At 39.4% G+C, this 144,179-nt stretch overlaps 2 protein-coding genes across 4 annotated transcripts in view; one reads left to right on the forward strand and one right to left on the reverse strand.

The window, feature by feature from the left end:
* The first annotated feature begins 27,103 nt into the window (after positions 1-27,103).
* On the forward strand, positions 27,104-81,941 carry ehf (ETS homologous factor). Of its 2 annotated transcripts, none has more exons than XM_003225168.4 (9): positions 27,104-27,532; positions 59,815-59,914; positions 64,269-64,514; positions 65,839-65,898; positions 70,523-70,591; positions 70,688-70,756; positions 75,487-75,552; positions 76,069-76,264; positions 77,665-81,941. In XM_003225168.4, exons 2-9 carry the CDS (start codon positions 59,818-59,820, stop codon positions 77,762-77,764), a joined length of 903 nt encoding a protein of 300 aa, XP_003225216.1. In that variant the 5' UTR covers positions 27,104-27,532; positions 59,815-59,817; the 3' UTR covers positions 77,765-81,941. The 2 variants fall into 2 exon arrangements, with proteins under 2 accessions (XP_003225216.1, XP_016851618.1); XM_016996129.2 differs by having other exon boundaries at positions 75,490-75,552.
* Positions 81,942-143,895: 61,954 nt separating this feature from the next.
* apip (APAF1 interacting protein) overlaps positions 143,896-144,179 on the reverse strand; it is a 22,758-nt gene continuing 22,474 nt past the window's right edge. For both annotated transcript variants that reach the window (XM_008117404.3, XM_003225169.4), the window contains one exon: positions 143,896-144,179. This exon is cut by the window's right edge and continues 653 nt beyond it. The gene's annotated coding sequence lies outside the window, so the exon portion shown is untranslated.

Consider the following 144,179-nt stretch of genomic DNA (forward strand, 5'->3'; position numbering starts at 1 on the left):
ACCTTAGGTTGGTTTGCGACTATCGTATCCTTAACAAATACACCATTCGGGATAGGTACCCGCTACCTTTAATCTCGGAACTGCTATCAAGGGTGCAAGGGGCTAAGGTCTTTACCAAACTTGACCTGCGGGGGGCGTATAACTTAATCAGAATACGGGAAGGTGATGAATGGAAGACGGCATTTAACACGTGTTTCGGATGCCACGAGTTCAGAGTCATGCCTTTCGGACTTTGCAATGCGCCCGCGGTCTTCCAGAGGTTCATAAACGATGTGTTTAGGGACCTAATTGATCAATTTGTGGTAGTTTATTTGGATGATATCTTGATTTTTTCTAAGGACGAGAAAGAACATCGTCAGCATGTCAAGCAGGTTCTGCACCGCCTGCGGGCTAGTGGGCTCTTCGCCAAGGCTTCCAAGTGCGTCTTTCATGTGCCTGAAGTGGAGTTCCTAGGTCATGTAGTGTCAGGTAGGGAACTTAAAATGGACCCACATAAGGTTGACGCCGTCAACTCATGGCAGGAGCTCAAGACCAAGAAGGATGTGCAAAGGTTCTTAGGGTTCACTAATTACTACCGGGAGTTTATCCCGAATTTTGCCAAACTCACGGTGCCTTTGACGCAGCTCCTGCGTAAGAAACAGCCATTTGTGTGGGGGCGGGAAGCTCACGACGCGTTTTTGCAACTAAAATCTAGCTTTCAATCAGACAACATACTAACACACCCTGATGTAGACAAACCGTTCGTGGTAGAAGCGGACGCTTCTAGCTACGCGTTGGGGGCTGTATTGTCTCAGAAAGATTCTTCAGGGACCTTGCGTCCCTGTGGATTTTATTTGTGGCAACTAACACCATTTGAGCAGAACTATACCATATGGGAGAAGGAGTTGTTGGCGATTAAGGTGGCGTTTGAGGTGTGGCGGCACTGGCTAGAAGGGGCGCGACACCAAATCGTGGTCAGGTCTGATCATAAGAATTTGGAGCACTTGCAAACAGCTAAAAAGTTAAACCAGCGTCAAATCCGATGGGCTTTGTTTTTCTCCAGGTTTAACTTCAAGGTGCAATTTGTGGAAGGGAAGGCAAACTTGCGGGCCGATGCCTTGTCCCGCAAGCCGGAGTTTAAGACCAATGAGCAGGTAGTATGTCAAACCATCTTGCCTACTGCCTCTCTATGTGTTGTAGATAATGAGCCCGGGTTACATGACCAGATCATTGAAGCTCAAAGAGAAGATGTGTGGACTCAGGAACAACTCATGCTGTTGTCAGCGGGTAACCGTACAATACTGCCTCACCTACAAGACCAAGACGGAGTATTGGTACGCAGGGGGCAGGTCTATGTACCAGTGGGGGCCCTCAGGTTAGAGGTAATTAGAGCCCACCATGATGAACCCATGGCTGGGCACTTTGGCAGATTCAAGACCGTGCAGCTCATTACCAGGAGCTACTGGTGGCCAAAGATGCGGCAAGACATTCTGCGCTTTTGTGACAGCTGCGCTGTTTGCCAGCAGAGTAAGACGCCTGTGGGGCGCCCTAGAGGGTTGTTGTCGTCTCTACCTGTTCCTGAGAGGCCATGGCAAATCATTTCCATGGATTTCATTTCAGATTTGCCTAAGTCTGGGGGTTATACTTGTATTTGGGTGGTGGTGGATTTATTTAGCAAGCTGGCTCATTTTATTCCTTGTTCGGCCATTCCGGCGGCCCCTACGTTGGCCTTATTGTTTACTAAGCACATCTACCGTTTGCACGGAGCTCCTGAGGTGATTATTTCGGATAGGGCTCCACAATTTGTGTCACACTTTTGGAAACACTTCCATGAGTGCTTAGGTACTAAGTTAAACGTCTCTTCAGCGTTTCATCCGCAAACGGATGGTCAGTCGGAACGGGTTAATGGGCTCTTAGAGCAATATTTACGTTGTTTTTGTTTAGATCAACCCACTGCTTGGGTGAAGTGGCTACCGGTGGCGGAGTTTGCTTACAACAATGCGGTGCACACGTCTAGTCAGCATACGCCATTTGAACTGACTTATGGTTTTCACCCACGGGGAGGTGTGGCGCCATCGACCAATGTGGTCTCTTCTGACCCTGTGTACCGCTCCTCGGAAATGGCTGCGTTGCATGATGTTGCCCGTCGCTTGCTGTTGGAAGCAAAGGCAACGCAAAAGACTCAGGCCGATCGCCGCAGGCAGGCAGGGGAGGAGTTGGAAGAAGGGGATTTGGTGTGGTTGTCTTCCAAGCATATTAAACAGGCTGGGGGAAAGTTTGCGCCTCGGTATTTGGGTCCCTTTCCTATAGTTAAAAAGATCTCTTCCGTTGCGTTTCGTTTGCGTTTACCGTCTAGTTTAAAGGTCCATCCAGTGTTCCATCGTTCGCTGTTGAAATTGGATACCTCCAGTCGTCGTAATGCTATAGCGGAGGATATCACTGCCACCTCTCCGCCTTCGGGGGAGGAGGCCTTTGTGAGAGGGGATAGTGTTATGATTGAGCCTCATGGCTCTGCTTCTGGCAGACGTGGACGTAAGACTCCTCGAGAGTCAGATACTCTCGAGGAGCGAGAAAGAAAGAGGCTGCGAGATATCTTTGCAGAACCATCTGACGAAGAGTCTTTTAAGTTGTTCACGGAGAGAATGGAGGAAGAGCTGGTTAGCTCGGAAGAGGATGAGATGGATTGGACTCGGGTAAGGGAGGAGTTGGGTGCCACTGGCAATAATGGGATGGAAGATGAATGGGGACCTTCAGGATTAGACCCATGGACAAGCTGGAGGGATGGGACGGGATCCACAGCTGGGGATGCTGTGGGGCGTAGTCAGAGGTGTTCCAGCTCTGATGAGGAAAGTGATGAGGAAACGCCCGGGTTAAGGAGGGCAGCTGATAGTGATGAGGATTTGTAACTGGCATAAAATGAGGCTTGGGAGCAATTGCAAATTGCGTTGGGCAAGGTAATCTGGACGAACGCTTGGGATCTGTGTGGGACGCTTTCCTGAAGACTGGTGTGTTTTCGTGTGCTGATACCTTTGACCTTCCGTCGTCTTCTTGACGGACGCCATCTGCTACTCTGGATTTACGGACTGAAAACTGACTACGGGCTCGCTTTCTCCTATTGAACTTGGAAAACTGCAAACGTCTGATTCTGCCTCTCGACCTACGGAACGAACTGGGACTACGCTACTGCTTCAATCCTTGGCTGCTGAGTTTGTATTGGAAATTTGCCTTGCTGTGTGAAGGAGTGACTCCTAGTTACTCAAAACATAGTGCTGGCAGCAGAGAGGCATCTGCTGCTAATTAGTTGCATTCTTTGGAACTCTTTGTTTCCCAGCTTCTGTTTGTTTATCTCCAGGCTGAAGCAAGCTGTTTTGATTTTACCCGGATTAAACTCCGGTTTAATCCGGTTTATCTTTTGAACGTTTTTCTTGCCCCTTTTTGTTTTTAAAGGCTAAAGTTGCCTTGCCCTTGTCTTTTACGGGCATTTTGAGTTCTGTAAATCCAATAAACTCTGTTATCTTTGATCTTGTGGCGTTCTGTCCTTGACAGATAGTGACTATGTTGAACAATAGTTTTGCATAGAGGATAGTTCTGATCTGTAGCAACTTCTGCTATTCTGTTATATGTTCATTCATAACATTTTTATGACACAGGAGGCAAAGCTTTTTGACCCACCCTCATAGCATTCTGGGGAGGCCTAATCTAGACTGGAGCTCTAAAATGAAAATAAATTCCACCTTTCTCTGTTCCTAATAGAAATCCTCACAGTTATGGTACCTGTCCTGAAGAAGAAAAATATATAGATGACTAAGTAAGCCATGAGTTTCTACCAGTTTCTTTCTGGGGTCAAGTTTGCTACAACGAAAGAATAGAATTTGCTGCTGGCTCTCACTTATGACCACTATGGTATGAAATCTCTTGGTAATATATTGATTTCTACGTTAATATTATACGAAGTCCTTACACCAGATTGCATACTTGTCCTAACATTGTTTCACAACTTCAAGGACTCTGGCAACTTCTTTGATGTTTCTTCATTCCATTTTTTTAAAAAATCACAAAGTACAGGGATATATGAAAAAGGCTACATATATCTTTAAAAACTGGCCTGCAAAAGAGAAGAAAAATTATTACAGAAATGCATAAAAATGCCACCAGTAAACAACATTCCAAAAGCAGAAAAACACATGTGACTCTTTATAGATTTAAATGAAATATTAATATGTTACCTATATAAATGGCGCTAATAAAACTACAAGATTGCCACTATGAATAAAATCCTTGTATTTTTCTCTCTGTGTGGTTTTTAGGAATTTTAAGGATTTCTAATGATATGGCTATGCTATAAACTATCTCTCATGTCTCATGATGTGAAGCAGGGAGTGGAGAAATGTCCAATGTAATATATCGCATCATATGTAAACCACCCCTAGCTATTACGAGGATTAGAGAATGAGATGTCAGATCTGCTGTCTTCAACAAAGTATCAGTTGTAAAACAATGAAGTATCAGTTGTAAAATCAAGTTCCAACTTGTGAATAAACAGTGAAGAAATATTACTCTTACCTTGCTCACCAAAACTGACATGTCATTGGGTTGGATATAGAAGTAGTTAGGTTAGAGTTGTGAGTAACAATGTAGCTGTGGCTACTAGCAAAATAAATTATTGAATTTCATCCTTGCATGTGAGGGCAAATAATTACAAGACGTTTTTCTCTGTTGTTGGGATTAAATAAATATTCCCTTGTAATTTTCCCTAATACTTGAATGTCCTGAAATATTGCAGCGGGGTTATTTATGCAGAGAAAACCTCACAAAATAAGTTTCCAATGCAGAAGACCCAATTTTTTCATTTTAGAGTATATTTGTTCCATAACATTTTGGAAACATGAATACTGGGTGAAAATTCTGCAAAAATTCTCACAAATCTATTATTCATTTTGATGGGATTTTTGGCTGCTGTGTAGCACCTAGTTTAGAGGCTACGTGAGAAAATCCCCCAGTCCCTATTTACTAAGAAGAAAGAAAGAAAGAAAGAAAGAAAGAAAGAAAGAAAGAGAGCGAGCGAGCGAGCGAGCAAGCAAGCAAGCAAGCTGTCTTCAACAAATGGGGAAACAGCAGGCAGGTGTAATTGATCATTGGCACTTGTGGGGAATTGTGACAGGGGTCCTGTATCTGCCTGTTGCAGAAGAAATAACTAATGGAAAGGAGTGAAAATGGCAGCCAGCTGTTTCCCAAATGACAGTGGAATAAGCCCCTATTCACTGTGGCTGCTGACCATAAGCAGAGAATGAGGAGGGTCAGGGTCACATCATGACACCATTTCTATAGTGCTTATGTGTATATATCGCATGCAGGATTATAGCTCGCCCTTCTATTCCCAGTTGTGTTTAATATGTTCAACTGATTTCATTAGGCCTGCTTTAAGCTTGTCTACTTACCTTTGGCTTTATATCCATATATAAGAATGCCTAGTTAATCTGGATCCAATGAGTTCATTTTCCCACCCTGGTAGATGACAAGGGTCCCTCGGGTACCAGAATGAGCTTCCTACATTGATGAGCTCAGAGATAGTCAACAATATCTTGCTGCTTCATTCTAAAGACAAGGTGGAGTCTCTGTCCCATTTTCACATATGATAGCATGCTGGACTGAGAGTTGAATCCTTCATCAATGACATTATCTGCGGGCAGCAGACAGTCCATATAGTATACATAACTCTGTCCTCCAAAACACACTGCTTCTCCCTGTCAGTCCATCAACACTTGCTATCTATGGTGACTGTCTCACTTTGTCTAAGGATAGAACTAGTCCTGCATCAGCTAAATGCTTCTAGGGATGTTGTAGGTCAGCCTCTGGTCTTACAGTCAGATCTTGAAGAGATGAACCCTCCTTTGTTCATCACTTCGCATTTCCCAGAAGTTTCCATCAGTACGGCTAGAACAGTTTTCATTGATTTATTTGAATGGGAAAAGGTAGTTCTTTATTCCTTTCAGTTCTTACCTTTGTTGACATAAAACTGAGTGAAAAATTTAAGGAGTTTGAAGGGAGTATAGCTTTTTCAAAGCACCAAAGATGCTACTGTATATGTATCATTACCCATCTTGTGCATAGTCATCATTCCTGTCGGCAGAAAGCTACAGGTTTCTGTAGTGCTTCACAAACTTGTCAAGCCCGTTCAACCAGAGATAACAGGAAAGGAGGAAAGAAAGGAGTATGCATACCACAAATAATTGTGTTCGTATTATGCCATCTTTTTTTTTAACGCTGTTGCCCATAATTATGCATCCCTTCCCATGGAGTTATGCTGTCAGAGTTGCCCAGGCAACGTGGGAATTTCCATTATGCCATTTGATGATAGGATCTCTCAATGGAAAATACTCAGAATGAGGGAAGTTGGTATAACTATGTGACTAATTGCAAGCGCTTACATTTCCTTACCTTCTGAATCACTTGTACTTTGCCTTCCTTGACCATTAGACCTTCATGTTGAAAGTGAGAGAAGGAATAAAATTTTAATTAGAACGGTCTTAATAAAATGCTGCAATTTTAGATAGAAAATGTAATGTTAGGACAAGACTGGAGTGAAAGGCATAATTCTTCGCCATCTAACACTGAGGACAGAACTCAAAGGGATGGCTCTTCTGATGGCCTATTTCTTGAGTAATCTCAGGGCAGTTCCACACATACAGTTATCCCAGGAACATTCTCATTTTAAAAATGCAAATGTTCCCAGGTCCCAGGTTCCCATCCCCACACACCCCAGAAAGTGCACTCTAACCCCCTCCCCAAAAGCCCCCCAAATCCCTTTGAAAATTAACTTACTAATCCTCCATTAGAGTGGTCCGACAGATCTCCTGGCATGTAGTAATGATGTGCCAGGAGAGTGGGGGGGAGGGGGAGAGAAGCGATTTTCCTCCTCTCCCTCCCCCACTCTCCTGGTGTATCATTGCTATGTGCCAGAAGAGCTGTCAGACCAGTAAGTTAATTTACTTTTCAAAGGGGTTTGGGGGATTTTGGGGAGGGGCTAGGTGTCCTCATGGTCCTCCAGGCTAATTTAGCCCAGAAAACCATGGGACCACTATCTGGACTGCAGTCCAGACAGCGGAAGTAGTGAGTTGATCCCACACCTTCCTGGAAGGCATGGAATAAACCCACTAAGAAATGAATTCCCCACACACCAGGGTTTTCCTGGTTTGTGGCGAATTAATTTTTGTTTTCCAAAGACGTCATCTGGACAGCCTCCTTTTTGTGGTGGGAAGTCCTACATTAAAGGGGCTGTCTAGATGCGCCCTCAGTTCCCAGGAACTGGGTAATCCAAATTCCCAATGCAGTTATCCAAATACAGTAGAGTCTCACTTATCCAACATAAATGGGCCGGCAGAATGTTGGATAAGCAAATATGTTGGATAATAAGGAGGGCTTAAGGAAAAGCCTATTAAACATCAAGTTAGATTATGATTTTACAAATGAAGCACCAAAGCATCATGTTAGACAACAAATTTGACAGAAAAAGTAGTTCAATACGCAGTAATGCTATGTAATAATTACTGTATTTACGAATTTAGCACCAAAATATCACGATGTATTAAAAACATTGACTACAAAAATGCGTTGGATAATCCAGAATGTTGGATAAGTGAATGTTGGATAAGTGAGACTCTACTGTACATAGTTCTGGAGGATTGGGAATCTGATGCTGAATACCCCAGATCCTGTCTGATAGAAGCTAAACAGAGTCAGCATTGGTTAATACTTGGATAAGTGAACCGCCAATTAATACTATGTGATGTGTGCTACATTTCAGAAGTAGGGACTAGCAAAACCAATTCTGATTATTTTTTGCCTTAAAAAATCCTTATGAAATTCATGGGTCACCATATATAGATTGTAGCTTGAAGACACATATAGATGGCTACAAGGGGAAAATGAAAAGAGATCCATCGAGATGGTGTCTGTTTTCCGGTGAGATATAGTGATGTTGGTCAGAACAAGCAACCTTGTGAGCTAGAAACCTCAATGAATTTGCTCATTGGTTCATGAACTAGAGGAAAAATCTGCCCATTTTGAGGTTTTTGCCATTTTCCATTTTAAAATCTCAAGTTCTCTGTGTCTGGCTTCAGAAGAAGTTTGCACATTTCAGAAAGTGCTTTACAAAACCTGAAGCCAGTTAAAGTTTCACCACAAATTGACCTGAAACATTTAAGGGAATCTGTCACTTCTACTGCCACACACTTTATATATGAAGTAGCTTTGCCCGGCCACGCATTGCTGTGGCTTATGGGAATCTTTTGTTGGCCAGGTGGAATAGCAGTGAATAGCCTTGCAGTCTCAAAGCCTGGCCGTTTTCTGGAGTAGCTGGAGCTGTTTGTTGTATGAACGTAGAGGCATGGATGAGGGGTTATGCTGCCAAGTTTAGTGTTTCTGGGATGTGTAGTTTTGTTGTTTTGTCCTAGGCCGAAATTTCACTACCCTTTTATATATATAGATGAAGCAGATGCCCTCTTGTTTGTTTTTTTAATTCTCACATAGTTATGAATTGCGAACCATTTTTATTTGCATCCAGCTTTGTGGTGCAATCATGTCTTTAACTTTGGTCTACATAGTTCAGGCAGCCACTTAGAAATTCAGTGATATGAGGGAGGAAGCTCTGTTGGAAGCTCAGCCTTAACCCAGGTCAATTCATTGAAGGTCTGAAAAGAGTCTGCTTACACAAGTGTACATATGGGTATTGATAGGGGAAGATTTGTCCAGTTTTCATTTTAGTATGAATGTACTCTACTACCATCTGGAATTGGATTAAGATATTAGGACTATATAATAAACTGAAACAAGGGAAATATGGAGAATGTATAGTTAAGGAGAGTATGATGGAAGACATAATTAAGAAAGCACAGACTTCAGAGAAAGGGCTGGTGGGAGTAATATACAAAGGGATGACCAAAGATGAGGACTATATCATAAGAACATTACAAGACCAATGGCAAAAGAGGGGGTACTTACAAGACAAACAATTGAGAACTTAAAAAGAGAGGCCACAAAAATTAAAATCGAGAAGTACAAAGAAATGGAAAGGAAATTCATATGGAAATGGTACCGCACCCCAGCACAATGAGCAAATATGATCAGAGACAAAAATTCAACATGTTGGCATTGTGGAGTAAGCAAGGGATGGTACGCCCACATGTGGTGGGAATGTCCAAGGGTAAATACATTTTGGGAAAAAATAACGGGGAAAATAGAGGAATTATTCAGAATATCACTCCAAGTAAACATGGAATTAATGTTGATTGGGATATTAGGGAACAATAAGATTAATGTAAAACACCAAGATCTATTCAAAGCTCTGATTCTTGCAGGGAAGACAGTAACAGCTTGGGGCTGGAGAGACTAAAAAAAGTGGAATATGGTGAATTGGAATAATTATTTGTTTGACCAGGTTCAATCAGAAATTATTGCAAATGTAACCTCTGAGGATAAGAAGGAAGATAAAATGAGGAAAGTTAAAGAGAAATGGACAATATATTCAGATTGGATAAAAAGAGGCGAAGCCAATGTAACTATTGTACAGAAATGAGAAAAGTTGTGCTCATGGTTGGAGTTAAATTTCTAATGGAATTGTGGTATGGGGTAGGGGTTAGGGTTAGGGGGAAGGGAGGGGGGTGGGAGAGGGGAGGGGGAGGGAAGGGGAAAAAAGAATGAATAGAATGATGATATATTAGATATGTGAGTAGACAATATAGATGGGAAGAGGATGGAGAAATGTGATAAGAGATAAATGATGTGTAGGTATGAATGTTTGTATTAAATGTGCAATATACTCACAACATGAAATATGAGATAATATCAATAAAATATATATATTTAAAAATACTACCATCTGGAACTCTCAATAAATATAAATAAGCCCTGAACCTGGAACCTTCTGTGTGTGAAGTGTGGGCTCTCCAACTATGCCAATTGCCCAAGTAAATCCCAAGTGACTGACACTAATGAATGACTTTAAACTAGAATATATGAATACATGAATTACCTTTACAATGAATTTTATGTACTTCTGCAAACCTTGAGATTTCACAGAGAAACTTATTTCTTATATCAATTGTGGCTTCTATGTCACAAGGATGATGAATCTGTTCTGGGTGCTGAAACCTATTCTACGTAACAAACAGGTTTTGTACCTTGAATAGATCTTGAAAATTTGGGATAAAATCTAGAGCAGATTCATCATCTCATGGATATCATTGTGACTAGATATCTCCTTCTTTTCCATGAATTGGACTATTTGACTCCAAAATATTCAGGGGATGAGTTCACTATTTAGAATGATTATGTAAAAGGATTCTGTATGATGTACAGCTCCAAAAATCCTGAATTAAGTTTAAGGTATGTAATCTGAGCAACAAAAATGTAGTTTCTAGATGGCCCTGGCACCTCTTATTTTAGGTCAACAATAAGTCTGCTGTGGGCAAGAGAGCAATTTAATGTTCTCCATGTATACGGACCAGAGATCAACTAGCTTGGTGTGAATGCTAAGATATAGTACATTTAGAGGGCAGAGCCCTAAGTATTTTCAGGCCAGTCTACCCTTTCTTGCTTGTGTAAATACTGGCCCATCTTCCTGCTCTCAGGGCAATGTGAGCTTTGCATGTTGGGGTAAGCAAGCCATAGCATTGGATTGCCCTGTCTATCAGGTTGATACCCATTCCTCTGCTTGTTCCTAGGCAAAACTCAGTTAAATAGGTTCTAGGTCAAATAAAGTGGCTCTTGTTTTAAACTATTGTTTCTGTGTCTGATTTGTTATTTCATGGTTGATCATCAAAGGCTCTGTCTTACTTTCTTGCTTTTGCAAAATCTCCACCTGTTCTTTGCTCACATATTTTCCAATGTCTGCACTTCTGTGACATTTAAACAGCAGTTGAGCCATGGTGGTCCACGCCTTAGTTACCTCCAGGTTGGATTACTGCAATGCACTTTACGTGAGGCTGCCCTTGAAGTTGGTTTGGAAACTAAAGTTGGTACAAAGATAAGCGGCCAGGTTAGTAATGGGAGCAAGCTATAGGGAGCGGTCCACCCCCACTGTTTAAGCAGCTCCACTGGCTACCAATGAGTTTCCGGGCCCAATTCAAGGTGCAGGTTATCACCTATAAAGCCTTAAACGGTTCAGGACCTGCCTATCTCTCCTCCCCTATGAACCTACACGGGCCTTAAGATCATCTGATGATGCTCTTCCCTCGCTCCCGCCCCTGTCTCAGGTGCAGCTGGCAGGGACAAGGAAGAGAACCTGCTCGGTGGCGGCCCCAGGCTTTGGAACTCTCTCCCCAGGGAGATCAGGTTAGCTCCGTCATTGCCCATCTTTCGCCGTCAACTGGAGACATGGAAGTTCTGGAGCATGTTTGAATAAATAGCCCATCTGACTTGGTATCTACTCTATGTTTACAACCTTAATGACACTTTATCTTGCTCCTCACTCTACATGCTATAGCACTTTAAGTGAAATTGTTCCCTTGTTCCTTCTTTACTCATTTTGATTCTATTCTTGGACCTGGTGGAATGATGTATTAGTCACTCTCTGCTGTGCAGAACAATTTGATGTTCCGGTTTTTAAAGTAACTATTATGTCTTGCATTGCATTGTTTTTAAATCTCATTGTTTTAGTGCAGGGGTCCCCAAACTTTTTAAACAGGGGGCCAGTTCATGGTCCCTCAGACCATTGGAGGGCCGGACTATAGTTTTTTTTAAAAACTATGAACAAATTCCTATGCAGTGCACACTGCACATATCTTATTTTGAAGTAAAAACAAAAACAAAACAAGAATAAATACAGCCTCAATGTTAATCATAATCATAATAAAAAATAATAAAGAGGGTTGGAAGAGACCCCTTGGGCTATTTAATCCAGCCTTCTTCTACCTTTGTGTACAAAAAACAAAAACATTTCTAATTATTCATAATTAAAATTCCATTATAAACAAGCAAAGCTGTGGAAGGCACGCACCAGGCGAGGGAAAAGATGGGAAAGGTGCGTGCCTTTCCTTCCTACCCCATGTCGCACACACCTTCCTCGGCGAAAGAGAAGGGAACTGCCGCTACAGGGGCCGGATAAATGGCTTCGATGGGCCGCATGTGGCCCCCGGGCCTTAGTTTGGGGACCCCTGTTTTAGTGGATCGTGTGTATTGTATGCTATGTTGCTGTCATATTCTCGTTGTAAGCCCCCCTGATGGTGGTGGGGTATAAATAAAGTTGTTGTTGTTATTATTATTATTATTATTATTATTATTATTATTATTATTATTATTATTATCTGCACATGATCTCACAAAATGAGAAGATGGTGGTGGGGAGATGAGGGCATTACTATGAAGGATTGTTCTTACATACTTCATTTAAAAAAAAAACCATGTCTAAAATAGATAAATAACTAGCTATTGCTTGAGATGGTAACTTACCAGCATTTTACCTTTGACCAAAGGTTAAAGAAACAGGATAGGCTACATGACAATGACAAATGCCATTATTATTTAATAGTTCACATAAAAATGCATGCATCTAAGTGTGTAATGGAAGGAACCGCTTTGTGTGCCTGTTATTGCTAAACAGGAAACTGGTATGCAGCTATCCTAGCAATTAATTAGGACATAATTTTGTCTAGACTATTTGACCTATATTTTGGCCCAATACTAATTAATTTAAAAATACTGGCCTAGATCCTGCATCGTCAGATGTAACTACAAAGATGGAGTTGAGTCATTGTAGTTAAGTCAAATGATATCTTCCTAAAAACCCTACTTTTTCATCCTTGCAATGCTCTAATCATAGTTCTTTCAAAGTGCTACAAAGCAGGCCACTGGAAAATGACATTTGTAGTATTCTCCAAGTCACAGATTGCATTGACAGAAGGTATCTGGAGAGACCTCTCAGGATCCTACTGCAACTAATGCATGCTACAACCAGGAGATTACTGCAGGCACCATTTACCAGAACACTGATCTGCTGGACCTTGAAAACCCTTCTATGTGCTATGAGGCTGAAAAGGTAGATTTGGACCTACGCTCCTTGTACATGTAAATCAGCAGTTGTATCAAATGTCTAGTTTACAAACTTGTAATTACCGGTTAGGATTCCGTCAATTGTTTTTTAGATTAGAATCAACAGCCCAATGATTTTAGTAGATCAGTTTCCAAATGAAGGCATGAGGTTCATATATTTACTCTTTCTTCCATTTCTAGATATATACAGTACAACTTCTCTATGCTACCGGGCCCAGTTCAAAGTGCTGGTCTTGGCCTACAAAGCCCTAAACGGTTCCGGTCCAACTTACCTGTCTGAACGTATCTCCTCCTATGAGCCTATGAGAACTTTAAGATCATCTGGGGAGGCCCTGCTCTCGGTCCCACCTGTCTCACAAGCGCGGCTGGTGGGGACGAGAGAAAGGGCCTTCTTGGTGGTGGCTCCTCGGCTGTGGAACTCCCTCCCCAGTGATATTCAGCAGGCTCCATCCCTTCTGAGTTTTAGGAAAAAAGTGAAGACTTGGCTTTGTGAGCAAGCGTTTGATGAGTGAATTCTGTTGGCTTCGACTCGGTCCGGATTATGGTTCATGTACAAGGTTTTGCGGATGAATGGTTCAGGCATTTTATATTCTATTGTTTTAAATGTATTTATTGTATTTTGTTAAATTATCCAATTGTTTTAATTGCTTATGTTTTATCTTTTTGTATTGTATATTGGCATTGAATTTTTGCCAGACTGTGAGCCACCCTGAGTCCCTTCGGGTGAGAAGGGTGGGATAGAAATGAGGGAAATAAATAAAATAAATAAATACTTGTGGGGATATATTCTAAGACTTCTTGGGGATAGTTGAAACTGTGGCTAATCCTATCTGCGGAGAATCCTATATTTTGACTATTCAGGCTGAAAGCATACCATAAAATCTCACTGGAGGGCTTAAATAGCCCCACAAATACCTTTTTAAAAAAAGTATTTTTAAAAGTATGGGTAACTGAAACCTTGGTTAAGTGATGGGTGCTATACTTCTTGTTTACCCTTAATGCAACTTGTGATGTGACAAACATTTGCATTCAAGTATGTATATATATCAGACATTATGACTGTCCATGGATTCTCATTGAGTTTACATACTAAGATTATTCATATATTACATGCAAAGTATGGGAAACATTTTATGGAAGACAGCTCTGAGAATCAGCATAGATAAGGGATTCTGGGATTTGTAGTCCGAAAAGCTAAAATTTGTAGCTTTGGTTATATGAGAAATCCAGAACTGGATCTTAATTTGAACATCACAAGGGTGTCTATGTTTAAAATTGTATTGTATTACTAGGAAAACAGGTATTGAATTCATCCCTTTCATATTTTTCCCTGCTAAGAAAGCTACTTCAACTAGACCATACCAGGGAGAAGATAGGAAGATTAGCTCCTTGCATCCCGTCCTGTTGGACAGCAGGTTGCCATCTATATTTTTTAAAAAGCTATCCGAAATACTAAGTCTATTTTGACTGAGAGTTTAGCACCAAGAATAGTTTCTTAGTAGTTCAGACTAAAACCCAGAATGCTTGTACTACCTTGTATTTCCTCTTAATGGCAAGCAAGCTCAGAATTTATTCTGAACAAAGAAATATCGACAAAAGGAGCAAATTAGTTGTACTGAAATTTAGATTCAATTCAATTCCTCCTGTTTGCCCCCCCCCCCCTCATTTAAAAAACCCATTATACATTATGAAGAGTAACCTTCTTCATATAACATGTCATCGAGATTTACCCATCCCAAATGAAATAGCTGCTAGTCTTCAATGCCAATAGGTACTTGAGAAACTGAACCACTTGATTTAATGACATGAAAATATTACAGGAAGTAATGAACATGGTAACAAATGGTTCAGGCAGTTGTGACCTAAGGATAAGGCCAAAGAAGGCTTGTTAAACAAATTGGTGCTCGTATAGTTGTAGCTGCTTCTGCCCATGCATTGACCCACATGAAATATGAATACCCAGGTTACTGATAACATCTACAAGATTGTGTTGAAAAATTGCTGTCTTTCCCCTTCCCATATTTCAGGTCTTCTATAAGCCCATTAATCAAAACAAACACATAGTCCAAATCATCATCATAGGTGATCACTCGTGACTGAGAATGACTGTCTCTCAAAGGCAGAGTCTTGGCAATGGGTCCTTAAGTGACTGTCATGACCTATTCTGGATCTGTGTGGTCTTTTGAAGTGAGGACATAGATTTCCAGATGGAAGGCAGAAATGACAAAGGATGCTTGAGGGCCAGGGCTTCCCAGTTCTTGGTGTTTGTTCCAAAAAATGTAGATTAGCATTAAGCCCATCTTTTAATCTCTTTTGCTGTCCACCAACATTTTATTTTATGTTTTTGAACTGAGAATAAAGTAACTGCTTTGGGAGATGGTCATTGGGCATTCAGACAACAAGGCCAGTTCAGTGAAGTTGATGGTGGAGGATCATCGATTCAAAGCTGGTAATCTTTGCTTCTTCCAGAATACTGACATTTGTCCACCTATCTTCCCAAGAGATTTGCAAGATTTTTTTAAAGACAATGCTGATGGATGTTTTTCCATAAGTTAAGACTGATATTTTGCAGATGTACAGTAGATTTGGAAGGACAATAACTTTATAAACAAGCATCTTGGTATCCCTACAAATGTCCTGATTCTCAAACACTCTTGAACAATCCAAATACTATATTAGTGTTGAGGCTTGCACTGCTATTTTAATATCTTTATTTCCTTATTTGTATACAATTGAAATATACTTCTGACAGAGTCCAAATAATTCTGTTACTCCTTTCCATGGGAAAACCACAACCACACAGAGAACTATTAGACTTATCTAATGAAATCTCAAGAGCTCCTTGGGTGCCTCATGGATAGTATAAATAAAGTCACCTCCTGTATGAAATCCATCAAAGTAGCCAATAATAAGGGTACAATCACCTTGCACCCAGAGGTTTGTTGTGATTCTTTCTTATATGTCTTTGATCTTCCAATTCATTACTCTACAAATTAAAACCTTTTAGCTCTCAACCCAGGTGTGACTGCATTATCAGACCTCAATCAGCTCTTTATTTTAGCAGATGCTCTTTCATTTTCCAGACGCCTCCTGACTCACCAGGGTCACCATTTATTATGCTTGCTCACTTGTGATTGCTTATCTAAGCAGTTCTCCTTCAAAGACTCAGGTGTTGATAAAGCTGTTATCTAAAATAATGCAGACCTCTGTTGCCACCAGAGAGACAATTCACCTTTTCTTCTGGAGCATCTGTTCTATCAAATGTTGGGACTGAGAAAGCTTTAAAATTAATTACTGTAGTGTGAGCAGGAAATAAAGAATATCACAGACCTAGTGTGTTCTAGATTTTGTGGAATGACAGCTACTGCTTGCTTAGGAGGCCCACCATGTTTCTGCTGCCTAGCTGAAATTCGGTGGCTGGAGACTTGAACCTAGGTTCACTTTCTGTCTGAAGCAAAGGATATGCTGGTATTTCCACCCAAATCCATACATAGAATCCAAACAAGGTAATGGTTAGAATTTTCTTCAACTGAGGTTGGAATTCTTCACTAATTTTTTTCTCAAAGGAAGCAACAAGTAATTTTAGCAAATTTCTTCTTGCTGTAAGGGGCTTTTTGAAAACTGCTTGGCTTTTGAAGACTATTTACTGTTCAGGATTTATTTGTTTCAGAATTCACCTGTGGTTTTTTTTTTCTCTTCCCTCACAAAAATTCAGCTCAGTGAACAAAAATGTTGTATTTGGGAGTTATTCTGTGCAAAATGCATGCTTTTTGTTGTAAAGAAAGTGCTACTTATGTACAAAAATGTGCTAATTCATTCCTGAAGTACGAAGATTCACATCAGTGCAGCATTCCTTTTGTTAGGGTTCCCTGACAGGCAAAAATATTTAGTTTCAATCCTTAACTTCAGTACCCAAGTCTGTCCTCCAAGGCCTTCCACAACTCTGTATTTGGTGTTGCTAATTCCTAACAGTAGGACCAATCAGGCTACAAATTACAAATGTCACTACAAAAGGAGATAAAGAAAATACACATAGGTACACATCATACTCTTTCCGCCTCAGAGGAAGGGAAAAGCAAAATCTGCCTAAAATCTTGCCAATAAAACCCCTTAAGGTCACTTTAAGTTGAAGGCAAGCAACAACAAATGTACAAAACTAGTAAAATAAAATACTTTTATATCTTTAGTTCAATAAGAAATACATCTATGGATTTTCTACCCAGCGTATGACTTACTATGAAATAGAATTTGGGAAATGCAAGTGTAAACATGTTAACTTCATATTAATTTGTTTTAACATTCCTGCAATATTTGATGCACTTTAATGCACACAGTATTAATGAAGTAACTGAGACACCAAAAAACAGGAACCATGGTAAAAGGAGGAGGGAGAGGAGAGGGAAGAACGTTGGTGTTCCTATTGACAAACATATACTAACAGTTCGTATTGGAAGACATACAGTAAGAAGTTATCGCCTTGGGGTTGGAGGAGTGAAAAATGTGCATTCAGAAGGATCTGTTTCACACATGTGGAGGGGAATAAGCAAATTTAGATGCTCTGGTGTTGGCAATCTTTGATCTGTCAACTACAAGCTGTTCCTCACCAGATGCCTGTTTATACTATAAAATTATAGCACTAAGATTCTAACTTGAACTGCCAAGAATCTGTCCTAAGAATTCTTGGAATTTGAAGTTGTGAGATATTTATAATTCTCAGTTAGAGAGCTCCAGCTTCAGTGTGATTGTATGGCAAACATCTACTGTTAACCATGGAATCACATTGGAGGACATAGAGATCCCCAAGAACATTTTAATCAAATATGTGAATATTCAAATCTGCAAATGTGGAGGGCCGATTGTATTATTTTTGTTTTTAGCACAATTGCACAATTCCAGTTTTAAAAAACAAAAAGTGAGAAGGAAATATAAATCTAAACTATAAGGAAAACATAAAATAAAAGGAAAATAAGGAAATAATGAGGGGAGATGATGGAAGAAACAAGAAATCCCACCTCCTTATGTCACTTTACTACTGATGCATTGGCATAGAAGTGGAAGGAACTCATCTCATCAAGATAGGTGACAGGAACATTATGGGTTTTATCCATCAATAGCTAGGGGCAGGAAAATCTTGGGGATGAGGGGAGGCAAATCAGAAGTAGGATGTGTTGTCCAATATTTGACAGTCCAACTGCAATGGCAGCTTCCTTTCTTCATGTAATGGTCTTATCTTTATCTTCACTTACAACCTCATCACATAGATTTCTGTCTCCGTACCGGTCCATCCTGGAAGCATCCCAGGATGGAGCCCTGAGAACATGACTGAATACCTGTGTTCTCATCGCCTACAACAGGGCCAGCATGGGTGGAAGCTGGGCGGTGACACTTTCCCCTGAGTAATAGGGAAGGCGGCAATGTGGGTGATGCGGGGCACAGGATGACAGTTTCTTCCTGCGGCCCCACAGATTTGCCACGCTGCCTGGTGAATTCCCCCCTGTCGCCTGTGTTAGGCACTTCAGTGTGATGAAGTCTTTATAGTCTATCTTATTTCTCCAAAGTGGGACTAATGGCAGCTTAACAGAACAAAACTATTCCCAATATTAAAACATATAGTTAAAATATAATAAAATACTTAAAAACAGCTTATAGGTAACAGAATTAAAATAATACAGCAGTCATTTAAAAACAATTTCTTTTAAAATCTTCTGGGGGGGGATGAATAATTTCAACCACTCCTGGAGCCAAATTTAAATCCCTAGCACATGTCATATCCCCCCAACACCTGACACTGTGCATATCATGATATTTTAAAGGGAAACAGAAGTAGGAACCCCCTGTCTTCTGTTTGTTCAATTTATATTTACGTGATAAACAAGGTATTCTGGGAAAGAAGTGCCTTTTAGAGAGGAAATGTGCTTCCAGGAGCCTGCAGGAAGCCAGCCATAAATTACCTGATTTAAAGAGATGTGTTTCTATATTGCTGGGTGCTTGTCAAGATCTCACTGTTTCTGAAGATTCAAATACAACAAGTGAAGAGTGCACTCTGAACTCAGTTGCAAACAAATATTTTTTTTCTTAAAAGTTCTCCCAGTTCCTTAGAATTTTAAAGTTGTTAATAATAAACCTGGCATTTGCATGCTAATATCACCGTAGCTTGTATTGATTATAGAGATAGGATGAATTAGTTCCCAAAGTATTTGCCTGTAGTAGCATCAGACAAAGGTCTATTCACCAGTGTGGGGTGGGTTGAACAAGTCAGAGTCCAAAGGTATTGTGCTAAAAGGTATTGTGCTAAAACTGAAGGAGACTTTTTTCTTTGCTTAATGCAAAGAAAAAGACCCTTAATTTGAAGGTATTTTTCTCATTTGAAGTTTCAGAACTCATAAACACATAGGCTAGCATCCTCTTTAGTACAGTATGACCACCATATCCACAAAGGTAACAGGAAACCATGGAAAATAGCAAATCCTATGAAGCAAACAATTTCTATTGGAAGTTACAATCAAGTTGCTATGGAGTACCTTATACAGTACCTTAGAAAGTTATCCTCTCTAGAAATTTGCTATGTCCTCCAACATAACTCTACGTTATAAAAGGATTACTTGAAGGATCTAGAAAATTCCTGGAAAGGACATATTTTATCAGATGTAGATAAGTGAAACTGCAGGCATTGCTTTGTTAGGTACAAGGGTTATACTTTAATTATGATGATGCAAGTTTGCCTATGCCATTTTAATTTGCTTTTCTGGTTGTTGTATTCATAACACCAAAAGTATTTCTAAAACCTGCCTTTTCAGCAGTGCAACCACCCCTAACACGGTTCTTTTTTTAATTACAGAGAATGCGGGATGAGTGAGGATAACTGAGGACATGTTCAGCTCTCTTCTTGTAGCTAGATGTAGTAAAACACATTTCTGGAATGATCCCTGTTATGCTCCTGAATGTGGTAGGGTTTTTTTTTTTGGCATGGAGCAGCTATATTTGTGTATTCATGTCTCCCAATTCAGAATGTACACCACATATTTGGATGTACAGAACTTTGCTATTCTACTAAAGCTGAAAGCATAAAATTGTGAAGCAGTGACTGATCAGCCACTTTATTTCTTCTCTATGTTAGTTTTTGGTGTTTCTATATTTGTTCCATTCCCATTCTATTTTCATGTAAAGCGGTTAACTTGAATATGTATTAAAATACATGTTTTGTCTCAAAATAAATATGTTTTGACATGTTGAAATTTCCAAGCGCGGCATTCAGAAAAAAATGTAAAATCTGGAAAAATTGCTGATTTGACCTGACCAGCAAATGTGTTCAGGATCATATCTAGTTGCATAGTAAATCACATCATATTGCATGGGAAGAAACTTCTCAAGCATCTCTAGCAGATAGTTGGTTGTGATGAGTTCTGTTATATCTGGCCAGCTTTGTTCCATCCTGTACTTTTCTGAGCACTCCAAACAAGAATAATTTGGCAATCTTTTTCTATTCTTTTTCTAATATGGATTAAGTAATTATTCACCAAAGTTGGCCCAAAATGGAGAGAGCTTACTTTTGAACACTAGGAATTCAAAGAATCATAGAGTTGGAAGAGACCACAAGGGCCATTCAGTTCAATCCCCTGCCATGCAAGAAAACACAATTAAAGCATATTTGACAAATGGCCATCTAGCATCTGTTCAAAATTTCCAGAGAAGGAGACTCCATCACACTCTGGGGCAACATATTCCACTGTCAAACAGCTCTAACTGTCAGGAGATTCTTCCTAATGTTTAGGTGAAATCTCTTTTCCTGCAACTTGAATCCATTGCTCCATGTCCTAGTCTCCAGAGCAGCAGAATAAAAGCTTGCCCTCTCCTCAATATGAGATCTTATCAAATAATCATCCTTCTCGGCTATAATCATCCTTCTCAGTCTTCTCTTCTCCAGGCTAAACATATCCAGCTCCCTAAGCTGCTTCTCATAGGGCTTGGCTTCAAAATCTTTGATAATTTTGGTTGCCTTTCTCTGCACACTTTCTATCTTGTCAATATCCGTCTTGAACTGTGGTGCCCAGAACTGGACACAATATTCCAGAAGAGGTCCGACCAAAGCAGAATAGAGTGGCATTATCACTTCCCTCAATCTAGACACAGTACTCCTATTGATTCATCCTAGAATCGCATAAGTTTTTAAAGCTGCCTTGTCAAACTATTGACTTATGTTCAGCTTATGGTCTAGTAAGAATCCTAAATCTCTTTCACACGTAACATTTTCAATCCAGGTGTCACCAATGCATTTCAAATTTCTTTTGTTAAGTACCTTACATTTTTACCTGTTGAAATTTATTTTGTTAGTTTTGGACCAGCACTTCAATCTGTTAAGGTCATTTTGGATTCTAGCCCTGTCATATGGGATGATAGCTATTCCTTCCAATTTAGTGTCATCTGCAAAATTGATAAGCATGCCCTCTATTTTATAATCCAAGTCACTGATAAAGATGCTGAATAGCACTGGGCCCAGGAAAGAACTCTATGACAATCCACTAGTCACTTCTCTCCAGGGGCTCTTCCAGAGAGGGCCTAAAATGCAGCTCCTGTTGGACCTTTACCTCAGGAGGCCAGTCCCCTCACCCATATCACTTCTTCATACTTCCAAAAGCCCGGAGAAGTGAGAAGGGCACCCCCCCCTTTCCACCCCCCACCCCACAAAACCCTTAAAATAAAAATAAAAACTTACTGGGTGCCATGAGCTCTCTCTATGCCAGGAGGCCTGCACATAGAGAAGTTTCAACCCCTGGGAAAGTCTGGTTCTTTTGGATGCCCATGGGGGACAGCAACGCAGAAGAAAATGGATTATTTTAATCCATTTTTGCCTGCAACAAATTGCTATCTGGAAGTGCCCTAGAATGAAGAGAAGCCATTGGTAAGCATCCTTTGGGTCCGGACAGTTTAACCAGTTCCCAATCCACCTAACAGTAGCATTGTGTAGCTCATATTTTACTAGCTTTTGTGCAACAATATCATGGGGGATGTTGTCAAAGGTCTTGCTGACATCAACTTATGCTATATCCACAGCAATCCCATCATCTACCAAGGTTGTAACACTATCAAAAAAGAGATAACTTGTTTTTGAGAAACACATGTTGAATTTTACTGAATGTGGCAAATTGTACTTATAGATTGTCTACTCTAGAAACCTTCCTGCTCTTGATGTAATACTGACTGGGCAGTAGTTGTTTGAGTCCTCCTTTCCCACCTTTTTTGAAGGTGCGGACAACATTTGTCTTCTTTCAGTCTTCTGGGACTTCTGTTATCCAGAAATTCTTAAAGATGATTGCTAGTGTTTCTGAAATTACTTCTTTTAATATCCTAGGATGTCATTCATCTGACCTTGGAAACTCAGGCTCCTTCCATACTTCTCCTATATCCCAGGATCTGATCACAGATTATCTTTTTATGCCAGATTATCTGACAGTGGAAATTCATATAATCCATTTTAAAGCAGAGAATCTGGGATCATATCCTGGGATATAGGGGCAATGTAGAAGGTTGATTTATTCCCAAGTCACTGTGAGCATTGTGCCTTAACTTTTATATAAAAAAGAGGAGCTATCCCCTTCTCTGAGGACTTCATCATACAGGCGGGAGGGAAGCGGACAATAGCTTTGGGAAATGTGGGAACTCGCCTTATCCTGTTTTCTCCTGGCAAGGTCCGTCTTTGAGGATGTTCAGCCATCCTTTCCCCATCTTCTTCCTGCTTCCCTCTGCTTTCTTGACTCAGGAGTCGGGTAACACCTGACTCCTGAAAACAGAGTCTTTGTTTTAGCATGCGGACAAGACGGAGTCCTGACGGCCACCAGAAGTGGCCGTGTGTTATGGGATGGCCACTATGGAAGTTCATTTTGCCAGTGTGCTAAAACATAGAGAAAATGGAGGAAAACTTCCATGTGATGAGGTCCTGTGTAGAGTGGCAAAAAGCAAGAGCATAGTCCATCCCAGGATAACCTAAAAGAAACAGTGGTTCTTTCTATTTGCTCAGCTGTAGCACTGTTTCCAGCCTTTTTGGTGCTATCCTCTTTCTGCAGAATGAACCTCAACTTTTTCATGGGTTTGAGGAGAAAGATAATGCTGACCAGGTAAGTTTTTTAATTTTTTTTGTTCTTTTGGCAGGCTTTAGGGTGGCTGCATGCCATCCCAATTATCAAGATGGCATATAGATACCCTCCAGGAAAGTCTGCTCTTTTGGTGTGTGTGTGTGTGTGTGTGTGTGCTTAAACCCGCCTCAGTGTGTGTTTAAGTCATGTGTGGAGACACCCTATATGATTAGTGTTTTTGTGGAGAGTTTCTGAGCTTGTCTACAAGGACTAAAATAATTGTATTCATCTTTTAGATGATCTGATCCTGATACATAACATCCATGACAATGTGCTTGTCAGGTATTTCTTTGGGTTTTAATCCATTTTTAAAATTGCTTTTTATCCCCAGGTTTTACAGCAAATCTGCTCTTTTTGGTTTATGACCAGGTCTCCAGGTGATGTCGCTTCACTATGTAGTTGGGGGAAGAGAGAGTTGTGGTGTGTAGACCTGATTGTTGGAAAGTGCACATTTCCACCAAGAAGTGGTTGTTTCTTCTATTCTTTTTTTTTAATTAAAGAAGACTTATGTGTATAGATACTTGCATATCAGTATATCAGTATCAGTGCACCTCCTCTGAATATAACGTATGTTTATTCACATGCATGATAGAAAAAAAACCTGGAGCATCCACAGACGTGTCTGTAAACAATGTGAAGGACTAGAGATGTGGACCACTTCTTAACAGAGAGATGAGTTAGCACAGGGAATTGTGTGACAATTTATGATGATCTCAATGTGTGTGATGTGTGAGACATTAATAGGGTAAGTTCAGGGTTAACATAGACAGGGAAAATACAGTGCCAAAGGGATTGTTTTTTTGTAGACAAGTCTGTGTGAATAGGAACCTCTCCACTTCAGAGTTGTCATTCACATAAGGATATTGATCGCCAAAAGGAAGTTGGTGGATTAAATCAAACTGGCTAAGTAATGCTTGAATAAAGCTTAGTTTGGCTCAATTTGAAAGAAATCAATATTCTTTACATTGTAGAGACATTTAAGTTCACTGGAGTGAGGAAATACTCCACAGTATAAGTACCCACATACTAAACAAGAATTTATTCTGAAGTGTCTTTGTATAATTCCTTTTTTACTTTTAAATTTTCATATAACATATTTTTTTTATCCTAAACATCCCCCTGTTCTTTTGCTCACAATGATAATAATTCCATATAAAATTGTTGCTGACTGCCTTCAAGTCATTTGTGACCTATGGCAGCACGATGGTGAACCTGCTGAATACTAATAGAGTTCCTGATAACTTGACAGTTCATACTTATTGAAAATGATGACTCAGAATGTTATTACTGTGTGATGTATGTAGTTGAAGAAATCTTATGTATTCCTGACTTATTTCTAGAAACCAAGCTTGTTTCAGTGTCATACTCCAAGTGATGAAACCCAAATGTGAACCCTAGTATTTTTTTTTAAGATCACATCACACTTTTCCTTTTTAAATGTTACTTTCTTAGACTGGCAGGAAGTCACACAAAGAGGAAGGAAAGGAGGAAGGGAGGGAGGGAGGGAGGAGACCAGTTGGCTTGGGTCAATAGAAGGGTTAAATACTAGAATAGATAAGTAAATACAGTTTTCCATCTTGTTGTCATTTATTCATTCATCTGCTTCCAACTCTTTGTGACTTCCTGAACCTGCCTATGCCAGATCTTCCTGTCGGCCATTGCCACCCTCAGCTTCTTCAAGGTCAAGCCAGTCACTTCAAGGATACCATCCATCCATCTCGCCCTTGGTCGGCCTCTCTTCCTTTTTCCTTCCTTTTCCCCAGCATCATTTTCTTATCTAAGCTTTCCTGTCTTCTCATTATGTGGCCAAAGTACTTCATCTTTGCCTCTAATATCCTTCCCTCCAGTGAGCAGCCGGGCATTATTTTCTGGAGTATGGACTGGTTGGATCTTTTTGCGGTCCAAGGCACTCTCAGAATTTTCCTCCAACACCACAGTTCAAAAGCATCTAACTTCCTTCATTCAGCCTTCCTAATGGTCCAGCTCTTGCATCCAAAAGTTACTACGGGGAATATCATTGCTTTAACTATGCGGACCTTCGTTGCCAGTGTGATGTTTCTACTCTTCGCTATTTTATCAAGGTTGGTCATGGCTCTCCTCCCAAGAAATAAACGTCTTCTAATTTCCTGGTTGCAGTCTGCGTTTGCAGTAATCTTTGTGCCTAGAAATATAAAGTCTGTCACTGCCTCCATATTTTCTCCCTCCATTTGCCAGTTATCAATCAGTCTGGTTGCCATTATCTTGGTTTTCTTGATGTTTAACTGCAACCCAGCTTTTGCACTTTTATCTTCCACCTTGGTTATAAGGCTCCACAGCTCTTCCTTGCTTTCAGCCATCAAAGAATGGATAAGTAAACACAGTTTTCCATCTATATCTATGGATTCTGTATCCACAGATGCCACTATCATAGACTTGAAAATAATTTTTAAAAATCCCCAAAGGAAACCTTGATTTTGCCAATTTTTATAAGGGGTGTCATTTTACTACACAATTGTATATAATGGGACTTCAGCATCCACAAATTTTGGTATCTATGCAGAGTCTTGGAACCAAATCCCAGAAGAAATAACAAGGGCCCACTATAACTGTAATATTTGTAGAAAAGGCAACATTGATCATGACATTTTAAAAGCACCAGTTGCAGGTCCAAACTGATACCCACTTTCCGGGTTTGGACACTTGGTTGAAACAAATGGACAAATACAATTTAATCAAGAATGCAGAGTCAGATTGGAAGTTACAGTGACCAGTGTTAGGGTAGTAATGTATGTAAATAGCTGCCCCCAAAATTTGGAACATCCTTCCCACAGAGGTTAGCCTGACTTTCTAGTAGTATGATTTTAAAAAGAATTTGAAATAGTCAAAGCTCAAAGCCTCACCCTGCCAATATTTTCCTTGGGTGGACCTCATACAGGTTGCTGTGCCCACTGCCAGCCATTGTAAAAATATTATGAACATCTCTGGCACTCTTCTGATTTATCCTGGGAGGCTGACAAGCTTGGCTGAAGGGACTAAGCTACAGTTTGCCCACAGATCCTTCCATCTCTGTTTAATGAACCTGAAGCCCATGAACCTTGGTATGACACTAATGACTTCATCACACAGTGTCATAGCATGCTTGCAGCACAGCTGTTGTATGGAGCCCCATGCCACGCATCACACGATGCATGATCACTTCTGGCGGGGCTCCATACAACAATTGTGATGTAAGCATTCTATGACGCTGCACCCATAACACGGGAGGCTTCCCATGTTCCATAAGGAACAACAGGGACAACGTGGGGGGAAGCCGCACAGTAACACTTCCCCATGTGTGATGGGGAAGCGTTGCTGTGGGCAAGGTGGGGCATGGGGAGCTGGGATTTCCCTGCTGCCCCACCAATTCTTCACAAGTTCTCTCTTGTTCTCTTTTATAGTGATGAAGGAATAACAAGGGCCAAATGCACCTGGCAGACCACCATTTGTGTTCAGCTCTTTAAGGAGACATATGTGTTGTTTTCATATAAGTGTTTGAAGTATATATTATATAATTAAAAAAAAACAATGACAAGCTGTATGTCTCACAGCAAGCTGAGCACATACATTCTGGTTGCCCCCTTGAGCATTGATTGCAACATCCATGGTCACTCCTTTAGTAGGTATGCCTTTTTTGGTTTGTGCCAAGTTTTTCTTCTTCAGTAGGTTCCATAGATATTTGCACAGAAATAATACTTGGAAATGTGGCCAATTCTGTGCAGTCTTAGTTCAACAAAGGTAAATGAGTACAAGTGGAGAGGAAAGATAATCCTTTGGCACAAGAGCTTTAGCGTGTATATCTATTCCATTAAGTTCAGTTTTATTCCTCTGCTGTTGCTGCCCCAGCTGATTTTAGCTGTATGAAACAATGGGCATGTTTTTAGAGTGCTTCTAATTACATTTTTGTGAGCTACCTGAAATAACCTGTCTTTAAGATGGGGAGGAGACTGGGGTGGTCTTAAAAAAACATGCACAGAAATCCCTTATCCATTTACAGGGCTCTTTTTCTTTTGTTCTTGGGACATGAGTGTAACCTGGTTAGACTTGTTTTGTTTGTACGTGAAGGTGTGAGTTGGCTGGCAGTATGCAAATGTTTGTAATCCTTACGGAGTTTTTTTAAAGTTTAATTTTAGAAGATCCAATCAGAATAACAGGAAGTGACCTAAGGAATTCCACAATTGGCCAGCTAAACATTTTTTTAAAGTTTGAAAATTAATATCATATCCATTTATCTCCACTGCTCGGAGGTTTTTGAAGTGATAGTCTGCCACCTATGTTTACCTAACATCTGACATAGCCTGATCAGTCGTTTCACTGTTGCAGCTCAAGGATTTTCCCAACAGACCCAGAAGCTAAATGAGGTAAGGGCTTTCGACTTGGCATGCCGTTCGCTTCACTTTAAAGAAGTGCTCCTGTTTCTTCTGCCCCTTTATTCAAAGGATGCAACGTGTAGTTCGACAAGTAATTATTAGGCTAGGACATGATATTTTTGATCAAAGGGTGTTGAGAAAGGTTTAGTAAAATAATTCTGCACAGCAGCAGCACAAACTGCGTTGAAGGCATAAACAGCCCTTACCTGTGTGCAGGAGTGTAGACACTGATTCAGCAAGACATCATTTGCGCTTTTAAAACCATGAATGGCTCTTCTAATGAAATAATATATGCTCTCTTTCTTAACAAAGGTTATTGTACTATTTCAGAACCCAAATATTAGAAGTTGAATATGGTATGGAGAAAATTGTCCAATGGTCAAATAGTCAGTGTTGTTTTTCCCACACATATGTTGATTCTGTTATGAGGCTCCACTTTTGAATATATTTTAATCCCTTTTCTTCGTGCCATTTAGTTTATACTGAATAGCTCTAGCATGTTCATTTCAAATAATATTTGTGGATAAACACTGAGATAATGGCACTGTGGTGTTGAAAACAATATTGGTATTGATCATTGTCAAATGCATCAATTGTTTTGCCTGCTGTAGGAGTTGTGAAGCCTTTTCCCAGTTCCTAATGTAGCTACTGGTCACTTCCAATACTGTTCTTCAGAGTTCATTCCTGCTGTTGCCTGTTTGTCATCACATTTCAGGGTTTTTATTGTCTGCATATTCTCTCTAGGATTCTCACATTGGGTTGATCTTGAATATTAAGTATGCAAGTGATCTGTTTCACTTTATAGCTCATTTCCTAAGCAAAATTATGCTTTTCACTAGCAGGCCCCTTCTGCACTGTCATATAATCCATTTCAAATCAGATAATCTGGATTTGATATGGCAATGTAGAAGAGGCTGCAGTCATTCTTTCAGATTTACAATCGTACTATCATTGGATGAGTTTCTGAAATTTGGAAATGAACTAAAAACAGAATTAGAGGCTTTCGAAGGTCTCTCTGTCTTGCTATCTATATCTATATTTGTGTTCTCATTTTATTGGTTTTTATAGATGTTTAGTTCAAATAACTTCATAATAGTGAAGCCTGTAGTATTTAAAAGAATTTTCTATATTTTTTTCTGCATATACTATATTATGTGATGTTTTCATGGCAAACTCCACAAATTATGCTGCACATCCAGTATAATGAATAGAAACCTCAACTTGATCAACAACTATTTTTAAATGTGCAGTTTTACTCTTACTTTTATGCTTGAGTTATCTAGAGTACACTGAAAATACTGAAGATAACCTCTGTGCGTATAATCTATGTATATATGGCTGGATAGTATTTTAAGTTAGGCCATTCATTTTAAGTTTAATATTAACCTGTGGTGCCAGCCAGATCATTTAAATTGATAGTCAAAAATATCCTTGTATCAAAGGACATAATGAAAGGAATATATATTCTTGCTATGGAAAATAAATTCAGAATAGTAAAACGGCATTGGCTATAATAATCGGTTCAATGGTGATGTATTTTTTAATTAAAAAGAAACATTTTGTATAGATATGGAACAATGAACATTTAAAAAAGATTGTAGGAAATCCTTCTTTTTTGTAGATATATCATCTACTTTTAATTATCATATATTATTATGGGCATGATCCTATATCCTGGAAGTAAGGCATATGGAATAAATTACTGAACTAATTACTGAATAAATGCAACAGGATTATGGAGCAAGTTTAGGAATATACCAAACAACTTGCTAATACGTTGTTGTTTTTTTACCTTACATCCTTGAACTCATAAAACACTACTGGATTACTACTACTACTACTACTACTTTTTATCCTCCCCTTTCACTTGCCTCTTTCCCTGTCGCACAATGGAATGCACATTTCTCATTTTGCTTCACATTTTCACTATGAATTACCTATGATAGCCCAGAAGTACAGTATAATGGTTCAAATAAATGGTCTCTTTCTGATTGTGGGCTTGTACTAGTATGCCAAATGAATCAATTAGAGGTAAAAGATGGCTGATGATGAAGAGAAGGTGGGGAAAAGAAAGGAACCGCTTGTGAGGAAACAGAAGTTCATATATTGTATGTAACACTTAGAAATCATATATTTGGCACTTTAAAGAACATTTCTAAAAATAAGTAGTTGTCCTATACTATATCTATATCTTAAGGACCCTATGGATATTTTTAGTACTGTGTACTAGGTAAATGTATTTATCAGTTCTAAATTATCCCTGGCCCAAGGAATATATTACATGTTCTTTTATTAGTTTTCTTTCCTTGTACGTAACCATATATCAATCTGTATTGTGCTTTGTTTGAATTAGAACTGCAAAGGCCATTCTACTACAATACCATTCTCTAATACAATCTATCAGTGATTTTTTTTTTATGGGGATTGCTTCCCTATGTTGAACTTGTGACCGCAAGGTATATGGTAGTGCATGAATATTATAACCTCATGAAAGAAGTTGATTGTGTTGGTTTATTACACCAAACGGCTGAACTGCACAAGGGCTAAATTGTAATGAAAAACCTACATGGTTCTCTAGTTCCAAATGATTTTCTAGTACAGTAGAGTCTCACTTATCCAACACTCGCTTATCCAACGTTCTGGATTATCCAACACATTTTTGTAGTCAATGTTTTCAATATATCGTGATATTTTGGTGCTAAATTCATAAATACAGTAATTACTACATAGCATTACTGCGTATTGAACTACTTTTTCTGCCAAATTTGTTGTCTAACATGATGTTTTGGTGCTTCATTTGTAAAATCCTAACCTAATTTGATGTTTAATAGGCTTTTCCTTAATGCCTCCTTATTATCAAACATATTCGCTTATCCAACATTCTGCCGGCCCGTTTATGTTGGATAAGTGAGACTCTACTGTATTGTGATAGTATTTTTTATTAGTAAAAATCATCTGGATTCAAACTACAGAAAAAGAGATCTCACTTAAAAATTAGGAACAACATCTTGGTGTAAAGAGCTGGACAGCCCATCTTGGGCCCCTTCTACACTGCAATAGAAAATCAAAATTATCTGCTTTGAACTGAATTACATGGCAGTGTAGACGCATATAATTCAGTTCAAAACAGATCATCTGGGGCCCCTTCCACACAGCTAAATAAAATTCCACATGATCTGCTTTGAACTGGAATATACGGCAGTGTGAACTCAGATAACCCAGTTCAAAGCAAATATTGTGGGATTTTCTGCCTTGATATTCTGGGTTATACGGCTGTGTGGAAGGGCCCTGGATTTTCTGCTTTGATAATCTGGATTATATGACAGTGTAGAAGGAGCCTTGGAGAGTGATGGAGATGCTTTCTTTTAAGGTTTTTAAACAGAGGCTGGATGGCTATCTATCAGGAGTGTTTTGATTGTCTCTTTCTGGGTGTCAGCAGTTGGGACTAGATGGCTCTGATAGTTTTTTCCAACTCTATCATTCTAAATGTCATCTTATCAATAGTTTTAGTCTGTGGGTCTAATTATCTCCCTTAAAATAACTTACTAGTATTGTCCCTAAGTGAGAAGAAATGTGTTTTCACACTAAAATGCAACACCTTACTCATGAGATCACAGTGGAGTATCCCTTAACTGAATAGGGACATTCTGAATTAAAAGGGTTTAGACAGAAATTAAGGAAGCAAAATCCATTGAATTCAGGGATTCCCTCCTTTCTTTTGAACAATTTTACGATCACGCTCAAAAGGTGCATTCAGTGATAGAAGCTTATCAAAATAATATGTTTTAATTATATATACAGTAGAGTCTCACTTATCCAACATAAACGGGCCGGCAGAACGTTGGATAAGCGAATATGTTGGATAATAAGGAGAGATTAAGAAAAAGCCTATTAAACACAAAATAGGTTATGATTTTACAAATTAAGCACCAAAACATCATGTTATACAACAAATTTGACAGAAAAAGTAGTTCATTACACATTAATGCTATGTAGTAATTACTGTATTTACAAATTTAGTACCAAAATATCACAATGCATTGAAAACATTGACTACAAAAATGCGTTGGATAATCCAGAACGTTGGATAAGTGAGACTCTACTGTAGCTAGCTAGATACAAATTTGCAGTGGTGAGTCCTAATAATGAGTGATCGCTTGCATAATTTTTCCTAATTATTTGTAGGATTTGTATGAATTTGCCTTCACTATCTAGAAAACAGGAATGCCACATCAAGCACCAATTGTAGTTTACACATAAATCACCATTACGGTAAAAGCGATGGTATCTTTAATTCCCAGAACCTAGTCAGTTTGTTCAGTCAGCCTTTAGAGGCATAAAGTAAATAACATTAAGCAAATTAGATATCCAGGCAAGTTGACATCATACAGTAAATGTCAACAGTACTAATAATAACTTCCCTGCTAAAGATAATTCTTTACAAATGAAAGCTTACTGCTTAAATGGACACAGACTCCTTGAAGGAATATTCCTTAATTATCCTTATACCCTATCTGAATGCATTTGCTTGACTGTATACATTGTTTAGAAAATGTCAGAGGTCCAGTAAGCTTTGTTTAGTTTTTTTCCTTGTTTGTACCATTCCCTCTGGTCCCAGTATTAATGAAAGTGACATAATTCATTCCTTTTGCAAACCTGTCTCTCTTGACTGTACCAATGAAATGAGAATAGTCACCAGTCAGAAAGAGTTATTATAGGCACTTTTTTATTTCTGGGTGAGGTTTGTATTTTTCCTCTTTGGCATTCCTCATGAAAAGGGTGGCACATGAAGACCCGAGGTGCCCCAGCAAATGACTCAAGGGAAGACTGCTACCATGTTGACATTTCAGCCATGGCAAACCTGTAATTGTCAAGTGCCTTTGGAGATTGAAAAAGACATTTTCATTTGGATTGGATGGCTGAGATCTCATTTAACTACTACAGTATGCTGTGAGCAAAATAAATATAATTAAAGGTGTAATCCTCTGTAAATTGGGCATACTTACCACTCCAATACACTTGGCAACCCTTATTTATCATGTCACTTCAGACCAATTTAGAAAAAGGTTTCTATTTCTTCAAGTTTCTCATTATCCAAATGTTTTTGTTAACTGAGAAAATGCATTTGAACAGAAAATCTAAAAATCAGAAATAAGTCAATTACCATCAATAAATACGTAAGCCATTCATATTGGGGGATAATCCATCTTCTATTTCAGCAGTTAATATAGAATAAGGAAGTAGTTCAGCATAGGCAAATAAAAAAGATAAAGATTGCTTTAAAAAAAAAAAGAAACTAGATAAAAGTAGTGAAACCTGTACTATTGCCATTGGGATTGCAGTTGTACTATTGTATATACTACAGTATTATTGTTGTGAAGATGTCATTCCCTAATTAAACACCGGACTTTGCTCAGAATACAGCATACTTGAATTGCACATCCCCTTGAATCTTGTGAAGTCACATCAATAATTATTGATAAAAATCACAAATTTTGTTCCTGTTCTTTCCAGTTTTATACTCAATTGAAATAAACCAACTTGAAGGGAGATAGTATAGGATGATTTTATTTATACCAGGAGCTAATAGAAAAATATTGTGAGATAAACCAAACATATGGATTTTCAAAGCAAATTTGGAAAGAAAGGGAACAACTCCTGGAACTTTTTGATCTTTTAAGTGAGTTTCAAATATACCCAAACCTGTTGATGAATGGAAGAATTAAATATTTCTTACACCATATCATTGTATCAAATAGAGCAACTGGGATACCATTTGTTTTCTTATTTGGAGTTCTTTAAATGTGACTACACATTAAAAGTACTCCAAATATGTAAGCCACCTTGAATCCCCTCCGGGGTAGAGAAAGGCAGGATATAAATAGGGTAAATAAGGAAAATAAATACACAAAGGGTGCAATACAGTGTGCTCTTGGTATTGGCTGTGGTTTGGTTCCAGGACCTCTCATGGATACTAAAATCAATGAAAGTTCAAGTTTCATTATATACTATGGCATGGTAATATGCTATTTATTTAAAATGGTAAAAAGGGTTTGCTTTTTGGTCCCCCCCCCCCCCCCCCACTTTGGAATATTTACAAGTCGTGTATGGTGGAATCCATGGATATAGAAAGCCAACTGTATTCTTCCCAGAGATCAATCTACTTCTCCCCTCTTCTGGCAACAAATTTATAAAAGTACAGTGAATATATAATGAATCCAATAGGGAGATACAGGAAACGATGCATGATTCCACTGCGTATGATATTCTTTGCAGAAGAATAATCAGCAATAAGGGGATTACTTCCCATAGTCACCAACCAACAAGACCTACAGTTGTCCAAAATATTATAGAAGAGTTGTAGCTGACTGAAAACTTCATCTAGGTACTATATAAAAGAAGGTGGGGTGGGAAACAAATAGTACTTGGAATAAATCCTAAATTAAGATAAACTAGAGTAGACCTATTACAATGAATTGGGATTATTTATAATCTCATATGCAAATTATTTTCATTTAATTGGGTTTACTCAATTTAGGTGTTGTTCTCTATGTCTATCATTAGCATTGCTAATAGTAATGTGAACAGCTTCTTATACAGTATGTGATTGAGACATGGCAAGCACTGTATACAAATTAATAACATACCAACAAAAACAACATTATTATACTGCCCAATAACCAGAGGTCTTTACTCTTTAGTCACTTTCAAAACAGAGAGAAAATCATAAATTATAATAATATATCATGAGATCTTCTTGTTGCTGTGTGTCTTCAAAACATTTCTGACTTGTGGCAACCCAAAGGTGAATCCCTCCTATGAGGATAAAAATGTGTGATTTGTTCAAGGTCAGCTAGTCTCCTAGAAGAAATCAATGTCAAGAAAACCCTGTGATATGTTCACCATAGAGTCACCATAGGCCAGAAAAACTTGAAAGCACAAGTTTGGGTTATCTCCATGTCTCTTATTCACCATCTCAACCTCTCTGTTGTAAGTGGATACTTTTAAAGATCTTTCCACTTCTCTTTCTCTAGTCCAATTTTCTATTACCTTAGCACTCTATTTATAATGGAGTCCTTACAATCTATATATATAAAAGAGTGATGGCATCACGGCAATTCACAAAACAACAAAACTACAGGCCCCCCAACCTCAAAATTTGACAACACAACCCATCATCCACGCCTCAAGGTTGATACAACAAAGAAAAGAAAAATAAAGTCCTAATTAGAGGGAGAGCAATAATTTTTTTTATCCAATTGCTGCCAGTTTAGAGGGCTAATCTCTGCCCACTTGGTTGCCTAGCAACCAAGGGACAGCCAGGCTTCAGTTAGGGGACAGGCCGATTTAGGCCTCACTTAGACTTCTTCCACAGATTATCTAATTTGCACTGGATTATATGGCAGTGTAGACCCAAGGCCCTTCCACACAGCTATATAACCCATTTATAATCTTATATTATCTGCTTTGCACTGGATTATCTTGACTCCACACTGCCATATAATCCACTTCAGTGTGCATTTTATACAGCTGTGAAGACAGAGCCTCATATAATCCAGTTCTGAGCAGATAATATAAGATTAGAAATATACAGTAGAGTCTCACTTATCCAACGTAAACAGACCGGCAGGATAAGTGAATATGTTGGATAATAAGAAGGGATTCAGGAAAAGCCAATTAAACATCAAATTAGGTAATCATTATACAAATTAAGCACCAAAAGATCATATTTTACAACAAATTTGACAGAAAAAGTAGTTCCATGCGCAGTAATGCTATGTAGTATTTACAGTAGAGTCTCATTTATCCAACGTTCTGGAATATCCAACGCATTTTTGTAGTCAATGCTTTCAATATATCGTGATATTTTGGTGCTAAATTCATAAATACAGTAATTACTACAGTAGAGTCTCACTTATCCAACACTCACTTATCCAACGTTCTGGATTATCCAACGCATTTTTGTAGTCACTGTTTTCAATACATTGTGATATTTTGGTGTTAAATTCATAAATACAGTAATTACTACATAGCATTAATGTGTAATGAACTACTTTTTCTGTCAAATTTGTTGTCTAACATGATGTTTTGGTGCTTAATTTGTAAAATCATAACCTAATTTGATGTTTAATAGGCTTCTCCTTAATCTCTCCTTATTATCCAACATATTCGCTTATCCAACGTTCTGCCGGCCCGTTTATGTTGGATAAGTGAGACTCTACTGTATATAGCATTACTGTGTACTGAACTACTTTTTCTGACAAATTTGTTGTCTAACATGATGTTTTGGTGCTTAATTTGTAAAATCATAACTTAATTTGATGTTTAATAGGGTTATCCTTAATTCCTCATTATCCAACATATTCGCTTATCAAACGTTCTGCCGGCCCGTTTATGTTGGATAAGTGAGACTCTACTGTACTGTATTTACAAATTTACCACTAAAATATCACAATGAATTTAAAACACTGACTACAAAAAACATTGATTATGAAAAGGCAGACTGCGTTGGATAATCCAGAACATTGTATAAGCGAATGTTGGATAAGTGAGATTCTTCTTTAATATGAAATAATTACTGGGATAGAATAATGCAGAACAATATAATCTCTAAAACCAGGACAGTAAATAAACAGGGGAATTCCAGACAGGAAACAATCAGGGCCAGCTAACACCTCCCAACAAAGTATTCCCATCATCAAAGGCTGGCAAATCCTCTGTTTTCTCAGGGCCACAGGCAGTAGAAGCACATAAAATATCGCAAACAACACCACTCTGAAAACAAGGGAATTCCAGACAGGAAACAATCAGGGCCAGCTAACACCTCCCAACAAAAAATTCACTCAGGGAGGAAACAGCCAGGCTTTAAAGCTGCAAGGCCATTACCTCCTAATCATTTTTCCTAATTGCAGCATTCATACTTGCCTCCAACAAACAAAAAAACCCAATCAGAAATATTGTATATTCACAACCTTTAGGAAATAATATCCCCTGATGGCGCAGCGTGTTAAAGCGCTCAGCTGCTGAACTTCTGGACCGAAAGGCCACAGGTTTGAATTGGGGGAGCGGAGAGAGCCCCCACTGTTAGCTCCAGCTTCTGCCAACCCAGAAGTTCGAAAACATGCAAGTGTGAGTGCATCAATAGGTACTGCTCCGGCGGGAAGGTAACGCCGCTCCATGTAGTCATCCCACATGACCTTGGAGGAGTCTACGGACAACGCCGGCGCTTCGGCTTAGAAATGGAGATGAGCACCAACCTCCAGAGTCAGACACGACTGGACTTAATGTCTGGGGAAAACCTTTACCCTTGGCCTTAACTACCACCAATTCCTCAATACTTTATTTCCCATACCACCATACTTCGCCACAGCAACGCGTGGCCGGGCACAGCTAGTAGCAGTTGATATCTCTGTCCTATAACCAAAATTGTCAAAATTGACACATACAAACACACGCGTGCTGATGCTCACATACATTTGCAATCTCATTTCTCTGTAGCTGAGATGCATGATATATGCTAGAGGTTAATGAGGTGCATCAAATCTGGACAACATGACTCACTTGTGCATCCTGTCATTACATTTCATAAAGATTTGCATTGATGATCTTTCTTGTCTGTTGAAATAGTAGAACACAGGGCCATCCAATGAGATGTATGAGCAGTGCACTTCAGGACAAACCAGTATAGCATGACCTCCATGTCCATGGGAATGGTATTGATAATATCAATTTCTGACAAAATATGTCATCTCTAAGCATTTTCCAGGTCATCCAACATGACTCTGTGGTATTCTTGTGACAGAAGCCCTTTGTTTCAATAGTTTTCATTGTTATCTGTGGATTTCACATGTCCATACAAAGTCCTCTATAGATACATGGGTCTAACTGTGGTGTTGTTGGGTTTTTTTTTTTTTTGCACAACATAAAAATTACCAAAAATATAATGACATAGAGTATTTCTTCTGGCTTTTACAGAGAATTATATCTCTTCTTCATATCAATGCATATCAGCTTGCATTTTAGTGTTTAGTGTTTCAAGAAGTAACATGTGAAATCTCCCATAACTAGATAGGAAGGTTAGGATCCAGGGTTATAGAATATAAGCTGCTCCATATGCTCAAGAAGGATATAGGTTGGGTTTCTCAAATAACACATTCCTGTGTGATTGACAGGCCACTTTGAAAACGGAAGGGGCTTTGTTGGTAACGTGACATAGAGCTTGCTTTTCAAAGGGGGATGAAGTGGTAGCAACATGACACTGCCATTAGATTGTCAGGTGAGAAACAAGACAGCACACTCATACCTGTAATAGTTGTGTAGTAAAGGAAAATCAGCAATGAAATCATCTGTTCTGTGCAATCATGTAAGGCCAGAAGCCTCATTTTTACCTGGCAACCTACATTGCCATGATCAGGAATAGCTCTTGGGGACTTCCCCAAATTGCATGGAAGCTGAAGGTATTGGTTTCATTAGAGGCCAAAGCCAGAATCCAGAAACCTGCAGATAAAAGAGCAGGTGTTAGGATACCCGAGAGGAATATCATTCCTCTCCCATAGGATGACATGGAGGTTTTCAGAAGGAGAGGAGAGAAAGGGAAAAAAGTTGGAACATCCAAACGTATGATACTGGATGTAGATCAACATCATCAACACAATCAAAAACTGCTAATGAGTCAAAGGGGGGAAATGCCGGAGCTGTTAAGTCAATTCTAGCTAAGGCTGCATGGCCTCACACTCACTTTATGAAACAGGAATTTAGCACACAACAAATCTAGGCCTGTGGCTCTCTCTTTAGGAGGATGATTGCATGCAAACCACTAAATATCAGCAGTAGAGCCTACACTCACTGCTATTACCAAGACAATTTGCATTTGCATTGAAATATGTTATTAAGAGACGAGACAGTCTTTGTAATGAACTAAAGAAAATAAACAACATTATCATTTGAGTACTCTTCCAGTTGATGTTTTAATCTTTATTGTAGTAATGATTAGCACAGGGCAAAATATATAGATTATTAAATGTAATATTATAAAATAGAGAAATGAGAAGAAAAGGGCAATACAAACTGCTTAGTTGCATAGAATCATAGAATGATAGAGTTGGAAGAGACTGCATGGGCCATCTCATCCAATCCCCTGCCATGCAGGAAAAGCACACTTAAAGTATCCCTGGCAGATGGCCATACAGCCTGTGTTTAAAAGCTTCCAACGAGCTTCCACCACACTCCAAGGCAGAGAGTTCCACTGCTGAACAGTTCTTATAGTCAGGAAGCTCTTCCTAATGTTCAGGTGGAATCTCCTTTCCTGTAATTTGAACTCATTGATCCGAGTCCTAGTTTCCAGAGCAGCAGAAAACAAGCCTGGTCCCTCTTCCTTATGACATCATTTCACATATTTATATATGGCTATCATATCTCAACCTTCTCTTCTGCAGGCTAAACATGCCTAGCTCTTTCAGTCGCTCTTCATAGGGCATGGCCTCCAGATCTTTGATCATTTTAGTCGCCCTCCTCTGGACAACTTCCAGCTTGTCAATATCTCTTTTAAATGGTGGTGACCAGAATTGGACACAGTATTCCAGGTGAGGTTTGACCAGAGCAGAATAGAGGGGTACCATGACTTCCCTCAATCTAGATACTATACTTCTTCTAATGCAGCCCAAAATCTCATTGCCTTTTTTAGATGCAGCATCACATTGTTTGCTCATGTTCAACTTGTTGTCCATGAGGACTCCACGATCATTTTCACATGGATTATTGTCGAGCCAGACACCACCCATTCTGTATTTTTACATTTCATTTTTTTCTGCCTAAGTGTAGTATCTTACATTTGTCCTTGTTGAAATTCATTTTATTAGCTTTGGCCCTACTCTCTCATCTGTTAAGGATGTTGCGAATTCTGATCCTGTCCTCTGGAGTTAACTATCCCTTCTAATTTGGTGCCATCTGCAAACTTGATAAGCATGCCCTCTAAACCTTCATCTAAGTCATTAATAAAAATGTTGATCAGTACTGGGCTCAGGACTGAACCCTGTGGCATTCCACTGGTCACTTCTTTCCAGGATGAAGAAGAACCATTAGTGAGCACTATTTCGGTCTGGTCGCTTAACCAGTTACAGATTCACCTAATAGCACATTGCCTAGCTCACATTTGACTAGTTGTTTTTTTTTTACAACAAGGTCATGGGGGACTTTGCTGAAAGCCTTATTGGAATTGGGATATGATACATCCACAACATTTCCTGTATCTACCAAGTTTATAACTCTATTGAAAAATTAGTCTGGCATGACTTGTTTTTGAGAAATCCATGTTGACTTTTAGTAATCACAGCATTCCCTTCTAAGTGATTGCAGACTTCCTCCTTAATGATCTGTTCCAGAATCTTCCCTGGTATTGACGTCAGGCTGACTGGATGGTAACTGTTTGGGTCCTCCTCTTTTCCCTTCCTGAACATAGTTTGCTAAGTTCTATAATGATTTCTAGGCCCTGATTCAGGAATCATGAAGTCAGAAAGCCTTCTGATAGTTTGCTCTATCAGAGCTAGAGCACAAGGAGTTTAGAATAACTAGGATAACCAGATGGCAAAGTCTGATCTCTCTTCTCCAGTTCTTGGGGCAGGGTGGAGGAATATCAGGGTAAGAGTGCTGACTAGGAAAAGTGTGTGTGTTTCTCATTGTTTAAATTTAGTGTTTTTATTTGAATGGTGGACTTTGTATAACTGTGGTTTGTAACTTATCATGCTAAGTGACAATAACATTTTTATAACATCACTAGGGCTGCCCTTTGTGACAGCCCAGGGTAGCCATTGCTAGGTCTCAGGTTTTGGCCCTGACATTTCAGGCATAGTACTGACTTGACAACTCTAAGAATAACAAAGAACATGGTTATTCTTAGAGTTGTGGTTTATTAGACCGGGGTCCTCAAACTAAGACCCATAAGCAGGAAGCGACCCTCCAAGGTCATTTACTCAGTCCCCACCTTGAACTTTGGATTTAGGGTTGTCCTAAGTCCAAAACGACTTGAAGGCACACAACAAGAACAGCAATTCTAATTAATTTGACTATCTCATCAGCCAAAAGCAGGCCTACACTTCCTATTAAAATACTGGTAAATTTATGTTGATTAAAATCGTTCTTCATTTTAAATATTGGATTGTTCTGTCATTTTTTTGTACTACAATTAAAATATGTGCAGTGTGCATAGGATTTTGTTCATGCTTTTTTTCCACCTCCTCCCAACAGTCTGAAGAACCATGAACCAGCCCTCTGCTTGAACACTGAGGACACCTGACTTCGACCATAGGCAATCACTGACAAATAAATACAGTAGAGGCTCACTTATCCAACATTTGCTTATCCAATGTTCTGGATTATCCAACACATTTTTGTAGTCAATGTTTTCAATACATCGTGATATTTTGGTGCTAAATTCGTAAATACAGTAATTACTACATAGCATTACTGCGTACTGAACTACTTTTTCTGTCAAATTTGTTGTCTAACATGATGTTTTCGTGCTTAATTTGTAAAATCATAACCTAATTTGATGTTTAATAGGCTTTTCCTTAATCCCTCCTTATTATCCAACATATTCGATTATCCAACATTCTGCCGGCCCATTTATGTTGGATAAGTGAGACTGTACTGTAAATACAATATAGAAATGCAACAATAAAAAGTATTACATAAAATGGCATATGCATCTTGCATATTTAAAAACTTCAATATAATTAAAACACAATACTGTACAATTAAAACGCGTTAAATATAAACAAGATTTACAGTATTAGATTAGACAAAGAACATAAAACAACATTCCTTTTTCAAGGTACCTCCTCCATTGTCTGTTACTACAAATGAACATTTTGTTCCTGCTCTAAGTAAGGGAAATGTTTGGTACATGGGTAAAATGTACCCTGGTGTAGACCAGTAGAAAGCATATGAGTCACAATGATTTTGGGGTAGAAATCATTGGAAAGCCATACTTTCTATAGGCAATACAAATGAGTAAGCCATTTCTCAGAAGTCAAGGCAACAAATTGAAGGATCAGGATAATATCTAATATCTCTCTTGGAAGAATTCTTTTTTTATTGTTAATAATAATTTTTTACATTTCTATTTCATTTCATTACAAAATACTACCTCTATAATTCATATATGTATTTCTCTTCATTTCCCCCGTCTTGCTCCTATCACGAGAGTCCTTCTTTTCTTCATAGTCCCACCAAAGCTTCATTTCTTCTAGTGAGGGTTGCTTTCTACCTTCTTTTCTCAATGTTTCTTCAATAATTTTTTCCCATATGCTTTCAAAATCATTATTTTTCCATAGGCTTTTAAACCTTTAAATTACATGTTAATTTATCATTTATTGCTATTTTCCATATTTCCTTATACCATTCTTCGGTCTTAATTTCTACCTCTCCTTTCCATTTTTATTGATAGCCTTGCTGCCATTAACAACATTGTTATCAAATTCTTTTCACTTTCCAATCATCTGTATCATATAAAGATAACAATATAGTTGCTGTATTTCTATTATTTTTTTTCTTCATAATGCTTTCTATCTCTATTATAACTTTTCCCCAGAACCTCTGTACATATTTACATTGCCACCACATGTGAATATACGTTCTCATTTCTTGGGACCCCTCCAACATTTTTTTTGAACCGCTCTTATCCATATTATGTATCTTTATCTGGGTCAAGTACCATTTCCAAACCATCTTGTAGTAGTTTTCTTTTTTCTGTTTGTTAAATTCTTGAGGTGACTTGCTCTCCATAATCTTTTCCAATTTCTTTCTCCTATTTTTGTTTCCAATTCCTCCTCCTACAGTTTCCTTGTTTGTGTCCCTTCCCCCCATTTAATCTCTATTAATATTTTATATAACTGGTTATCCCTTTCTGATACTAATTTTCTTCTTTCATCTGCTCTTTTAATATTATGTTTTCAAATTTTGTTAGCTCTCTTTCCCTGAAGCTACTTCCCCTCCAACTTCTAAACCGTTGTTCAAATTGTACTCATTACAATTATTCTTCTCCTTTATTTGTTCTATCCAGCTTCCAATTTTGTCTAATTTCCTCCTTTTCAACTCCTTATCCATTACATTTTTAAAATTTTTGGGAAATTTCCTCTCAATTATAAGTGGAGTATTTTTTTTTAGAATTTCCTTTAATTAGATAATTTGTATAGTTATTCCATATTGTTAATACATCTTTCAATGGTATATTTCCCATTTGATTGATTTCCATTTTTGAGCACTCCTTAAAAATATATTTAATCTCATTTCTATACCTTTGATGTTCATTTCCATCCAGTCTATATCAACTTTGTTTACTATCCCTTCTACCACATTTCTCAATTGGTTCACTTCAAAATAACATTTAATTTCAGGTAGTCCCAATCCTCCCTCTTTTTGTAATTTGTACCAGTAACATTTATTTATTCTATTTTTTCCTGCTATTGCAAAATTTATTTGTTAATTGCTGGAATTTATTCAATGAAAATTTTCATTTCAAATAAAGCTATCTTGCCAAACCAGGATAAATGTGCACTGTTGTGTTCAATTCTCTCTCTCTTTCCTTAATGCCTGTAAGATTCCTTTCCGTTTCACTTAAAACTTTAGTTACTACTATTCCTAAGTACTTTATATTTTCTTTTAAAGTTATATTTATCTTCCTTTGATTTCTGGAATAATTCTTCCCAACAGAGAACAAAGGAATAGCTGGAACTGACTGAATAACTTTCTCAATTCTGTCTTTCATTTCTCTATGTTCTTGTTACCAGGTGAAAACAGAACAAGGCTCCTGTGCCTTTAATAGTTATGCACAATCAGAAATTTCAGCAGGTGTTTCTTGACCTGTAAGTTGCACCTACTGTTCTGCAGAATCTTCAAAATTACAAGAGCTCTTTCTTGTTTTTTACCTGGCAACCTTAGTTCCTGGGAAGATGTAACTTTATGTAAAATGTAGTTTTTTTGCTATTATAATCATTTTTATTGAAGATTTTTTAATACATAAATAATAAAAAAAGAAAAAAGGAGAAAAAGGGCGGGAAAGAAACAAAGACATGCATGGTAATGTTTATTATTGTATATTGGTTTTTATGATGTTTTAAATGTTTTTAGTTTTTAATGCCTATTGTATTGTTGATGTGATGGCACTGTGTTGCCAATTTGTAAGCCACCCTGAGTCCCCTAGGGGAGAAGGGCGGGGTAGAAATACCAGAAATAAATAAATAAATAAATAATAGTAGTACTATTTAAAACATATTGCTCTCTCTCTCTCTATCCTCCCCACACACACTTAAAAATGCCTGTGTCTATACCTATCTTTATCTTTATCTTTATGGATTGAACCTTATTAACTGTGGCACCCGGATTCCTAAGATCTAAAAAGCTTCTTGTCTCCATGTAACTGTTTAAAACAAAGTTAAAGGTTTTAATGTTCCTTTGCAACAGTAGGTGCATTTTCTGCTGCATTTATGTTTACCTATAGTTTTTATGCCATATTGAAACATGTATGTTGCATTTGATTATTTTTATGTTTGTTAAATTACCTTGAAGGCCAATTGGACTAAATTACTTGACACAAATTTAATTTTAAACACATTAATTTTAAACACATTGTATGTCATACAAAACACAACTAATAAGGGTCTTAAATAAAATAACTAAAATGTGTAGTAATTGTATTTGTAATTTTATGACAAAAACTGATTAACAAATTTTAACAAAGTCTAAGGATAACATTTTAGGTTAGACAGAAATACATTTGTTGTCATATCAGACTTTTCTTACCCTCTGCTAGTTGGTTCTGCTATTAATACATAATATGCTTTCTAAAATGTGTTTTAACATTTTAAAATTCGCCTTTCACTTGGATTGTTGTTTAATGCTTTTAAAAAATTTTGTTCTATAGATTGTTTTAGATATTTCTTTTACTACATTATACTGTAAGTCACTTTCAGCAATAAATTAGAAAAAAAGGAAATAAATCAAATAAAAGACATCCATAAGGAATCACAACCATGTTGACAAAACAAGAAAATAAATAGTTATTCTGATTGAATTGCTATTGAAAGGAGTCCCTGCATATATTTCCAGTCTTATAGACATGTTAGCCAGCCATTAAAATTCACCCATCTCCTGATTTTTTTTTAAAAAAACAGCAAAACAATAACTTTTTCTTTGTCTATAGTTAACAATGAATCTACATAAGCAGTTTCAAACTAGTGTACTTTGAACACCATATCTTTTCTGGATCATAACTCTGAATCTTGGTGAAATCTTTTCTGGAGTTGTAGTCCAAAGAAAGTACTTTTCCCAACTTTATTTCTCATGTAGGCGAGTGGATTTTACTGATCCCATTCCATATTGAGTTTACTTTGCCTTGTCTTGCTTCCCTATCTCACAAAAAAAAAAACTGCAGTTTCTTTTTGTATCTATTCATACTCAGTTTTAAGCTCTGGTGAGTGTGTGTCTTATAGTACAGTTTTAAGCAAGTTTTCTCAGAAGTAATTTCAGGGTGACTTATTCCCATGTACATTTCCATAGATCTGAAGCCTTAATCATGGTAAAAGTGAAGTTCGTGACAGTTTTCATTTTTTTCTGTTTGTTTTATCTTCAAAGATCCCCTCTTCTTTGGTAACAACTTCAGTAGTTACCACCTCTGTGTATTCCTTGCCAAAGAAAGTCCTGTTTAGTTCATGGGGCTTGCATAGGTTGAAATAAAGGCACACATACACATAATATGATTTAAATAGACTATTACAATGGCCTTCCTTTTGTCCCCCCCCCCCAAAAAAAGCATTTTAGTTATGAAGAATGGCTGTTCTGAAATCTATTGAGGTTGGACAAGATACAAATATGAGTAAAATATATTCCAGTACTCTGTGCCAGCAAGCATTTTAGGATTAATCAGTCATTGGAATGTGTAACTGTCATTTAGTATGCAAAAATTCACCAGTTTTCGTTTCTTTAAAATGGCACAAAGGTACATTGTCTCAAAGGGATTTTTTTGCTAGATTTTTCCGTAGCTTGGCATACTGTATCCTGCCATCAAAGCAAAGAAATTCTCAGTAACAGTTAGAATGAGGCCATATGAAGGATGGTAGTTAAATCTCTAATCTCGAGCCTACACCAACCCCTGAAGCAACCATATATATATTCTCTCTGAGAATCTAGAAGAAGCTGAGAACTAAGGGAAGGTAACTATTGCAATCCAAGTGATGCTAATTTAAGAGCAGGTCCAACTGAATTCAAGAGGGCAACCAGAGGTAAATTACAAATTGTAATTTCACTTTCACAATTTTTCTCCCATATTCCTAGCTGTGGGATTGTTACTTAAAGCTTCTAAAGCAAAGGATAAATTTCAGAACAACTTTTCCCACAACTCCTTCACAATTGAAATCCAGCTTTTAGCTACACATTGAATATACCTAAATTAGCTGTTGAATTCTGATAAATGGAAAAATACAATATCAAATGCCATCACAGCTAACTGCTCTTTCTTGTCAAATGGGGCTGTGAGTTGGCACAGCACAGTTGCAGACAAAGAATGCGGTGCTGCCCATTGTTGTTGTTATTGTTTTGTCTTTTAAAATAAAACCCAATACATTCTTATGAAAATATGTTGGAAAAGCTCCCTTTTCAAACTGGCTTAGGTTGCAAGAATGATCCCTCTCTCTGCTTTTGTTTTTCAAATAGTTAAGCAAATCAAGGCATGGTCTGGGCTGTTGCTGGAGTGAAGCAGCAGGTGCAAAATGAAAATAATTATTATAATTTATTTTTTTTAAAAAAATAGAAAATAGCTATGCTGCCAACTGAAATGAAAGGCAGGCTTATTAGCCTTTGGAAGGTACTCCGAAGATAACAGAAACCCATGCCAACAACTGAATTAACAGCTTTATTTACGGTGGCTTTTACCTTGACAACCTGTTTCCAGTCTTTTGACATATAAATGCTCCATTGTATTGTTGAATCCGGTCCGATTTTAATAAGCCTCTATACAAAGCCAGATGGGGAGCTATTTTAGCAAAAGGAGGGAGGGAGTGGAGGCATCCAGGCAATCTTGATGATGAATGAAACTTTTTCTTCTTTTCTTGTTAGAGGAGGGAATAATTAACTTCACATACATGGGGCTACAACCAAGGGAAATCAACTCATTTTTGAACAAAAATTGAGACTATAAGTTAGTCATGACTTCGGGATGAGTAATTTGGTTAGTTTTGCATTCCTTCACATTTGAGTCCCCCTTTTTCATTCCCACCAACTTCTTTCCCTCCCACTTTTAATGGAATTTGTTAAATTCTTAGTTTTAAAAAAATCAGTTCTTACCCTTACATAATTAAGACTATGATCAACCCTCAAACTTTCTTAAACCACCCCCAATTTGATTTCCTTCCAATGCAAAAAGTAGGCAAAGAGTAAAAAATATCATTATCCTTTCTCCCCATTATAATCTTGGTCTAAATCAGACTAGGTCATATATTATTTACTTTCTAAGCAATTCAAGTCTTTACTCATTGTGGTTTCATGTCTTATTTTGGCCCTAAATATCTGTTGTTGTTTTGTTCGTATGTGTCCAACTGAGCTGGAGCTTAGGCCACCTAACTGGTTTCTGGTGAGCTTGACTGCATTGAAATAGTGACAAAAACTATTTGTGTGTGTGGTTTTTTAAAATATATATATCAGATTAGCACAATGGTTCTCAATTTTAGCCCTCAATATGTTTTGAACCTCTACTTGCAGCATGTTCAACATGGCTGTGTTAGCTGTGGCCTCTGGGATATTAAATCCAAATAATCTGGACAGAGCTGGCCCTAGGTATTTTTCAAGTGTAGGCGAACAGAATTTTGGTGCCCCCCCCAAACCAATCACTGAAAAATAAAAGCGTTGGATAAGCGAAAATGTTTGATAATAAGGAGGGATTAAGGAAAAGCCTATTAAACATCAAATTACATTAAGATTTTACAAATTAAGCACTAAAACATCATGTTTTACAACAAATCAACAGAAAAAGCAGTTCAATACCTTGCGGAGGCAGGCTGCAGGAGACAGGAGGTGCCTCGATGGCGCCCCCCACAAGATGGCGCCACAGGCAACTGCCTAGTTGGGCTAGTGGTTGAACCGCCTCTGAATCTGGAGCAAAAGTTGAACAGTATTCCATTAGTAAAAGGTCAGCACAAAATACTGTATTAATTTTCTCAATTTTTTCTTCCCCTAATAAAAATATTAAAAGTGTCATGTGATGAATGAAAAGTATGTCTGAAGATACAATTCTGTAATGAATAAAACTAGATTGCATCTGATTGTGTAGGGTAGAGCTCATAAAAGTTACTTTTGGGAACTGCAACTCTATGCCTCATAACTTACAGATGTGCCATAATCCTGGGAGCACCTTCTCCTAGACATGGGGAAGAATTAGAATGTGTGACCCATGCAGAGAAATGTACAGAAATTCTATACTGGCTAGTTCCATTTTCACTGGAAACCAAGTATAACTATCCACAACTTTAGCTGTTGTCAATGTAAGAGTTACTTTGGCAAAAAAAAAAATGTATGAAATTTTATAAGCAAACTAATCCACATAAGGATTACATAGTTGTGCAAAAAAAAAAAACCATACAAACCCTTAACTATAAACATCTGGTTTTCTTTTAGACTAATAAAACTCAGTAAATCTCCAGCAGTGAATACAGCTTGTGCCTTACATGAAGTTCATATGTGCTTCACTTAAGGAAATGTTCTGTTTGTTCTGAGTCTGTTGACAATTGATTGTGTGAGGATCACAGCAAGTTCTGGTATTCTGACAAAAATAATATTCCATCCTTCACATTCTTCACCCTTCAAAATCTCTTCTCTGCACTAATGATATCTCCATGTTTTACTATTTTTGAGATAATATGGATAAAAGAACAACCAACGATGGTGATTTCATGGATTTATAGAAGAAAGGTGCCATTGTTCAAAGGCATATGCATGATATGTGTGTGTGTGTGTGTGTGTGTGTGTGTGTGTGTGTAAGTATATGTGTATGCAGAGGAGCACTTTCCTTGGTTTTCTTTTCTTGTTATAGAAACTCACACCATTCTGGAATGGCCCAACTGGAAGTGGAACCTGGGGTGATACAGGAGAAAAGAGGAGACAGGAAGTCTGTTTGTAGACATTTAAGATCCAAGCCACTGAATTTTATATTTATTACCATTAACTTTTAAGGACTTTGTAAAGGCCCTACCAATAATAAAGTCACATTAGTGCAACCAAAAAAGATACGAATCTTTTCAGATGGAACAAAGTGTATGTAATTTAGAAAAGTTATCGGGATTGTTAATAATATAATGCAGTCCTATTCTATTCCTGATTGCCACTTAGATGAATATCCATACCCAACTTCTCCCTACTTATCTGTATATACCTATGTGCTTAATCTCTCAGTTTCTTCTACTATTTTACATTCAGCTACTAAATGGATGGGTAAGAATTTCATTTCTATTTGTTTTGGACAAAAAATTATCCAAATTGGCAAAAAATATGCATGGAAAATATACAAAATGAAAGATTCCCTACCGTAGTCCCCCTCCTTCTCCTACGCTTCCAAATCTGCTCCTGCCTATGAAAACCCTATCAAAGATTTTATTGGCAAGATTTATTCAGAACAGGTTTGCTAATGTATTTCTGTTAGTCTGTAAAAGCATGACTTTCCCAAGGTAGCCAATGAGTTTTCTGCATTTGAAATGGAATAAAAACCTCAGTCTCTTAGAGTCTGGATTCAATACTCAAACCACTGCAACACACTGGATGTGTGAAAAATTCACAACAGTTTCATTTTGAATCAAATTTATCAAAATCTATTTGTTTAATTTATATTCCACCTTTCTTCCAGTATGGGACTTAAGGGGGTGTGAATATAAGTGTGTATGTATGAGGCAAGGAATATGATAGATTGGTTCATCATTATCTCCAATGCATGCTTCATGTCCCTTTTGTACTAATTCTCAGATGGTTTGTAAGAACCTTACTGCTTTACATCATTAATTAAAATTTTCACTTTTTTCCATAACTGTTCTATTGATAGCTATTTGTTGTGTTTGCTTTTTCCCTCTGAGATCACAGAGGGTGGTGTGGGAGGGCATACCATCACAAGACTCTATAATGCCGTATGAGAATCCATCCACATGTAGGTGTGGTAGCACATCAGAAAAGATTATGCCTTTGGAGTATTGCCTATTGCTCCTGGGAGGAAGAATCTAACTACACTTATGTTTTGGCATTGGCTTTGGTTTCATAAATCTTTTCACATAATTTGCATGTGATTAGGCAAAGGCTGCCTATGCAGTTTGAGGCATATTTTCTTTCAACTGAATGTGTCTATTTTTCAATAATTCATCTGTGGGATCTAAGATAGTCTAATGTGGCTAATACATTATTGTGATAGAAATAGGCATTGTACTACAGCTGGTTCTTCAGAATTTGATGATTAGTATTGGCAGTAGGAAGCTGAACACAGCTTTCCTATAGAAAGGCTTCTTCCAGAATTTTTGTCAGTGTTTTTACTTGTTGCAAGCTTATCATCTAGTTCAGGGGTCCTCAAACTTTTGAAGCAGAGAGCCGGACCACTATCTTTCAGACTGTTGAGGGGCTGAATTATCATTTGAAAAAAAAATGAACAAATTCCTATGCATACTGCACATGTCTTATTTGTAGTGCAACAACAACAACAAAAGAACAATACAATATTTAAAAATGAAAACAATTTTAACCAACATAAACCTATCAGGATTTCAATGGAAAGTGTGGGCCTGCTACTGGCCAATGAGATAGTCAAGTTAATTAGGATTGTTGTTGTTGTGTGCCTTCAAGTCATTTCAGACTTTGGCCAAGCCTAAGTCTAAAATTAATTATTTATTTACTGCATTTATTTACTACATTTATATCCCACCCTTCTCACCCAGAAGGGGACTCAGAGCAGCTGTATGTACATACAATACATTATATTATTAGCATAGCACAATATTAGCATTATATATTAATATATTGAACTATATCACTATACTATTATATATGTAATATATAACATATAATTAATATTATTATATGGTATTACTATTAGTATTATATTGTATAACATAATATTATTATCAATACTATATGTATATACAATATATTATATTATTAAAACTGATGTAAAAATATTATATTATAAAACTGAGGGCGGGGGCCAGGTAAATGACCTTGGAGGGCCTTATCCGGCCCCCGGGCCTTAGTTTGGGGACCCCTGATCTAGTTACTTCTTATACATTAGTTTGCAGTGAGTTAACCTCCATCCTTATTGTATCCAGGGGAATATTTCAGTTGTAAGCCAAAAGTAAAGGGAGAAAGTTGTTTTCTTGATCTAATAAGAGGTAATGTTGAAATAATATTCTAGCTGCTTTAAAGGTTATATGCCACTTTCTTAGGAATCTCAAAGACCTTGTTTTAAAAAGTAACAAAAAGGTACTATAATTTTTGGTGGCTGATAATTCCCATGTGAATGGGAAGATGGTTCTGTTCTGGCTTTCAAGCTGAATTTCAAAGGGGCTCTTCAAAGTGAAGTCTATCTCTCAAACACGTTCAGCACCTTGGATAGCTCCATTAAATGTAAAAGTTGGAGTAGATTTATCTTCTCACTGATGCTATAGATAGCTTACTTTCCAAACATGCAATGAGACACTGTGTTGAATTACTTTTAAAATACTGTAATGAATAATTTTTAATAATTTCTTATTTAAACAAAACTTTCTGAAACTCTGATTTTTATGCTGCTTTGATTTTGCATTACCATGACCTCATCAAACATGCCGCCAGAATGATTACGGTTTGTGGTGATTCCAGCGGTGCCCATCTGAGGGCGTGAGGAACCCGTTGCCTCATGGCCTGCATTGCTGGACTCATCCCAGTCCCCGTCCCAGTTCACCGCCCGGCTTACCTCAATTGATTCAAGGCAATACGGAAAGCCTCTTGTGTTGCCACCATGGTGACATGTGCTGGCTCGCCTTCCCCTTTATGCTGGAGCCCCGCTAGAAGTTACAGTGCATTGTGGGATGGGAATTGGTGGGCTCTGTCAGAAAAGGGAAGGCGAACTTATGCATGCCGCCGATTTTGCCCTCATCTGATGGGGTTGCAAATCAGATCAAACAGGTTTCAACTTTTCCAGTTCTTCATTTTTCATACTGGTCTAACAAAGTGAGAGTTTGGTGATGTTGGTCCTTGGGATTTGCTGGTTGTTGTTTTTTTCATCTCTACTCATTGCATGCTTTAGAGTGGCTATTTGTAGTGATTTCTATTATGTTTTTGTTTAAAACCTGATACAATGTTCCCTAAAAGTGCAATTCCTCCTTTTATTTTTGTTAAAGACCTAAAGAGATGTAGTGTTAAAGTATCATAGGGATAATAAAGTATCATAGGGGTAAACTGATACACTATAACTCTAAGATTCTTTTTGAAAAGAGACAAGAGAAGGATAATGTTTTATTCTAATATGCCTTAGAATTAGAAGGGAGCTCATGTGTGTGTGTGTGTGGGGGGGGGGGGAATAACACTCAATGTCTTAATTTTTTTTGCAGAGCTGTGTCAAAGTTGCTTGATTACAGCAGTTTTGAGAAACAGTTTAATGATTTGGGTTAAATCCATTCAGATAAAGCATGTCCCAACATAGATGCTGAATCCAAACTTAAATTTGATTTTTTAAAAACCCATTTTTGTAACATCCACTGAATTGAATTTGGAAACAGTATGGCCATACTTTTGAAAATCAGAGAAATGAGATTATGCATACTACTAGCAACACTGAGATAAACACACCAACTTTAGAGTAATTAGAGTAACAAATGATGGGCTGAACAGGACAATGACTGGGAGGACTAAAATCTAGGCATTGGAAGGTGAAAGGGAAAAAGAGATGCAAGCTGAAGCAACATAAAGAGAAATGAATACACTTCTACAATAATAGCTGTTATTGAATACAGATCTACCAGAAGGATAGGGAGAGACTGAATAAATACAATTTGCTATTCTACGTCTCCCATACTATATTGCATATTTTGCCAATTGCTTGTCTACACTGATGATAAGAATTCTGCTTGGTAACACATTTTCCTAGTCTGCATTGGCCCTATGGTCATATTAAAGCCACAGGTCATACATACATTGCGGGTCAATCACTGTAAGCGGCTGCACATTTTTTCCTGGCAAACTCATGTTGTTAGGAGGTGATCCCCCTTTCCAACCCTTTGTATTATTTTGGGCCACATGACCATGCAACTCCATTCTTTCCTCTCATTGTCATCCAAAATAAACATATTTTGCATGTGTGATGGGAGATGTGCTAATATCAATATATTGATATCCTAGTATCTGCACACACAAGTCCCATTAAAATGGTTTGTTTGTTTCCTACTATGGAATAACATTTGAGGAAGATAAACTCCTTTTAAAAAGATTGATTGATTCGGTTATGATATTTTGATCACACCATAGTTTTGCAAGGTAAATTGGGTGTTAAAATAAAATGCGCAACTTTAGTTTTGGAGCTGCAGTTCCAGAAAACTTTCATCTGGAAAAGTGAACCAAAATCAAATATATCAAATAGCATCCAAAATTGTGACACATTTTAATAAATAACAGCTACAATTTTATCATTACAAATCCAAAATGAAAATGAACAATAGAACACATTGTTAGTCTTGCCCAAAATACTACCATTCGTTCAGAAGATATTTGAATTCTGAAGGCTGGGGTCCTTATCTAACGCTGTATGCCCATCAGCAGAACAGCCAGCACTGTAGGTGAGGGAATTTACTGTACAAATAATTGATGCCTATACAACAGTTTTCAAGCCTGCTCCATACTAGATTTTAGACTACGGATTTTAGTGAGAATCTCTCACAACCAAAGATTAACCAGTTGGATGAAGCCTCTCATTATCATTGATGAAATAGTATGACTGAATAGTTTCATACATATTGAAAACAACAGGTAATTTGATGATGCCTATGTATGTTAACCATTTAGAATAATTCCACAGAATTGCAGATGTGCACCCACAGATTTCACAGGCATGCATATATGTACTTAACTAACAAGTGCATTTAGTGTTCTGTAAAAACAGGTCAAAGTTCACTGGAAGTCCATATTTTTCTTCTTTAAAATGTAATGTTACAAATAGATATGTAACTTTAATATATAATTTATATAGGAAATGCCATGCGATTTTTCCTTTGATATTAGGATCAATTCTGGCATTGGCCTTTCCTGAGATTACAGAATTAGTTCAATCTTCATTACTGCTGTGTAAGGACTCAAGCAGGTCAGGTTAAATTTTAACATGTTTCCTATTGGTAGCAGAGAAATTAAGGTACCAACCCGATTCCTCCAGATATTTCACTCTGTCATTGTATTTTAAGCACAAATTGAATGACCCAAGATTCAGGTAAACAATCAGAGAAGGACAACAAATGTAAAATGAAACTGCCTTACATACTGGGACAATATAAAGGGACCATCTACACAAGCCAGAAATGGCAGTGTTGCTTCGATGTGGGGTACTCCGGATCAGCGCTGCTTATATCTGCATGGCCAGCTACCAGGGCAGCTTAGAGGATGGTGGGAGTCTGCACCGCATGGCACCAAGCCGGCCTGGTAGCTAGAAGGTGTTTGTGAACTTTGGTCATGAAACTGGTTATGATCGCCACTCAGTATGTGTAGTGATGCTAGCTGGAGCATCGAGGCAAAATGAGATGGGGAAGGAAGGAAATGGTCTCTCCTTCCTCCCTTTCTCTGGTTGCTCTCAGTATATCATGTGGATTCTATAGAGTCTGTTTATCCATGCACTGGCTGAATTGGCCTGTGCAGATGGGTCCTAAGAGCACTTTCACAACCAACAATTCTAGTGTTGAGATTTTGCTTTAACTTCCATGACAACAACCTATGGAATCCTGAGATTTGTAGTTTGGGGAAAGATAGCCTGAATTCTCAACCCAAGACTAGTATGTCACCAAACTACAATTCCCAGGATTCCGTAGGATATTACCATGATAGTGGAATCATAGTACTATAATTGTATAGTGTAATAGAGTGTGATAGTTTTTTTTAAACTCGATGTTTTAATACCGTGTTGTGTTTTTTTTTTTTCTCGGCTGCTGTGTATATATTATTATTGGTTTTTATTATTGTTCTTTGATGTTTCATATTTTATTTTATCATTGTGTTGTATCTGATTTTGCTGTGAGCTGCCCCGAGTCCCCTTCGGGGGAGATGGAGGCGGGATATAAATAAACTTATTATTATTATTATTATTAGAGTTTATACATGCTACTGCAGAGCAGAGAGGAAATGGCTGCCTAGCATTATATTTCAGTCAGATGTATGTCAGTATCAATTTAAGTATCTCTGTAGGGGATGGGGAATTTTCCCATAGATTCCCAAAGGTGGGTATTACCAATATCAGTGGTATCTGCACAGCAAGTAATTTTTTTAATTATCACTAGAAATGTTAGTAGCTGAAATTCTATAGGCTATCTGGCTACCATATTTTATTTCCAACATTGCTGCTGATGTAAGAGCAAATGAAATTATAAATTGCAAATATTAAGGAAATACATTTTCAAAATGGTCTCAAAATTTTCCTTCCTACTCTGGACAATGTTATCATAGATCTAAGCACACAATAAACTAGGTTGAGAGCTAGGCTTTTTACTTGTTTATTTTGAACATTGGCCTTCCATGTTGTAAGACAAACTTAGAAAATGATGGACTTTTCATATAACACTGAAGTCTAACATTCATATTACTTGTTCCTTTTTTACAATTGTGAAACAGAGATGTGCATTTTGGTGCAAATTGGGATAATTTGCATAGACTGCTGTTCTGGTCTGGTTGTTTTGTCTATTCATATCCTAGCTGAGTTAGTATTGTTTTTCATTGCCTTGTTCTGTCCACACCACCAGTGTGAAGCACAAAGAAGGCAGGAGCAAGCAATAATGGTTTCTTTTTTATCTGACTTGCTATAGAAGGAACGGCCACAAATGATATGGCAAGCTGATACTAAATACACTTAATCAAAGTAAGAAGTACTGATTTGAAATATCACTCTAAGAAGGCATGCTGTGGACCCAGGCCCGGCCCTAGGTAATTTCGCCTAGTAGAGGAACCTAGGGCCGCCCCCCCCCCCGAAATTGCGCCCCCCTCCCCACATACCGGTGCCGGCGGCGGTGGCAGCTGCAGCTGCGATGGCCTATCTGTTCTTGTGAGGCCTCGCGAGTTCTCGCAAGAACTCGCAAAATCTTGCGGGAACTCGCGAAATCTCGCCAGGCCTCACGAGAAGAGCTAGCCCTTCCTGGAGGCCTTCCTCCTTCTGTGGGGCTTCTATTGCTCACGCGGATGTGTGGCTGGTGTGTCCGCATGAGCGATTGAAGCCCTGCGCCAACTCGGGGGCGCTGTCGAGGCCTCGACAGCGCCCCCCTTCGATGTGCGCCCCAAGTGGCTGCTTCAGCCGCTTCAATGTTGGACCAGGCCTGTGTGGACCATTACCATCAATATCTGTGAGCCTGTAACACTTCTATTTCTTTGGACTAAAGAAGATTAGCTAGTGCCTTGGAAACCAGAAGAAATATCTGATAACCAAATATTTCTTCCTTTTAGAAGAGATTATTTACAGGAAAACAGCTTCACAAGAAAAAATGGCACTGTCATATTCTGAGGGGCCAATTGAAATAATTATGACCATAACGTGAAAGCAACTTTCAGTTTAAGTCCAGTTTAAGACTTTAAGGAAGTTAAATTGAACTTCTTCAAAGTTCAATGCTGGGCTCTGCCATCTCCTCCCTAGATATCTCAATTAACAAAGTAGATGTGTTTGCATTATGTCTTTAACAGAAACTATGGTACTAGAAGCAGAAATAACATGGAAAAACAGGGATAAGTTTCTATGACACAAAAAAGAGCAGTTAAGCTCTTTTAGCAAATATTTAATTCAAAATTAACAATAAACACATGTGGATTGAAGCAACTAGTCAGACAGGATTTCATAAGTCTCCACTTTTCTAATGATGTTCATTTTGGTGACCAAACTTAGAGAGTTGAGTTTCTGAATCTTGCTGCTGGTAGTTGGTGAAGCAGGCTTATCTGCTCTCTCTCTTCTCTGTTTTGCTGTAAGGGATTTTGAGGTCTGTGGCTATTTATCTTGTATGTTGTAGGTATGCACACCAGGATACAATAAGAACCACTACAGTAGAATCCTGCTGCTTTTCAGCACATATTTGTTGCCTTATTTTCTTAAGACACATTACTGCAACCTAACACCAAAAGTCTGTTTATCCAGCTTATCCAATGCTTTAAACTTCATTCTAATTAAATTGAGGATGAGGGGGAAAGGTAGCTGGGTGGACCTAAGAAGACTTTGTAAAAAGAAGCTCATTTATCATACACTTGGTTAATTTAGACCCATTCTACTCTGCCATATAATGCAGTTCAAAGCAGATAATTTGGATTTTATATGGCATTGTAGAAGGGGCCTGAGATATGCCTGTATAGCCATGGGACATTAAAAGGAAATAACACTGAGGCACGAAGTGTATTCCATCCAGATTAAGAGATGGCATCAGAATAGCCTATTTGCATCATAACTGACTATTGGATTAAGGCTATTATCTGTAAAAATTACTTTCTCTCCCTCTCCCTCTCATCTCCATTTTGACACAATGATTATTTCCTAGAGATTCACACCAATCAACAACAACAGCAAGAGAAAGAGATGTGGTTTCCAGTCTTACAAACAAAAAAGACAGGAAACATACAAGAAGGGTGTAGTAGGGAAAATATAAATATGACATCTTTCCTTAGAAGGAAGAGATTAGACTAATAATAATACTACAAATTTGAGTCGTTTATATCCAGTATGAATTGAGATTCAAATTCTCTTTCTGAGATATAATTACTTAGTGAAAGAGGCTGGCTCTTTCATGTTTTATGTCTACAACCTCAGGAGAGTAGGTATTTCTTTCTGATGAAGAGTATGGGGTTGGAGATTGGGAGGAAGCAGATACCCTGCCACGTCTTATTTGGCTGTTGGTTGTGGCCAAACTGGTTTTCCTCTCGTTCTTCCTGGGAGAATGAGAAGACGACTCCTAGTGGTCTTTGCACTTCTTTGGTGCGGTAGAGCCACTTTTCTACTGCAAGTTGTTTGTGACATCAGGCCATGATTAAATAAGCACTGGAAACATTCAAATAAGCACTGGAAACATTCATTCTAGAATATTAGTGATGACATATTGTCCAAAGTAATTCTATGGCCTTTTGATGTTAGGTAAAGGTTTCCCCTGATTTTAAGTCCAGTCATGTCTGACTCTGGGGGTTGGTGCTCATCTCCATTTCTAAGCTGAAGAACCGGCGTTGTCTGTAGACACCTCCAAGGTCATGTGGCTGGCATGACTGCATGGAGTGCCATTACCTTCCCGCCAGAGCGGTACCTATTGATCTACTCACATTGGCATGTTTTCGAACTGCTAGGTTGGCAGAAGCTGGAGCTAACAGCGGTTGCTCACGCCGCTCCCGGGGTTTGAACCTGGGATCTTTCGGTCTGCAAGTTCAGCAGCTCAGTGCTTTAACACACTTCTCCACCTGAGCTCCTAAGATGTAAGAAGACCATAAAAGGTATTCAGTATCTGGGCCAGACTCTATTGAGGAAACTAGGAGAATACAGATGAATTGAAGTCTTAATTAATCATTTTTAAATACACTTGTTTAAACAGATGAAACAAACAATTATATTTTGAGCAACTTAGACTACAATAACGAGATTCTAACAGAAGAAACTGCAAAGAATAGAGTTGGTGTTATATTATTCTTGGTGTTTTTCTAACTCATGTGGAAATTTATCTGCCCAAATTAGCTTCGTTCTGATAAGGATTCTTTCCACCTTCAGCATTATTTTTAATTTTTTATATTAATTAGCTGTTTTTTATTTGTCTTTATGTAAATATTGTCAGAAATTACTTGTGGATTTTCATCCACATACAGGAAAGCATGGAAAAAAATGAGAGTCCAGAAATACTCTATAGTTGGCACTTCACATTTGTGGATTTTATTTTGGGGAATCCAGTTATTTATGGATTGTATTGTTAGGGCCTCTCTAGCAGAGAGCTGAGTTCTCAAGAAAAGTAATCTGTGCAGAGGATCCACCATTTGAAGGAAGAGACCTGGAAACAAACTTTTCTTCACACAGTATTCTGTGACCAACAAAAAGCTGCCACAAAATAGATTGGTAGTGTGGTAGAGAAGAACAAATTGGAAAAGTATTCCTCTTGTTCCTTCTTTGTAAGGAAACCTCTTTAGGATTTTCCTTTTCTTTTGTTTGTGGAAGAGATGGTTTAGAGAAGTGGTTCTCAACCTGTGGGTCCCCAGATGTTTTGGCCTTCAACTCCCAGAAATCCTAACAGCTGGAAAACTAGCTGGGATTTCTGGGAGTTGTAGGCTAAAACACCTGGGGACTCACAGGTTGAGAACCACTGGTTTAGAGTCAGTGGTGTGGTACCATTACTAAGATAAGGCTTCTTGTATCGACATACATAAAATTTCATCCCTAACTAAAATAGGAATGTTTCTAATTTTGTCAGAGTGCATAAAATGTGATTGATAGCTATTTCCTTGTTTCCATTACACAGCAAATGGATACTTCATTTCCATGAAGTCCTAATTTGACTTCAATGAGGCCAATGTACCACAGATAACTCATTCTACATCTGTCCCCACAGAAGAAACAGAATGATATGAGAATATAGCGACTAACATGCAAATGGATAAAGTTGCATGTGTGTACATGCAGATAGATATATGATAATAGATAGATACTCTGGAGAAAGAAAAAGTCAAAAGGCACCAATCATCATTTATACAGAGATAGACTGGGGGAGAGGAGAGTACTGTATTGTGTTCTTTCTCCTCTACTACCTCTCTCCACTTTTAAATGTCAGAGAATAGGTACCAGGTATTTCTATTTAGCTTTCAGTTATTCCTCTATGGATGGGTGGTTGTAAAAACTTGCATCATGTTGATGAAAATCAGAATTATAATGTTTTACCACTAGGAGATTTTATTTCCTTGAGAAAGGGACTGTGACAACATGTTTTAAATCTGGTCTGTGTCTATTATAGGATAGCTCTTTGTTTTTGATGGATTTTTTGACCTTCTTGGAGGAAAAAAAATTAGTTTTAGCTAATAACTATTTGGTTCATTTACAGATCATGATTTTAGAAGGAACTGGCAGAATGAGTCTTAATTCCGTCACAAGTCTTCTCCATGAGCAGCCATCCTGGACTGATGGATATCCGCCATGCAATGGTAGGAGGAATCCACCACTGGATAGATTGGGGAATGGTGTCCCTTTCCCTTTCCTTTATCATGTATGGAAAAATACTCAGGCTTTTTGATACTTCAGTGGAATGAAATTGTTTGTATTGTTCTAAAATGAACTACTGTCACTATGTAATTTTTTTAAAAGACAGACATTTTCTCCACCAGATTAAAATGCTAAGTAATCATTATAATGTATGGAATTTTGCTCACTGGTGTATTCTTATTTACCTATTCTTTCCCTTAGCATCTTTGCATTTTAAAGTTGTATTCTGTAAAGAGTATTGGCAGAAACTATACAAATGCTACTTAGATATATTGTAATCTATCCCTTACATCAGGAACATTGCCTCTGAAAATTCTCCATTCCAGTTCTTGCTGTTTAATTAATATTGACTGGGTGTCACTGGAACGTAAACCTAAAGGTGCCACCTGTGGCTAGATGTAATTTTGGGTGAGGCAGAAACCTCTTTGTTTGGCATTTGACAGATATAACCAGTAGTCTTGATTTCAAATAGGTCACATATATAGGACAGGGTCATTAACATCTGTTGTTGTCCCTGTTACATGCAAAGCAATTAAGAGTTGAAGTCCCTAGCTCTAATTTCTGTGCATAAATATGTGATTATATCAGGGCTCTAAGTGCATGAACTTGATTCAATTCATAAAAGACTTTCACAGCACCCTGGTCAAAGAATTACACCATGTTGCAATTCATCCATTTCATTCTTACAGTTTATCATACTGTGTTACTTACCCAAATAAAAGGCATATTTCTTTAAAATACTTACTTTTAAATTGTGGTTAAGATTGCTTGCGGAAAATTAACTAAAATTACACAATTGAAATGTGTTGCTGAAAAATCACCTGCATACAAAAAAGTAATCACTGTTGGCTGTTATAGTATTCCACTTCTTGTTCATCAGAGGGTTAAGTGTTTATGTAAAACATAAGTGAGAAAGTAAAACTTTTTTCTGATGATAGGAAGAAACATTTCTATGAAATGTAAACATAGAAATTGCAAAGTGTCTTCCAGAATAGTTTTGGTTTTTCTATTTTGTTCATTGCCCCCAAAGACTTCGAACATTAAGACCAATTACATATCAGTATGTAAATTATAAATGAATATATATAATTGGTAATTAAATTTATTATAGATAAGGATATAGATAATAGCTACAATGCAATCACATTGTTTGCTGGGTTTTATTGGGAGTTTGAAGGAAGTTTGCAATAAGTCAAAACAGAGTACAACTTTTTAAAACTAAAACTCTATTGGAAGAAAAGTTTTATTAAAACATAAAGTTAAAACAGTTTAAAACTTATTTAGAACGTAATTTTAAAAAATCAAGCACGACACACCCCATTAAAAGCTCATTCTGTACCAATGAGTTTGAAAATGCCTGCCTAAATAATAAGTTCTTTCCCTACTGGAAAAAAGAAAGGGGAGACAACTAAATCTCATGTGAGAGTGAGCAGCCACGGAGAAGACTTTCTCTTATATTGATGCCAAAGATATCTGTGATGGTGGTGGGACTTGAAAGCAAAGCTCCTCTTGCAGATTTTAAAGCTCAGTCTCTCTCTCTCTCTCTCTCTCTCTCTCTCTCTCTCTCTCTCTCTCTCTCTCTCTCTCTCGCACACACACACACACACACAATGATTCAACAAGATGTAAATGAACCTAGATTCCTTGGGTTTGCACACTTACCTTTCCTTTTCATGATTAACTTTCGTTTGCTTGTTAATTGACAACTACAGTGACCATAAACTGTGATTAACTTACAGCAGACTACATCCAAAATGTAGTTTCTGAAGATGACTTTTTTTGTAATTTTTAAAATTGTTATCTTTTAAAAAACAAAAACAAAACCCCACATCATATGAATACAAATTAAAAGACCAAATCTAAGGGCCTTTTTACACCTAACTAAAACCCGAGAGAAAGTGGATTTTAAAAACTTGCTTCCTCCCAGATTTCTGTTCCCATCTCCTCCCATAACCCGGGCTTTCCCTTGAGGTGTGGCTAGATGCCATCTCGGGTCAAAAAATCTACAGGAGGGGCCTGTTGGCAGTGCACCCCCCCCCCGTAGAGTATTCCTGATGCTTGAAAATAATGTGTCAGGAGGTGCGGGGGGTTTGTGGAGGAAGCAAATCCCCTTTTCAGGAGTCAGGGGATCTGTGCAGAGGGGCCTGTACTGCCAGCCGGCCCCTCCAGTGTTTTTTTTTTGGGGGGGGATGGGGGCCTGGAACGGATGGGGGCCCCCCAGGAGCCCAAAGAACCAGGATGACTGTTGGGATTGAGTCCTGGGAGCATGGAACGCAGTCATGGGAGTCAGTCCCCACAGGCCCAGCACCTCATCAGATCTGAACTTTTCAGTAAGGTCCGAATCTGTTGAGGTGTTTTATTAATCCGAAGTAAACTGGAGAAACCCAGTTTACTTTGAATTAATTTGTGTTTACCTTAGGCATTGTTTGGATGCCTCAGCCCCCTGGTACACTATCCTTATATCCCAGGATCTGATCCCAGGTTATCTGCTTTGAACTAGATTATACGAGTCTCCACTGCTAAATAATCTGTGATAATTAGATAATCTGAGATCAGATCCTGGGATATAAGGCAGTGTAGAAGGGGCCTCAGGGAAACCAGTTACCTATCATGGGTTTTGGGCCTGTGTAGCTGCTGACAGGATGTCTTATTTAAAACAATCATCATTAATACTACTTACAGCTCCTGGAGACAAGGTTAGATAGCAGCTGAAAAAGGAGCTTATGAAGTTCTTATTTGGGTGCCTGGGAGGAGAAGAGAAGATATTAGAAGCTAAGTAGGGCCAGCCCTGGTTAGTACTTGGATGAGATACTGTCACCTGATACCAGGTACTGTAATTCCTATTTCAGAGGAATGAACTGGCATAACCACTTCTGAAATGCATTGGGTCTCCATAAATCTACAGGCACACATGTGCTCAAAACTAAATGGCAGGTGATGATCTGCAGGACCAAGCTGAGTCCTGTGGGAAGGGAGACAGGAAACAGAATTTTGTTCTATCTGGACAGAACAAATACTTTATCTCCTCATCCAGTAGCCAAGTGTACAATTTATTTGGAGGCCCTTTCCCCTTAATAATTATTGCATTATGATTCCACTGCCATGGCTATATCCTACAGAACACTGGTGTTAGTGATTTGGTGGAGGACTAGTGGAGATTCAGACTAAAGGTCTAAATATCTTCTCCCTAAATTGCAAATTCCAAATAACCATGGCCCCTAAAGTGCTATAACTGTATGAAAGGACCTTGGGTGGGATTCTATTTTCCCTGAAACTCAGTTTCAAAGCTAAAGGTTTACTTGGATTTGGTAATGCTTCAGAATCACTGGTCAATGACAGCAGTCATTAATTCTTTTTACCAGCTTGGGCAGGTCTGCTAGTTGTACTTTTTTCTGGATGGGAACAATGCAGTTGCAGTGATTAATGCCTTACTGCCTCATTGACAACTGGATTAGATCATCATATTATGAACTACACCAGGATTCCTTTACAGGTTTTTAGAAATAGTAACTGCTCCAGTATGTACCCAGCAAGGTAGTCATTGCGACAGACCTGTGGGTTAATGAAATATTGATTCTGGCACACCTTAATTGTCTTCAAGCTGGTTTCTAGGCATACTTAAAAGTGTTATTTTTTGCCTTTTGAAGCCCAAAAGTGGTGGGTAAGGTAGAAGGCCTTCTAGATGGTCTATATCAACCATCATTTTTTACACAGCAGGACAATGTTGAGAGATTGTATAAAATGTAACTGAAAACATATTGAAAACTGATAAGGTTTTAAAATGTCTTCAGACCACTATTTATGACATTTTTGCCAAATATTTCTCTAGAGACCCTGGTGTAGTTTCTCTCCTTTCTCCATACAGTGGACAGTTACCTGGGGCAGAACTTTTCAGGTGTGGTTATTCAATTCCCTTCCTACAGTTTATGTTGTTCCTTTGTTATGAGCCTTCAGGTGTTTGGTGTTGGTAGTTCTCAGCTCCTTTGGCACTATCTGTTTTTCTTATTTAATGTCCAAATTGGTTACTTTGTCATCTCTGTTAGCAACATAATTAATTCTTGTCCCCCTGTTTGTTTCTTGTATTTGCTTCTTATTTTGATTTTCAAAATAATTGCCTCAGGGACATCCAAATTAGATCACTATAGTATAAACTTTTTAACAAAATAACTAAAGAGTTTTGAGACCTATCTGACACATCAGATCAAAAGGCAGCATATAAATATTTCTAGAAGTACATAAACAAATATAAACATTTGGGATAAATAATGTTGCAAATAATCAATTTGTTTATTGCAGCAACTGGTAGTTTTTTTGGAACTCAGTGGCATGAAATACACCCACAATATTGGACAAAATATCAGGTCTGGGAATGGCTCCAGCATCTCTTGGACACCAACCAGCTCGATGCCAACTGCATTCCTTTCCAGGAGTTTGATATCAGTGGCGAACATCTGTGCAACATGAACTTGCAGGATTTCACCCGGGCGGCTGGCACAGCTGGACAACTTCTCTACAGCAGTCTTCACCATCTGAAGTGGAATGGTAAGTAGTAATACACATTGAACCAGAAGCAACCTTCCCCAACATTGAGGATCTTAGATCACAGATTACATCTTCCCACAACTTCCCACCAGTCATAGAGGGGTAGTTGAAATTGTAGTTCAACAACATCTGGGAACCAAGGCTAGTGATGACAGGTATAAGCAATGTTGGACAGAACACATGATTTTAAAAATTAAATAAAATTAAATACCACTTGTACAGTAGAGTCTCACTTATCCAAGCTAAACGGGTCGGCAGAACCTTGGATAACTGAATATGTTGGATAAGGAGTGATTAAAGAAAAGCCTATCAAACATCAAATTAGGTTATGATTTTACAAATTAAGCACCAAAACATCATGTTATACAACAAATTTGACAGAAAAAGTAGTTCAATACGCAGTAATGTTATCTTGTAATTACTGTATTTACGAATTTATCACCAAAATATCACAATATATTGAAAACATTGACTACAAAAATGCATTGGATAATCCAGAACCTTGGATAAGCGAGTCTTGGATAAGTGAGACTCTACTGTATTTGAAAAGAGAGGAATGAGAAACTTCAGATTTTAATCTGTCCTTCACTATTGATTGCAGAGAACATGCAGAGAACAAAAATAAGTAATCTATTGTGGAAATTCACTATGGAAATCATTTTAGTGATTGTTCTCTCCAAATGTCTCTGAGGTCTAGAGAATAATTATGTTTGTGGTGGTATATGTTTCATACTATTATCAGAGAGGTATCAGTTCTCTAGTGTGGAAGACTTTGTTTTGGAGTCAGGGAAAACTCCATGCTGAGCCTGAACATAACAAATTGAACCTTATTGCATGGTAAATTTGCCATGCTACCAAAATCTCAAAGCAATCACTTTTTGGCTTATACATAGATACAGGGATAAGGACAGATAATGAATGTTTCATAATTATCAATTTTCCCTGTATACCTCAAAGTTCTGTAAAAGAGCAACTGAGACTACGCTTTCTGAAAGTAGTTGACAGCATGCATAGTATACTTCACATTAAAATGTACACTCTTAGATGTACTCCATCCAAATTGTTCTTCTAAGTAATATTTTAACATGAAGAAGATAAATCTATGATAAGCACCCAGGAGCAAGCATAATGTGGGGAGTCCTTCTTAAGGAGACATTATCAAGCAAACAATTGTTTTTCTGATTCATTCCAATATAATTGCTAGTGTTGGGTGGAATTGATTCTTGTCGTCAAAACAGACCAGTTATCAACACAATATGGTTTTCAAATTCTCCCTTTCTGTAGGTTGAGTTGCTTATTGCATGTTCCATTTATTTTTTCGCAGGTCAGTTTGGAAGTGAAATGTACCCATCACAGAACATCATTGTTAAGACAGAACAAGCAGGTAGGTTATGGTATCCATCTTGGTGTTGCTAACAATAGTAAGAAATTCCAACTAGGAACAAAGATCTTTTATTCCAAAAATCCATTACCATATTTACTCTAATCTAATGCTCGCCTTTTTTTGGGCTAAATTACATAGCCCAAAGTGAGGTGTGCATTGATTCAATTGTTTATGAGAATTGTACACATAACCCTGCCTGCGCTGGCCTCAGCCTAACAAAGGGGAATGAGTTCGCCAGCCTTGACCTGATGAAAGAAGCATGGTTTATCTTTGCCTGTCAGTCATTCTGAGGCAGCGGAATGGCCAACGGGTACATGGAAGGTCCGTATTACATTCGACAACAACTTTTTTGTAATATGCACCTTCAAAATGGAGGTGTGCATTATAATCTATTGTACATTCTAATCAAGTAAATATGATAATTAGTTTGGTAACTAATGTAATTGGTCTACAAAGATTTGTTTAAAATATCCTGTAAACATCCCATTAGGCCTCTGATTAAATCAATGGTAAATGTTTAAATACCATTTTCAATAAGTGAAAATCAAGGTGGTTTCTCATTGAGGTCAATAAAGCTTGGGAGTCTTTAATAGTGGCTAAATTGTGGCTTCAATCTGTTGTTTCTAAATAATCTGATCCACAGTCAAAATATGTTTTTAAAAGTTATTTAAGACCAGCTACTCTTAAAAATGTGTAAAAGCCAAGAGCAGTAGACTGTAGAATACCAGTTGAATCTTATGAAAAAGTCTTTTGAAGACTATCTGTTGACTGGTCATTGACATTCATGTTATCCACAAATTCTCAGGTTGAAAAAAGTTACTTTTTGAACAAAAACTCCTAGAATCTCTCAGCCAATTGAAAGAATATATTAAAAAGTATTTTTTCTGATAACTGGAATTACAAGCCCTTCTTGTGCATTAACCTTTCACCAGCTAAAATGATAATATATGTAAAAGGTCCCCTTTTCAAACCCAGGCATCTCTTACTTGAAGGATCACCCATAAAGCTGTGGAAGGGTAATATGTCTAAAGCAGGGGTCCCCAAACTTTTTAAACAGGGGGCCAGTTCACAGTCTCTCAGAGTGTTGGAGGACTGGACTATAGTTTTTTAAAAAAAACTATGAACAAATTCCTATGCAGTGCACACTTCACATATCTTATTTTGAAGTAAGAAACAAACAAAACAGGAATAAATACAGCCTCAATGTTAATCATAATCATAATCATAATAAAAATAATAAAGAGGGTTGGAAGAGACCTCTTGGGCCATTTAGTCCAATCTCCTTCTGCCTTTGTGCACCAAAAGCACTAGTAAAGCACCCCTTAATAATTAACTATTAATTAAATAATAATTAAAATACCATTATAAACAAGCAAAGATTTGGAAGGCATGCACCAAATGAGGGATGAGATGGGAAAGGTGCACGCCTTTCCCTCCTACCCCGCACCACACGCACCTTCCTCGGTGGAGGAGGAGGGAGCTGCCGCCACAGAGGCCAGATAAATGGCTTTGATGGGCCGCATGTGGCCCCCGGGCCTTAGTTTGGGGACCCCTGGTCTAAAGCCTTAGAGAGTCTATGCTTGTCAGAGTATAAAACATCTGGTTCAACTAGATATAAGTTTCTAACTAACTTTTTTCATACAGCCTTTTTTTGATGAAGATGATATGGTAGTGATGAAAAGGTTCACATTAAAAAAGGAAGTAGTTTGTGATTATTGAAGAAATGTAGATAATCATTTGTTAGGTTAGACAAGAATGTGTTGCTCAGTAAAGTAAAGATAAAGGTTTTCCCCTGACATTAAGTCCAGTCATGTTCGACTCTGGGGGTTGGTGCTCATCTCCATTTCTAAGCCGAAGAGCTGGCATTATCTGTAGACACCTCCAAGGTCATGTGGCCGGCATGACTGCATGGAGCGCCATTACTTTCCCATTGGAGCGGTACCTATTGATCTACTCACATTTGCATGTTTTCAAACTGCTAGATTGGCAGAAACTGGGGCTAACAGCAGGAGCTCACCCCACTCCCCGGATTCAAACCTGTGACCTTTCAGTCCGCAAATTCAGCAGCTCAGCGCTTTAACACACTAGCACCACTGGGGGAATACATGAAATGGACCTATCCGTCTTTCTGAGTTGCTTTCTAAACAGCTGCAAATATAATAATCACCCTTACTAAATAGTGACATATTTGTAATTGATATCTATGGCAAGGAGATTGCAACCCCACCTGGTATTTCATGAGTTCATTTGAGTGAGATCACTGATGTAACTTTTCAAACAACTTAAGATGTACCAGTGTAGAGTGCTTTTAAACTGTGCAGAACTTCTGTTCTTATACTGTTCTTATACTGTGCAAGAACACAAATGCTTCCTAGCCCCACTTGGGTGAGGCTTGTTTTTAGAGAAAATAATGGATAGATCAGGTGTCTAAACACCAAGAGGGTGTGTGCTGTTGTGAGGACATCGGTTTGGGGCTTTGGGTGCCCAAACACGTAGCTCGTAAGTAGAAGACTGGCTAAATTCCTATGTCATAACTCTTCACCTAACCAAGCACAATGACTTAGCACTGATTCATTTTCAGCTGCACACTCACTCTTTACTGTAAAAGGCAAATAGATCACCAAAATGACTTGTATTTCGAAATAGAAACAAAAGCAAACTTCATAGTTCCTAAAATCTGAGTTTTGTAACAATACTCTCATGAGTGTCATGCAAACTGTACATGTGCTATAGTTCAAAAGGTAACCTTGAAATAATTGTGAAATCTTTGTTTCCTTTCCTCATTACAATAAATCCTATTGGTACTTCAAAATTTAGCAGACCCATTGAAACACCAGTTAGCTGGTGAGTCAACACAAACAGAAATCACGTTGTTTCAGTGAGTCTGCTGTATCTACTCTACCCAAACTAAGTTGCTTTTTATTTGCCTTGCCTTGTCTTTCTCTGCTTTATGAAGATAATTATATAACTTAAGTTCAGTTCTATACAGTCTTAAGCCTCATGAAGCACATGCCATCCAAAGTAATCTTAAACACATTTGCTCAGCAGTAGTGCACTTTGATTTCAGTATGTCTGATGCCCATGTAAGTTTGCATAGCTCTGCAGCTGTAATCATGGTGCATGGGAAGTTGTTGTTGTTTATTCATTCAGTCGCTTCTGACTCTTTTTGACCTCATGGACTAGCCCACACCAGAACTTCCTGTCATTCGTCGCCACCCCCAGCTCTTTCAAGGTCAAGCCAGTCACTTGATGGTTACCATCCATCCATCTTGCTCTTGGTTGGCCCCTCTTCCTTTTTCCTTCCATGTTCCCCAACATCATTCTCTTCTCCAAGCTTTCCTGTTTTTTCATTATGTGGCCAAAATACTTCATCTTTGCCTCTAATATAGTTCCCTCCAGTGAGCAGGTATTATTTCCTGGCATTTTCAGAATTTTCCTCCAACACCACAGTTCAAATGTGTTTTCCTTCACTCAGCCTTCCTTATGGTCCAGCTCTCGCATCCATAGGTTACTATGGGGAATACCATTGCTTTAACTATGCGGACCTTCGTTGCCAGTGTGATTTCTTTACTCTTCACTGTTTTATCATCATTCAGTACTTTCTGCTTATTCCCATATCTCAATATCCTCTTTTTACTGGTAACTCTGCTGTAATAATCCACATTTTAAAAACCCTGCTTCCTTCTGAAGTTTTATTGGTGGTGTTGGGCCAATCATTGTGGCTCTAGTCCTATCTATACAGCAGTATGACTGCTTCAATTTCAGTGAGGTCATTATTTTCACTGGCCTTTCCTTTCTTGTTGATGTTGTGTGCTTTCAAGCAGTCTCCAAAATTATGACAAACTGAAGGTTATCCTATCATGAAGATTTTCTTCACAAGATTTGTTCAAGGGGGGTTGACTTTGCCTTCCTCTAAGGATGAGAGAGTGTCATTTGGCCAGGATTATCCAGTGGATTTCCATGGATGAGCTGGGTTACTGACCAAAGTAAAAGAACCTCCATTGTGAGGTAACCTTAAAAATCCAACATGTAAACCATGAAGTGTGCAGATGTCTCATTCCAACCAAGTGAACCATTCTATTTGGCCTCTACTTTCTTGCAATCCATGAGATATTAAACTGTTAAACTTTCTCTGCTTTCTGCTTATTGTAGATTTGAGTTGTCTATTTTTAATATTGAAAGGATTTTTCTTCTTTTAATCTTAAAACAACCTCTTGTAGATAAGCTAAAGAGGTCTGGGATCTTGACATATAGCCTTTTGAGTTTTTCTGGGTTTATTTCTTCTGTTTTGCCAGCAATTGCCAGTGAAACAGAATTAAATTGGGGGGGGGGGGGCATCAATATGATGAGGTCCATAATGCAAAAGTGCCATTTTACTGATGTACATTATAACACTACTACTCTAAATAAAGTAAACAAAAATTAAAAATAAATAAAGGAGGATAAGGGAAGAATACCCTTTTGATCTGGTACTGGGAATTGCCTGAAAATAGACCATGGCAACAGTATCTGAATATGATTATAAATATGTTTTTAAAAACCCAAGAACTACAGTTCAGATTCCTGAAATGCTACTGTATCAATATTTATTTATTTTTCTTGTATTTTTTGTTCTTTGTTTCAGATCCATGTGCAATGACATCCTGGAAAGATGATAATTATTTTTATGATAATGGATATGGAGGCACAGTAGGTAACTAACATCATTTTTTATTAATTCTGGAAGTTTTTAAAAGGATTTTAAAAATACTTTTTTACTTTAATTTTTCTCTCCGTTTTTACTTTTCAGAATTAGTGGACAGCAAAGCCTATTGTCGAGCACAGATTTCAATTAATGCTGCTAATCACCAGCCTATCGGTAAGAGTGATCACAGTTTTCATGATGATAGGCTCTGCCATAATCTTTGAAACATAGGCTGATTCTCTTTTGAATTTTTTGTGTGCATTATCTCATGTATGTTTGCAATATGATCCATAGCACCTTTTCCTTTCCTGAACCCATCTTGGATAGCTGGCATTTCCCTCTCCATAGAAGTGATAGAATCCATAAATGCCCTTCATTCAAACCATACAGAATTCAGTTTCCAGTAGCATCCTTGTTGTTGTTTATGTAAAATATAGCAAGTGCCTTAGTAGCAGCTGTGTGAAGGATGGCTAAATTGCTGCTGAAAGAGACTTCTACATTTGAGATGTGTACTCTGACAAGGCCTCAGTGTAGAGATTTGAGCATTGGACTGTGACTGGAGACCAGGTTTGAATCCCCACTCAGTCAAAGACATTACTGGATAACCATGGGTGAATCATGGTTCTCTGTAACAGAGCAAAGCAAAGACAAATATCCGTTGAAAAAAAAAATTGCCAAGAAAAACCCATGTTAGGTTCTTTTTAGGGTCACCATAAATTGGAAACAGCTTAAAGGCACACAACAAACTCTAGTCAGGACAAAAAAAGGTTTAGGCCTATGTTTGCTATCATTCTGATCTACAGCAGGTTATAGCCCGCACACTTCAAACAAATGATTTCAGCAACTCATGTTTGTCTTTTTCTTTATTGTCCTCTCATTCTCATAAAATGGCTGTCATCTCTTCAAATCACTCTGACAGTAGTGTGTTTCAGTTTCAAGTTGTGGTGTGTTTATTCTCTTACTGGTTGATCCTGGTGGACAAGTGGCATGTCAAGGGCATAGGACATTGTAAAAACCAAATTTGTATATTCTGGAAAAAGAAAATGTTCACTCCTGAATCATATGCAAATATTGGGCATTTTTCTTCCCCAAATTTTGCAAGATACCTTTATTGAAACATATATATTCATCTGTCAAAGCATGACCTTCAAAAACGCTTTGTGCTTGAAACATATTATTTTTGCAAGACTGAATAAATCAATTTCTGATTTTATGGGAAGTAGGAGGCAGAACAATCTTATACTTATAATATGGTGGGTGAGACAAGAGAGGGGAGGGATTGAACTGTCCTTCAGCAGCTGAACTGCAGCTCCCAGCATTCCTCACCATTGGCGACACTTATAGATCACTTGGGGGCTTGCATTTCAACGAGTTGTAGTTCAGCTTCTGGAGGGCTGCAGTATACATTCCCATGGATTACAAATGTGCCATTATTATGCCAGATGAACAAACATTATATTTAATACATACTCAATGTATCTGAGCATATATTAGGTATGCCTTGGAAATATGTAATTATTTTTGCTTTACAAAAATAATTACAAAATTTGTAAAAATAGCAGACATGCCCGTACTGATCCTACAAACAGTGTGACCCAGCAGAGAATGTGGTGGCCCTAATTCCTATGTGCCATTTGCAAGCAGAGTAAGTCATGTCTGTGTCATCCAACTCTAGTAACTTAGAATACTATTACCAATGCTGAGGAAACCCCTTATGTTTTTAAGTGATCATTATGAGCGTAGCGCTTTTTTTACAACCCATTTTTTAAAAATATTATGAGCTTAGCACAGATAAGGGGGAAGGAGAAGACAGAGCACAGCATGAAAATTACACTTATGACAAACAGCAAGAATGTTAAAGAAACACAGATGTATATGTTTGACCACAAAAATGGAGATTATAAGAAGTGGTGGCTAATGAAAGAAAAAAATTGTGTATCTCTCAAAGTTTCAGTTATTCAAAGTGTTTTTCTTTATATATGAAAGGGTTACCTTTCCTGGTTGTTTAATTTCTCCTGTTTATTTTGTTAGTCTTGGATTCAAAGTTCTCTGAAACATGTTGAACTGCTCTTCTTTTGAGGGAGGAGGTTGGAACCTATCCCTATTCATTTCATGTTACTTCTGGCTCTGGTACCAAATTTTCTGTTAAAGAAGTAATTCCTAGGAATACATCTACTTTATTTACTGAGATATAACTATATTTAGAAAGTGCATACAAACACATTTTAGTCTGTGGAGAAATCTATAAACAAATGTGTGCATTAAGAAAATACATATCCCAAATATACCATTTAGGGGGAAATTGTGCTGAAATAGAATTTTTGTATTCGCAAAAAGAATAAAGCCCACAGCCTGGTGCAGGTCTAGAACAGGGATCTGAAAAATGCAATGGAAATAAAATTGATGAATTTTCACACCCCTACATCACAACCTGAACAACCCATCCTGATTTGGGTAGAACAAAATATAACTCAAATACAATAGGGACTTTCTCCCCAAAAAGAGGATAACAGAAAAGCAAAATAAGATCAAACTAGTTTTTAAGCCATGGTAAACAGGAATATTAAAGGTGTGATTTTAAATTTCTAGTGTGCTCATTCTCAGATCAAAATTCACAGTTGCTTCAGGTTTTGTGGAAGGCTTACTTCAGTTAAGGGTGGAAATATTGCGCTTTAATTAATTCTTGTGGCTTTCCCACAAGCTCAGCAACTTGCACAAGAGACTGCTGCTCTCTGAACTTGCCAGTGCAGAAGAGGCACAACAGTTGTAATTACCTGTGAGTGAAGGACTCGCACACTGTCCTCCCCTTCTCTGGTTTGCAACTCATTTTCCTGGAGTGCTTATCAGTGTTGCAATGAAATTGCTCAAACAAGTTTGTGCAGAGGCTGGTACTTACAGTAAGTCATTTGCACATGCAAATAGGGTGATTTCCCTTGCAAGCTGTGGTAGCTGCTGATGCATGCATGTCAGCAGAAGAATTTGTGTGGGCTTTAAGCTTCCTTGGCACTAATGATCTTATGAAGCAGACACAACACAGGTTCCTGGCAATTGTAGTTTTGAATAGCCCATGTTTGAAAGCATAGTGTCTGGTCTCAATTGGAAAAATAGTGCTAGATTAGATACACACATGATCTGTTTTTGTTGAAAAAAGCCATCATTATCCTGCGACCTCATCACATTGAGGTTTTTATGGCCCCTTTTTCCTCCTCTGGACAGGACCTACTAAGTGCCATCAAACTACATTGGCTTGGCCCTGCCCCCATTCCTCCCAAAGTGGAGGGGAAGCATCGCAAGATGCTTCCTCTGTCACAACAGAGAGGAAAGTGGGGTTTGGGTAGCTCCAGTGGAGCTACCTGATTTTTTTGCCCCTTTCCTCCATTTGATGGGGGAAAGGGCTATGCAGCCCCACCATGTGATGGGGATAGGAGGGATGGGGCGCAGGGTACCATGAGGGGGCCTGTGTGACTACCGTTTCGTCAGCAACTTTCACCATGTAAAGATGGTTTATCATCATTACATTCCTTATATGCATATCCATATCTGGTAATTCATATTTTAAGGGATTCAAGAATGAAAAGTAGGTAGGCTATGAATGAGGAGAGCAGAGTATTTCTACCTCTCTATGACATATAAACTTTGTCAATTTTGCCCCTTTCTGGGCTAGTAGTGAAGAGTCTCTCTCTTCTGTGCTTTATTAACTTCTTGACCCAACTGCTGTAAGCCATGCCCACTGTACTGACCTTTGAGACCATTTTGAGAAGGGCAGAATATAAATACTGCAAATAAATAAATAGATAAATAAATTTTAAAATGTCCAAGCTGGGGCTTTTACTTAGAGTTGCATATCAAATTCATGTAATTCCAGTCCTGTATGAATTTGAGGTTTTTTTAAAAAATCGAACAGTGAACTTAGGGAGTACCTTTTGAACTCGTAATACCTTAGTTTGGATTTTAGATATATCCTTAGATTATTTGGTTGTTTAAGGTAATGAGGCTGCCATCTACTCAGAGCAGCACATTTTTGTAACAATGCCAACAGAGCAAAATTCTTAACATCTACTTAATTTACTGATTTCTGTGCTCATGAATCTTGTTAAAATATTTTTTCTAAACTTTGATTTGAAATTAAATTTCATTATATAGTTCAAACAGGAAAGGGAATCATGAAGCCCTGGAGATTTTGGCTAGAATTCATTATCATAGTTTGAATGTACTATCTAGAGTTACACATTTGTGATCGGCTTGTGTTCATGATCCCTACGTATTCAGTAGAGCAGGAAATACTTAGGGGCGTAAAACCAAGATATACCTTTTAAATTAATATGGGATGTTATGACATCCAGACACACAAATTCACCTTATGCCTACTTTTGCAGTTTTTATCATTGTTGTGGGGAAGGGCTTCATCATCACACTCTCAAAGTTCATCTAGGCCCTGTGGAAGACCCCACCCCATTTAGTGCCCAGTGGAGAGTGGGAATAGAAGAACCCACTCTATGGCCCTATAGCCAGATGCCGAATGACAAAGGAATCCACCAGGACCTCCTGGGGTTTTTGGGAAGTCCAGGAAAGATTGTCATCATCATTCCCCTTTCACCAGCCACTATATGCATAGGCAGAGGGAGCTTATATGAATAAGGTGAAATCCTTGGGACACGATTAGGGAGATGTGGTATAGTTCTGCCTGGATGGAACTTTGCACTATGTCTCCTGATATAGATTCTTGGGCATGATTTATTTCTCCTTTTGAAATCCTGCTTTTATGCAAGTTTGGTTGAATATGGTATAGTAAGTGGGCATGGACTATACATGTGATTTTGTGAGCTTTACATTGAGCTTTACATTGTGATTGTGACATAGCTTAGGTATGAAGAAGTAAGAACTGACTCCATTTTCTGTTGTAGAAGATTCTTCAGATGTTAAAAAAATAGCACAAGAACACACTCCGAAATCACATAACAAGAAGCACAGTAAGTCAACTGCTTTCAATCCAATGCAATACAGGTGTGATTCTTCTTAAGTGCTTATAATGCAAATAGCATCTTGGCAATGACAACAACAAGCCATAAATCTGAGACAGCTGCGTCTGGGGAGTCTTCTCTTGATGCAATTGATAGCACAGGTGAACTGTAAAGTGGATTGGTTGTGAGAAATAACATTTGCAATGGCCATGGATGGCAGTTTAGGAGAGAAAGGTGCCATATTATACTACAGCTCTAATGACACAGTTTAAATAGATATGTGAAAAAAGGAGGTAAAAGGTAACGTATCCAGGATATGAGTTAAACTTTTGTATTGTTTTTAAGGATCACAGATCTTGAAACCTGATTTTGGAAATGGAAGGGGAAATACATGCTTTAGAAATGTGAGCAATAAAATAGCCAGGTGTTCCTCAGATTTTCTTGAATAATGTACATTGGGTTATGTAGAGTTTTGTATATGTGTGTTTGCAAGTAATTTTCTCCTTGAACATTATTTTATTTTAGCTCCTCGAGGGACACACTTGTGGGAGTTTATCCGAGACATCCTTTTACATCCAGAGAAGAACCCAGGATTGATTAAATGGGAGGATCGATCTGAAGGCATCTTCAGATTTTTAAAATCTGAGGCAGTAGCTCAGTTGTGGGGGAAAAAGAAGAATAACAGCAGCATGACTTATGAGAAACTGAGTCGTGCCATGAGGTAAGAAAAAAAGAAAAAGATTATGGCTTATAATTGCTTGTATTTACTGTATGTGTGCTCACTGCACACACATCTTCAAATCACCTTAGTGACTCCATGAATTTCATAGGGTTTCCTTTGGCAAGAAATACTCAGAGGTGGCTTTGACAGTTCCTTCATCTAAAATATAGCCTACAGCACCTGGTATTCGTTGGTGATCTCCCATCCTAGCTAAACATATTCTAATTAAATAATTCACTACCTTTACATATGGACCCAAATTATACGGTCACATTGCATTAAATGGAAAATAATACATACTTGTGAATCATGCAGTCATCTAAATTATTTTAAAACAATGATTTTGCTTCCAATGAGATTTTTATTGTGTGACTGCAATTATTACCTATACATTTCACCAGGCCAATTTCATTGTAACAGTTTATAATATAACATCATGGCTCTAAACATGTCCAGCAGCACGGTTGCTGGTATCGTCCTAGAATTCTTATATCAGATACTTGTATCAGTCCCACCTGCATCTGATTTGCCCAGATTTGGAGGTCTGTAGGTCTTGATTTGCCAATACAATATGAATGGAAATTACTGCATGAAACATTTTTAAAAGGAATGTAGTAGGCAGTAATATGAGGACATGTTTGTAGTTCAGGATAAATTAATTACATCTAAAAGATATTGCTACAAACCAATTACAAGGAAGACAGTCCAAGACTCGACTGCATGAAGTCAATAACCCTTAAAGTCATTCCTGGATGCCTACATGACATTCAGAGACTTCGGGTCTTTTTTGCTGAGTAAATCAGGTTTTATCTCCACACTAAGGAAAAGTAGGAAATGCTCTGGAATTTGGGTGAAATGGTCCCACACTTTGGGTTCAGCATGAGCCTCCACCACCATCCTTTTCCCATGTGCTCATCACTGCAGAGAAAAGAGGAGAGATTGGGTTCATGTCACCCTCATCGTGATCATGCATGGTTGGGCTACTGAAATTCTACTTGAATCTTGCCCCCCCCCCCCAAAAAAAACAAACCCCTAATTTTAAAATATTTTATCTCCTAGATTCCTTTGGAATTGGCCATGCTAGCTGGGAACTGTAGAGCCAAAAGTAATCTTTTCAAGTTCTGGTTCTAGCATTCTCTTCACATGAAAGTATTGGATAGAAACCAGGGTGTTATGTGGAAGGATGTTCATGTTTCGTTATACACCAGATTATATTATCAGAGGAACAGTAAACTCCAAATTATATTTCTTTTTACTTGAAATGAACTAAACTGTTTTCTGCTTAGGGAGAAAAAGAGCTTGTTTGCTAAGCCAAATTCTGAATTTCACCCAAGAGTTCATCTACCATCATTACTAAATATATTTTTGTTAAATCTGATTTTATTATTTCTTTTCAACAGGTATTATTACAAAAGAGAAATTCTTGAACGTGTAGATGGCCGAAGACTGGTATACAAATTTGGGAAGAATGCTCGTGGTTGGCGAGAAAATGAGAACTAAAGGCAACTCAAAAACAACAAAAACCAACCTCCAAATAATTATAGTTATACAATAGAGCTACCACTAGAAGGAACTCATAGTGGATGTAAATATTTCAAAGACTGTTTTCTTCTATTTATGTACAAAATTGGGTGGAAGGCTGTAATCTACTCTAGTGGGAAGAAGGAACTCTGTTGTTTGTTGATGTGAAATATTTTTTATTTGAAATATGTCCTTCTACAGGGAAAAATGTACACAGTTTTCTGTGACCTATGATAATGTGGTATGGTTGTGTTTGGGTATGTATTTGCCTTTCTTATGAAGACGCTTGAAAAGTGTATTCTGGGATAAATGTGATTCATTATAATACTGTGAGAGTTGTATGCTGTGGGAGGAAATCATAGGGCATTACTTTTCATTTGGGAGGTTGAAATAAGGCCTATTACTTCCTGCGTATGAAACAAATGAGGACTTAGCTTTTTCTCAGTTGTAAGGATTGCTTGAGGAGATCTGTCCATGCAACATCATGTCTCTCTTATTAGACATAGCAGCATGCTAAGAGACAGTCAGCAAACTTGACCTGTTGCTTGTGTCTTTAATTGGAACACATTTGGTTTAGCTTCATTTGGAGTCTTACAATTAGAAGCAAATTTGATCCTTCAATTGAAGACTGTGTTATATTGACATAGAACCTGTTCTCACTCAGAAAGGATTGGTTTAATTTGTGATATCACTGAAAAGTGTTTTTTAATTAAATCAAAGCTTTCCCTTTTTCTTTAATGTAAATGTGGTCAATATATTCTGAAATCATGTCATACTATGACAATTAACCCTTTCACATTGCTCATTTCGAATAGTGTGATTCCACTTTAATTGCCTTGGCTGCATACTATGGAATCCTGTGATTTGTCATTTGATGAGTGCTACAGCTCTCTGGCTGAGTATTCTGAGTTGCCTCACCTTAAACTACAACCCTCAGGATTACATATGATGTTTCCATGGCTGTTGAAGTAGAACAATAGTAGAATCATAGCTCTATAGTTACACTGGGTAAAACAACCCCATGTGAAGGTCAGTTCTCAGCTTGGCTTTCGGTATAAATGTTTCCTTGCATAGGGTCACATTTCAAAATTTCTGTATATCAAAGCTAAATGACAGACTATGTGCTTTGGGGCATGCAAAGCATACTCTTTCCCGTACTCACATAAATATGATGTACATTGGTCTCAGCCTAACAGAAGTGCTAAATCTCCATCTTTATTGCACTACGCCATATTTGCACTCCCCTGCATTCAAAAACACAGTTCTATTTGCAGGGATTTTTGTTGTTGTTCGTCTTGTGTTTTGGAAGAGCATTCAGTCATGTGAATACTTACTTGCAGTTTGAAGCAAGACAGCTTAGATGCAGATTTAACACTTCTGGTGAAACCAAGCTATTGTTCTAAGGGCTATATTTAAAAATGGCCCCTTTCAATGTTTGCCTTGAGTGCAAACATTTTGAACTAGAATTCTGTGTTTCCATTTTAGAATTGTTTGGGATGGGAGCATAGGAGGAGGATAAAGCAAGTCACAAGATAGAGCAGAGCTTCTGGAAAATTAACCATTCTTTAAAAGGGATCAAAGTTTTGTGCTACCTTAGACAAACAGATTTATTTTGGCATAGGCGTTTATGGACTACTACCCACTTTGTTTGCTGCAACAGGTCAATGTGGCTCCCTCTCTGGCCTTTACAGAGAAAACACACCTGGGCATGTCAGGTAGACAACACCTTCTTCTGTACAGTTCTTGCCAAAGCTGTCACCATGAATTAGAGCTATGTGACATTTTTGACTTTACATAAGATGGGCGAGGCAGGTTCATCTTATTTACAGATGAAGTCATAAGACTCTGTCCTTCAGAGCATGCATTTTCTTTTTGTGTGCCTATATTTTGTTATTCTGAATAGTTGTTCTATCTCAGTAATTTTTCTTCCTTTCTCCTCAGCTTATTCCACAGCTCCATTTTAAAAACTTGATGAGTTCTTGGTGTGTAATCATCATTCTCTCCATAAATGCTAGACACCGGTCTCAAATTGTCATTCTTTTGTGATTTAGGTACTGCCAGCATAAAGGGCCATTGAGCCAAAGAGGCATTTCAAATGTGAAATATGTGTCATTTTTTAGATATACACATATATTTTAAAAAATAAAATACTTTCCAGAAGTCTCAGGCTGTACCTTCAATTAATGAATTATTGGCAATTAAAAAGAACTTCACGAAGTCCTTTTTCTTTGGGTAATATGAGGTAGTAATTGAAACAAGTTCAGTGGTATCTGCAAAACTGTAGAAAAGCTGATGCCTGCAATGCTATGTCACAATGATAGTGACTTTAAGGGAATTCTTCAGGTATTTTTTCCTTATTCTTTTTGGCCTTATATGTTTCTTGCTTTGGAAAATTTGCTACTATTTCATCATTTCTCAGACCATAGAAATCAAATGATGTGGAAATTATGCAATTATGTAAATGTATGTCCTTGCAGAAAGGATGATATTGTAAAGATTATGCCAAGAGTTAACTGTCAAGATTATGAGAAAGTTTATTTTTGAATTACAGTTTTCAAAATTACTTAGCCAGCAAGATGATTCTGGGAGTTGTCATCCAAAAATGTCTTTCTCTAGGTTAGAAAAAGATATGTAAAGAACTGGGTGAATATTGATGGTATACTGCAGACTTCAGCTGGTAAAATACTTACTGTATATACTCATATATAGGTCTAGAAATTTTAGTCAAAATATTGACTCAACCTGGGTCAATTTATTCACAGGTCAATATAAGTACTGTAGCTTAATACTAATAAAAAAAAGAGCCATCCCATTTTCTGAATATAGTCTGGGGTGGCACTGGCACTTTCCCCTCTCTCTGGAATGACCCTTGACCTATCCCTGGGTCATGGTATGTTTTCATCATGGTAAGCCATGGGAAACAAAGTACTATGACTGTATTATGTTTTGATTGTATATAAAACAGATTTTGCAAAACATTTGCTTACAATAAAATTGTGCTTGTTCTAAATAGTGTGTTTCCCAAATGGTGCTTCTCCAGATGTTTTGGACTTCAGCTCCCACAGTTCCTAACATCTGGTAAACCAGATGGGATTTCTGGGAGTTGAAGTCCAAAACACCTGGAGGAGCACAGTTTGAGAAACACTGTTCTAAATGAAAGTGGTTTTCAGAGATGTTCACCTGGAAACAGTTTCCCTTAAACAGACTACTCTCCTTAACCACAATTCCACTAATTTTGTTAATATCTTTCAGCACTCTTGCCATACTGAAAACAATATATGTTTGTAGTGCAGATATGAACTTTGAATAACATCTAGTGAATAGTTTCTTTTCAGGTCCATGTTCCACCTCCACTGGATTATTAGTTAATCCCAAACTATTAATCTAAAATAGTGAACAATACCGTCAGATATTTATGACTGCTTTAAACGTTTCTCATTTGATTACATGATGTCATAGATTTGAAAACAGAGCCAAAGTAACATTTACTCTGCCACAGAGAAAAAGTAAATCTATTATGTGCCATGGGTCTTGCCAAGCACAGATAGTCCCAGCCAAAATTGAACCTTTTTCCAGTTATAAGCAATAGGACATAATGAAGACATGAATGTTTGTATCAGGTTGCTTTTAAAACATAAAGGCATTTCTGAGATTTAATGTGTTTCCAAAAATGGAGTAGTATTTTTTATTAAAAAGGTGTATATTTTATACAAATAACATATGTATAGATTTGTATTGTAGCATAATTTTAAAGATGTGTAAAGTTCTATATAAGAAAAATATTTTACTGTATATAAAGAGATAACCATAAGCAAATCAGATGGTCAAATAATCTGTTGATCTGCTATGAGATTTTGCTTGTGACATTTTTGTGTACAGTACAGATTGATCCTCTATTCATAAATAATTACTACTATATCCAATGTGGCTCATCTGAGATAAGTGTGCATAGGATTTAAGCCAGTCTTTTTTCAAAGACACTTCTTGAGACATGTTTCTTGCCATGTAAAATGCAGAAACTATTATATGCTGAACAACACAGTTTGCTTGTTTCAGGAAAATGAATAGCATCTTATTTAATCTGTTACAGAAGTGCCGAATTAATTCTAAACACTGATTCTGTCTAATTCTGTTAATTAAAAACCAGTGAATTTTCTCTGTGTGGTGTTTTTGTTAATAAACTAAATTCCCCACTGCAAGAGTATGAAAATATGATAAATAGTTTTTTGTATGCCTTCAATTAGTTTCCAATTTAGAATGACCCTAAGGCAAAACTATTATGGTGTTTGCTTGACAAGATTCTTTCAGAGAGAGAGGCTGCATTTACTTTCCACTGAGGTAGAGGAAGTATGACTTAACCAAGATCACCCAATGGGTTTCCAAGGTGAAGTAGGGGATTCAAACCCTAGTCTTTAGAGTCACATTCCAGTGGTCAAACCACTACACCATACTGGTTCTAATGTAGTAATAAGAAACAAGAAATCAGAAGCATTGCAATTAGAGAAATTCCTGTCTTTAAATTTATTTTTGAAAAATTCTGTTCAGAACTCCCACAACATCTGGTATAAAATATTTTTTAATTGTCTGAGCACAGGGCAATTAATTTGGTGATGCTTTTTAAAACTATTTTTGTAGGTCCAATGTCTCCCCCAAAATGGCAGCTTTTAATTTCTTAATAGCATATGATGAAATATGCAAACATTTTAGTCCCCTTCTGATATTAAACCTTCCACATTTCAGATATGTGTGTGTTTGCTTTCATGTGTTTTAAGAATGATTTGACAGAGAATTTACCTTGCTACCACTGCCTCTCCTCCCAGAAACTGCTCTGTAGGCAAGACAATCGTTCCTCTCTTTTGGCTTCATCCTTCAAAAAGTGCAACACTTTATTAAAATTAGCTGGTGTACACTAATATAGTGCATGCACTCTATAACCTATGTATTTGTGTACACACTGTACCCTTCTTTAGCAACCACTCATAACTAGAATACAAGTGAAGAATAAAACAAAAACTATGCCATTTACTTGGAGACACCAGACTTATAAATATTTAACACTTATTTTAAATGAAATGCAACTAGGGCAAGAATAAGGTTGAGAATGAAACAAAATGATGTGTTTAATTACAAACGAAGTCTTAAGAGAAATCCAGTAAAATTGATTGATGATTATAATAATAGTGTCAAAGTCATGACTAGCTGCCTCATCATACGGGGCTAAAATTGGTGGCATACACCAATCTAGCTCCGTTCACCCATGGAGCTGACTGGCTCCTATCAGACAATGACATGTCGGCTCCATGGGTGAAGGAGGGTGGAACTGGCACACCGCTGCGGCACCACGAGAAGCTTCCCATGTTGCCATATCTATGGGGGGAAGTTACATGCACCATGTGCTCTCCATGCGCACCCATGCTTTCCCCATGTGATTACCCTCCTGGTGATGCAAGGCATGTGGGGCTGGATTCCCCATGCCTGCGGCAAAGCGTAGCACCTCCTCCTCCTGCCATTGACCATCTGATGAGGTCGTAATAAGTAGTGATCATGAATACAAAACAGCTATCTAAATTTACACATCCTTTTTTCTATGGCTGAAAGAAAAATAGGAAATGAAGTTCAACAGGGACAAATGCAAAATACTTCACTTCGGCAGAAAAAATGGAATGCAGAGATACAGAATGGGGGACTCCTGGCTCGACAACAGTAGGTGTGAAAAAGATCTTGGAGTCCTCGTGGACAACAAGTTAAACATGAGCCTAAAATGTGATGCGGCAGCTTTAAAAGCCAATGGGATTTTGGCCTGCATCAATAGAAGTATAGCGAAATCATGCTCCCCCTCTATTCTGCCTTGGTCAGACCACACCTGGAATACTGTGTCCAATTCTGGGCAACACAACTGAAGGGAGATGTTGACAAGCTGGAATGCGTCCAGAGGAGGGCAACTAAAATGATTAAGGGTCTGGAGAACAAGCCCTATGAGGAGTGGTTTAAAGAACTAGACATGTTTAGCCTGCAGAAGAGAAGGCTGAGAGGAGACATGATAGCCATGTACAAATACGTGAAGGGAAGTCATGGGGAGGAGGGAGCAAGCTTGTCTTCTGCTGCCCCTGCGGACTAGGACATGGAACAATGGCTTCAAACTATAGGAAAGGAGATTCTACCTGAACATCAGGAAGAACTTCCTCACTGTGAGGGCTGTTCGGCAGTGGAACTCTCTCCCCTGGACTGTGGTGGAGGCTCCTTCTTTGGAGGCATTTAAGCAGATGCTGGATGGCCATCTGTCAGGGGTGCTTTGAATGCAATTTCCTGCTTGGACTGGCTGGCCCATGAGGTCTCTTCCAACTCTACTATTCTATGATTCTATGATTCTATAATTCTATGAAATGAACATCTGGGAGAGTAGGGCTGGATGATACCAAAGGAGACACTTAGAAGTATAGTGGGTTCTTGATATCTGCTGGAGTTTGGTTCCAGGGCCTCCTATAGATACCAAAATCTGTGGATGGTCAAGTTCCATTATAAAACCAAGTTTTATATGCAGGGCCAATTGCACAGAGATGTACTAGTTACACATATGGTCCTTCAGTTTGGTTCCCAGGATGAATTTAGCCTCAGGGTTAAAATGGCTTCCTGTTCATGATTTAGATCTATCATTAAAACTGGGTGAATAAATTATGGCAAGGGTTGGGAAATGACTAGTGGTATAAGCTACAATTGTCCTACTCTGCCAATCATGTAATCTGTTTTAACACACAACACAAGCAGATAAAGTCACCAGGTTTTCAAAATACCTATAAGAGACAGATGAAATCTATGACAAGAAGAATTGACAATCAAGGAGCAGTGATTCACAAGTTTGTGGTCTGCCTAGAAGTAAATTTGTGTCAGTAGTACACATACTTGTGAATCACTGCTCCTTGATTGTCAACTCTTTATGTTATGTATTAACTTACTTCTCTGTAAAATTAACATAATTATTCAGATTTATAAAATGCATGTAGCCACATTTTGTCTGTTTGAAGGGTTCACGCTATAAGATATATTTGGCATTTTGTTCTGTCTATATAAAAAGATAAGTTAGGCAGCCTTCTAATAAGGTACATCCCTTATTTCTGTCCTCAAAGAAGAGGCATCACTTATAATAAGGGACAGCTAGGAACCCTACAGAAAAGGACATGAGTCTATTTTAGAAATGTTGTTTCTTTTCTGCATAGCCTACCCCATCTTTCCCCTGCAAGATCTCTAATGAGCCTTCAGTGCCAGGAAGCAGATGCATGTAGCCCAGTGGTTCTCAGCCTGGGGTCTCCAGAGGTTTTTGGCCCTCAACTCCCAGAGATCCTAACAGCTGGTAAACTGGATGGAATTTCTGAGCCTTGTAGGCCAAAAACATCTGGGGACCCCAGGCTGAGAACCACTGATGTAGCTGGTCAAACAACTGGAACAGTTATTTGCCCTTTTATTAGCAAGTACCATACATACTTGAGTATAAGCCATGGTTTTAAGCCTTTTTTAGGGCTGACCCCCCCCCCCCCCCGTCCCTCTGGCTTATACTCAAGTGAGGATCCTGGCAGGCTTATATTTGAGTCAGCTTATACTCAAGAATATAGGTAATTAGAGTTGGACAGTCTTATCTTATTAAAGTCTTATTATTATCTTAAATTACAATTTTATGTAAATATTCCAAAGCATTTAACCTACTGATGCCTCAATTGATGTAATTTTATTGGTATCTATTTTTATTTTTATTTTTGAAATTTACCAGTAGCTGCTGCATTTCCCACCTTCGGCTTATACTCAATAGGTCTAGGTCAATTAAGTCAATAGGTTTTCCCAATTTTGGTGTAAAATTAGGTGCCTTGGCTTATATTTGGGTCGACTTATAGTTGAGTATATACGGTAAGTTGTTCCTTTGATGATGTCCTATTGTGCTATCACTCACTATGAGATGTACCAGATTCTGACCTGTGAGAGGATCCTTCTAATGTGTTTCAAATATTATGAGCTATTTTCATGTCACTCTTTCAAATGAGTGTATATGTGTATGTGTGTGTGTGTGTGTATATATATATACACACACACACATATATATATACATACACACACACACATATACACAGACATATACATATATACATACATTAACAGCGTACAGTATAACAAAACATGAAACAATGAACATTTTACAAACACATAATCCCACCACCAAGCCCTGAACAAGTATCATTTCCTTGTCAACCAGTAAACAAATTTCATATCCAAAATTCCAGGGGGAGGGGGGGGAGGACAAATAGAAATAGATCTGATTTTGATTTATACTGGTCAGTTTTTATTAAATATGTCTTAGACAGTGAAAAAGGAAAGCAATACAACTTTGTTGGTTGGGAATTTTCATGTCACTCTAAATTTTAAGGTAGTGAAATAAATGAAAATGCTCTTTCTAATTACCATGTTTCTAGAAAGACCAGCAAAGCAACAAATGCATTTTAATCCTGATTAGCCATAGGAGTGAATTGGGTGCTCTCATGTCAGTGGGGCAGTTAATCAATTCCAGGTTTTAATCTGTTTTAAAGGAACATGTCAAGGTATCCGTCAAAGAAAGGTAGTTTTAAAGAAACTATCCAAAATGTGGAATGGATTCACTGCCACAAAGAAATGGAAACCACCAGTCACTACTGAGCACCTGTGAACTTGATATTCTGTTTTTTAAACTTCATTCACCTCAATCATTCAGGGGCTTGGCTGCCAATGAAAAGTAGCCACAGGGAAAATAGATAATTATAATACTTGCAACATCTTGGCTTTGGTAGTTCAAGACTTGCATTAATTGTGTAGTTTATTTTGAGCTAAAGTAGATAAAAAACACTAGACTTCTGTAATAGTTCTCAAATGCCTTGGGAATTAAGACTAGAAAGAGTTTCCCGTAAGAAAAGAAATAATGGATCGCAAGTAATATCACTGCAATGCTGAATTTATGAAAGGAACAACCATGAGAAGGATCGCATTCCCTACTAGGTTGTTGGCAAATCCATAAAGAATTGAAGATTCAATAAAAACGAGACATCATATAATCTAGGAACTGTATGATCACTAATGGAGGATTGTTTTGCATGGAGGAGTGTTTTGGAGAACGGGTTCCACATAATAGAACCATCATGTGTCTGGGACCATCATACAATCAAGCTCAGTCACCTGGTCTGTCATTTCTTCATAGCATTCAGTCCAATAGGTACACATTTTAGGAAAACGTTTTCTTTATACTATGCTTTCAAGGCAATCAACACTGTGGGTGATGGAGCTATATGAATAGGGGCCAGGATTAAAGTACACAAACTTTGTTTCATACACAAAATTATTAAGAATATTGTGTAAAAAATTACCTTAAGGCTATGTGTATAAGGTATTTATTAAACATAAGTGAATTTTGTGTTTAGACTTGGGTCTCATTTCCAAGATATATCATTATTTACATATAAAGAAATACAAATATTTCAAGATCTGAAAAAAATTAAATTTAAAACATTTTAGTCCCAGGTGCTTTGGACAAGAAATACTCGATCTGTGTATGTATTAATCTACACCTTTAAAAAAAGGATTATGAAGCTGTATATAGATTATATTCCTTTTTAAAAAATAAATCCTGAAGACCTTCCTAGAATGCTATATGATTATGAATGATAGAATTCCTCATACTGCTTTGTCTCCATAACTGAGAACAATGAAAATTTACAGTGTTTGTTTTGTTCATAAATCTTAGCTTTCTGAATATTTAGTTGTCACCAGCCACCTAAAGTCAATGCTTTATACAAAAATAGCCATTTTCAAATCAACATATTTTCTTCATCACAAACATCCAATACTTCACATTGTTCCAATAGTTTAACACCTGTTCCCCTCAATGTTTCGTCATCAATTAACATGCAAAAACATTTATTAAAACTAAACAGAAAAGCCCTTGGGGAGATTTTCATAGAAATAATTATCAGATGCCAATTTAAATGCCAAATGCAGATTGCCTCAAAATAGCTTATTCTGCTGAACAAGCATATGGTTTTGCATCTGAAATTACGCCATGGAATGATGGAAATCAGTCTAGTGCTTCTCATTAGCAATGTCCTACATATTTTGGAATCCACTGAAATTATTACAGCATGGATTATACTGACCTTTGGAATTTAATTGTATATCTTTGCATCTAATTCCTTTATAGCTGCCCATAGGGATCAATATTGCCACTACAAAAAGCAACACTGCATAGTGAATGCATGTGCATGTACCCTTATCTGCCATTTTCAGAAGAAGACAATGATAACTCACTTACAACCTCATCACATTGAGAGGAGAAAGCATGGGTGACCATCCCTTTAAGAGTAGAGAATTGCCCCTCTTATATCATCAGCAGTCCTCTTTCGCATTCTGCCTCTCCATCACACTCACACATGGGAACCTAAGAGCTAGCAATACATTAATCATACATTCATCACAAAATCAGCATTACGTTTTTTTGTTTAAAACTATTGCTTTCCATGGGATCCTATGGTTCTGTATCAAAGCCCATAGGATACAAGAGACAGTGATCCAGGTTAAACATATTGCTTTCCATGGGATTCTATGTTCTGCTTCAAAGCCTATAGGATACAAAAGACAGTGATCCAGGTTAAAACCATTGGTGATACTTGGGCAATGAAACAGGATGGGGAATTGTGATGGTCCCATTGTAGCTGTTTTTCATTTGTAAACATGGGAGTAAAGTGTGCTAAGAGGTAGGAGCTCTGAACATGATTGTTGACCTGTGTTCAGAATTCCTTCCTTTCAGGACATTTCCGCCTCTTTTTAACCCTGGACCATGTAATGAGCTCCTTGCCTCTCCATGTTTGAAAAAATCCTGAAGTATCCTATCAGGGGGAAATTTCTCAATGTAATGAGGTCAGTTGCTGGAGTTCCCTCCTTTCAGAACACTTCTGCCTCTTTTCAACCATGGAGGGATTATGCATGACAGCCAGAAGTTACAGGACCTCTTCACACATACCTTTTTTTTTTTTGGCAGCAGCAGCTGGATTTTTATTCTTCAGCCATGGAGCCCAATGGCTCCCATCACATTCCAGCCAGCTGCTTCCGGGGTGGCTCTGTGGCTGGAGTGCTGCTGCCACTGAAAAAATGGCAATGGCAGACAACGGCAGGCTTGCCGTCTTTCCATTTGGAAATATGGGTCGAGCTGCTGAAAAAGGCTTCCCTCCATGTGGTGAGGAAGTGGGGAAGCTGTGATGGAACGATGCATGGGGAGGTGGGTCTCCATGCCTCCCACACCACCGTCAGTGAAATGAAATGATCCAGGACTCCTTCAGTGGCATGTGTGAGAAGGTTGTAGCTCAGTGCCTCTCCATACTTGAAGAGAGGCTGAAGTGTCCTACAACTAGGAAATTTCTCACTGTGATAAGGTGGTAGGTGTTCCTTAAGTTCTCAAGGTTCTCTAGGCAATTCTATGGTAACTACTGGCAGATGTTTCAAAGGATTTGCTATTATTCTGTTTCCTTCACTGTAAGTTCAGGAATGTATATCTTACAGATACAGGGGTCATACTGTAGTAAGCATAGAAACAGACCATAGTTTGGTAGTTTTTGCTCTGACCAACAGCTGCTCTCCCACAGTTTCCCATAATTAGGACAATTATTCAAGATGTTTCTCCACACTATTAATGGAAGCCACTGGTAGGAATGCCTCACTTGGAAAGTTTTATGGTGTAGCCAACCTTTATTGCCCTAGCCAGTTGAAAGACTTGTTAAGAAATTTCTTTCTATTGACAGAGAATTTCTATTGTGGGAGCATCACCATTCATATATTGGGGTTTTTATGTATGTACCAGTCTCTCAACCGAAAAACAGGGCAAGGTAGGACACAGAATTACAGTGTTTGCATGTGTAAATAGATATGTATAGAGCCAAATTTAGTAAAATAATGCTCTGTTTTAATTAGACAAGCAAAATAACCAGAAGAAACAATGACCGTATAATCTGCATATAATATGCCCAGTCTGTTCTCCAGGTGGTAATGCTTGAAAGACAACATCAAGACTCCCTCTTAATGGTTGTTAATAGTTTAACCTGGCTATGAAGTTTATGGACAGTGAAATAGAAGATTTTTTTAAATAGAGGACTTTCCTCTGACTGCTCTTTAAATATAACTTTACAGAGGATTGCATTCTGTTAACAGACATTTAATAAAGATATACAAGTTTTCTAACAGAATTTGGTTAATATTTACATATTCTAAATCTAAATAAATATGTTGGTCTAAGTGATCTTGAGAAAGACATTGTTGGTCTCAGCAGCCTCCCAAATACTCATCTTACTAAAATACCCTACGTTCACCCCAGGACAATTCCAGTTTTATTCAACTTTTCAGTGGGGTTAATCAAAAACCTGGCCCTTAAATATTACAGAACTATGCAGGAGGACTATTGAAGTCAACAGCATTTTCGAAAACTGTGAGACTGTTCATAGGGTTTTCAAATAATAGAATTGGAAGGCGTCTCATCAGCCAAAGTTGATGTTTATCTATACTCTTCTTTGGTTTGTCCTACATTTATTGGTATAAATTCAATCCTCATATCCCCATAAAGTGCCAACTGCTTTGATTCTAGACACCAGCAACTCCTGCTGGTTAGGATCAAGTCCAGGATTGCTGATCCCTTTGTTCCTTCTTCCACCATTTGAAAGAAGAAATTATCTGCAAGGCACATCAGGAATTTGCTTAGCAGATTTAGTCTTTCAGCAGATATTAGGCTAATTGAAGTTTCAACTAAATTACCAGTTCTTGCGTCCTGGAGATTTCTGAGATTTGTTTCTGAAAAGCATAATCCACTACCTCAGCTTTGCTTGGTGGTGTGTAGCAAACTCTTATCACAATTTTTTTATTTATTTCTCAATTTATCTTTACTTAAATACTCTCAACTGGTTCAGTCTGGTCATTCACATGATTTTATACTAACAAAATTGTCCTTAATGTTTCATTCACTTTGTTTTTAGAATTTTGCAATATCTACACTGATGCATCAATTTAATTGCATTGTTAAAAGCAGTCACCTGCTTTTAACAATGTACATTAAAAAAGCAATGTACATTAAAAAAAATTGTTAGAGATGATTTGTTGTTCCTGGTTTGTATTTGTAGGGTTGGGGAAAGCTAATCCAGTCAAGTCTGAAATGTCTTCTGTCTTGTTTTGACTGAATAATGAATAGTACTTTGTAGTTGGAAAAATGGAGGTGGATGAGGTATGAGGGACCTAACTATTCTTCTAGATGCCTGCTAGAATTAAGCAACTGTGAGAGGGGAAGACATAATGGGGAAATCACTCCCCCTCCCACACACACACACACACTTTGCTCAGTTGTTTTGGCTCCAAGCATCAATAGATGACTGTCTTCTCATGTTTCCTCACTTACTTGGGGGATTTCTCCCCACTATACAATTAGCTTTCCACATTCACTAAGGTTAACCTTCTCCAGATTGGATTATTATGGCTGGGCGTTTACTATAGAATTGGATTGGAGGATGTACATATTCCTAGAGAGAATCTTTTAATAAAACCTACAAAAGTCAAACCCACAAACTGGATGGGCAACTGTAGTCCTTATTCTTTCCTCATAACTCAGCCATGGAAAAGATTGGAGGAAGAGAAAATATCAAGAGCATGAAGGGCTGGCTATCCAGGATCTTTACTTTCTCAGACCAACTTACCTCCTCTCCAGTAGTAGTTGGTAGTTTCGACATCGGTGAGGTGGCTAACCTGCCATTGGTTCTAGTCTAAAGTTTAAAGGATCTGTCAAAGGTAACGAACCTATTTGTTGGATAGGTTGGATAAATGGCTTTTCATTTCAAAACCTAGAGTGGATTCACTACCCATTTGGCATCACATGCAAGATAGTAGCCCCAGCCATGTAACCTTCATTCTGCAATGCAGTCTACAATCTATACTACTGTCTATATCACTGCAATTATACTGGCCAGAAGCAATATGAGCTTAAACACTTCTTGGTTTACATAATGCTGTTGAATATCTATTTCTAAAATTTCCATGAGTAATTAAAATTGTATTACACTGGAAGACTAATTTCTGTTGTTCAATTAATTCCATTCACATTTGGCAATGGCTCAATTTGTATCTACAATGTGCCAGAATTCGACTGGCAACCACCACCTAGAGGACCTTATCATAGGCTGTCCTGAGACTGTGGAACGACCTGCCGAAGGAACTACAACAGCTAAATGAGCTGTCAGAATTTTAAAAGCATGTAAAGACCTATCTCTTCTGGCAGGCCTACCCAGCCAGTCTTTAAAAATGCATTTTAAATGTGTGTCATTTCCTTAATCTCTGTTTTGTGTATTTTAACATGTATTTTATAGAAATACATTTTAATATGTAGTTTTTCTAGAAATACATTTTAGAATGTGTATTTGTAGTATTTTACAGTGTTGATGTGTTTTAATTATTCTGAAAACCGCCTTGAGCCATGAGGAGAGGTGGATAAGAAATAAAATAATAATAATAATAATAATTATTATTATTAATTATTATCCACAACCTATTTTGTATAGATTACTTCATTTTCATTCATCTCTGCTCACCCATTTAATGTACTCAAGACATTTTCAATTTATAATATTGATGAGGAGGAAAGGAGACAGAGGTCAATTTGTCAGGGGTAATAATGCAATAACAAATGCCCTAAAGGCACCAGATCCTGTGTGATCTTGGATGTTAAGCAGGGTCAGCTCTGATTAATACTCTAATGAGAGACCACCAATGAATAACAAATGCTGTAGGCTATATTTCAGAGGAAGGGACTGACAAAACCACTTCTGATTATCTACTCAAGAAAAACCTATGAAATTAATGGGGCCACCATAAGCAACAGGTCACTTTAAGGCACACATATACATGATAACACAATATGCTGAAGGATCATCCAGATTCCTGGATATGAGCAATACAAAGTAAATGGTAATGTTTTATTTTAAAAATGAGGACACATTCTACTTTATATTTTGTTATTAGTTAAATCTCTCTAAAATAAGGAGTGTTATAAAGGTTTTAAAAAGATTGTATTTGCAGAATAACAAAGAATTGGGAGGGGACAGAAAAAAAGAAAGAAAAGTGAACCAGTTCTTCTTATAAGAGAGCAAAAGTAGTTGTTTCCATACTAATAGAATTAGTTCTTTCTTTGCTAGAAATTACAAATGAGCTGTGAACTGGTGCACACCTTTTAGGGGGAAGAAAAAGACCGGAATTCCTTTTACGCCCCCCCCCCTTCCCAAGATCTCATTTTCATCTCCCAGAACTACATTGTTCTGAAATATACAATTAAAGGTTTCACAATTAAGGGCAGGCTTTCAACGTTGAGGTTTCCAATGAACTATAAGGGTAGAATGAATCACTTTAAACACTGTATTGCTATTTCAAGTGCGGGAGGCAAAAATAATAAAACTAAGCAATAGAAAGTAATAGGCCTATTTTGACAATTATAATATAGTGGCAAATTACAGATATACTAGGTAGGCAAATATAAAAAGGTCAGTTGTTAAATTCACACAAAAGCATAAGAAAACCATGCAAGCCTTGTTAAAAATGGGAAAATAACACATTGGCTTATAACATTAGAAATGAATATAATCACGGAGCCACAAGCACATTTCTATTTAACTTTTGCCCTTGATAGTAGCAGATTTTTTAAAACTATTTTATCATTTTGAACTTTCCATAGTCTGAATATCATGTCAGCATTTGAGTATCCATTCTGATAAGTAAAAGGACTAGGCAGGATGGAATAGTGATTTGAGCATTGGTTTGGATTCCTGCTCATCCATGGAAACCCAGTGGGTGATCTTAAACAAGTCACGCTCTGTCAGCCTCACAGAGAGGCAAAGGCAAACTCCCCCTGAACAAATCTTGCCAAGAAAACATTGTGATAAGGTCATCGTGAGTTTGAAGGGACTTGAAGGCACACAACAATAGGGCCTGAGTGGTGTAGGAGCTCAACTGTCGGACTAGGATTATGGGGGACTAAGGTTAAAATTCCCACTCAGACATTGAATGATTGGGAATTTTTTACCTTGGGCAAATCCTACTCTCTCAGCTTTAAACAAAGACAATGGCAAACTTCATCTGAATAAATTTTGAAGAAAGACTTTTGCAGAGAAAATCCTGGAGAAAATCAGAGTCAAATTGAAAGAACACAACAAAAACAAAGGGCCAAGTATGAGGAACTGCTTTTAAGCTAAGAGCTGGATTAAATTCCAGATAAATTCTTAGGGGCTGTTTTCCAGTAGTGGGGAAAGATTGAGAACAGCAAATTCTAGTTGAATGTTCCTACAATCAGTAACTGGATCATGGAAGAGATATTTGGAACTTTTTGAAAAGAGATAAAGTTAAGATAAAAACTGAGAGGAGAATGATGATGATGATGATGATGATAACGATAATTCCTATGAACTTTATTCCTCCTTCTCATTATATGCTTGGAGCATAAGAATATTTTAAGTTAGAATCATAGAATCATAGAATAGTAGAGTTGGAAGAGACCTCATGGGCCATCCAGTCCAACCCCCTGCCAAGAAGCAGGAAATCGCATTCAAAGCACCCCCGACGGATGGCCATCCAGCCGCTGCTTAAAAGCCTCCAAAGAAGGAGCCTCCACCACAGTCCGGGGGAGAGAGTTCCACTGCCGAACAGCCCTCACAGTGAGGAAGTTCTTCCTGATGTTGCTTCTTAAAGGAGAGTAAGGAAGGCCCCCTTTCTCCTTTCCACCAGCCGTGCTTGAAACAGGAGTGGTATTGAGAGTAGGGCCTCCTCAGCTAATCGAAGAGCCCAGGCAGGCTTGTACAAGGAGATGCGGTTTTCTAGATAGGCTGGGCCTGAACTCTTTAGAGTTTTAAAGGTAATGACCAGCACTTTCTAGCACTTTGTATTTATACTAAACACTAAAGAACATCTTGAGTAAGCAAATATTGCCCTCTGAGCAATCCCAGAGGCATGGAGTGAGATTGAAAAGGACTGGGGTTCTCTTACTCTTGGACTAGAGATGCTTAAAAACAAAGTAAAGCATTGTTTTGAAATGGCAAAACCTGTTCTGAAACGGACAAGGTACATTAATATTTCATGTGATACATGACATTTCTGTAGTATATCATTATAGATCTGATATTATTATTCATAATCATTAGGTGTGCAGTCTGAATACTAAAACCTGGTATTCTCACATAGTTCAAACTAGGACAGAAAAGTCATCTGTATACGTGAATAGTATTTTATTAAGAGACATGGAAACAAACCCCCTCGATGGATTGTCACCTTGACATGGTGAGGGGGCTTGCGTGTTCCAATGAACCTGCGGGCACAACCACGGGAGTCACACACTCCCAGAAATGGCTGCATGGGAGGTTCCAGACCAAGCACAATCTGAAGACCCAAAGACCTCAACAGCGGAGCAGGCGGAGGATAACATGGTACATGTTACAACGGCTGTGAAGGCGGAAGAAGGCTGCAACAGACTGAGAAGCCACTTTTGTTGTGTTAATCACACCACTGCTGGGACCTCAATCTGTGAAGACTGTGTGTTGACCGGCCGTGCACCGACCTGCACACATTAAAAAAAAATCACGTACAGGCATCTTCCAAGAAATGGAGGACCATCATCCTCGAACTACAAGGGATTGCCTAAGGAAGGAAGGAAACAAACCAAGCAAAGAGAGAGAAATAACACACAACTATCATTCTGACGTAGTTTAGATACTGGGTGAGTTTCTTCAAATTCTGAAGGTATGGCAGGGAGAAACTATTCCAGGTTTAAGTTCATACTTTAATGGAGTTATCCAAAGTGCTGGACTATTTCCATCCCTCTGGATACCCACACCCTATTTTGAAGCCCATCAACTGCCATTGGCTGTAGTTCATGTACTAATAGTATGAGTCTCTCTGAATCTAGGTTCATCAGATTGGGCATTAAATTGCACCCTTAAAGAAACAGGAAATCACACAGTTAACCAGAAAATGAATCCCTTTGTCCATGAGAAGACAGAAAATTAACTTTTCCTCTATATGGGTGAACAAATTTTGTTATTGATGGACCAAGATTTTGGTGGCAAGTATATATAAAATTCCTTGGTCTATTTATTAGGGGAGGAAGACATAGTGTACCCTCTATTTCTGCTAGTATTGTCTTTATCAGGCTGAAATCTGAAGGGCCTGATATATTTGCAAGGGCCCTGTGTGCATTGTTATGCTGCATGATTTTGATAAAATGTAGTACTGTACTAGGTGTTCTTTAGCAACGTCAAACCTTGCTTCACAGCTAATGCATGGCATCGGTCCATACCACAAATTGTGCAATTTTCTCCAGTAAAAATATTGCTGTTTTCTTGGGGATTAAGATCATTATTTCAGTATGAACTTTGTCAAAGGGAGAAAGCCAGGGCTAAAGGAAACTTGGCACATGCTGTAGCTTCAAAATAAGAATGAAGCATGATCAGATGGAAAAAGGGTTCTTACATTCAGCAAATATCCATTCCCTTCTTTCTTTCCTGAAGCAAACAACAAAACCCTCACCTCTTTTCCCTCTTAGCATCTGTACCTGAAATATCCACCTCACTTTGCCTAACAACTGGATTGGTCCTGTCACATTTGCTAGAGTAGCAAGATGCTTCTGAGTTCATGCCCACGCAGACTTCCTTTAAGTAGTAGTCAATAGTGGGAACAGAATGCTTGATTAGATTTCTGATTTAGTTCAGTGTAGCTCTTCTTTTTGTCCTCATGCCATGACCAATAACATAATCCATCTAGGGCCAATGAGAACAAGGTGGCATAAATGAATCCACTAAATAATGGCTCAGAACAGGGCTCCCACATAATTTGAATATTGTATCATATCTGTATATCAAATAAATGAGTTTACTTTAAGCAAACATTCCAACATAGGGCGGTACTCAGAATGACTACAGTAAAATCAATATGAGAGCCATTAAGGGAACAGAATGAAGGACTCTTAACAGTTAGGCAGTGAGAGGGATTTTTAAAAAAAAGAAAATCCTAGATAAATGAGTACCTTTTAAGTATTTCTCCAGTTACCAGTGTGGAATTGTGTACTTTACATGATTTAGACTTGGTATGGGTAAACTTCTGCTTTGGATGTCAACTTCCCTAACTCCTAACAGCTGGTAAACTGGCTGGGATTTCTGGAGTTTGAAGTCCAAAACACCTGAGGAGCCAAAGTTTGCCCGTGTCTGGTTTAGACTGAGCAACAAAGTCCATACTTATTTGGAGGTAAATTCATTTGAATTCAGTGAGACTTACCTTTGGAAAAATATGCATTGCGGTCACGCTGTACATCTAAGTTTGTCAAAAGATTTTACTGTTGAGTAACTATTGATTTTGCAGAAGTTTGTTTGCTCCAGGATGAAACCAAACCCTAGGCATATCAGTTTAATCTTCAGCCAGCAAAGTTTACCTGTGGTGTTTTGGTTTATAAAATTCCTGTCTCTTTTCATCATTATTTGTACAATGTCACATCCACTCTTTGGTTAATATGTCATTAACACAGTAAGGCTGATTGTTCTGGTATATATGCTTCTTAGAACAAAAGATTTTTAAAAAACTTTTCAGAGAAAGGGCAGGAATGGGAGGTGGCAATAAGACAGGGAATGCTAAAAAGATGCTCCCAAATGAGATACTGTCAATCCTTCAGTCACTGGTGCCAGGGGCACAGAATCCCTATGAATCTGTAAAGACTGAATTTTTAAAACATAAAAAATTTAATTGACAGAACACCCCCCACCCCTAGAAATTTCTTGGTCTTCTACCATGACTCTATGGTCAACGTCCACCAGAAAAGGACACTTTTTCCTCTCTATCCAAGCACTGTATAGTAGTCATGAAAGCTGAACTATACTGTTTCTTATCCAAATCTGAGTACCCCAGAGGGATGGGATAAAAATATAAGGCTATGGAAAACTACTTATGCAGCCTAGAACTCTTTAGAAAGGTGGACAAGTAAATGAAGTAAAAATAATTACTGCTAATTATTTTGTTTTCAGATGTCTGATTTGTTATGTCACATTTTCTCTGGAACTAATGGAGAATTTAAAATACAACCTAAAGGTCAAAGGATAATTCGAACTCATAGGTTTTGTCATCATTCTTGAATAATCTTCCTTTTCTGATATGGGTTATTTTTTATTGGATCAATATCTTATCTCTGCCATTCCCTCAATGACTTTAGGGCAATCTAGACTCTTATGTTCCTAATATTCAAACATTTCATTGATAGCAAAAATTTTAGATGCTTCTTTAAAATGGTGTGTTGAGAGCCAGAGTATGATGTTAGCTCGCTTACAACTACACGTTTTTTTCATCTTTAGTCCTAATTTGCTACAACCTTTTACAGTTCTAGAAAGAAGTGGATTGTGTTTAAGTTATCTCTTTTCTCATCCAAGGCTCCAATATATATATATAATATGTCAGTGTAAAATATCGAGAAGTCTGTAGACACAAGAGGCAGCAATTGTGGGAACGTATGTTTCTGTATGAGGGAGAAGTAAGTGCTAACTTCCCATGCTGCTAAGTTAATATAGTCATAAATATTTGTCATCTGATAACTGGGATCCTTTCACAATGCATAAGTATATCACCGTGAATCCAGATTAACCGATATGGCTGCATCCAATGGAATCCCAGGGTTTGTAGTTTGGGGAGACACAAGATTAACTTGATTGAATCAATATGCCAGGGCTGGCCCTGCTTGGCTTCTAAGAGAAGAGGGATTTGGTAGCTTTAGGGTATTTAAGCTTCTTTGTTCACACATGCATATTCATAACCTAAGGAGTTCAAAATCAGCAGATGACTGCCTCGAAACAGACACTATTGATTAGATAACACAGGGAGTATTTTCCCATTTCCTCACACTCTCATATTCCTGAAAGGCACAGTTCAGATTTTCTGAGGTGACTCCTTGAGTGATAACTAACTAGCTTGCCTGCATGTGTGAACCAGTCCATTGCGATTGTAGTTTGAAAAGCAATTTGACACTGCGACAGGTTTTTGTTTTGTTTTTTTGCTAGATTATCCTCAGGCAGTTTGGGTTTATTCCATGTTCCCATCATAAAACTCTGTGGACAAAAAACAATTGTTAAGATTTGGATTTAGGAATATCTGTCAAATCTAGCACTGAGTGTTTATTTTAGAAGAATGAATAGAACTGGTCATCACAGCAAAAATGAATTAAGTTATCATTCTCTCATAGAAGAAATGTTAAAGAAATTATCTGCGTAACTGAGTGGCACTTTGGACAGTGCAAGTGAATGTGTCAGAAGAGGGGCAAAGAGACTCCTTTGGTTCATATGGAAAGACCTGATCGCCTTTTATGTAAAGTAGAAGTTGCATAACTTTAAGCCTTTTGCAGATCAAAATCTGGACACCAGTGCCCAGGTTACAGCACAGTGTGATCAAGATGGCAAAACATATTAATGAAGTAGAACAGACAAGTTAGGAGAGACTGAAGCAGTTTGCTTTTGCCCAAGTCTACTTGGAAGTGCATGATTTCACCCTCTCCTCTCCCATCATAATCTCTTCTCATTTCGGAGTTAACTCGGTGCAACCTATAGCCAACGTTCCACTTTCACAAGAGTCACACTCAAAGTTTTGATTATTTGTAAGCTTGTACCACTGTCTGCATTCCAAAGATGTGATTCCATGTGAACATTCACATGGAAGGCCTGTCTTCCAGGGATCGGGGGAAGGTGAAGAATCATCACCTACACTGTTCCCAGTCCAAAAGATAAGGTTGCCTTGTGAATATTCACACAGCAGACTCATCCTCAAGAGGTGAGGGTGGAAATGTTTAGGAGGTGAGTGTGCCATATGTTTCTGTTTGAAACAGACAGACACTCATGGCATGCAGTGGAGAACCCTCCCTCCCCCCTCCCCCTCCCCAATGGAGATGCGACTCCTTCTTTTCTTCCTGTTTGCTGTGTCTGTCTGTTTCATCAGGTAAAGAAAGAAAGGCACTAGAGCAAGCATGGACAAACTTCAGCCCTCCAGGTGTTTTGGACTTCAACTCCCACAACTCCTGACAGCCTCAGGTCCTTTCCTATTCTCCCTCAGAGGGGGAAAAGGAAAGGGTTTGAGGATATTAGGAATTGTGGGAGTTGAAGAACAAAACACCTGGAGGGCCGAGGTTTGCCCATGCCTGTACTAGAGGAAATGGAAGGGACAGACCTGCAGGGTAAATGACATTGCAGGCATGTATGGCTCCAGTTATTTCTCCTCTTTGTGTTCTGCATGTGTCCATTTTTCTGAATACCTCTCCTCTTTTGCCCATTTGAAACAAACACATCTATCACACAGGTAAAAAGAGGGACCATCCCCGCACACCATTTCACTTATCCCCTGGATCTGGCTTCTTTTTCTCTTCCTGTGCATCACAAATATCTCTTTCACCTGAAAGGTACGAGGAGGGAGTGTTGCTAGGTCCTTCATCTGAAATATATAACCTTCAGCACCTCTCATCAAATAACAAAGATTGTGCCAGTAAAAGGATTCTACCTGAAATCTCTACACTGTATTGGACAACACTTCCTATCATTCTGAGGCATGTAGTTTACTTTAAATCATATATGTGACTTTCCATTTCTTTGTGTTTAAGCTTCACAGTGGTTTCTGAAATTTAAGGTACAGTTTGCAGCATACAGCATTAGTTCATATTAATATCTGCCATAATGGCTCAAAATTTAGAACATTTTCTTCATATTTCTAGAAATGATCAGAAGTGTGGATTACACATGCTAGAGCACATTAGTTGTGTACATAGATCATCCTCCAATGTCTAAAAATGTTTCGTGCCTGCCTCCAAATGGCAACACTCTTATACTATTCAGTGTAATGTGCTCTGAACCAAAACCTGATTTTAATGCATTTATTATTCAGGTTGGTAAATGCATTTCATTAGTATACTACTGAGTATTACCTCCAAAATAAAATGCAGTCTTTCTTTTATTTTGATGACACCTACCCCCGATTTAACCCTTGGGGCTAACATTCACTCATCTCACATATTTGCGACGTTTTCCCAGAAAAATGCCAGTTATTCTTGTTTTGCTGCTATTCCACTCCTGTACCAAAAAGTTATTTGTTCCTTGATATGAGTTTAGCATTTGAGTTAAATATATTGCTGATCAACCTGAGGAATATAAACACCATACAACAAAAGTAATTTAAAAGAAGAGCAACTTTATTAACTGTAATGCTTCTTGGTGATGGGCAATCAAATTTAGGGAAGCAAATTTGACACAGGAGTGACTGGAGTAGTCAACCAGGACTTGAGCCCCCAACCTCCCCTAGCCAAAACTAACTATGGTTGCTCAAAGTCCAGCTAAAATACTGGAAGGTTAGTGTGATGCCTAGGGCACCTTTGGCCCCCGACCCTGTGGCCATTACTGTCCAGGACGAAGAAGACTTGGGTTTTCTCCCATGTCAGCAAGATTCAACTCCTTTCCAGATGCCTCTTGTTGACATCTCCGAGCCAGCACCAATTAAAGATGCCCTTGAAACAGTGCCGGCTCTCCCAGTTTCTCTGGAAGGTTTAGTGTTTGATCGTAGGGCATTTGTGCAAACAGAGAGATCGCAAAGACAAAGCTTTCGGAGAAGCGCCAGATTAGCGGAGCGTGGTGACTATGGCTAAGCCCTGTTCTCTTGGGAAGTTTTAGGGAGTCAGGCACCTGGTTTGGGGGAACTTATGAACTTCAATAAAAGTATTGCACTGAGAACTTTCCTTTGCGGTGTCAACTTTACTTCTAACTGAGAAGCATCATCGTCTCTAGCTCTTGAAATCCAAGTGGCCTGAAGGTGCGCTACTCTTGAGTAGACCGGGTGCCGGTCTACCTCCTTGCCAAGTTTGGACTGCGTTTCAGCTCCTGCACATCCAGTTTATGCCTTGCCCTGAAATCCTGCTTTTGGACATTTACTCCAGAGAACTCTTCTTGCTACTTTGCTCTTTTTCCCCCACTCAATACTCAAGCCGAGTTTGAGTGTGTTTTGGTTTCTGGATTTTGGACTCTAATATTGGACATAAGACTTTCACTTATTGGACTAATTTTGATCTTTCCTGAAAGGTCAATTGCTTGTTCAACTTTGCTGCTTAATTCCTTTTGGAACTTATTTTGCTTTAATAAAGATATTATATTGTTATTGGCCTCTGTGTTGGTTTTCAGTGCTCTCGCTGCCCAGGGGTGTAACAGTTAGGTAGAGGCTGTAAGCCCTCAAGCTGCTTTAGCCCCTGGTGACCTAGGAACCAGCCTCAAGGACAGGAGATTCTTTCCAACCACAAGATTGTATGATACACAAGAGAAATTCTAAATTCCCATCAAACACAAAATGTGTATCTCCAAATCACAGCTCCCCCAACACCTGCCACAAATTGGAGGCTGAAGCTCCTATCGGCCACCAGAACCACACATGAGGAATTTAATAACATGATGAAAGTCACTAAGAAACAACTCCATATCAATTTGAGGAGGTGAATGATGCCAAGCCTCAATAATTTAGGTCTCTGGTAGCTAATTTCAGGGAAGGAAATGTAAAATCCTAAACTGATTAGTAAATTGTGTACAGCCAATTATCTTATATCATACCCATATTCCTGATGGATCAAATAATAAGAGCTATACCAACCAAAAGACCCATGTTGTTGCCCCCAAGATGAATAAGAAAAATACAAGGAGTCTAGCCACAACACTCCCCAAATAGCAGGGAAGCAATCCATGGCAGCACAAACTTTTCTAACAAAACCATTCCATAGTGGCTATGTCACCCAACCCCAGATAATAGCCGAAAGGGCTTCAATGACCCTGATGCTCAGTTTTGAAGCTATAGCTGCAGATCAGGACTTGCTGGTGGAATAATACATCATAAGTAGCTGCAGCACCAAAGATGGTTGATTTTTGGAATAAGGTAAATCACTGTCATTGACTTTCTGAGGAAAATAATGCTTCAAGAATTATATATCTTCGTTGAACTCTATATAACCACATACAGGAACGGATCACAAGTGAATGGTATAAAACTTATGGCTGTAGAAGGAAACTTTAGCAGTGAAACTAAATGGAAGCAAAGGGAAACTAGCAGAATAAGCCCATTCAGCAGGTAAAGATGCAATCAAGATAAAGACTGTGGCAAGGATGCTTTGGGCATCAAGCATCAAAAGACACTGCACCAAACAAGCAGTGTGAATTATGGGAGTTTTCAAACACATTCTTATTTCAGTCACTTGCAAAGTTTCAGTCAGAATGGGTGGAGGATTTTATTACTATTGTCAATTATAATCTCTCGGGCATTTATATCTATCTTCCTAATCTCATACTTGTTTGTCAGCAAGTCTGACCCATGTAATTGAAGTAAATCCATTACAAAGAACTGAGATAGATGGAGAAAGGGTTTGACTGACAGAATGAATGGAGAATCCATACTATAAAGACATAATGACTGGAGCTGATGGGAGTTGTGCGACAGCAGGCATGGGCAAACTTGGGCCCTCCAGGTGTTTTGGGCTTCAACTCCCATCATTCCTAACAGCCTGAGGCCCTTTCCTTTTCCCCTTCAGCCGCTTAAGCCTCTGCTGGAGGGCCCAAGTTTGCCCATGCCTGCGCGACAGCCACCTCTGTGGCCCTCAGTGGGAGACCTTGGCCTTGTCTGAGGGAGCGACGAGGAGACCTGGGGGCAAGCAAGGGGAGGGGGGAGCTGCTCACCTTGAACATGAGCGAGACCAGGACGCAGAGCACCAGGCAGAAGGCGATGTTGGCGTGGTTGTGGATGAGGAAATCCTGACTGAAGAGCGGGTGGCTCCTGGCCCGCCTCCAGAATGCAACAGCAGGTGAGGGGTTAAGCGGCAGTGGGTGGGGCTTCAGGCCACACAGCCAGCCAATCAGGCGCCTGCTGCCGCGCCTGTGCAGAGTGGCCCAGGCTTGAGGCGTGGTCTTCTCCCCGGCCGCCCTGGGGCAACTTCTCCAGGGGCCTTAGACTGCGCCTCAAGCCTGGGCCACTCTGCGCAGGTGCGTCAGTGGGTGCCTGGTTGGCTGGCCATGTTGCCTGAAGCCCCTCCCACTGCCACTTAGCCCCTCATCTGCCAGACTGGGCCCAGGAGACAGCCAGGAGACAGCCTGGCCTGCCTCCACAGCGACCGCGGCCAGGCTGCGGCCACAGGAAGGCCACACCTGGGCAGAGGTGCCTTAATGGTTTCTGAAGCCGCCATCCTCTAGGGGGTGCCGTTGAGGCACCTCTGTTCAGGTGTGGCCTTCCTGTGGCCCCAGCCTGGCCGTGGCCGCTGTGGAGGCAAGCCAGGCTGCGGCTTCGGAGGCAGGAGGTGCCTCAATGGTGCCCCCTAGAGAATGACGCCTTAAGCAACTGCCTAATTTGCCTTGCGGTTGAACCGCCCCTGTGTATATACTGCATGCATATTAGATATTCTGCCTTTCTCTCAACGTGAATCTCAAAGTTTCTTACAATATACATTAGAATGTAAGCTATAATTATACTGTATGTTACAAAACAGGTTATTATATCTCTTTTTAATATGTATGTGTGTGTTTATAGAGCTTTAAAGCAGAGATTAGTAGATGTGGATGAACTGCACCCCACACCAGCTTTTGCCACCATACTCCATGGTGAGGAACACATCTGTGGTTAGCAATCTTTGGTTCATTTTGTACCAATATGAATTTCTCAACCCAAAGATTGGATTTAGTTTCCTGACAAGTGTCCACATACGTACAGTATGTTTTTTGCAATGGATAAGAAGTTAGTAGTTAACATGACACATAGCTGCAATGTAACATGCACTTTCCCCTTAACTGGCACATAATCTCAGTATTTTGACTATTTTTTCATTCTGATTTCCAGAATTGTATGTACACACATGCATGGCAAACTTCTAATATGCTGGTTTGATGTAATGGACTAAAAGAACACTTAATCAAAGTTCTTGGATGGAAGCTGAAAAAATTGTAATCCCATAGTAATCACTAGTCTGGGGTAATTTGTCAAGGTCAGACTGACATCCTGCAGTTTTACAAGGTATTATATGAATGATGTTTCCTGTGGTTAGATTGCTGCTCCATCTACCCTTGCCAACATAGGAGTGATTAACGGTTTTGAAATCCAACAATATGTGGATGACTATATATGTTGCACACCCCTCCTTTAGGACCTATTTCAAAGGAAAGATGTTTTGAGGAGGATGTTATCAATATATACAGCATGTCCCCCCAAAACTTATATAACTGCCTTACCTGCAAAGAGACCATTTAAACATGTTACATAAAACCACAATTTAAAATGGAATTTCTAATGCTAATTTGTTCATTAGACCATTTATTCTTTAATAGAAATGCATCTACTTATCAGATGGACTTCAATCTAAGTTTCCTTATAAAATTTCTTGTTGTTGTTGTGTGCCTTTAATCATTTCCGACTTATGACCATCCTATCACAAGGTTTTCTTCACAACATGGGGTTTTCCTTTGCCTTTATTTGAGACGGAGAGTGTGTGACTAGTTTAAGGGTTTCTATGGTTAAGCAGGAATTTGAACCTGGATTTACAAAGTCGTAGTTCAAATCACTACACCAAGCTGGCTCTCCTCTTTACAGAGTGCTTGCTTGGACAAGGAATTCACAAATCCTGCACAAGGAAAACTAACAAATCAGAGAAAAGGAGCCTAGTCCTGCTTTTTTCTTCTTCTTACTAACATGCTAGTAACTGATAGAGCACTCTTGAGTGGTCAAGAGTGTAAGTGTGCATTAGCTGAATTTGTGTCAGCCATGTCTTACAACAGAACTTTGTAAGGAATTATTTGCCCTCAGGCAGCCCAACAGACACACAAGCACTAAAAGCAAAGCTATATATATATATATATATATATATATATATATATATATATATAGAGGTTGACATTCTTGTTTACTATAAGACATTACCCTTGCAAAAAAAAAACCTTACAAAGAAATAGGAAGCAAGCTTTGGTCACTTTTAATTTTGTAAGAAACCAAAACTGAGGTCTGTGAAGTCTGTTGATGGATGACAACAGGGATTGGTGCATCCTCTGGACCTGCATTTCTTCTTCAAGCAAATAAAGTATCTGAGCAACATGGAACCCAAGGCTTATTATTCTTTGAACCTGCCTCTGCAGTGTTTATAGTGTCCTTGTCTCTGTTATTTATCCATTGGACAAAATGAGGTTTCATGAAGGAAAACATTGTATGGGAAGATGAGAACAGTGTGTCTTTTGGGAGCTGTATGCGACTCACCAACTGGTTGTACCAGTTTTGAACTGAGTACATTCTGTTAGAAGCGTAACAGGAGATGGGCCATGCTCCACCATCGCCTCATAATAAATGACACATTGAGTTAATTATTACTTAGTAATTCTTTATTTAAACTTTGCACCAAAATTCATGTGCAGTATAGCCTTTCATGCAGAACATGAAAGGCATTATTGTGTGCGGTCTGGGTGTGGCTGGATCTCAGGTCAAGCAAGGAATCGCTTTGTTTACATTCTTGAATTGTGCAGGGAATATTGTACACATTGGACAAATATCCTCTTGATTTATAAGACTAATTATTTACATTAGCCTGTTAGTACAAAGATACTTTTAATATGCCTGGATTCTTTAGGTGAGCTCTGTTTAAAACAGAATTATTCCACCCTGTCCCTTAAGTAATTGCATTTAAGATGTCAGATAGGGTCTTGTAATTAAAAAACTTGATCTAAAGCATTTCTGCTGCTGTCTGCTGGTGTCTCTGCCATAGGGCAATTGTTTACCTATCATGAAAAAAAAGGAAATGTATTGAAGAGAAGAGGAACATTTATACATGTTAATTGACACGCATAACTGCAGATTTAGGGGCAATGATGACATAATTGTACAGTAGTGACATAATTGCATAGCTCCACATTTACTTGGCATAAAGGCACAGGACAACTGTGAAATTTTAAAAAAACATGAAAAAGAAATTGCTTTTTTTCCCTGAGAGAACACCTCTTTGGAAAATCTTGTGCTGAAATGTGGTGTAATTTCCTTGAGACAACAGAGGGTCCTGGGTCAATTGTAGAACATATGCTTTGCATGGATAGGATTTTTGATTAATTTCTGCACACTACTATCTTACAGGTTTTCAGACAGTGAGATTGGGAAAGAAGTTTGGTCCTAAAAAGAGGTTCAGTAGATCAGAGCAAGGAATATTTAGTCTACTTCTAGTTATCAACAAGAACTAGTTAGATATGGATTCCAGGAAGGGGAGCAAAGACTATCATCTGTTGTTTGTCCTCAATGTATTACTATTTAGTGGTCATAGGAGGTTATAGAAACTTGATATTCTTTTCTTCTGTATATAAAGTAATTGGCAGCCAAATGTTTTCACATAAAATGTATTCCTCTCTGTTTTCTTGGCCTTCAGACATTTCTCATGAAACAGACCAATTAATTGAATTAATTAATTGAATGAATTAGTAACTATTTGAACCTGTAGGCAGATATGGATATGTTGTAGCTTGTCAAGGATGAAAGTTGTACTTTATTTCTCCTTATTTAATGTACTGTTTAATTCATTGAAGATGTTTTGCATGGAAACACATGATTTAGTTAGTTTATTAATCAGTGAGTGTTTGAGCCAACCACCTGACAGGAATAGGTTCCACCCTGTCAGATGCAGGACTATTAACCAGATGGCCTTAATATTAGTGTACAAACCATGAATGCTTTGCTGGAATGTTTATTGTATTGTATTATCTTTAAAGTGTACTCACTTCTTATTCTGTACAAAACCACAATCTCATTGTCTGAATAAAAATAAGTCTTTTCTCTTGCCTTTCAGTTCTGCATGTTTTGTGGAGAGATGTTTTACTATCTTGTGGCCATATTAGGGAATAGCTTATGTCTAGATCTTAACTTGCATTTTTTGATTTCGTGGAAACCTTTTGCCAGATGTCTCAAGACTGTTTAATAAAAATTCAAAGACATAACCATGTGATAATGCAAAGGGATTTGGTGCTTACCTTAGAGACTAACTGAGAGAAAGAAGTTGGCAGCATAGCCTTTTGTAGATAAGTCTGGTTCCTGAGATGCAGAGAGTGAAGTGCTTGGGAACACACCTTTATAGTTAGATTTTATGTGTGTATAGCCACTATAATGGCAGAATTCCACTAATTGTGACCTACAGCTCCCAGTTGGAACCGCTCAGATGTATGATGAATAAACTACAACCTATTCTGAACAATGCAAAAAAGCATTTTGTGTCAGGTCTTTACTTGCCTACAGACTTCCTCCCAATTTCAAACAGTTACTTATCTACAGGAGAACCCACCACAAGGATAGGGAGATGGGTACAAGACCTCATCATAAATCTAGATACCAACTCTGGATCTATGTTGTTACATTCGTGCACACACTACGCACTGCAGCCAACAAACTAATGTATCACAACATACATTTTGAGAAGCTGTAATGTGTTATATGTCATCCTCTGTCAACAATGGCCTTCAGCACTCCACATTGAGCAAATAGGCCAGTCTCTGCACCAAAAGATAAATTACATAATTCAAGCAGGAATGAAAATACACAAAAACAGTTGCAGAACACTTCAGTTTTCCTGGGCATCCCATTTCTGACTTCAGAATAACTGCCCTGGAAAAAAATATAAACAAACAAACAAATAAAAAGATTGGAAAGAGAAACTGTGGAATTAAAATGTATCTACAAACTCCAGTCCATCGATAGTGAGTTGAATAGAAATAATGGTTTCTGGGCATACTACATATAATGATATAATTAATTAACATCTAAGTCTCATGAGAATTCTCTTGGTCAGTTTATCACCTCTCATTTCTGGTTCGCAGCCAGCATCACACTACATTCCAATAATTCTCTCCAGCATTCATATGCTTATCTACTCACCCTGGCTTGAGACAACACCTGTCCTCCTGCTTTTGTCTCCCAACAACCATTGTTGAAATTGAACATGTGATTATGCCCAGATGTTTTTCGTTTTTAAGACTATTCACACATGCATTTTGCCTGCAAGGTTTGTTCATCATTCACTCCATGCATCTGAGGAAATAGACTTTGAGTCTATGGACCTCATCACAAAGAGTACAAGATTTGTGGCAAATCCATGGGGTCCCGGCGGGGGGCATGAAGAGCCCAGTGTTCTATGTCTCACAATGCCCAACTTCCCTGGAACCCCATCCCATGGGGGGAAGCATCGCCACTCGGTTTCCCCCGTTGATCCAAAGGCAACATGGGAGAGCTGCTTGCTCTCTCCTTTCGGCACAGAACTCGGCCAGAAGTACACGTGCATTGTGTAATGGGCTCTGTCATAAAAGGGAAAAACAAGCAGTGTACGACAGGTAACTCAGTCTGTGTGATGAGGTGGCAGGAAAGCTTATGCTACCAACTTCGTTCTCTCAGTTAGTATTCAAGGCGCTACAGTATCCCTTTGCAATCTTCCAGTGAATAACAGGGAATTGACTTTGATCCATCTGGATTCTGAATGAAAAATGCTGGAATGGCAAAAATGGTAGAAATATGAGACAGAAAGCAGCTGTATCCTTCCAAAAGAAGATAATAGACAGCTGAGTACAACATATTTTCCTATTAACTTTTCAAATGAAGTGTGTTTTTCCTCCTTCTAATCTATCATACTTTCTTTTAGAATTGCTAGGTAGAATTCAAATGATTTTCAAAATGTACAAATAGGCACAAGATGTGTAGTTTTAAAAGTGTCCTTTTAAAGAGTCAATTATACATTTCAAAATGAAAGCCACACAAAAAGAATGCGAGTGAGAAAAAAGTGAAAAGTAAAGTGAGTAGCTGATCTCAGTTGAGACCGCTTTCCAAAACCTTCGTATCTTTAGACATAACAGCCACATATGGTTCCACTTTTCTAACATTTGGCATTCTCTCCAGCATAAGTTTGACACTCCATTATTGATCATATGCAATTTGAGTAGATAATAATATTATTTCTGGGTACTTTCCAATGTATGCTCTCTAATTTTAGCTCATTTTGATTTATAAAGTAGGGTTAGCCAAATTAAATTCCATTTTTCTACTATTTTTTATCTTTAGATCTGATTTCCAAGCAAGTTTTGTTCCTTTAGAATTGCCCAGTTTAGCCTTTTGCATGCTACTAAAGATAAATTTGAAGCTTGTCCTTTTGTCTTATTTTATCTTATTGAGACTATTTTTACATATAATTTCAAATATAGCTAGAGATTCATTCTATTCAATTTAGCCTGAAAGGCATTTATTTGCATTATTTGCATCAATGATGGATTTATTAGTTCCAATTTGATTTCAGGTGTGTCAAATTTATTTTCAATAGGTTTACCTATTTTTAATCTTTTCACCTGTCCCCATTCCAGGACATGCAATAAAATTTCAATAGGTTTTTCCAATTGAAAATAAACCAACTATTCTGTATTCTCCATTTTCTTGTCATTTCTTGAATTGATTAGCACCCGCACCAGCACCCCTTGTCCATTCCTAGAACATTCCTTATTTAAACTGGTAGAAAAATTATCAGCTGCACACTTGCTTTTGAGATAGTTGGGATATAACTCACTTTTCAAAATGTCCTTATTACTAGTAGCATGGTTATTTTCCCTCAAATATTAAATATCAGGAGGGTTTTTTTGTTAATTTTGTGGACATTTTAAAGGTTTTTTTAAAAAAATAAATAATTAAAAATACATTTTCAGATACTTTTGCTGTAAAATAATTGTAAAAGGGTGGTAAAACATAAGCAAAAAGCAGTGGCAATGTGCTGTTTTTTTGTTGTTAAACAATAATAAAAGGAAAGTATGTATATGAAGGCAGTTTTATCCTTCCTAGCAAAGCTGTTGCCAGTCAGTTTATATCTCAATTCTTTGAACAGCTGTTACTTAGCCAACTATTACTCAGTACCTTGTCCTACATGCTTGTACATGTGTGCGCCGTGTACTGTTCTGTAATATTTCTGTCATTCTAACCTTGCAATAGAAGCAACATGTTCATTACTGCTCAATACCGTATTAATCTTTCCACTTGTCCTCATTCCAGGACATGCAATTTGTTTTAACCTGTTCTCAAAAACATCACTTGGAATAGATACCAAGAATAGACTCAAATCTCCCTTCAAAGTTGCAATATAAAAACGTAAACCAAACTGAACATTGCCCCACCACTTATGGGATATCTCTTTTAAAAAGAATATTTGATTCATCAACCTAACTTGTGAAGATATTACATGGCATGGAACTAGGTCAAAGTGATGTTAATTTAAGTAAGGGCATTTGGGAACACGGCTTAAGGATTTCAGTGTGTCTCCAGCTTTGCTGAAAGCTGTGCGGTGCTGTTTAGAATCCAATCCATATGCAGTGCCAACCTTCATCTTACTGTTAGTGTTGTATTTTAAACAGATCCTCATTCCCATGGTTTTCGTTTCTTTTAAAATGTGCACATTGACATGCATTTTATGCCATCTATATTGCACCTAGTTTGCCCCTGCTGCTGGTTCTGTGTAAATGTACAAGAATTGTTGACAGTTCAATTATCAGAGAGTCATAGTCTTCCAATGAGTTTTTCTTGTAGCGGTCCTTTCTTTTGGTAGCTATCAAAAGTCTTGTGCTTTAAGGAAGAAACCATAGACAGTGTGCTTGATGGAATATGTGTATTAAAACTACTCTCAGGACCGGCCTGGAGAAATTTTCGGGGGTACACAAAAAAATTTTTGCGCCCCCCCACCGCGCTGCGGGAGGCATGGTCAGATCTGGCCACGCCTCCCACGGCACGCGCGGGTGCCCTGACCCCGCCCCCATGGTGGGGGCGACGTGGGAGGCATGGCCATACCTGGCCCCGCCCCCCATGCTGCGCGCAGGTGCCCTGACCCCACCCCCCATGGTGCGTGCGGCGGGGCCAGGGTGCGCGTGCGGCGGGCCAGAGCTAGCCACGCCTCCCACCCTGCGCACCCTGTCCCAGGCACTCTGTGGCGGGAATCCAGTCCTTCCAGGCCGCGGTGAAGGTCCAGCTGCGGCCTGGAAGGACTGGACTCCCACCACAGTCTGGCTGGGACAGGGTGCCCGCCGCGGGAAGCAGGGCTGGCCACGCCTCCCACGGCAGGCACCCTGTCCCAGCCAAGCTGCGGTGGGTGGGCGCTTCGGGAGGCAGGGCCAGACTTGGCCACGCCTCCCGCATCATGCGGCCACGCCTCCCGCAGCACGGGAGGCAGGGCCAGGGCGTCGGAGGTGGGGCCAAGTGTGGCCACGCCTCCGCAGCATGGGAGGCAGGGCCAGGGCACCAGAGGCGGGGCCAAGTGTGGCCCCGCCTCCCAGGGGGCTCAATAGCGCCCCTGGGAACATGGCGCCCAATGCGGGGGCATGGCTAGCATCCCGTGTTGGGCCGGGCCTGACTACTCTCTATCAAAGAGAGAGTACAGATTAGTTAAAAAGACCAGAAAATACCAATTTTGTTTCCATTTCTTCCAATTTTATTTTGTAGATCCATACAGATGTTTGTTATCCCAGATTTTCTGTCAGCTTCTGGTATGATCAGTGCCTTTTTACAATAGTTCCCCAGATCAGTTTGTTTTAACCCTGTATACAATCAGAAAGAACAATCAGCCTGGATGTGCCCAAAGTCACACACAGATTTAGGTGTTTCCTGTCATTTTTATCTTTTGATTTTGGCTTTATCTTTCCTCCTTTTGTTGCCCCCCTGATTTATTATTTATGCCAGTTATTCAACTTTGCTGACATGGCTAAGGGTTGCACCTTCATGTCTGTAACCCTCCTGGGATACACCATGCTAGATGAAGCACTTGCATTACATAACACACTAAACTGTGTAGAAAAGCGCACACACCTTTTGCAGATAAGACAAGTTGAGGAGTAAATTGCATCATTATTGAGAAGTAATACAACATGTTTTTCATTTAGAAGTAATTTAGTCTGGAATTAATTATCAGTAATCCCATGTAATGTTACTTAGCCGTGTCTCTCAACTATTTTTTTAAAGAATTTTATTAAATTTTTTATACTACATCAAAAGAGTGAGAACAACCAAGGTATAGAAAAGTAGGGAAAAGAGAGAAAGGTAAAAGTCTACAATCTACAAAAATATACCCACACACAAAAAAACAAAAAGCAAAAAAAAAAAAAAAGGCTTCCATTTCATCTTCTTGGATAATATTTTCTTATTATTCAGTAATATTTTTTCTTGCTAAGGAAAAAAAATAGCAAAATTGTCTCTCGTAATCTTCATTTTCTCAAATTATCCAGATAGTCCTGAAGATCATCCCAATTTGTTCTTTTCATTATCTTGCCTGTATTTTTCCTCAACAAAAAAGTCAATTCGTCCATATCCTTTATTTCTCTTATCTTCTCCACCCACTCCTCAATTGGTGGGACTGATTCCTGTTTCCATTCTGTAGCGAAAACAATTCTAGCGGAAGTCGTAATATAAGTAAAAAGTTTATCTTCTTGTTCCGTCAATTGTAAGTCTAAATCTGTAAATCCTAATAGATAATACTCTGGTTTTCTTATAAATGTTCTTTTTCTTTTGTGATTCTTCATGAATCTTCATCCAAAACTTTGTTGCTTCTTTGCAAGTCTACCACATGTGATAGAATGAGCCAACTTGTTCTTTACATTTCCAGCACTTATCAGAAACTGTTTTATACATTTTGGCTAATTGTTTCGGTGTAGTATACCATCTTTGGAACATTTTTATCCAGTTCTCTTTCAAATCCATTGCATATGCATATTTTAATTTTTGTTCCACATTTGTTCCCATTCTTTCATTTGAACTGGTCTTCTTAAATTTTGGGCCCATTTTATCATACAATTTTTAAACTGTTTCATTTCAGTCCGCCAGGTAAGTAATTTATTATAAATATTTGATATTACTTACTTTTCTAATTTTAAAATCCTATCCCAAGTCATCTCTTCCCAACTAAAACCTAATTTTTTGTCTCTCAACTATTCAAATAATCAATTTGACGCAAATGCCAAAAAGAAATACGCAACAAACTTGAAAATTCTCATAGGAATACTTCAGCTTGCTTAATAGGGCCAAATTATTAAAACACAAGATAATACTTCTCAACATTTGGGATAATACTTTAGATAGTTGCTTTGCAGAGTTAGCCCCTTTATAAGTCTGATGAGACGTACGGCTGACCTACACTGGCCACTTAGGTTGGTCTGCGTTTGGATGAGCCCCGCAGTGGTTAAAGGCTGCATGATGCTCATCTGACTTCACCCAGGGGAAAGCCCAAATCCTGACTCAGGATTTCCCCCCAAGGGCTGTCAAGATAGCTAGGCAGGTTGCTAACCAGAACCTTACAATGTGCTCCATTGTGGGCGGGTGTCTACAATCCACAGTCTGCACAGCTGCTTTCACTGTGTGATGTGGTTTATACTGGGAACTCACTGAATCTCATCAAGGGGTTTAACTCAGACCTTCCCCCAACTTGGCTTAATGCACTTTAAAGGCCATTATTTGTACTGTAGTGCTTCGGTGGTGTGCATTTTGGAGCCACCACAGTTAATGAAGTTCAGGCTGCATTAAATGGTCAGTATTAGGCTTGCTCAAATAATTCGATTTCCCCGTTACCCGTTATTAATTCGTTATTTTAGTTTCTTTTGAAGCAATATACGGCCTTGATTGTCCACACGTCTGGATGTCGCGGTTTCGAACCGCGACTGGCCGTTTTTAGTTATGTCGTCGTTTTTTTCGTTTTTAAATAAAGCTTTTGCAAATCACCCAAACTTGTTTAAGTGCACTGGGGCAACCTAGCGTGTTGTTTGCACCTTGTGGCCAATCATAGAGCACGTTTAACCAGGGGGAGGGGCTGGTAGGACGTCCTGAATGAAAAGAGCGAGCACTGGGAGCCTCGTGGCTCATTTGCACCGGGATTCTGAAGAGGGTGGAAGGGAGATTCTGGGCAGGCAGGCAGGCAGGCAGGCAAGATTGCTGCGTCACAGCTTCCTTGGCTGTGTCTGAGCTAGAGCTAGGCTACAGAAGACCGGGAGAAAAGGGTGGGTGGGTGAGTTTGGGTGGTGTGGGTTTGGAAAGTGTTTGGTGTTTCTTTTTTAATTTTTTGCAAAGGGCCTGTGGGTGTTTTTTTCCTCACGAGATTGGCGTTTTCCATTTTCCCACCCGGCCAGCAATTTTTCTGCTGCGCCATTTTTTCTGTTGCGGGCGGGGTGGGCTTTCTTCTATTTTCTTTTTTAAATGCAAAAGGGTTTTTGGAAACAAGGGAGCCTGATTTGGCCCTTGCAAGCTCAAGCAGGGCTGTTTGTCCGTGCCAGGGACGCTGTCTGTGAATCAAAAGCCAACTTTGGCCAAAGGATTGCACCTCCCATACTCCTTTGTAGAAATACTCCTCCTTTTTGGGAAACAAGGGAGCCTGATTTGGCCCTTGCAAGCTCAAGCAGGGCTGTTTGTCCGTGCCAGGGACGCTGTCTGTGAATCAAAAGCCAACTTTGGCCAAAGGATTGCACCTCCCATACTCCTTTGTAGAAATACTCCTCCTTTTTGGGAAACAAGGGAGCCTGATTTGGCCCTTGCCTGCTCTAACAGGGCTGTTTGTCCGTGCCAGGGACGCTGTCTGTGAATCAAAAGCCAACTTTGGCCAAAGGATTGCACCTCCCATACTCCTTTGTAGAAATACACCTCCTTTTGGGGAAACTAGGGAGCCTGATTTGGCTCTTGCCAGCTCTAGCAGGGCTGTTTGTCCGTGCCAGGGACGCTGTCTGTGAATCAAAAGCCAACTTTGGCCAAAGGATTGCACCTCCCATACTCCTTTGTAGAAATACACCTCCTTTTTGGGAAACTAGGGAGCCTGATTTGGCTCTTGCCAGCTCTAGCAGGGCTGTTTGTCCGTGCCAGGGACGCTGTCTGTGAATCAAAAGCCAACTTTGGCCAAAGGATTGCACCTCCCATACTCCTTTGTAGAAATACACCTCCTTTTGGGGAAACTAGAGAGCCTGATTTGGCTCTTGCCAGCTCTAGCAGGGCTGTTTGTCCGTGCCAGGGACGCTGTCTGTGAATCAAAAGCCAACTTTGGCCAAAGGATTGCACCTCCCATACTCCTTTGTAGAAATACACCTCCTTTTTGGGAAACAAGGGAGCCTGATTTGGCCCTTGCAAGCTCTAGCAGGGCTGTTTGTCCGTGCCAGGGACGCTGTCTGTGAATCAAAAGCCAACTTTGGCCAAAGGATTGCACCTCCCATACTCCTTTGTAGAAAAACACCTCCTTTTTGGGAAACAAGGGAGCCTGATTTGGCTCTTGCCAGCTCTAGCAGGGCTGTTTGTCAGTGCCAGGGACGCTGTCTGTGAATCAAAAGCTAACTTTGGCCAAAGGATTGCACCTCCCATACTCCTTTGTAGAAAAACACCTCCTTTTTGGGAAACAAGGGAGCCTGATTTGGCTCTTGCCAGCTCTAGCAGGGCTGTTTGTCCGTGCCAGGGACGCTGTCTGTGAATCAAAAGCCAACTTTGGCCAAAGGATTGCACCTCCCATACTCCTTTGTAGAAAAACACCTCCTTTTTGGGAAACAAGGGAGCCTGATTTGGCTCTTGCCAGCTCTAGCAGGGCTGTTTGTCCGTGCCAGGGACGCTGTCTGTGAATCAAAAGCCAACTTTGGCCAAAGGATTGCACCTCCCATACTCCTTTGTAGAACTGGAAAGTACAGGTATCCCCTTGTAAACGAATAAAAATAACTAAAACTGAAATAGACGGTTTTGCGGCAGTTAATAGACCCTGAACAGAACACGTTGCCAATCAAGAAACAAGAAATATTTCCCACCACTTACACAACACCTTTCCATCCCCCCATCTGTCTCCTGAAAACACTCCCATTATCATGAAGCGTTCAGCTGTACGCGGGTCTGGGGGAGCAAGTCCTGCTAGTGGTAAAGCCACAGCCAGGACACTGTGGGGGGCCAAAAAAGTTAGGGTCGGTCCCATCCGTCTGGAACGCCGAACTATGGGAATGGGTGGAATTGATGAAGAAGCTGGCTGTTCGAATGCAGAAATTTCACAGTCCTCCACCCGGAGCCAGTTGTCGTATGGAGCTGAGACCACAGGACGATCAATGGAACATACAGGTGTAGCCGTCCTGGAACTACAGGTGGTGGATAGTGAGGATATAAATAACCCCACCCCTCCACCCGCTACTGACAGTGAGGAGGAGGTAGAGGAGGTTGTACAATCAAACCAAAAACTTTCTCTAGCTGACGAAAGGGTGCCCACGACTCCTATCTCCGTGGGCGTCGCCACAGTGGCTGTGGGGAGGCCAAGGTCATATATTTGGGACCATTTCCATGTCCACTCTCAGTGTGCTACTTTGGCAGTTTGTAGACACTGTGGGGCAAATATCAGCAGAGGCAGAGACCTGAGACATCTTGCGACCTCGGGGTTGAGCTCTCACATGAAGCGACACCATCCCTCCATTTCGGTAGGAGGGGGAACTGCAAGCCCTTCCAGTGGCAGCCTTAGCACACAAAGTTCTCCTGGTGAAGATGGTGGAAGGCAGACACAGTCCACCTTGGAGGATTGGGCCATTCCATTACCCAGAAAGAAAACGGGGGAAACATTACTCACACCCCAGCAGATAACCCAAAGTGTGGGAGAGATGATTGCCCTAGATCACCATCCCTTCCGCCTGGTCGAACAAGAAGGCTTCGTACACCTTATGAAACGACTGTGCCCCCGATACAAAATCCCCTCCCGTCACACCTTTTCCAGAAAAGTTATTCCCGGCTTGTACGAGGGCTGTAAGGAACGCATTATCCAGATGTTGCGTACCGACATGGGAGGACACATCCATTTTACCTCAGACATTTGGTCAAGCTTGGGAGGAGGCCATTCCTACCTCTCTCTCACGGCACATTGGTGGGAGAAGGAAGGCAGTATGGATACATCCCATCGTTGGGCACTCCTCGCGTTGGAGGTAGTTGATCGTGATCACAAGGCGGAGACCATCTGCAGCTATCTGGAAAACATGATGGGGGAGTGGATGCAGTGTAGGCCAGAAGAAATGAGGAGGGGCTTCATGGTGACTGACACTGGTAAAAATATGATCAAAGCGGTTGAAAGTGCAGGGTTTTTGAATGTCACCTGCATGGCCCACTTGCTTCACAATACTGTCAAGGAAGGTTTAAAGAGCCCGGAAGAGCAGCCAGCCAGCACCGCAAACATCTCCCTGCTGATCGAGCGCTGTAGAAAGATCGCGGGCCACTTCCACAGGAGCATCAAGGCATCCCGGCAGCTGAGAGAGAGGCAGAGCCTTGAAGGCCTCCCGCAGCACAAGCTGCTCCAGGACGTCTCAACTCGGTGGAATTCAACCTATAAAATGCTCGAACGCATGGTCGAGCAGCAGAAGGCGGTACACGGCATTTCCCTTACTTTGGTTGCGCCTGTTAGCAAGCTTGTTCCTACTAAGCAAGAGTGGGACACCATCTCCCAGCTGGTAGACGTCCTAAAGCCATTCAAACATGCCACAGAGACCCTTTCGGAATCAAAAGCCCTTCTTAGCCAGGCAGTGCCCATGGTCTTGAGGCTAAGGAGGCACCTAGAAAGGCTTGGGGCCGGTCGAACACTGGACTCCCTGGCTGGACCGCTGACACCGCCGGTCCAGGAGGTGGTGAGGAGGTTGTCCTTTGCTGTACGGAAACGCCTTGAGCCACTTCTTTCCAGCAAGGTCCATATGCTGGCGGCCTTGTGTGATCCACGGCTAAAGTACAACGTCTGCCCAAAAGAGTTTACTGTATGGAAGGCCCAACTAGTTAACCTTGTGAGGGAGGTCTTTGCTGCCAGGGTGGGGGAAACGGGCACAGCGTTAACTATACCGGAAATGCCTGCCACCCCCAGCACTAGCGCTAGTGGCGAGAGTGATAGTCCCGGGGAGCCGGCAGGGGGTTGCCGTAGGGTTACGGATTTCCAGCCGCGACCAGGAAACACTTTCTTTGCAGAGACGGTGGCCATACTAGCCTGCTCGGAAGATTCCTATATGCTGGCTTCTGCTCAAAAGGTAGACTCGGCCGAAGGCTCGGTCAACAGGTACTTTGAGGAGCCTCCTGAGATAATATCTTGTGATCCATTGGCCTATTGGGCTTCACGTGAACACATGTGGCCGGATCTGTCGCACGTAGCCCGCCAGTTCCTCAGCTGTCCACCCACCAGCGTGCAGAGCGAAAGGGTCTTCAGCCTAGCGGGAGATGTAGTCACGCCCCACCGCAACTTGCTGGACCCTCAAACAGTAGAGAAACTGGTCTTCCTGAAGGCCAACCTCCCCGTGTTGAATTTCCCCGATTTGGATTTTGAGTCCGACGGCTCCTAGAACAACAGTTCTCATCCTTTAAGCAGCTCTGCTTCTGATTAGCTATGGCTATTTCTGTTGGGGGGCGGGGGGGTTGCCCCTTTGGCCTCTGTCCAACAACTCTCTCCTCTATCCTACCATGCTTTCCTTCCTCTCTTCCCTTCCGTTCTCGTCTTTATCATCACACACCGTTGCCCACTTTCGTTTTTGGGTAAATCAATCTCTAGGGGTCGATCCCTGAGGTTCCTATAGGTTTTGTCTCCTGTAATAATGATTCTGATATTCTTGGGGAAAAAATTAGTCCATAAAAGCCAAGGGAGGAAATGCTTCCGCTTTGGGTTCAGAACGGATTACTATCAAATCTCTATCCTTTTTTGGTCCAAAAATATTTCGGGAATGAGCCATGAATGTTTGGTCTTCTCCAGATCCTGGCTGTTCCTGTACAGAAATAACATTATTAGAATTGATGTGGATCCTTCGGTAAGACATATTTGGTGAAGGAATACGGCAGAGTCTCACTTTACAGAGATAACGGTCCATAAGAACCTTTGTGGATGTGTCTTACCGCATGAATTAGTACACCTCTGCCTTGGCCACCACTTCTAAAAATTTTCATCTTTCATTGTCCCATCGGCTTGAGCGGGTGTGGTCGACGCTGTGGCCGCGGGACGGCCGCCTTATGTTCCCCCCGCCGTCTGGCCGCGCACGCGGACGGTGCCGTTTGCGCGTCAGGGCGTGTGCCTTTGCGGCTGCTAGTGACCTCTGGGCGCAGGTTCTCTGGCTTCGGAAGTGCTTCTTGCTGGCTTGTTGGCAGCGACGATAGAAGAGGGTAGAATCACCGCACCGCAGAAAGCTGGACACCTCGGCCTTGTCCACCACTTTTCAAAATTATCTTCTTCCACTGTCCAATCGCCTTTAAAGGCAGTGTACTCGACGCTGTGGCCGCGGGACGGCCGCCTTATGTTCCCCTCGCCCTCTGGCCGCGCACGCGGACGGTGCCGTTTGCCCGTCAGGGCGTGTGCCTTTGAGGCTGCTAATGACCTCTGGGCGCAGGTTCTGTGGCGTGGGGACTTCAATTTGCTGGCTTGTTGGCAGGGACGATAGAAGAGGGTGGAATCACCGCAACGCAGAAAGCTGGACACTTCGGCCTTGTCCACCACTTTTCAAAATCTTCTTCTTACACTGTCCCATGGCCTTGAGAGGCTGTGGTCGACGCTGTTGCCGAGGGACGGCCGCCTTAGGGATCCCTCGCCCTCTGTCCGCGCCCGAGGACGGTGCCCTTTGCCCGTCAGGGCGTGTGCCTTTGCGGCTGCTAGTGACCTCTGGGCGCAGGTTATGTGGCGTGGGGACTTCAATTTGCTGGCTTGTTGGCAGGGACGATAGAAGAGGGTGGAATCACCGCAATGCAGAAAGCTGGACTCCTCGGCCTTGGACAACATTTCTCTAATTCGTTTTCTTTCACTGTCCCATTGCCTTGAGCGGGTGTGGTCGACGCAGTGGCCGCGGGACGGCCGCCTTAGGGTTCCGGACAGAGCCGTTTGCCCGTCAGGGCGTGTGCCTTTGCGGCTGCTAGTGACCTCTGGGCGCAGGTTCTCTGGCTTCGGAAGTGCTTCTTGCTGGCTTGTTGGCAGCGACGATCGAAGAGGGTAGAATCAACGCACTGCAGAAAGCTGGACTCCTCGGCCTTGGACAACATTTCTCTAATTCGTTTTCTTTCACTGTCCCATTGCCTTGAGCGGGTGTGGTCGACGCAGTGGCCGCGGGACGGCCGCCTTAGGGTTCCGGACAGAGCCGTTTGCCCGTCAGGGCGTGTGCCTTTGCGGCTGCTAGTGACCTCTGGGCGCAGGTTCTCTGGCTTCGGAAGTGCTTCTTGCTGGTTTGTTGGCAGCGACGATCGAAGAGGGTAGAATCAACGCACCGCAGAAAGCTGGACACCTCGGCCTTGTCCACCACTTTTCAAAATGTTCTTCTTCCACTGTCCCATCGCCTTGAGAGGCGGTTGTCGACGCTGTTGCCGAGGGACGGCCGCCTTAGGGTCCCCTTGCCCTCTGTCCGCGCCCGAGGACGGTGCAGTTTTCCCGTCAGGGCGTGTGCCTTTGCGGCTGCTAGTGACCTGTGGGCGCAGGTTCTGTTTGTTGGTAGGACGATAGAAGACAGTGGAATCACACCGCAGAAAGTCTTACACTCTGAGCTAAGACTTGTAGTCTTCTCCGATCTATGGAGAACTCTCGGACGGATTCACCAAAGAATTCCCTGTTGGACAACAACGGCGACATTTCCTTCAAGTCCATGCCATCCTGATGCTATGCCCTCCTTGAAGCGGACGGGCATTAAAACATGGAGGATGGACCAGTTGGATCTTCTAACACTCCCAGGCACTGTCTTATTTTTCAAAAAGCAATTACTTTCAAAAGTGCCATTCTTCCCACGCTCTGCCTTCCTTACGGTCAAGCTCTCACATCCTCAAGTTTCTGGGCTATGGCATTGCGATGACAATGCGAGTATGCGGTCCTCCTATGTTTGGGTGAAGTCTCTGCTCTTATTTTGTCTAGTGTGGACATAGCTCTGCAAAACCTAAACTAACTTCCAGGCCACAGTCCGCACCTACAGTGATATGTCGCAAGAATAAATAAAACGTCTGTAAAGCCGTTGACATCCAATCCATGTTGTTGACAGTTATAAATCTGTGTGTGTGGTTCCCTTTGGCTTCCTTCTCTTACAACCAAGCTTAGGTCCTTTCTTCTTTCACCTTTGAGAGAAGGCTCCTCTGCCCCTAATCTCTTTCAGCCAGCAGCCTGTAATCTCATGCCATAGGTTGTAAATGTGCCTTCCATAAATTTCAAATCCTGCCTACAGGTCCTCTAGGCACGCATGTCGCATGTAATGTTCCACACAAACAAGTAGATGATTCCAGAGGCTGAACTTATGCCGCAACCCGTTCCCAATCATTAAAACGGTGGTTGATCCGTTTTCTGTTCCCAGCATGTCAACAAACACTTTTCGTGGGACAGACAAGGTGACTTGGAATTCCCAAATAACCCAGCTCATTCCACTAATTACCCTCCAAGCAGTTCAAGGCTTTGAAGAGAGTATTCAACACGGCCAACGATGGTGTGACCCCTTGCAGCAGCTTGCTGATTGACCAATCAGAGAATATGCTTCCTCGAGACCAAACTTCTGGTCCTGGACTATCAGAAATCCCTTTGAAGCGAGGAGGACTATGTGAGAGTTATGAAAACAATCAATGTTAAATGATTAAAAAAATTACTATTTCCCGACAACATCTCCCTGCGTGGACTCGGTCCGGATTACTTGGGGCAGCGGCCCAAGCAACATGAGGAGAAAATTAAAAATATATATATATTTTTTTTTTAAATGAAAGAAATAAAATAATTTTATGTCTTGACATCTTAAAATATTATGGTACTTGCAGAAATGTCTGCTGTGCAAATCAGGTGCACTTTTCCAACACTTGTGCTGAAACAGTCCAGGACAATTCTTAGCGTTTTGTATTTGATAATGAGGACTGCGTTTTGACGGATGAGACGAAAGGTGGCTTACAAGCCAAATTAGTTTACCCAGCCATCGTTATATGTGGGACACCCTGCCTAAAGCCTCTTGTCGTTTAGGATAACGGAAACATTTTATTTGTCTCCAACCCCTTTACAATACTTTTACAATATGGGATAACTGAAATCCTACATTGACTGGGAGAAACCTTTTTTAAATGGATCCCAGCCATTGTCTGCGACAAGTTTTTTCTCTATGCGTGTGTCTGAGAGGCTAAGACACAGAGGGGAAGTATGTGATGCTAATCCTCCGCAGAACCATAAGTAGAGAAACAAAGCACTCAGAAACTCTGTATTGCTATTAAAAACAATGAGTTATGTCTTCATGGTTTCCTTTGTCTCAACATTTGTGCTATTTTTTAGTTCTTTGGATTCATTTCTACTCCATACGACAGTATCTTTCATTTTTTTAAATCCACAACTTTACTGAAACTATATACCAACAGAAGTCATATCCCTCTTTCCAGCTCAGCTGGTAGAGATCTTTAATAACACCAGACACACACAAGTCTTCCCTCTTGTGCAACTCCATAGAAACATGAACCTAACATCAGACCCTTAAAACCTTCCACTTCCAAAAAGCCTTCGAGGACTGTGGGGTGGATCGCTGCCAGTTGAAGGATTGGTTGGCAGGCCAAGAGTATTTCGCACTGTATTGATTTTTAACTGTCAAACTACCTCATCTCTGTTGAAGTATTCATCCCTCGGCCCAGAGCCGTGTTTTTACACCACTGTTTTTTAATCGGGTAATGCTGTATGCTGACTGTGACAGCTTTTTTATTTTATGTGTTATTGATGCAAATTTTTTTTTAATTGCTGCCATGATATTGTTGACGGGCATGCCCCATGGAAGCCGCTCAGAGTCCCTCCGGGAAGATGGGGGGGGGGGAAACACATGAAGATCTTACTGTTGTTATTATTATTATTATAATTGTTGATGTGATGGTGGCCACGACTACCCTGCGGACTGCCAGCTTGATTGTGTCCATCCAGTAGGGCTGCGGCCAGGGCCGCAGAAGGTTTGCTGTCAGGGAGTGTGCCTTTTTGGCGGCTAGAGACTTTGGGGCTCTGGTCTGGTTGACACAGAAGTCTGGTTAGGAAACATGGTGGAATGGAGCCCACCCGGGGGATCTCAACAAGTTTTTCAACGTTTGATGCGAGTGTGGTGCCCAGACAAACGGAAGGCTTCGATCTTGTTTGCGATTGGCCAGGGTGATGCAACAAAGACCGTGGTATGAGAGAGACAATCAAGAAGGAAATTCCTGCTGCTTGGCAGAAATGGGCAGTGCTGGGTGAGATGTCATGGGTGGTGGGGTGGTGGCGTGGGGCCGGCCAACGGTGGCCGGCCCCCCTGGTGAGTGGGGCTTGGGACCCCATTTCACTAGCTGCCTCAAAGGCGCCACGCCCTTCCCCTTGGGTGGTGGGGTGTTGGCGTGGGGCCGGCCAACGGTGGCCGGCCCCCCTGGTGAGTGGGGCTTGGGACCCCTTTTCACTAGCTGCCTCAAAGGCGCCACGCCCTTCCCCTTGGGTGGTGGGGTGGTGGCGTGGGGCCGGCCAACGGTGGCCGGCCCCCCTGGTGAGTGGAGCTTGGGACCCCTTTTCACTAGCTGCCTCAAAGGCGCCACGCCCTTCCCCTTGGGTGGTGGGGTGTTGGCGTGGGGCCGGCCAACGGTGGCCGGCCCCCCTGGTGAGTGGAGCTTGGGACCCCATTTCACTAGCTGCCTCAAAGGCGCCACGCCCTTCCCCTTGGGTGGTGGGGTGGTGGCGTGGGGCCGGCCAACGGTGGCCGGCCCCCCTGGTGAGTGGGGCTTGGGACCCCTTTTCACTAGCTGCCTCAAAGGCGCCACGCCCTTCCCCTTGGGTGGTGGGGTGTTGGCGTGGGGCCGGCCAACGGTGGCCGGCCCCCCTGGTGAGTGGAGCTTGGGACCCCATTTCACTAGCTGCCTCAAAGGCGCCACGCCCTTCCCCTTGGGTGGTGGGGTGTTGGCGTGGGGCCGGCCAACGGTGACCGGCCCCCCTGGTGAGTGGAGCTTGGGACCCCATTTCACTAGCTGCCTCAAAGGCGCCACGCCCTTCCCCTTGGGTGGTGGGGTGTTGGCGTGGGGCCGGCCAACGGTGGCCGGCCCCCCTGGTGAGTGGGGCTTGGGACCCCTTTTCACTAGCTGCCTCAAAGGCGCCACGCCCTTCCCCTTGGGTGGTGGGGTGGTGGCGTGGGGCCGGCCAACGGTGGCCGGCCCCCCTGGTGAGTGGGGCTTGGGACCCCTTTTCACTAGCTGCCTCAAAGGCGCCACGCCCTTCCCCTTGGGTGGTGGGGTGGTGGCGTGGGGCCGGCCAACGGTGGCCGGCCCCCCTGGTGAGTGGAGCTTGGGACCCCATTTTGCCATCAGGTGATAAATCAAACCAACGTCGCACAAATCTAACATTTTTTGGGAGGGGGAGGGGCTTGACCACTGTGGTATAATGGCCTCCTATCTGGATGCCTGGGGAAAGTCATTGCGGATGGCAGCACAATGTGTCTCTTGGCCAGTGGCCACCAATGTCCTAACATTTTGACAGATTTACGTGCACTGAAACAATGTTACACAAGTAGAAGAAGGACTTTCACAGTGAAGGAACCCCTATTGAACAGGAAATAACAATTCAAAAGCAGGAACAGATTTCTGCAATTGTTAAATTGAGTTCTTTTATATGAACTATGAAATTGCGCAATAAATCTTAGGAAAGGGCAAATGCTTTGCAATTTAGCGAGCAAGCAGGGTGGATTGTGTTCTCCCACTGTACCAAATTTGATCAGTATAGCTGAAAAAATGAGTGCAGGAGAGCCCCATAAATGCCCCCCCCTTGGGCTGTTTTGGGCCACTGCGCATGCGCGTCCGCCATTAACGAATTAATTTCGAAAATAACGAATTTTCGTTAATTTTGAATTTTTGGGGGGGCAAAATTCGGAAATGACATCAGAAACGAAACGCTAGCGTCCCCTGCTTTTGAAACGAGTTTAGAATCAATTTTTTCATGGATCGCTCAAGCCTAGTCAGTATAGAATCATAGAATCATAGAATCATAGAATAGTAGAGTTGTAAGAGACCTCATGGGCCATCTAGTCCAACCCCCCGCTAAGAAGCAGGAAATCGCATTCAAAGCACCCCCGACAGATGGCCATCCAGCCTCTGCTTAAAAGCTTCCAAAGAAGGAGCCTCCACCACAGTCTGGGGGAGAGAGTTCCACTGCCGAACAGCCCTCACAGTGAGGAAGTTCTTCCTGATGTTCAGGTGGAATCTCCTTTCCTGTAGTTTGAAGCCATTGTTCCGCGTCCTAGTCTGCAGGGCAGCAGAAAACAAGCTTGCTCCCTCCTCCCTATGACTTCCCCTCACGTATTTGTACATGGCTATCATGTCTCCTCTCAGCCTTCTCTTCTGCAGGCTAAACATGCCCAGCTCTTTAAGCCTCTCTTCATAGGGCTTGTTCTTCATAGGGCTTGTGTATAGATGTGTCCTTGGTTCTCCAGCACAACATGTACTTTGACTTTAAACAACACAAACTTTAAACAACACAAAGTAGTATCCCTTTAAGCATCGGGATCTAATATCAGCAGTGTCACCACTAGGTTTGCAGTGTAGATAGAAACAGTTCAACCATCAGCCATATTCCAAACCATGAGGAGTAAGTGGATTCAGGAGTGGATTTCACCATTAGGGTCAGTTCCCACATATATTCACATTGCTGGATTGCTCTAACTGGCAGATGAAACAGTGAACTGGCTCCATTGTAAAACAATGCATTTTAGTGTATATGAGGCATAAATCTACCACACTATTTTATACAGCATCCACAGGGAATACATTCCTGAACTTACAATGGAAATGCAAAACTGCAGAAAATATGACTTCCATTGAAATGAACCACTTCTGGCAGAAGCATATTGTAGAATCATGATGGAAAAGAATATCTCTCTTGCGTTTCTAGGTCGTCCAATATGAATTTATGGTCAACATCTAGTGGGAGCAGGCATGTAGCCGGGAGGGGGGGGGCTTGAGGGGCTTCAGCCCCCCACAAAATTCTCAGAGTGGTCCGCGAGAAGGCCTCACATTTATTATTTAAATTGTTATGTTTATGCTGGAAGGTCTAAAACATCTAGTGAAAACTTTTTCCCCCCAGACATGGATAAATGAAACTATGGGCACCAGTTTTGCAGATCTAAGAGATTGTATTGTATGGGGAAGCCATGACATGATGTCACACTTATTAAGAGATTTATTTATTTATCTTGTCAGAAGCAAATTGAGGATACAGTTATAATGTATTTTTAAAAACCTGCAAACAAAGTTAAAAACCTGGCATTATATTAAATGTCCTTTGACCAGAAACTGGCCACTTCAAGTGCCTCTGGTGTTGCTGTAAGAAGGTCCTCTATTGTGCATGTGGCAGGGCTCAGGCTGCATTGTAGTAAGAAGTTTGTGGTTTGCTCTTCTCCGTACTCACATGTCATGGACTCTATTTTGTAGCCCCATTTCTTAAGAATGGCTCTGCATCTCATGGTACCAGAGCACAGTCTGTTCAGCGTCTTCCAAATTGCCCCAACTTCTGTGGGGCCAGGGGGCAGTTTCTCATCCGGTATCAGCCACTGATTGAGATTTTGGGTTTTAACCTGCCTGTTTTGGACTCTCGCTGGCTGGGGTGCTCCTGCGAGTATCTCTGTAGATCTTAGAAAGTTATTTCTTCATTTAAGGCATTGGCTTACTAGCTGATATCTGAATATCTGAACAGAGGATGGGCCGGAGATTTATTTATTTATTTATTTACAGCATTTATATTCCGCCCTTCTCACCCCGAAGGGGACTCTGGGCGGATCACATTACACATATAGGCAAACATTCAATGCCTTTTAAAACATAGAACAAAGACAGACAAACATAGGCTCCGAGCGGGCCTCGAACTCATGACCTCCTGGTCAGAGTGATTCATTGCAGTGATTCATTGCAGCTGCTCTCCAGCCTGCGCCACAGCCTGAGATGTCAATGCCTTGGTCCTTTCATTACTGGCTGCTACTTCCCGACGGATGTCAGGTGGTGCAATGCCGGCTAAACAAATTCCTCTAGTGGTTTAGGGTGTAGACATTCTGTGATAATGCGGCATGTCTCATTAAGGGCCACATCCACTGTTATAACATGGTGAGATGTATTCCATAATGGGCATGTGTATTCAGCAGCAGAGTAGCAAAGTGCAAGCGTAAATGTCTTCACTGTATTTGGTTGTGATCCTCAGGTTGTGCTAGTCAGCTTTCATATGATATTATTTCTAGCACCCACTTTTTCCTTGATATTCATGCAGTGCTTCTTATAAGCCAGAGCACGGTCCAGAGCAGGGGTCCCCAAACTAAGGCCCGGGGGCCGGATGCAGCCCATCGAAGCTATTTATCCGGCCCCCACAGCACAAGGGCAGAAGCAGGTTGGGCTAAATGACCCAAGGGGTCTCTTCTTCTCTTACAACCCTTATTATTATTATTATTATTATTATTATTATTATTATTATTATTATTATTATTATTATTATACATAGAGGCTGGGTGGCCATCTATCAGGGGTGCTCTGCTTGTGCTTTTGGTGCACAGAGGTAGAAGGGGGTTGGACTAAATGGCCCAAGCGGTCTCTTCCAACCCTTTTTGTTATTGTTGTTGTTGTTGTTGTTGTTGTTGTTATTATTATTATTTATTATTATTAGTTATTATTGCTTGGTGGCCAACTATAGTCCAGCCCTCCAACGGTCTGAAGGATCGTGAACTGGCCCCCTGTTTTAAAAGTTTGGCGACCCCTGGTCCAGAGTAACTCCCAGGTATTTTGGTGTGCTGCAATGCTCCAGTGGGATTCCTTCTCAGGTAATCCTCAGAGCTCAAGATGCTTGTTTGTGAATTATTCCATGGAACAGGGTAGGAAAGTTTTGGTGCTCTAGATGTTTGGACATCCATCTTCTACTACCATAGTTCCAGTAAGTATAACCACTGGTAAGGTATTATGGGAACTGTAGGCCAACATATTTGCATGGCTAAATGTTCACCAGCTCCACCTTAGAAGGTACCAAAAATTGACAATTAGTTGCAGTTAATGTGCTTATAGTAAGACATGAGAAATGAGATGTTACCATTTTCAGTATGAGGAGAAATCCTTCATTATATTTCACTGTACAATCTCCTGTCTGTAATGAAAACAAGGAAATGTTAACAAAATATTTTTAAAAGAACGACTTGCTTCAGGAAATGAATACGCTTTAAGAATACACTTCAATACTTAAGAGATCTTTCCATTTATTGCAATATCACATTTACCAAGCTTTATAATAATGCACTTTAAACCTATTTCTGCTGCAACTTGTATCCATTTTTGTGGATGTGATTACTCATGGGTTTGATTTAAAGTGTTCTTTCTAGAAATCTCTAGGCTCTCCAATTTGACTTTATGGTCAACTTTCTCAAATCATGCTAGAGGACCTAGGTATTTCTAGATAGAATCTCTCTCTAGAAATCTCTAGATCCTCTAATGTGATTCTGTGGTCATTTGCCTGCAGAAGTTGACCATAGAACTATGCTGAAAAACATAGAAATTCATAGAGAAGTATTCCCTCAGATTAAAAAAAAAGCAAAGTAGTATCCCTTTATGCATGCCTCACTGACCTGGCTGCCAATGCAGCACTCAAACTACTCTACCACCATACCGCATTCGGAAACTTATGGCACACCTAAACTGTTTGACATAACTTTCAAGTGTGGTATACCTTTAAGTGCTATGGATCAATGTTATAGAGTCCTGGACTTTGTGAGTTGGTAAGGCAACAGTACATTTTGGCATAGAAGGCTGAAGACCTTGTAAAACTAAGAGTCCCATGGTTCCAAAGCACTGAGCCATGGCAGAGAAAGTGGTGTCAAACTGCAGTAATTCTAAAGGGTGAATGCACCCTAGACATTGTTTTTCGCCTTTGCTCTTCGATCCAAAAATGTTTCTCTCACAGGCTTTCAATGAGAATTCTTAAATCATAAAAAAAAAATTTAAGATTTGTTTTGTTTGTGAAGTCACATTGATTTGGAACACAGCCACAGCCAATGATTCAGTTTTTTAAAAGTGTTCATTTGGATTTATGTGAAGTTGTTAATTTACCTTGGCACTCCTCTCTTTACAAATAAAACACGCCTAGTCATATTATGATTTTTTATTGTTCCATTTCTGGTGAGATCTTCCCTATGTGTAGACTGGAATTTTTTTGTAGCTTGATAGACATATCAAAAGTTATTGTAACCTGGTAGCTAGTTCACATAATAGAACTTTGACCCAAGAAAATATTACAGTACAAATGGTGGCATTTGTGGCAGGCAAGTGCCATCCCAAAGGGAGTGGATTTTTACTAGTTGGCTAAATGCATCCATTGTAAAGCAAATTTATAGTAATCTTGTGAAATATCTTTATGGATAGTGACTTTACTGGAAGGGACGTGTGACCTGGTTGCTGCAGAATTGTTTTAAATTACTCAGTAGCTCACTATCTGAACGACTAATAAAATGCTTTCTCATAATTTGGGATTTGGCAAACAAATAATCCTTCAGATTTCCCCTTCCTTGATCATAATTATGCAAATCTTTAACAGGAAATTAAATCTTCAGTCATGCAAACCATCTGAAAAAATCCCCCCTGTATAACTAATTTACGTGTTTGATATCTAAAGCATACAGAGGCACAACCATTTAATCTTTGAAGCTTCAGGCAGAAAAGGTGTATATCTCATGTCAGTAACTAATTTGCATGGAGCTCAGGATACAGTAGTGGGGATCTGGTGTGCTCCTATACTTCAAAATCTTAAGCAAAATCATATTCCGCTAATAACTCGGCATGGCTGTTTCTCTATAGGTTTACATCTAGTTCTCCTCTGGCAGAGAAGGCTAAAGACTTTGTAAAACTACTACTCCCATGATTGTGGAGAACCAGATGAAAACCTGTAGTTTGTAGCATTGAGTCATGGTTGAGAAAGTAGTATCAAAGTGGTGCAGATGTACCCCAGATCGCTACTTCATCATCCCTCTAAAGTAGAGCTTGTTTTTGTGTGCCTTCAAATCCCTGTGTATCTTATCCATTTTAAAAAAATAAAAATAATCATCCACATCAAAGTAATCAAAATAATAACAACAATAATAGAAAGGCACAAGCCTTAAATGCCCAGAGACATTACTGCTGAGTGCTGAGATGGGGAGACATGACATTCTTGCTTCATTTCCCCATAATCATCTGGGTGGATACAGCTGGAGACATCATTGCTCCTTATTGTTTCTGTGTCATTTTCTGACATGGTGATCCTAAGACGATTCTATCATGGTTTTTCTTGAAAGAATGTGTTCAGAGTGGTTTGTCCTTGCCTTCCTCTAAAGATAAGTGAGTGTGATTTGCTCAAGGTCATCCAGTGGGTTTCCATGGCTGAGTGGGGCTTTAAACTCTGGTTTCCCAGTGTCCTAATGCAACCCTGAAACCAATACACCATGCTGCCTCTCAAACTGAGTGTAACAATAATGAAGGAAACTGCACGGTTGCCCTGGAATCAACATTGTTATCATAATTTTCATAATAATGATTATTATTGCCATCATTATCAATATTGGCAGTACCATTATCAAAACCTTGAGGGAAAAGCTTTATAAAATAACAGACTGATTATGACCTGCAATTGCAGTCTAATGACCTACCACGTAATTTAAGATCTTCAGGGGAGGCCCTGCTCTCGGTCCCGCCAGCCTCACAGGTACAGCTGGCGAGGATGAGAGACAAGGCCTTCTCAGTGGTGGCTCCTCGGCTGTGGAATTCCCTCCCTAGTGACATCCAGCAGACTTCATCCCTTTTGAGTTTTAGAAAGAAAGCGAAGACCTGGCTATGTGAGCAAGCGTTCAAAGAATAAGTTTTGTTGGCTTCGACTAGGTCTGGACTAAGGTTTATGTACAAGGTTTTTGTGGATGAATGGCTCAAGTAGAATCATAGAATCATAGAATCATAGAATAGTAGAGTTGGAAGAGACCACATGGGCCATCTAGTCCAACCCCCTGCTAAGAAGCAGGAAATCGCATTCAAAGCACCCCCGAATACAAAATACAAGTATTTTGTATTGTTTTAAATCTGTATTTAACTGCTTATGTTTTTATTCTTTTGTATTGTTGTGTATTGGCATCGAATTCTGCCAGTTTTGTATGTGGCCCTGAGTCCCTTCAGGTGAGAAGGACGGGATAAAAATGATGGAAATAAATAAATAAATAAATAATGTTAACTCCTTATTCCTTCTCATTCCTGTTGTCACAGTTTTCCTGCCTTTGGAGCAGGAATCATTCCACATGGAGAACTTCTAGTATGATGAGCAGTTTACTCTGTGTGCATTTTCTGTAGTAAGAAAGAAGACAGAGCAGTGTTGGAAAACACAAGAGAGTTTGAACACAAATTAATTTCTTAAAATATGTATATCCTGCCCTATATGTGAGGATCTCAGAAAGGTATACTGTAAAAATAAGTTGAAGTAGTTTTAGAACAATTTGAAACTGTAAGAATAATGTTAAACTGACAAAAACATGTTGAATAATTTGACAAAGTTAAGATCAGACAATTGAAACCCAGTTAAATCAATTTAAGAACATTCAAAATGTTGCATTTGGAGGAAATCAATGAGGTTCCAAGACTCTTTGGGGGGAAAAAAGCCAAGCTTTTTACCTGATACTAGAATAAAACCAGTGTTGGTAGCCACTGGCCCTGTAAAATAGGGGTGGGAAATGATGACAGAACTGCCTAATTTTCTGAATTTTTAAAAGGGTTCTGCTCAGTCAGCTGTGAGGGATGGCGGAGGGCTTTGAAGGCCACAAATGTCTAATCCAAGAGCTCATGTGGCATTTACTTCTATACAAGGAGAGAATTCCATAACTTCATGGCTACAGCAGACAAGCTCCCTTCCCACATCATTCACAGTTTGTTGCCCCCACTAATGGGATATAGAGAACATCTGGTCATACCTTCCCATACAAAATTCTACAATTGCACAACAGAAATTTCATCAGCATGTACCCAGTGTGCTAACAAATGATTCATGCTCAAGACCTACCCTGGCACAATTTGTGCCTGCTGATGCAACACTACTATTCAGCCACTTTTGTTGATGTGCTGGCTGTAAAAAACATTAATTGAAAATGTTAAGTAGGTTTCTAATGAAGTCAAAATTAGATTGCAACTCGTACCAGTCAGCATTATAGTTCAATAAATGTACTATATTCTGCATGCATCCATTACAACAAATAAACCCGTTGTATTCAGAAACTAAACTGTCAAAGAGAAAATTTTGGAATACTTCATATGACTCTATCAGATGCAGCACAAGATTAACTGTACTGCTCTTGCCTAGTGCCACACCACTAAATGTTAAAAGCCCCCACCATCCAGGGCTTGGTTCTGGGTAAGCATGCCAGCCTGACCTGTATCATAGTGACATGCTTGTATGATGTGGAATGTGTGCATTAATATATCTCTGCTTGATCACCAAAATCTGCCCACTAGATAGATGTTCCCTGTGTAGCAGCATATGACACCTGGGGCCCAAGGAGGCAGTAGTCTACTGTGATTTTATCCCACTGCCTCATGCAATGATTCAGTCTTCAGAGTTCAAGTGTATGTATTTGAAGGTAGTTGGTTAGAGTGGACTAAGGATTTTGCTGGTCTACTGCCCATTCAAGTACTCAGCTATCTCTTTTCCTGAGAACCAGAGCCATAGTGTCGTAGTCCTTTTCTTTGTGATGAAGAGGCACATGAGAAGGCCCCCACGCCTTCAATAGTCTATCAGCCCACAGCAATCACATGGCACCTTCCAGTGGTTTGTGTCACGTTTGTCTCTGACCACAAAGGCCATCAAAAGCATACTGTTCCTTGTAGTGTCTTTCATCATGATGCCCCAGGTATATGTTCCTGGGTATGATTCAAAATGCTAGTTATGGCCTATAATTTATTATATTTATTAAAATAATTATATTTCTCCTTTTATCTGAGGATCTCAGGGTGGCTTACAATAAAATAAACTTTAAAAATAAATAATTACAAAAGTTTCAATAGATATAAAATTATTTCTCAACTTAAAAATAGATAATTTAAACATGGTTAAAATAATCTTGAATCATAAATCATCCATAGCCTATAAAGCCCTAAATGGTTCAGGTCCAGCCTACTTGATGGATCATCTTTTCCTATTTGAAAATGCTCAGGAGCTAAGATCTTTAAGGGCAGCCCTTTGCTCAGGTGTATGCATTGTGAACATGAGAGAAGGCTTTCTGTACTGACCATATACTGTACTGGATCCTTTTTCCACATGTGGTGGTCTTGTAAAATTGCAAAAAAGTTCTGGACAAAAATCCATGGGAAAATTCAGGAAATATTAGGAATAAAATTCCAAATGAAACCAGAATACTTCCTTTTAGGAATGCCAGACTTTGAAATGGAACTAAGCAAAGACATACTATTCAATTATCTGGTGACAGCAGCTAGAATGATCTATGCCAAAAACTGGAAATTGAAAGAAATACCCCTGATAGAGGACTGGTTTTTGAAATTGCTAGACATTATGAATATGGACATTTTAACACAATATCTCAAAAGGAATCAAGGATTACCAAAAAAATCAGCCGACTGAACTCTACTGAAAGAATATTTTAAATAACAAAAGAAGAAACTTAAATTTCTAACAACAAGATTAATATGACTAATTGGGCGGAGGTGTTAAAGATAGGACACGTACATCTTCAGATGAACATTTGGTCTTTATTCCCCTTTTTTCAAACCTCGATGCAAAAGATCGGAAGTGGACAATTCTTCCCTCCCCCTTTTGTGGCACAACTGTTTCTCTTTTTTTTTTCTTCTCTATTTTCTTTTTTTTCTTTTTCTTTTCTGGAACCACTTATGTTGTTTTCTTTCTTTAGATTTTGGTTTTGCCTTGTTGTTGTTTCTTTTTTCTATATATATATATATATATATATATATATATATATATAGGGTTTCACCCTCATCCTACTTTCCTACTTTCCTTCTCCATTTATGTTCTCCTACTTTCAATGTAAAGAAAAATAAGCGCAGACGGACTACTAAATATGCCAAATGGAACATACTGTTGGTTTATTTGTTGACCTCTTTTTTTTCTTTTTCTTTTTTTTTCTTTTCTCTTCTCTTTTTTTAATGTATCCCTAATATTTAATAAAAAACCAAATGAAAAAAAAAATAATTACAAAAGTTTCAATAGATATAAAATTATTTCTCAACTTAAAAATAGATAATTTAAACATGGTTAAAATAATCTTGAATCATAAATCATCCATAGCCTATAAAGCCCTAAATGGTTCAGGTCCAGCCTACTTGATGGATCATCTTTTCCTATTTGAAAATGCTCAGGAGCTAAGATCTTTAAGGGCAGCCCTTTGCTCAGGTGTATGCATTGTGAACATGAGAGAAGGCTTTCTGTACTGACCATATAGTGCAATTAGAAGCCAACTCAAGACCGCAGTGGTAACAAAATGCCCACAGGCAATGTATGCTGCAGCACAATGATACAAGAAACAGCACATTTAAAGTCTCAAGGAAGTCCTATGTATGTCATATAATGTGCTGCAGCTAATCAAAGTAAATCCCAGATCCATGACAAAATCTTTTCCGCAAAACACAGAGTGCAATGTAGATACTTGTCCCCGCTGAAGCACATTATAGATTCTAGAAAAGGGGTTGCCAAAAAGCAGCCCAAGGGCATGGCTGGGCAGCAGGGAGAGGAAATTGATTACCTACACTTCAGTCACTTTCCCTTTTTTTCCTCTCACCTGGCATGACTCTGGAGTTCAGATGCACATATCTCTGGGAAATGGCCTCAAACCAATTCCAAATCTTTCAATCTAATCACCCACATAGCGAAACTGATTCCGCTCAAACTGGCCCCAAGCTGGACTATAATGTCAGTGTAGGTGCACCCTTTGTACTGTCTCCATACTTTTGACTCTTACAGATAGTTAGAATGGCTCTATCACTTTTGCCCTTCTGTTAACTAGGGTGCACTGCATTTTAAAATTGTCACTATTATGTTTTAACTGATTTTTAAACTGTTGTAAAGTAATGGTTAGTCATCATCATACATCATATGTTATTACTCGTGGCTGAGTATGATTGCCTTGCAAGTCAGCTGTTGTGTATACTGGAATTCTGACTAGAAAAAACAAAACAAAAGCCCTTTTGAAAATTAACCTTGTAAGCAGTGCAGCCCCAACACAGCCATATCTATTTTGATGGAGAAAAGGGTATGACCTGGGTCACATTCAGTTATTCTCCTATAGTTGGAATATATGGAATATTGGTTGCAATATGCAAGTACTCCTTGTGAGGCCTCTGCAGATGATGTTCTTGCAGAGTGTAGAAGAGAATAGATGGATGCCTAAAAAGACAAATTTAAATTAACAATTGAAGGTGACCTTGTCCTGGGTTAAGCTGGATCAGCCTGTGTGGTGTTTAGCCATCATGGGGAGGATCCGTCTGCATTCCGACCTAAATAGTCAGTGTAGACGAGCCCCCTGTTTCTTTCTTCACTTTCTAAGAACATGGTAATGGCTGAAGGCTGAGGTCTGGGCTGAGCATTTTACAAGTTGTTTGGGAAGGGGCTAGTACTAGGAGACATAGCTGTAGAAAGACAGTTGCATGGTACACATATTTTCCAAAGCAGGATCTCAGCTAATACATGTTTATTTATTTAAAACTTTGTATTATGCCTTGTTTGAACTACATCCTATTTTAACTTATATTTAAACCTTCTCGGTCCCATGTGCAAGATAAAAATTTAAACAATCATAAAGTATTTCAAGATATCAATTTAAACAAACGTCATGTATTTGTTTCAGATTTGTAAGCCTCCTTGAGTCTGACTATGGGGGGAAATTCAGGATAGAAATGGCTACTAAACAACAGCAACAGCCCAACTCTGTAGTTTTCTAAGATATTGTTCATGCATTGCGGGTGGAGTGAAAATTCCCCAGACCACAAATATAATTTGAAGAACATGGGTCAGCTATATAGCCTTGGCTGATTCTGAAATAAATCACTTTATGTTAGTGCAGTGTTAGACTAAGTGAGGACTAGTTTGTCTTTGTGTAAGAAAGTTAGGATTTTTTCATTTCCTCTTCTACCCTGTTTCCCCTAAAATAAGACATCCCCAGAAAATAAGACCTAGTAGAGGTTTTGCGGAATTGCTAAATATAAGGCCTCCCCCGAAAGTAAGACCTAGCAAAGTTTTTGTTTAGAAGCATGCCCAACGAACAGAACACCAGGCCATGCAGGATCGATAAATGTACGTACCATATACATGGAAATATTGGTAGTAATAAGAAATTTTTGTTAGGATTCACAGTTTGTCTGGTTATGCTAGTTTGTGATGACAACTACTGTACAGTATATAATAAATGTTCATTTTTTTGTTCAACAATAAATGTGAATTCTTCTTCATGGAAAAATAAGACATCCCCTGAAAATAAGACCTAGTGCATCTTTGGGAGCAAAAATTAATATAAGACACTGTCTTATTTTCGGGGAAACACGGTATGTGACTTTGTACAAAATGCATCTGAAATTAAGGATTACATAACTAAAGGTTTTGCACATACATTATCTCTTCTTTAAATTAGTTGTCAGTCCATGACTCTTTCCAAGCCATTATTTGCAACACTGTGATAAAATAATATATTCGAAGAACTAGACTGGGTTGAAGTGCATTTTGGTGTAATTTGTGCATACATTCTGATTAAATACATTCACATAAATAAAGTACCCAAACTTAATTTTGATCTTAATTTGTTGTTGTTGTTTATTTGTTCAGTCGCTTCTGACTCTTTGTGACCTCATGGACCAATCCATGCCAGAGCTCCCTGTCAGCCATTGCCACCCCCAGCTCCTTCAAGATCAAGCCAGTCACTTCAAGGATACCATCCATCCATCTTGCCCTTGGTCGGCTCCTCTTCCTTTTTCCTTCCATTTTCCCCAGCATCATTCTCTTCTCCAAGCTTTCATTTTTTCTCATTATGTGGCCAAAGTACTTCATCTTTGCCTCTAATATCCTTCACTCCAGTGAGCTGTTGGGTATTATTTCCTGGAGGATGGATTGGTTGGACCTTCTTACGGTCCAAGGCACTCTCAGAATTTTCCTCCAACACCACCGTTCAAAAGTGTCTATCTTCCTTCCCTCAGCCTTCCTTATGGTCCAGCTCTCACATCCATAGGTTACTACGGGGAATACCATTGCTTTAACTACGCAGACCTTCGTTGCCAGTGTGATGTCTCTACTCTTCACTATTTTATCAAGGTTGATAATTGCTCTCCTCCCAAGAAGTAAATGTCTTCTGATTTCCTGGCTGTAGTCTGTGTCTGCAGTAATCTTCGTGCCTAGAAATATAAAGTCTGTTGCTGCCTCCACATTTTATCCCTCTATTTGCCAGTTAACAGTCTGGTTGCCATAATCTTGGTTTTCTTGATATTTAACTGCAACCCAGCTTTTGCACTTTCTTCTTTCACCTTGGTGATAAGGCTCCTCAGCTCCTCCTTGCTTTCAGCCACCAGAGTGATATCATCTCCATATCTAAGGTTGTTAATGTTTCTTCCAGCAATTTTAACTCGTCTTAGATTCATCAAGCTCCGCACATTGCTTGATGTGTTCTGCATACAAGTTGAATAGATAGGGTGAAAGTTTACAGCCCTGCTGTACTCCTTCCCAATTTTGAACCAGTCCATTGTTCTGTGGTCTTAATAGTTAGGTAAAAACGTTGTCACAGGGTCCTTTCACACTACACAATTATATCACTTTAAGTCCAGTTTTGCAAGCCTATTTGAGACCAACTACTGGGAAGAAATCAGGATATAAATGGCTAAATAACAGCAATTCTAGGGAATTATGGAATTTGTGAGATGCTTTGAATTCTCTGCCTGAAAAATTTAATGCTTTACCAAAGTACCAGGATTCCATAAGATGCTGATAGAGCAGTTGAAGTGGAATCAGCATGCTATAGTTCATATAGTTTGAAATAGCTTTATTCTAGGGAATATTCTAGGGAATTATGGAATTTGTGAGATGCTTTGAATTCTCTGCCTGAAAAATTTAATGCTTTACCAAAATACAAAGGTAACAGGATTCCATAAGATGCTGATACAGCAGTTGAAGTGGAATCAGCATGCTATAGTTCATATAGTTTGAAAGGGCCTGGTGTTTCCTCTCTTAACACTGGATGAATTGTGTGCTTTCAGACCAGGGGCTTTAAAGTTTATGTAAGGCAAATTATATTTAAATGCTCCTGTATGTCAAAAACAAGTAAATGCTAAGCACTCAGGAGAAAGGTAAGGCTAAAACTCTTCCCACAGACTTGGGTGTTATGATAAACAGGACTCATTTACAACATGGTGTAGTCTTGCATTGGTTGGGGATGCCATGTGGGGCCCTTTCATATTGCACAATGATAGCAATGTGATTAATTATCAACCTATAGAATTCTGGGGTTTATAGTTGGTTGAGATGTTAAGAGAGCTATCTGGTTGAGAATATTAAGTACCTCTCTTTAAGTTCTGTTGCAGAACCAAATGAATGATGCTTTGGCCTCTGCAATGAATCAGCAGTCCGAAGGGTAACTTTGTACTCCGTCTCCTAGGAAAAATGTTGAAGTCAGTAAACCAGCCTGGCCCTGTCCATCAGTGTAGGTCGCTACAAGGAATTTGCTTCCCTCTCCCTGCCAGAAAGAATACTCATATCATTTAACTCTCCTGATTTTGCAGGGACAATCCCAATTAATCCTGTTCTACTTTTACAGCTCCTTGTACAATATCCTGGTTTTTCTCCCTGATCTCACTCTCTCCCTTAATCCTTGTCTTACTTCAAATGCTACAAATTCAGGCTGCTCCCAAGCAGCCATTTAATTCAATTTAGGATGTGGATCAAAGAGATTTGGTTCACTTCAGAGTGCCTACAGAGGCATCTCAGGAACTGGCTGTAAACTGGGATGGAGTCCACACAGATCTATGGATTCAGGATTAATCTGATACAAGAAATAGGGGTTCCCTACCTCCTCCAATGAGATGCACTGTAAAGAAGCAGCCTATCTGATAACGATCAGTGTTACAACAATGCAAGGCAAAACAGGAATGGAAAAGCAGTTTACACTCCAGGGGGAAGGTGTTTGTTTTTCTTCTGGTTGAGCTGCGTATCCAGTTTCTTTATCCAAATGTTCCCGCACTAGCCCTGTCCTCATGTGCACTCTGCATGCTGATCCTTAATTTCTGCTCTGCAGCAGCCATACCCTGATTGACCTCAGTGGATTTTTTTTTACTCATCTGACATTTCAGCGAGTTTTTTTAATGTGTTGGAGGTCACCTTGGATGTATATGTTTTGTAGACACCCTGACCTCAAGCCGGCGTCTGGCTGGATTATAGTGCCTGTATAGATGAGGCATGAGTTTGTACACATTTAACTGAAAGGAGGGAGAGCAGAGGAAATAGCATATTTCCTTGCAGACTCAGGCAAAAGAACTGCTGCATTCTCCTAGCCTGTTGCTATCCTGAGCACACTCAGATGTTGCTTTGTCATACGTGTCCTGAGTTTCATCTGTGAAATTTTAGGCATTTCTGTAATAAGACGTTGTATGAAATAATTATTTACTGAGAAAAAGAAAAAACGATGAGCTCAGATCCTGCTCTCCAAGGGCGAATAACACCCTTGTGGTAAGGATCACTATGAGATGTTATAGCTTAATATTATTCATTATATTTAATCAATATGTTATATCATCTTCAAAGGATTTGAATTTGTAAAATCTGTCTTATAAAAATAAAGTAAAATCTGCTTCACTGGATAAACCTTTTCTACATTGAAAAACAGAAACAGTTTCTCACTAGCACCCATGACAGAATATTAATATATGATATGAGCATGAACCACTCCTTGAATGTTTGTTTTGGCAGAAAATACCTAAGTCTCAGTGAACTAGCTCAGCACTCTTCAGCAATGCATGTATTAAAATTTGTTGAATACCCTGTGAAGCATATTTGAAGCAGCATCTTGGATAACTGAAAACAGGCCATTCAAGACCAACAATTCTTTTTATCAAAAAATTGTGTATATCTAATAATGTACCACTCTGTTTAAAGCCCACATCAGTTCAAGAGGAGATCTATCTTTTGAAGCTTATATTCTTGTTGAACAGGTTTCCAAAGATTAAAAGCATTGCCATTGTATCTCTCTAATGTCTGAGACATATTTTAAAGAGGCATCTTTGGCAAGAAAAAAATGCAATTAACTCTTTCGGTTTCTCAGGGTATGAACTGTTCAGCTTCTTCTCCTTTTCCTTCTTCATAATCTTACAAAGACAGGCACAAAAAATATTAATTCATCCAAAACATTTTCTGCTCTTTTACTGTGTTTTTGCAACAGATTTGATACTAGGGGATCATGTAAAACTTTACTTTCAATTTCTGGATTTTGATTTAGAATAATAAAAAGCACTAAAGACAAACAAAGGAAAACAAAGATATCAAAGTATACCTGATTTATTATTGCTTTCTTAATCTGTTTTTAATTAATCTGTCAACAACAAGCCAAACCATGATAATGTATAATCCAGTTTAATAGCTACTACTCGTAGTCATTAAGAAAAACCTTTGATATAGTACGTATATTGTACATGAACTGGGGGGGGGTTAAGAGGAAGTCAGCACATATTATAAAAACAAAAAGCTATAAAGTGTATTAATAAATTATAGTCAGTACTATTCTTGTTTTGGGGAAATAGACCACCTGCACATTCACATATACATATATTATATACTAAAGTCACATACATTTATACTACTGTGATAAGTCATGGTGTACCATTTTTCCCTTCTAGAAAATGAGGTGCTGTATTTCTTAAGGAATTAATTTGTATGATGACATACTTGATATTTTAGGTGAGGCACTGGAAATGGGTAGGACAGCTTGTAAATGAAGTATCTGCTAGTAATCATAAACCGAGTCATTAATAACCACAAAGTAGACAAAACACCCACTGTATGGCAAAAATAAATCTTACTTGATGAAAGCAATAGATATGCGGTCTGATTTGCTTCTACCAATGTCAGGAGATATTTTAATTCACTTCCAAGTTGCAATGAGTAGTTTCACTTGGATGTATAAGATATCTAGGATTTCAGATTGGTAAGTGATAAGACAAGGATTTTTTATTACCAGAAAATTTTGGGTCCCATCCAACATTATGCTAGTAGACAAATTTTGGCTGTTCTCCTTGCAGACATCTGCTCATGTAATGGTAATTTCCTCATTCTCTTTCTAACCTGTAACCATACATGTCACCCTAATAAGTAAAAAAAATGTCCCTCAACCCTTTGGAGTAAATCTGTGGGACAGTTGGAAGCATCAGGGAAATCAATGTATGCATATGTTTGTAATTTAGATTTATACGTAATAATTACAGTAGAGAGGTAATACAGGAGCCCCCAGTGGCACAGCGGATTAAACTGCTGAGCTGCTGAACTTGCTGACCGAAAGGTCAGCAGTTCAAATTCAGAGAGCGGGGTGAGCTCCCGCTGTTAGCCCCAGCTTCTGCCAACCTAGTAGTTCGAAAAAATGCAAATGTGAGTAGATCAATAGGTACCGCTCTGGGGGGAAGATAATGGCGCTCCATGCAGTCATGCCAACCATGACCTTGGAGGTGTTTACGGACAATGCCGGCTCTTCAGCTTAGAAATTGAGATGAGCATCAACCCCCCCGAGTCGGACACGACTAGACCTAATGTCAGGGGAAAACTTTTACCTTTACAGTAGAAATGTATGTTGGGTAGTTTGATATGTAACTGCTGCTGTTTAAGTATGCCTGTGTTTATGTATGTAGAAGTATTTTTTCTTTGTATTTTCTTCTGTTCATTAAAATATTGGGGGGTGGGAATTGCCAAAGATTTCTTAATTTCAGAGTGCAAAAAACCCCCTTAAAAATAAATAATAACATATCATCAATAGTTTGGTTCAATGAAATATTCATGTGTATCTTCATTCACAAACTGTGTACTGGTCAAGTGGAACAAATTCACACAAACAGAGAGATTGGTGTGGTTCACTGATAATAACAGAGTTGAGCTGTTTCAGATGACATGCCAATGGAATGATTTATTTTTTAAAAAATCATTATCAGAAAGAGATCAAAGTGTTGTTGAGAAAGCAAATTGCTATATAGCGGTATCTGCTGTCTCCTGCCAAAATATATCAAATGCAATAAAACACACAAAGCACCTGAAGGCAAGTGAGATTTTACAAAGGCAGACTCTGCATTTTATTCAATTGATTAAATAGATTCTTGTGACTGTCATTCAATCCCTGAAAACAGAAAAGAGGCACTCAAAACAGGCAGATTATGTTCTTGTTTGTATGACTGAATAAAATACTGATCCCCTTGATATTACATCAATATCAACCCCGTTCAACTGGACAAACATTCCTAATCAGTGAAAAATATGAAACAGAGACATCTGGACAAGGTTTTCAGTAGGGTGGTGTCTTCCGGATGAACCTTTTATGAATCATGAATTGAATACACTTATCATAACAAATAAAACATAAATCATTTGTGTTTTATAACTTTTATGTAAGTTAAAACTATAATGTGCAGAACCTAGAGACAAAAAATACTTGGAATACGATTTAATAAGGGAGAAAATATGCCTCCAGCTTACTTACTCAACATGAGTTCAATTGTAGCGACACCATGCCTGCATCGTGTGGATGTGTCTACTACTAAGTTCAGAATGCCAGTGATTTTTTTTCTGATTTGTTGTTTCCTGCTATAGTACTCCTGAAACACACAAAACCTATTCCAAAGGATTGGTACACTTCCCAAAACATCATAGAAAGTTCCATGGAAGACAGGACCAGGAAGACAAACTAGAAAATTTAGTTACTTTTTCTCTTAAATGAGCAGGGATAAAAAGCTGTTTCATGCACTATGTTACAGCCAGGTTCATTCCTTGGTATGTTATAATTTGATTGAACCCACACATATCATTCATCCTTCTAAAATACAGACAGTTTTTAGATTATCAGAAGAACACAATGCACAGGAAAAGGATTCCGATTTATTAAAATAAAAAGTACAATAAAAAGTTCATGTTTGGTTTTTGTACATGGCATTTTATATTTTCTCATTTAAAGCAGCTTCAAACATTAATTACATTTCCATTAAGTGCCCTGCCAGGTTTTCTTGAATGTTGGCTTTACAGCAATTAGAAATCTTGTTTTGACAATAGGAATGCTACCAGAAAAAAACAGCTGGAACATGAGCCAGGTAAAAGCAATTGAATCAAAGCTACTTTCAGTTATAATGCAAAATTAAGCACTTC

This window comes from Anolis carolinensis, chromosome 1 (assembly GCF_035594765.1).
Source record: "Anolis carolinensis isolate JA03-04 chromosome 1, rAnoCar3.1.pri, whole genome shotgun sequence".
Taxonomy (NCBI): domain Eukaryota; kingdom Metazoa; phylum Chordata; class Lepidosauria; order Squamata; family Dactyloidae; genus Anolis; species Anolis carolinensis.

Excerpts from the sequence above, each read along its gene's own strand:
- ehf (XM_003225168.4), top strand. The coding sequence starts at position 59,818 with ATGATTTTAGAAGGAACTGGCAGAATGAGTCTTAATTCCGTCACAAGT. Across the intron at positions 65,899-70,522 it reads TGTTAAGACAGAACAAGCAG|ATCCATGTGCAATGACATCC; the intron begins GTAGGTTATGGT and ends TCTTTGTTTCAG. Across the intron at positions 70,757-75,486 it reads TGCTAATCACCAGCCTATCG|AAGATTCTTCAGATGTTAAA; the intron begins GTAAGAGTGATC and ends TTTCTGTTGTAG.